General features: G+C 37.9%; 1 protein-coding gene across 1 annotated transcript; it reads right to left on the reverse strand.

The window, feature by feature from the left end:
* Positions 1 to 29742: 29742 nt before the first annotated feature.
* SNX13 (sorting nexin 13) lies at positions 29743 to 96728 on the reverse strand. Its single transcript, XM_032181055.1, is given in 32 exon segments — positions 29743 to 32785; positions 33305 to 33417; positions 34547 to 34615; positions 36353 to 36498; positions 38670 to 38741; positions 39902 to 40063; positions 40768 to 40878; positions 41780 to 41887; positions 43705 to 43770; positions 43772 to 43813; positions 43815 to 43879; positions 46391 to 46460; positions 50068 to 50105; positions 52585 to 52717; positions 54066 to 54170; positions 55741 to 55934; positions 56892 to 56928; positions 56931 to 56993; positions 58094 to 58182; positions 58899 to 59009; positions 59012 to 59036; positions 61712 to 61795; positions 62165 to 62200; positions 62202 to 62254; positions 62910 to 63011; positions 63161 to 63282; positions 65454 to 65541; positions 65544 to 65574; positions 65973 to 66062; positions 70666 to 70768; positions 75557 to 75669; positions 96620 to 96728. Coding segments are annotated over 32 exon segments (2901 nt in total). The 5' UTR covers positions 96632 to 96728; the 3' UTR covers positions 29743 to 32537.
* Positions 96729 to 144179: the final 47451 nt, after the last annotated feature.

A 144179-nucleotide genomic window follows, 5' to 3' on the forward strand; every position in this document is an offset into this window, starting at 1 on the left:
CTTGTGTTATAATTAAGGGCATTAACCACATCACATGTATATTCTGTAGTTATGGTACAAAGTGGGAATTCTGCCCCCAAACTCCATCTCTCTAGTTCATATTTCAATGACCACTTCCCCCCTACTGGTTCTGTGCTGTCACTTACCTACATCTTGAGTAATGTTTCTCCCATGCTGCAGTTGGCTTCCCCAAGCGTGACAGTGCTTTTCCACTTCCAGCCTATGCTCACCGCCTCTGAAGGTGAACAACCAGAGCTGGGTGCAGCCTTCCGGTGAGTGCTCAGACAGCCTCAGGTCAGAGGTGCTAAAGCTCTTCTGGCTTCACAAGAAACACCTCTCCTGTTTTATTCGAGGCCATACTTACATTTTACAATGACAGCATAGCTGCAGCTCATTAGTCTACTTTCATAACTTGAGCTTTCTTCCATTCACTTGTTGCCTACTAATGCACTTCTGGCTTATTGTTCCTATATCCAAGTATTAGCATTTCATTTTAGTATTCACATCCCTTTCAGAGAGCTGGAGGCCTCACACTCATCCACCTTTGTGGCACTGCTTTCCAATCTTTACCCATATAAGCAATATTTTCCAAATCTGACACCCATTCATGTCATAATAGCCTCTGATGTGTTGTGTTGAGACCCACAGCACAATGCAAGATGAAGTCTGAAAACAAATCAAATCTCACTGAATACCTGAAAAAATAAATGTTTTTGTTTGCAGCTTTTCTTTATGAAGTTGCATCCAGTGGTATGCACGTGCTTCTCAGATGTGTGCCTGCGTGACCAGAATATTAGCATTAAAAGTGTGGGCTTTAAAACTGCATGGTCATTTTGCTGATTTCACACTCACAACTATTAAGCTAGTGGTCTGAGAAGCTGAATTTTCTTTGGGATGAAATGTTCTCAGGCTGTAAATTCAAACTAAGGAGAAACTTTGATGCTCCCATTTCTTGTTCCCGTTCTAATGTTTTATGCTGTTGATATTGATTTATTACGAGTTAAATAATCACTGCAAGAAAAAAGAGACATTAAGTCCTTTTCACGTTTATTTTTAAATCTACAGGCTTTTTGACCACCATTGCCTTACAGTGACACCTTCTGGAAAAGAGGGGAGAGAAGAGCTGCTCAGTAGAGGAACAGAGTGGGGGAGACTAGGCATTGAGACAGTTTTGGAGTCCTAATTCCTGGCAGGCTTCTGATGTTAAAACACCTGTGCAGAGCAGTGTTAGAGCCACACAATTGTTTCAGCTCTTTTTGTGGCACATGGCTTCATTGCTTATGGCTTCAACACTCTTTAAGAAAAAGAATCTACCACAAAACAATTATCCTGTCTATATTCATGCTCTCTATAAAATAATACTCAAATATAGGGTGGCAGTAGTATCACATGTTGCTTAGAGTCTCATGGAAGTAAAAGTAAGCAAACAAATAGGAAAAAAATACATTTTTAATGGATAAAATATTCTTCCCTTTCAAATCCTTACTCAGAATATTGCTCTATTTTGAAAGGGGCATGTGTTAATACTAAAATTCTTTAACATAGAATAATAATTTAAGAATATGTACACTTCTAGCTAGGTTGGCAAGCAAAATAGGAAAAAAAAAAAAAATCAAAGTGCCTTAGAAGAGTATAGCAGAAGATATAAAAATACATTTTCCATTTCTGGACTGCACTTCAGCTGCTGACAATCCACTGCCATGGCACAGCTCCCAGTTTCATCTGATGCTCCCTCAGTATTAACTCAGAAAGAAGTTATGCCAGCAGCAACAGTAGTCTCTTAGGCCACTCGCAATACACTGTTGCAAGAGTGGCTCTGTTGTGTCTTGCTAGATTCACAAACAAGAAGGCTTTGAAGTTGGTTGCTATTGAAGAAAATAAAAGTTTTACAAGTAAGCTCTGGGATCCTGGGATAGTGGCATCCTTTTTGTTAGCAGTGATACTCTAAAGAATAGCTTCTGTCAAAATGGCATAGGGGCAAATACGGTGTACTATAAGAAGCTGAAATCTAACTGAAAGCAGAGTACTGGCCCAATAGTACAGCACTGTGATTTTCCACATTCTCAGATGTGAACATCACAAATGGTCACTCCAAAATGGCTCAGCATTCGTAACCATGCTGTCAGTGGTGACCCCCAGTGCCATGAGTCTACATGCATTTGTATAACAATACTGCCTGTAAATTTCCAGCTTATTAGTTAGTATACGTAAGCATGAAATCAGCACAGCCATACTGATTTAAACCAGATGAGGGACTGACCTTTAGTTTGGACACAGAATCATGTGAGAGAGGAAACTATTATATGGAAAAGAGCCATTACAACTATAAAAACAAAACCTTCATCAGGTGACCTCAGCTAAATGTGTAGCATCTGAACCCTATGCCCAAACCTACCAAGCTGACTGGTACTCACTCAGCCCAAAACACAACACATCGAGTGTTGTGCCCCTGAGAGATGAGGCAGGCTGGCAGTACAGTGTGACAAACCTTGACTTGCTCCATCTAGGTAAATAGCCTGTGCCCAGATGTACACCACGAAGACATCCCAGACTTCTGGTCTCCAGAGCCATTCAGGCTGCACAGTTGGCCCATCTGGTCTTACCCAATGTGGAGCCAGAACATGGTTAAAACCTTCATTCAGTCTCAAGAAACTGAAAGTCACCCCAGTGTTACCAGCAACAGGAGACTTCCATCCCCAAGAGTCTACTAATTTCACAATAGAGATCTTCCCAGTTGGGCTGCTTACCCCCAATTACTCTTTTCCAAAAGTTCCCATTATCTTCAGCGTTTTGGTACTTTGTGCTTCTGATTCCATCTGAGAGAGGACTTCAGGTCCCTAAAATAAATTCTACTTATTCTACTTACCTTACAAAAAGGAGTAGGGTAAACTGCTATGCAGACACATGTTCCAGAAGACAAGAAGGCAAAAATCTGTAAAGCAATAAAAAAGATCCCATATAACTAGGGTTGATCACAGAGTCTAAAAATCCTGAAATTTCCAGACTTCTTATTTCCAACCACCAGAACTCATTTAGCTAGGTCTTATAGCCTTGTCCAGAAGGTGAGGTGCTCAGGTGACAGACCAGAAACTGGAGAGTCCAAAATAACAGGTACTGTAGGATTTGCAATAAAACAAAGAGTTTGCAACCTTGGTTTTATATCTATACAAATGTAATCTGACAATTACTCACTGTAACTCACCGGAGCAAAAATGGGAAAGAGGGAAAAGTAGCAGGAATGATCTAAGACCGGGCAAGAGACTAGCACAATGATTTTAGTAAAAGGGGCTTAGGGCTGGAATGCAAACAGATGGCTATCTTAGAATTAGATTTTCTTAATACAATACAATACAATACAATACAATACAATACAATACAATATAATATAATACAATACAATCAGATTTGTCACAATAAGCTCAAACCATTTTTTGAGGACTTGCTATAGCTGCCCTCATTGAGATTCTAGAAACACCACCTCACTAGAAATGTTGGAGAAACTGTAATAAAAGGTTTTTTTAAAGATCAGCCTAAGACAGTGAATACGGGTGTTTCTTTTTTCCTTGAGATCCACTGAAAACAAAAACTATTCAAGATGCTATGGATGCATGCAGTTTTCACCAATAACTCTGAGAGTCACATGGCTATAACAAGAAATTATTTTGGCTGATATCTAATCTACTGGTCTTGAAACCACAAAATTAAAGAGAGAGGGAGGAAGAACAATGAAGAGAAATACAGAGCATGTGTATTTGCAAAAGGGCGCGATATGCCGGCTGGTATCGCTCGGGAAAGGACAGTAAGCTTTCTATACTGTATATATAGTTACTATATACTGCCCCTCGTAAAATATTTAGATGCAAGTTTCTTTCCCATTCAAGTAGTAATCTTAAGGAAGGACTCGTTTACTGTAATAGCAATCCATATTAATTTACCACAACAATAACAGAAGTCAGTTTGCCAGTCGGTGTTTTGTTTTTACTATAAAGCTTGAAATGGAAACTGTGGCCTTGATGAAAACTGTAAAATTCCAGTAAATGGGATTAGTCATCCTTTTGTGTACCCCAGTTCCATGTATCAAATAACAAGCAGTGACACCCTCAGCTACCAAGTGGAAGCAAACATACTTCAAAAAGGAATAAAAAGCCACAGAGGGGATGAGTAACATTTGACATTTTCATGACCGGAATTTCTGTAAATGTCTCTCTCCCAGAGGAGAAATATCTTCCAAAATATTTAGTCCATTGTAGTATTTCTCTTTGATAGAGCACTGTGAAATCCAAAGGGGGGAAATACTTAATGAGAATGTCCTAATATTTAACTCTTTGCAACCTGTAACAATATAAGGCATTTCAAACCAGTATTATTATAGCCAATGGCAAAGGTGAGTGGATTTTGATCTAACAGATTCCTGACAGCTGTGGAGCTGTCAGGAGCACTACATGCAGTACATGCTCTCTCCCCATTCAATAGTCTTGAGGCTTTTAATATAATCCTCAAGAGAAGAATTCCATCAAACAAGAAGCTGTTGATCGTACAAATATTGTATGCCTAATCCCTTTGCTTTCGACAGAATACGAATTACATCAGCCTTCAGAAAGGATTAGCGTTTCCTTGTTAGAGCTCAGTGTCCCCGGTGGAATCCTTAAATATTTGCATTCTGCACACCTTGGTCACACAGCATATTAAGCCAAATCTTGATGCATTCCATTGCTTGTGCAATCCAAAACAAGGCAACTGGTTTGAAAAGGTTGCATATATGTTTTTGAATTGTCAGTTGTTATTGAGGAAAGCACCTAACTTTCATAGGATTTCAGCATACTGAATGGAGCTTAGACAGATTACCAATGCAAACTTGCTGCCAAGCACGTTTGCCTAACAGGGTTTAATTACTATTATATTCTGTGAAATTGCATGACAATAAAATCACATTTTAAAAATATAATTGCAAATTTCATAGCTTGGCTAAAAATGAAATCAGCTGTAGCAAAACTAAATCTTTGCAAGTGCTTAGTACTTCTGTTATTCTGACTACATGCCATGCATCAGAAGAAAAAATACCAATATAATACTGGGACATTGGTTAAATACATAACATTGGTTAAATCCTCACGAAGAATACAGGTAACACTACAGTGTTGGAATCACCCAAAGTCATTTCTCTCCATCTTCTAAGAAGGCCATGCTCCACAGCAATCCCACACTTCAGCATGATGAACAGGGGTCTGCCTCCAGAAATTCAGCCTGTGTGCCTTCCCATATCTCTTCTGTGATGACAGGATATGGCAGCAGAGCATTAATGCTAAAACTGTACATCCACTCCTACTTCCAAATACCTGTGAATAGCCATGGTAAAAACACCCTCCCCAGGTGAGTCTTCACAGCTCCCATGGCAGCTGGACTCTGGGACCATACCAGGAATTTCACACTGCCACCTTCGCATGGCTAGTGCAGAGAGTACAAATCCAGTAGGACTTAGAGGACCCTGTTGTCACCATTTGGAAATCAGCATTGTCATCACCTTCCTAAAATCAGACCACTTGAGATTTGTTTCCATCCCACAAATTAGGCTGTGAAGAGCCAGTAGGTGTGGAAAACAAACCTGCCTGTTAAGGAAATCACATGTCTGAGTTTAAAAAATAATTAAAATAAAAATTTCCACTTTACCTGATGCTTCCTACTATGTCTTGAGGCAACAGTTACGTTTGCTATTTTAGGATGTCTGTTACAGACTGTTAGCATGCATTGGAAACAGGCAGACAGTGACCTTGCCTTTTTGTTACCTGCTGCAATAATGGGCTGCCACAGAGCTGAACCCTGCAGGGCTGTCTTTGACCTGGGACAAATGTGCTAAGTGTGCCTAGTGCTGCTACCTGGCAGCACCATGAAATAAAAGGAAGAAGTCACTATCCTTATTACTCATTTCATCCCCAATTTAGTACCATTGGCACCACTGCAACCACCTCTGTTATTGGGTTTTAGTACTGAATGTTTGGAGCTGGTCCCTGAAGCAGGCCACAGAGAGGAAGAACATAACTGTGGAGGGATGCTGTGTCACTGATCATTCATTCTCCCTGAGCTAAAACCACCTCTTCTCCTCTCAGAAAGGCATTGTGCTTTTGCTGCTGACATAGCCACAAACCATACCACATTCCTGTCAGGAAGTATGAAATTTTACCTTGCCTTTTAAGATGGAAAGGAGAATCCATACCACCTAACTGAGCATTTTGTAGACTTTGGGTTGAAACACAGAGTATTTTACTGTTTCATTTTTACAAATTTATGCTGTACACTTTCTGAATTAGTAGGAATTTGAACAAATAAAACTAAAGCACTCTTCACTGCATTCACTCACAGGCTGTGCCAGGTAATGACCATGCACAAAAAGACAGCTGACATGGGCTGGCCAAGGTAGCTGATAGCACAGAGGAGAGGGCTGAGATCTCCAGGCTCACAGCAGGGAGGGCAGAGGCAGCACATGCACACTGTACAAAGCCCAGCAAACCCAAGCAGGACTGCAGGAGAGCTGGCAGCGATGCCAGCAGAGCAGCCTTCACCCCTTCAAAGCCCTCCTTTTATGCTACAGCTGGCTGCCAACTGTTCAGCGGCTACGGGGAGGAGGAGGAGGAACAGAGAAACTTTACAATTGAACAGCGTATAGCTTTGTACAAATAAGTTCAGAAGGAAATGCAGAGAGGAAGAAAATACATTAACCACATTGCCCTCCTCCTTATTTTATAAGGAAATAAAAGACCTGCAGGAAAATGACACGGTCACTTACAAACATGAGGTTCCTACACCAGCTGAAAGACAACAGAACAGCACAGATCAAGCCATTTGCTAGCTGGGGCAGGGACTGCAGTTTAACTTCCTACAAATATCCAGAGGAGTCTCTTTGAAGTCTACAAAATACAAATAAACAAAGCCCAGAAACTCTGGTATTTAAAGAAAACAAAGACATACAAACAGATGATTCAGGACACCTGACTCAGGGCACAGTTATGAAGCTGAGCAAGACCCATCAGTAGTTCTCTATGCCCATAGCATCTGCTGAGGAGATGTATCACCCATTAAGCTAAATTAAGATGCACACAGGAGGAGTGGCTTCTAGGAAGGAATTTCCAGTAAAGCCACACTAGCATGAACAGCACAGATCATGTAGTCTGACACAAAGCAGACTTACGACAGAAAAAAAAAACAGTATCAGAGCTCCCATTCCCCAGGCTGCCTCCTAAAGGATCCCAATAGGTATGGTGCAGGAAAGAAAACCCCGAGCAGCATGGTGCTGCTTTTCTAAACATACTGATATGGGAGATTGAAAATCATACACTGATTTTCTCACTAGAATAGCACTATTGCACTATTTGCAGACTGAATTACTATTCAGCATGTGCATTATGTCCCTAATCTGGCCCTTAATAGGAACATATTGATACACACACCACCAGATGGAATGCATTAGACATTAAATACAAAAGTTGTTTTTGCTTTTAGAAGTCTATGTAACTTCACACACACACACACACCAAAAAAAAAAAAAAAAAAAAAAAATCCCACAGACTATATATTAATCATGTTTACTGATCTCTGGAGAGTATTAGCACACTTTGAAGTTAGCCTACTGTGCCAAGCCTCTGTCAGTTGAAGGCATAAATTTTCTTCTTTGCTCCTAGTGTAACATTTTCTTTCTTCCACACACACTCCCAAATGAAGTAAGGTTAGACTGGAACTAGATGCTCTAGATTAACCTGCAAGAGCTTACTAAGATGTGTGAATGGGTGGCTTCACTTTGAATGTACATGTTCTAGTACAAAAAACATATTTTCCAGCCAGAAAATATATCAGTAAGACATCTTTTTTGAACTGTTCTGCAATAGAATGAATTTTTTTCAAAAATACAGCTCCATCCATTACCATGTCATTAGATAGCCAAGTTTCAAACATAAGGCAGCAAGTTATCCTTGCAAAGCAGCAAAGCAGTGATTATAAATAAAACATCTGAGATATGACTTCCTCCACATTGTGAAGTATAGTAATAACACTGAATAGGAATTCTGTGTCAAATATATATATATAGGTTCCAAACAGGGAAAAAAAAAAAAAAAAAAAAAAAAAAAAAAAAAAGACAGCTGTAGAACATAATGAGAAGATGTGCTGTTAAAACTGAGCACAATCAGATAGCAATTTCCTTCCTTAAGACATAATGCCATCTAGCAGTGGAAAAGGAGTGATCACTGATTCATGATTCAGCCATCAGATGGTGAAGGCATGTGCAGCCATGGTATCAGGCAGCCAGTGTTCCTGGCTGCAGATCCTGGTAGGGTAGGAATAACTCTCGGGAGTTATAACACTCAAGAGTTGCTGAGAATTATTACAGATGTCATGCATGAAAGGACTTAATGGAGACCAAAGTATAAGCACAGATTGATAAGAGTTGCTTAGGAAAGTCAGTCTAATCTACAGGTGTTTCCACCATTAACATCTTCAACAAAGCAAACAAGTAAATGCAATACTACAAAAACATAGTCATGTTCGTTCACTCAGAAAAGAATCACAGACTGTATACAGACAAGAAAGACACAAAAAACTCAACTTTAGCTAGCAAAGAATTCAAAGTTAAGGAAACAAGATGGATTTTCCTTGCAATTGCATCAGCATAAGTGACTATTTGTGGCTATACATCGTCAATATCTATACCAATCTACATTGCATTTGAAAATTTAGGCTTCTGATTTTTGCCCCGTAAACTGTACTAAAGCAGGATGACTAGAGTAGCCTGGATGCACATACATGACCCTAAATATGTTTTTCATAGCAAAGAATGGATGCAGTCACAAGTAGCCCTGATTTCAGTCATTTAAGATCAAAGGAAGCTTTCTCAATTAGAAAGGACAAAATCAGACAGCCTGAAGAAAGTAAATTGGGAGTCTTTCTCCTTTGCCTTCCAAAAAGACAGCCTATCCATGGCCAATCAAACAGAAATTGAAAGCCAAAGCCTCTGAAGTTACTGGTAACACCAAAAATATCAAAGCTAGCAAAACACACTAGAGCATTATAACACGTTCATAGTTAGTTCTCACTTAACTTTACAGGGTTCCTTTTTGATGTTCTTTTTTGCATGAAGAGATTTTTTTCGCAGACCCAGCTTAAAAAGTCAATCTGTGAGAAGTCCCAGTGAACTTGCTCCTTCAGGATGGACTCTCCTGGAAGAAAGAAAGTCAATTCTCTTTGTCCTCTTGGAGCTGCCTGTTCTATACTGTGTCTGTAAGTGGTGGATGCCCAAATCTTATCCCAACCTGGGATCGTCACCATTTTCTAAATTGCTTATCTTCCAGCAGATTTCTGGGGACAAGAACCTGAGATTTTATAAAGGAGTTGTTAAAATGTTAAAGAAAAATGCTTTATTCATTTTGAAACTCTGAATAAATCTTAAATTTTCTAGCCCACTGTCTTCTCATATCACCCTAAGCACACTGGGAAAAGTTATATGAGGGGACAATCCATAATACATATTAGTGGGTCAGACTAGCAGGCATTACACTGTTGTGCCATGAAAGATCCTGCTGCTGAACCAAATGCAGAGTAAGGAAATATAATTAAGGTAACTACAAGGTACCTGAACTCTACATTCGCACTTTGGGACTTTGTATCTGAGGTTTAGCCTGGCAGTAGTATGATTTAGTGCATTAAACAGAACAAACTCTTGAAAGAGATATCCACCAGCACACTGCACCAATACGAGATCTCTCTCTCTAGTCCTACCATGTCCAGAGTGTACATGCTCTCTCATCCACAGCACAGTAAGAACAATGATAGAACATCAGAGACATCAGAGAACATTGGAGGGCTTTAGAATTTGTTTGTACTCTGAGTGGGTTAGTTATCAAGGGTACATTCAGAGGCAGTTTTCTGACAAAGCTGAAATGGCCACTCTCCTGGGCTGGGAAAGGATGTTACTTAAAGGGCTCCATTAGTCACCAAAGCTTTTTTCTCTTAAATTGTGCAAGTTTTTGACCTCAGAGGTCAGAAATAGACTGTGCATCTGTTGTTGGTTGGTCTTCCTGAGGTCTCATATCTAAACGCTCGGGCTGATGTTTCCCTAATTGCATTTCCTTTTCAGAACAAGCCGCCATGGCCCCATTCAAGAAGGGGCTCACCCAGGCTGGAAGTGCTTTCTGAGGCACTCAGGGACAGAGTCTGTTCCATTATTTCTGGCTGGCACAGACCTGCCAAGCAGAACAATCACAGATCTTCACATCCCAGCGAAATTAACCAAAGGGATCCATTCACAGTGGGGTGGGGGGAAGGAACAGTAGTAAAACACAACAGAATCAGAGCCATCTCAGGGTCTAGTCAGCATATGCTGGGCGACAAGCCCAGCGCTTTGCTCTTTGTTTGCTCTTGACTACAGGCAGCAAGCTCTTAATTTATGAACAAGAGTGTACAAAAGGAAAGATAAAAATTCCTACCTAAATCAACAAAAACTGCAAGAAAAAGAAATAAAATTATTTTCTAAATAATTTGGCAAACAGTAAAGTGACAAAGAAAAAAAAAATCTCTTCTCACTAGAGACAAATACATAAGAGCAGGAAGCAAGCAGTGTGACGCATCAGGGTTATTGATGGCAACTATTCTATTTTCCAGTAACTATTTTCATCTCAAATATGCTCTTCAGATGGCTTAAATAGCATATAAATAAATAAATAAATTTTAAAAGAAGCTAAAAATCTCCTGCCAAATACAGACATACAATCATTTTTCCCTGCTTTTTCTTTCATGTTACCTGAGTCATCCTTTGTGTGAGTGTGTATTTTAAAACAAACACCTTCAAAGATCATTTGCATTCATGCCAATTGTGATGTACAAGGCAAAACACTGAATATTCTGTATATACCTTCTGCCTGTGTGTAAGACCTAATGTTTTGTAGTGGACACAGTCCACATCTCTGTGCAAATATCAGGCTGTGACAGGAAAACTCAGTTTCTGTGTAACTTACCAGCTGAGCATGTAGTTAGTAGACAAGACAGTGCATGAAGTCATTAGGACTTGTTAAAAGTCACCAAGTTGAAAAGCAGTCCCTCTAGAAACAGAAAGCAGCCCCTCAGATCACCACGGAGATGACAGATAAAACATATAGGTTCATATTTCAAATCAAAATTTGAAAATTTAAAGTTCCTGTTCCTCAGTAAAAGTAAGCAAACAAATAAATAAAAATAAAAAAATAATAAAAAAAAAAAGTCCAGCTGTACTTGATTTCCTGTTGTCATAGCCTTAAATCCTGGCAGTGAAAATATCATTCAGGACCAGCATGAAATGCGTATGCTCTCCCTATACACAGAGAGCATTCAGCCTCATTCACTAGGTGGCACTATTAGCCCGTCCTTCATTTGCTAATGAAACTAAAGCCCATCGGCATTTACTCCTGTACGTGGTGCAGATGTCAGTCTGAAAAACAACGTTATGTTTTTAAGCCTTTTTTAAGAGTTATTCTGGGTTTTAATAGCGTGTTTTGTCATCTTCAGCATGAGAACAGTTTTTCAAAAGACTATGAGTTAAAACCTCAATACGCATCATATATTATATTTATGATGACTTGAATGGTGATGTAACCACATAAAAGATCTAGCATGGTGGAGGGGAGAAACAACTAATGTGTATCTGAAGTTTGACTTTAATGACTTATACTTAAATTTTCCATGGAGAAAATATTGGGGAGAAAAAAAAAATAAAAAAATAAAAAAATAAAAAAATAAAAAAATAAAAAAAATAAAAAAGAGGAGAGGGAGAAAAAAAATAAAGTGGGGGGGGGGGGGGGGTGGGGGGGGGGGGGGGGGGGGTGGGGGGTGGGGGGGGGGGGGGGGGGGGGGGGGGGGGGGGGGGTGGGGGGGGGGGGGGGGGGGGGAAGAAAACAGAAAATCTGAAATGCTGAGCCACCAGAAAGTTTTACCACTTCTAGATGTTCATTTATGGATCCTGAGCTATAATAATGATATATTGATGCAGAGTTTATTTCTAGCCATTTGGTTGTTGCTTACTTAAGCTTAATTCAATAGACCATATAACGAAGGTTTCCTGATCTTCACTGAAAAAAAACTATGTGAAAAGCAAGGGACCTGAAATTTAGAGTCTGCCTTTTCTTGATCTGCATCACTTAATAGTGCAGGACTGCAACTCGCTGCACTTGTCCACCAAACACAATAACTGAGCGCGTAGGGCAGCTGGTGTCAGCCAAAGCACTTCCCATCAAGGAGCGCAGCGAGACTGAACATTGCAGTAAAATGTTCTGAAACCCTGCTACGAACTCCGGCATTGGTTGGGTCAGTAAATCACTATTCACAATGCTGATTTGAAAAAAAAAAAAAAAAAAAAAAAGGCAGAAAGAAAAAGTTGGTTTTGCTTTGAAGGCTAAAAAAAAAAAAAAAAAAAAAAAAAAAAAAAAAAAAAAAAAAAGCTCATTTTTAAACTCTACTGTATGCGTGTGACTATTTCTTGAATTGTGCGTAGTGGATTACTTTTCCTGGAGACCCCCACAGCTTGTCTCTGGGCCAAAGGCATGGTGGAGCACAGTCAGGAGATGTCACGGTCTTTTCCCAGCACCAATCATGGTGTAGAAAAGCCAAATAAAGGCTAAAATAAGAAATAGCTGTGGTGCTGCTAACTCCAAACAAAGGCAGTGGTTTCCCCTGAAAGTCAGTACTCATTCCCTGTGGGAGTCTTCTCAATGCAAAGGTCACAGGCAGGTTCTGGTATTTTGTTTTTTCCGTTTCTAAATGGAGAAAGCAATGAGTTGCCAGAACAAAGGGGTCAGCATAGACCTCATAGCAGCCCAGATGCAAAATCTTGTGTAGACCCTACCTGGGCAGCTTTCCCCAGCCTTCCTTATCCAGCCAACACACACCCATCTCCAAGCACACAAACATCGCATCCAATGCCCAACATTATCATGCAGCTGAGTTTCAAGTCATATTTAGCCAGAGCCTTTAGCAAAGGTGGGAAAACTCTAAAGTACCCATCTAAGAGGATCATTAAATGGGGCAAGTGTGCTGGTGTCCTGTTGGATGCAGCTCCTCTGGCACCTGTCCTTCAGGGATGTGGCAGAAGAAAAGGGGCTTGAGGAGGGGTAGCTGGTGGCCAGATGTCAAAACTCTTGCTTACCAGGGGGCTATATGCACAAAGAACAGTTTTAAGAGTTGTTCGGTGGTCTTGGCACAAAGACAGCTCACAACCAGGGCTGCTGTATGTGAGACGTGATGAGGAGAGGCCAGGCCGGCAGGGCAGATCTGTCAAGTGTCCCAGCACCTAGGGAGGAGGGTGCACAAGCATTTGCAAGTGCTTGTGAAGGCCAGGATTCACATCTAATTGTGCTACAGAAAAGTCCATTCAGACATTGCTCCCAGAATCCCCAGAGGACAAACTCCACCCTTGCTCAGAGAGCAAATTGTGTACCAGGTTTCTGAATGGCCAAGGAGTCCTTTAGGATCATGTTTTTGAAGGCACTTACCAGTTACTTCTGAAAATCTGGACCACAAGTGATGAAACAGGAGATGTGATAAATCTGACTAGATGAAAGTGTCAGAGTAATAAATATTAAAGCAGAAAACCCCTGCTGAATCATCTCTTCAGTCTTTCCAGCAGTTTCATGTGGAGTCATTTTTATTGATTCAGATATTAACATTCAGAGGAACAGTGCTTTTAAGTAATTTCCGAGGGTCCTTTAAAAGTATTTATTTGAATGTTTTTCCTTCTTCCATTTTTGTCACTTGCTCACATATCTAAAGTTTAGAAAAGACACAGAGCACCACAGTGCTTGCAACCAACTCTCTGAATAGTCTCTCTGCAGCTGTAATTCAGCAGGAGAGCTGAGCTGCTCGGATGTGTTAATTAGTTGGCAGCTCTCCGCAAATTTTCAGCAGTAATGCTTGGTGTTATAGGTCTGTCTCCAGGCGAACACTTTCATTTTGCTGTTTCACCAAGCAAATCCTGTAAAAGGAGAGCAAACATTGGGTTTTAATAGGAAGTTAATGCATTACTTTACAAGTTCTTCATGGCTGAGAGTCTGAAGTCTTCCCTTCAGTGATGTAATTGAGACAGCTGCAAAAAAGCCACTAATGACCTCAGCTAAATGACCCTGTCGGTTGTGTCCAGCTCCTGGTAGATAAATAACCGCAGATATATCTACCCTTCAGCTATTTGGCCCAGAATTTGGGAAGAAAATGCTGTATATGAGCCTCATCCTTCTGTGGTTAGACAAAAGAAGCTGTGTGTAAGTGAGCAAGGTGAGATTAACCCTGTAACCATGACCCTGAGGCCGCTGAGCACCTGGGTGCCACCAGCAGACCAGCCACTGGAGAGCACCAACAGTCTGACATGGCACTCGGCTCATCAAACACAGAGCCTGGGCAACTCGCGCTGTGCTTCTTGCAGTGCTAGGGGCTCATTGCATCACCTCAGCCAAATGCATAATCACCCAAAACAGTTAGATGGAGACTTTTTCTTTAATATAAGTAGTATCTGCAATGAACAATTAGCTCAAATGGTTCTAACCACAGTGTCTTTCAAAGTAACATTTTAAAAACTGATTTACATAGTTAAACACATTTTAGAGTATCGTGCTTGATCTCTTCAACACCAATGACATCTTCAGTGAGCACATAGCCAGAACCTTCCAAGTTTGTGTACCACAGGAGGTTTTCTGTTTTCAAAAACAACACTAGACAAAAACAGAGTCACCTGTGAGCACAGGAAGGCATCCAGTTTCCAAAAGACTGAGAATTTCATTTTGTCTTTCACCAATAGGCAGTAAGTAATGGTCACTCTCAGTGTTATGTCTACCTTTACTTTCTGGGTTCCATTAGGAAAAAACACATTGAAAAGATTTCTGTCATGAACAGCTTCACTTCTGCAGCTTTCCTTATCGAAGGGTAGCATGAGAAGAGGACATCAGTCAGTTTTATGTAGAAAATTTGAATTCAGTTGGCTTGACCTGAAGTATTGTAACCTACAATCATATATAATTATTTGAACTGATGCCAAATAAATACATGAAAGAAAAATAAAATACAACATCATTAACATATTCAAAGATCAGCTAAGGTAAATGGAATTTGCATGTTTTGTTTGAATGATATCCTAGCATATGAGAAATGGCTGAATAGATAAGCTATCTCCTTAGTTTGTTTGGATGATTATGCAGCTTCCATACAGCCTGCCTGCTCTTCCCTTACACTGTGAAGAAAAGAGTGAAAATTATTTACTCTGAATAATTTTGCATTATGATGGTATAGCAAATTGCCATTTCAGGTGGCATTCAAGCTGTAAAGACAACAGGTAATAAGCTTTTATTTATTCTAGATGCCCCTGGTATTCAAGAGCTTTCAAGGGGACGCAGAGCTGACCACAGTGAACATCCATCCACACCACAGTCACAGTGGCTTCTCTCCTGGAAGTACCAGGGACTGGCAGTGCGGACACCCATCCCGGACCTGAATGTTGGAGCCGACTGCCCTTTGCTGGAAAAGCAGACATTAATACTGTCTGCCAAATACTTAAATCTGATTTAAAAAAATCTCACCTGTAATGCAAACTTGCTCATCTCGCTGCTTTTCCAAGGCCTACCCAGATGGTGGCAATCTTGTTTCATGTTTGTGCTGTTTCCCGCCCTGACTTGCAGCAGGCAAGAAAGAAAAACCAGCGGATGTAAAAATTGGCAGCTGACAGGCTTGTTGTAGGCACAAATCAAAGAAAAATGAAAAGAAAAATCCTCATCTCTAGTGACAAAAAATATTACACAGGTGAGCTTCCTCACTGAAAACTGCATCGTTTAAAATTTTTCTTGTTTGGTAGAATTATTTTACAACATTGCTTTTATTTATAGCTACTATTCAGAACTGAAAATCTGAACGTAGCCCTATTTTTATAGGGGAGAGCATTTTAAGCTTGTGTAATGAGAAGTTTTTATTTCTTTATCAAAGGTGTTTTTTATTTAAAAAAAAAAAAAAAAAAAGTAGTGCAAAGGAACTTTGTATGGGAATGACTCCATACATTTTGCTTCCTGAAAGAGCCTAGAGTAACACAAGAATAACAGGTGTCTGAGCACACAAAAAGTTGTTTGGATAGGTAATTTGAAAAATGAGCACACTGCCAAAGCAAAGTGGCCCTGGTTTCAGAGAAAAAAAATATAGACAGATAGATATTATTATATATAATTCCCATGACTGAGAGAAGGAGCCATTTCTTGTGGAAGGCCTAATCCAACCTGCAATACATTGCTCTGAGGAAAACTTCATGACGTAAATGGGAGATTTATCCATAGCAAAGTCTGTGATCCCTTTTGAACAGGAGGTAACACACGTCCATGATTATATTTCATGTATCAGGCCTTTCCTTTGTGTCTCATGATAATTTGGCCATTCTATCCTTCCACAGTCAGATACAGATACAGGCAGAGGCACACTGTGCACACAGAAGTGAGGCACAGAAAAGAGTTGAAAGGGGAACTCTTGCAGGAGCTACAGCCACATGCCTGGCTATGACTTTTACCAATCTGAATGCTCCTTGGAAGGACAATGCATTTAATATTTAATTTGGTATTTTGCACCACATAAATCTCTCCAAACAGAGGACCTCTTGGAAAAAAAAAAAAAAAAAAAAAAAAAAAAACTCCCTTCTGCAATTTGCATATAAAGCCAAGATCATTCTCTACAAATATCTAATCAGATGGTAATTAAATATTTAACATTTTAGAGACTTCAAACTTTTTACTTTAGACGAAGTGTTTATCCACAAACACCAGAAGTCACCTGCTTCTGGTCTGGTTCCTCAAGAGCATCCAACAATAACACCCCACTGCCAGACTTCCCATTGCTGCACTGCAACCCAGCTCGATCTTCAGTGTGCTGGTGCACTTCTGTCCATTCAGGAGTGAGGCAGGGCCTGTTATTCCCTTTCTTTCTCCCGTCCAAGACCCAGCCCTTGTGGTAGAAGCTTTTTCACTAACACATAATTTTTTCAGTGTCCCCCCCACTTCTTTCTGATAATTTAAGAATGGTATCTTAAAGGAATAAGAGCATACAAAAGTAAATTACAATATTTCTTGTCCTTTAAGGCATCGCCCTTCAAGCCATGCTCTTCAATCAGAGAGCCTTCATCCCCTGGCTCTGACAATACTAGATTAGTTGTTGACAATGTAGAGGACATGTTTACGCTGGCGTCTGTTAGAGTATCAAGCTCTCCATTGGCTGTGAGTGGTTGTTGGGGCATCAGTACAGCACGATAACTGTAAAGGATTGAAGCAAGTATAAGGCCAAAACTCCTGTGTGCCAAACACAACAATCATTATGTTACACACAGACATTCACAGTCAGCTTAATGAAGCGAGAGAGAAGGCCCAAGACCAAAGGGTGTGGAAACATTCAATCTCCTGCAGACATGTAACAGCAGCAACCACCCTCTCAACATAGGGCCAAAATAAATCACTAAGATAAGAGAAGACTTCTGCAGGAGACTGAAAAATATGGGAACATCTGGACAGGAAAAAAAAATAGTTGAATGTGTGTTTTGGATGCTTTGTAGGAAAAATATCTGCAAGAGACTGTCTTGTCTGTAAGCACTGAACACTGAGACCGAGGACATTTCCTGAGGATTAATAACTACCTAGGAGAGTTAATGACCCAGAGGAAAGCTGAGGGTCATTTAAACCAGTCAGTCGTCAGCTCGTTGGGAAATACCCTCCACTGAAGTTTGTTACCCTTGCTGCTTGAACTCCTCCCTTTCAGTAAATACCAAAAAAAAAAAAAAAAAAAAAAAAAAAAAAAAAAAAAAAAAAAGATCATACTGCTTTCTGCATAGCCAGAAAGCTCTACAGCTATGCCTCTGCACAGAGAATTGTGTAGGGACACCACCACCATGCCAGATTTTCCAAATAAGCAAACAAAAAGTCTTCCTTTGAATTCACATTACATCACTTAGAAAATTAAAACAAATAAAATAACATTTGTTATTTGACTAACAAGGTATCTGATGAGTCGTGGAGGGAGAACATCACTGAGGAGTGCAGCACGTCAGCATGGGGGCAGCAGCTGTGCTGCTGCTACAGGACAAGCACCGCATTATAGGCACCGGGGAGGGATGGAGAAAACTTTCTTCCAGCCTGACTGACATTATGGAGGAGTTTAAAGCAAACCACAGAGATGTTCTAAAGATGAGAACGACTTCTCCCTTCTGTATCTTTTGCTCACTGTGGGATTACAGCACACATCTGAAGTGAAGATCTGCTGCCGTGTGGACTAAGCACAGACCACTGCCAGCCACAGACCCAAGCCTAATCTGGCCCTTAGATAAAAGTAGGGAGAAGGAAGAGTAAAAGTGTGACCTAGAATATATGGTACCAGCATATGTTTCTTGCAAAGTTTCATGAAGATAACAGGTTTTTTGTGATACTCCCTTAACCCTGGGGCATAGAGATGCACCAGAGCAAAGGTGCAATTATGAGCACCAGAGCAACCAGAGCATTGCATTATGAAAGAGTGAATAGACCAAAGTAAGCAGCCACACAAATCCTTGGGGAAAAAAAAAAAAAAAAAGTATTTCATCTTTAAAATGAGATCTGCATGGTAGTCATATATCAAGGCATTTCACAACCTTATAGTTTGGGAACATAATGTGTGTGTGTTTCTAACATGAAAAAATAGTATTACTGCATCATATTCCAGTGGCTTAACATTAGGCAAAGTTGTGCCTGGAAAGCCTCAGCCCTCTTTTCACTAAATGCTAGATATCTGTTAGTTTAAGTATTACTTATTTAAAAAGTTCTTTACATAAAATATTAACTTATTAATAAGTGCACTTGTGGTTATTAATAGCACTTTTATCTGAACAAAGAGAGAACAGGTTTACTTCCTAAGGCACCCAAATGTTATCGGTTACTTGAGCTTCCTGATTTGGCAGTGAATACTGGGAGAAACGCACTTATCTGAACTTTACATTTGTCTGAAATGCTCACCAGTAACAAGGGCAGGTAGGTACAAGAGAGGCAACAAATACAGGCACCTATTTCCTGCCTCTTTATACTCCATGGTAGTGCTGCAGGAGCTGGTGGATAAAGTCAGGATCACTCTGGAAAAGCACTTCCAGGGAAACGTGTATGCCTTTAAGCTAAGGCACTTCAGACAACAAAGTTGCTTTTAACAAGTAGAAGATCTGGTAATGAAGCACATCTGATCTAAGCTGTTTAATTTTACCCTGAGTATAAGCAGTAACCAGGATCCAGTAATCCAGTAGGAGAAGAAATGGCACTGCTGGTGCTCCAGCCCCCTTTGTTAGGAGGGCCAGCCTGAAAGTTGAGCATCTTTAACTGTCTTTTGCAAGGCAGCTTTAGCAAAGACAGCTTGAACAAACAACAGTTGGCAGTTGCAGCCATTGGAAGGACCTTCAACACTGATTTTATTTCTCAGCCGTGCAGAAAGGTCCAAGTGGACATTGACAGACAGTCACGACAAGGGCAGCCCTGAGGAGCTCTCACCCTGCTCTCTGACCTGCTGGCAGAATAGAACCCCAGGCAAGTGGCGCCTGTGTTGTCTCCTTGTCTTGACTGTCGAACTGTTAACTGCTCAGCAGCAGAGACCTAAGATAATTTTGCAGCTCTGGAAAGCTCTACTGAGTGTTTCTCCCACCATGCTGGGGTGGGCAGTGGAGCTGTGTGAGCAATTTAGGAAACACAGGGAAAGAGTTGTTCATCTCAGGCAGACATATTATATATATATACACACACACACATTTATATATTGACATTGAAGTACCTATATAGTATGGATATTCTGTAACAGAGAGGCTGTTCTTTACAAGCCTCATTTATTGATTTATTTGCGTAAATTATTCCTAGTTGGTAGAACATCTATTTTTTTTTTTCTGTATGAAATCTCGATGCATTTTCAACTATGAAACTTTCTTGCTTCTCTTGACTGAAGCTGTTTGGCTCTGGTCAAGAGGAATGTTCCACCAAATTTCTCTTCCTCCCCCTCCCGCACAGGAAGAGGATGCCAGGAAGAGGATGCACTGCTTCTCATGACAAACTTTGTTTGGACGTTACCCCTCATGAATTTTCAAGATGTGCTGGGGATGAAATACTCAGGATAGCAACTTCTCTTTTACTGCAGGAAAGGGAGAAGACTTATTTTCAAGTGGTCTTACTTTTGAGCCAAATGTCTTAGTTTTTTTCTTTCCTTTTTTATTTGTGTTACAGAATTTCTCTGCACTTTGAAAACAAAAGTTCATCAGGAGACAGAATGATCTTTGGGACATTCAATCCATCCAGCTCTCACCAGTGCTGATTTTCCCAAGTGTTTATTTTCCTTCCAAGCTTCATTTTATTTCTTGTATCTCAGTGTGACAATCTTAGGCTGCGCCATCCTCTATGAGATCGAATGGAAGAGAAATTCAGCTGCCTGCACAGATGAATCCTCTCATATGGGAGTTCTACCAGACATTCCTGTCATCACTGTTAGGCTAACAAGTACAATAAGTATTTACTGTGTCAGCCCTGCGATACCTTTCTGAAGGGACAGGGTTCAACGTGAGGGTTGAAATAAACATGGAAAGGCGAGGCAAGGGAGAAGGAAGGCTGCCAGCAGTTCCCGTGCTTGCTCCAACTTTTTATGTAAACCTTCCACTTTCTGAGTTAACTGAAAATCTTTCAAGATAGAGCCCTATCACGAGCACATCTTTGACTCAGTATTGTGGCAATCAGCACAAAGTGTGTGGAAAATACAAGAAAATAAATAAGTCAACTAATAATTCTACAGTGGCATACCTGCAAGAGCAGGAGATAAGAAAAAGATTGAGATTCAAAATGCAGAAACTTCCTTTTTTAAAATATTTTTGTCAAATACCAGGGGCTACATGTAAAGCAGATGCCAGCAAAACAAACCTTTCTCACATGGCAGATGGACCTGTCACAGCACCCTGGGGAGCCCAGGAAGACAGCACCAGGTCCCTCACCAGCAGCAACAGATGGGCTTGCCAAGAGGAGAATTTCCTTATATAGATAGTAGATCTAAGAGAATTATAAAGAAGTACCGCTGGGAGAGACCCTTTCAAGAGACACCCGTAAAAAAGTCCTCCTGCAAATCAAAATGAGTAAGTGATTCTCCTAATATATGCCAAAAACTGGCAAAGATGACTTTTTGGACTTTGTTAAGAGATCTCTCTGTAGTTTAATTTCTCCTGTTAGGGTTACTGTTTCTACAAGTTCTGAGCATTTATTGTGAAAGCAGCCATGGCATGAAAGCAGAATGATAATAACTTAAGTCAAAAATATGTTCTTTGTGACAGCACTCTGAAGAGATAAGATTACACTTACCAAGACCTGGAGAAAAAGCAAGCTACAGTAACCTATACAGTGATAACCTTGCAATGAGGTAAGGTTCGAGCTTCGAGCAATAGCTGGCTGTGACAAGACTGACTTTTCTAAAGATTCCTCTTTCATCATCACGTGTAAGCCGAGACTACCTACAAACCAAGACCTAAAGATTACATGGCTGTTTCTTCTCAAACAACTGTCCCACAGCCAGAGAGTACATGCAGGGAGAGGGTAACATTCTAATACATCAGCTCTCTAGCACACCAGAAGCTTTTAAAGAAATGTGGAAACAAGAAACCTACAGAGAAGAGCAAGAAGGAACAATATACAGTTTTGGAGGGTAGAAAAAGTTTCCAAAACCTCTGTATACCCCTGAGACCCAGCAGAACTGACAGATCAGCCACAGCTTTGTCAGGACTTTGACCTCCCAGCTACAAGACCCTGTGCCTGATGCCTGCTCTGCCAACACCATCTGCAACCACAGAGCACATTGACCAGAACTGCTTCTGAACAAAATGTTTTTCAAACAAAATATTTTCCCACGAAGGCATACACACCAAAAAATAATAAATTAAAGAAGACAACAAAACAACTAAAAACACTCCTCAGTTTAGTAGGATTCATTTTCAGAAATATGTTTTCGATCTGATATAATCTGATTTATTATTCAAAGACAACAAGACAACTGCTAACATTCACTCCCTGGAACACTTTATGGAAAGTATGGACAGGAAAATAAACTATCATTTAATATAGGAAATACACTATGATACAGGGCTTTTCCCAAATTAAAACTGCAAAATTTGGTAACAGAAGTCATACCTTTGCAATAATAATAGCAAAGTAGTAATAGTGATGCTGAACAGTGAGTTTATCAGGATGGAAATATGTTGAGTTTGCAGGTCTCAGTGGTAGTCAGAGCTAGTAATTTAGATTAGCTTCTGTAGAATAAATTAACAGCCTATTTCATAACATGCACCACTACATATGAATTCTGTCATTTTTAGAAATTCATAGAGCTGACAGAAGAGATGAAACATTTGCTCAGGGAGAACAGGGTTGGGCAATTTTCTTTTTGACCTGGAACACCCAGATCCTCTCCAAGGAAGCTCTGGAGATAACACTTTGCTTCTGTATCTTCAAATTCATCATCCTCCAGTCTGTCTGTTAACTTTGCCAGACAGCCATGCATCTTCTTTTGAAGATAGCTGTTAAGGAGAGGAAGGATTAAGCTATCATAGCCTGAGGTTCAAGAAATTAAATTTGCTACTTCACTGAACGTCACTTGGGACTGCCTTAAACTTTTCTGGGGCACAGGGGTGGGGATGTTGGATTTCTCCAGACCCGCTGTTTTTGTGTGTCTGCACACTGGAGGGAAGGAGAACGCAACCCCGACACGTGACGCATCCACAGCATGATTGCCAGGCAGCCTGCCTTCTGCAAAATACCATTAGGAACTTCTTGCTCAAAAAACAAACTTAAATCAACATTAGCATTGTAATTATTGTAAACGCTGCTGATGGGCCACTCTGTTACCAAAAGTCTGTTCTAATCCCAAAACAACATAGTTAGGATGGGAGACTTTTATAAGTATTTGAAATATGCATACCCCATTTCAGGTCCCGAGAATCAATTACCAGCTTGTAAGTGAGATAAGGCCAGCAAGAGAGTGCTGAGACCCTGCACGTCCCCCGGACCCAGTGATTTGCTGGGCTCAGTCCTCAGACCGAGCTAAGCCCTGATAACACCAGCTGGAACGTGTGCTCTGCAGCCCTGGACAGCTGGGAGGAGAAAAGGGCAGCCACAAATTAAATTAGGAGGTGTAATATGCTGTGAGAAAGAAAAACAAATTGAGATTGTGAAAACAGGTGCCAACTGACATTTACTCAATACTCAGTCACACTTCCTTCTCTATATGTGATTAGCAGCTAAACCGAATTAGGATAGATTTCATGCTTCTGTGACCTTCCAGAACCCCCATACAGAAAAAGAAAAACACCTGTAGCTAAATTTTTTTTTTTTTTTTTTTTTTGCTAAGGGGTAAAAGTGCCCAACTACTGCAGAGCTGGGTTGGCAGGACTGACACGTTAAGGGCAAAATCTGCCAGTCATTTTTCTCTGAGTAGTCATTACTAAATCTCAGCATAATGTAAAAGGCAAATGTTCAAGATAAAAAGGACAAATAACAAATATTAAATATAGTGGTAGGTTGGTAAATATTTAGAAAATGCGTCTAATAGTCCAAATATGATGGAGGTACAAAGCTGTCAGCATAACCTTCCCATGGGACCTCTGACAATGCTGCTATGCTTTCCATAGCCCCAGGGTAATGCAGTTCAACCCAAAACATTTGGGGGACCATAATCAGAGTAAATTTGAATTATTATTTTTATATTTTAATATTTTATATTTAAATTAGTCCAAGCAATAAGCAGCAGTAAACACAGTGCTTAAAAGTGGCACCAGACTGGCATACTAATGGATTTAGTTATCATTCAAGCCCATCTTAGTAGCTCTCACTTGGAGAACAAGCTGAAACCTTTGGGTGCAGTCCTGATGTAGCCCTTGAGGACAGCAGTGACATTTGATGAGCCACTAATCCCCAAGGAGCCCCATGATGATCCTGTTCCTCTGCGAGCAGGATTGCTGTCTCCTGTCAGCTCCATGCGGGATTCTGTGAGTGAGAGGCCTGAGCTGGGCCTGAGGAGGTTGCTGTCAGCAAATAGATGTGCAAACAAAACGCCCTTCTCTAAACGACCTGGCATAGATGCCAAGGAAGTCCCTGGCTCAACAAGCCCTTCTAGGGGGATGATGTGATGTAAAAGATCACAGCCAGGCCTACCTATTGAAGCCAGGGTGATCTCCTTGCATATCCCCACCCCAGTAATTTCAGAGAAGTTCCATTGAAAGAAAGGGATCTACACATCTGTTAGGCTCGGTCTGTGGTCACAGAGCAACTTTCAAAGCAGGCATTTCCCTCTTCCCCAAAACCACCAGAATTATCAGAAGAAATTATTTTGATGTTGCTTTCCATCACCAACATAAGGATATACCATCCAAGAACTGGCTTGCAGCATAAATTCAGCCCCATCCTGCAGGGTTCAGTCCCACATTCACCCCTCAACCCAACTATAAAACATAAACCACCCCCACACAACCCCAAGTATACTATGATGCATAGATCCTAAATGCTTCAGTGGAAAATACTTCAAGCTACACCTTTCACTCATTTTAATTTTTTAAGGTAACTTTTACACAATAACATGAAGAAGTTTTGGGCTCTTAACTACAGAAGCATTTCATTAACATCTTTTCCTCAGCACTCCCCACAGCTGAACACATGATGGCAAGCACATACTGTAAGACCACTTGAAAAACGTCAGGGGCCTTAGAAATAGTTCACATTCTCTGGCCTTCAGTTTCATGATCATTCATATAATAAAATGTTTTTGCTTATTTCTTGCACACCTGCTGTGTGTCAGTTCCCCGTTATCACAGCTATGTCACCACAAGGCACTGCCGAGACCAACACACTCCATCACCTTCTTTGTACCAAACAGATCTCAGGCAGTGCTGGCCCATCACACTGATCACAAAGCATTTTATGTGCTGGTTTTTTTTTATGAGAGGAATGTAGTCCGTGGATGTGATTCAGGATTAGATTAAATGAGAACAGAGTTCTGGAACTCTGTCATCAAGTTTTGGATCAAAATTCATAAATATTTCTGAGGTATTTGTTTTTGTCTCATATGACCAACTCTTGCTGTGAAATGTCAGCAGCAAACCAAGCCAATAGGTGCACTCCTCGAGTTTTGAAGCCATAAACCATAAACCAAACCCTCTGTAGGGAGTAGCAAGGATGGATGGGAGGGTGCAGATCCAGGATCTCCTGCCTGGCTTCTTTCTTAACCCTGCTATTAGAACTGCAGGAGGGGGGAGGTACATTAGGAGATTCAGCTTCTCTTTGCTCTCAGTACCTACTTTACTTCCTCTTTGCTCTCAGTACCTTCACAGCCGGTCCCTGGGTACCTTATCCCACGTGTCATTCAACCCCCCAACACCCGCAATTTGCAATCTCCTTCAAAATGTATTTGCTTTTAGAAGCACGTTACCTATGTTGTGCTTGTAACAAAGCAACCCAAGAAATAAGAAATGGTTAAATATTGACTTTATAACTGAAAGAGAACATATTCTAAATAACATTTGGATCTGATTTAAATGAACTGTTAGAATTTGTAACTGTTTTTTATTGCAAGTTTAAAAAAAAAAAAAAAAACAACAGTCTCATGAATATTCCTACACTGACTAAAGAATAGCTGATGAAGAAAAACCTACTAAGCACGAACAAGACTATGACTGCTCTACTTCAAACACTACTTAAAAATAATTAAAAAAAAAAAAAAAAAAGAGAATCAATAGCATTTTTCCTTAAACATGATATACTAAGCAAATGTTGAAAATACCTCAGGTAATTATCTTTGTAAGATTTTCTTCTTAGGTCTTATGAATTAAAGACTCAAAAAATGCAGCAGACTACTAATGTTAAGAATGGAATTGATCTTGTATGGGGAACTGTTGGTAGCAAAGAGAAGTTTCTTTTAAATTATATTATTCCTGGCCCACAAAACACAGATCCAGAAATAAGAGTCCTAAATGTGATTTTTTCCTCAAATTATAGAGAAACTGCTACGATGCAGGAGGGAAAAGCACACATGGTCAAATCAGCTTCAAAGACAGCAAACTTACTAATTTAGCATTTGCATTGGCATTTTGTTCCAACTTCTGTTAACCAAGATTTCATTCCATGTCCTTACCTTAATTTATAAATAAAAAGCTTTTGTTACTGTTCTTTTTTTCTTAAAAATAAAAATAAAAAACCACACTTGGATGTTTCCATGCTCTAAACATCTGCAATTCCAACAGCACAGGATTCCTTGCTCACACCTTCTCCACAGACACAACCCCTCTGCCTTGAAGCCAGGCCAGTGCTGTTTGAGAAATGGATGAATCCACACCACCACTTAACCACAAAGGTGTTTACATTGTCCATACTTCAAGGGCAGTTGTAAAGAAAACTATTGAGAACAGTTTTACATAAAAATTCTAGAAATGGTAGTGAATTAGACTTCAAGTAGTCTTTTTCTGTTCACTCTTCCAATTAGCTAGTAAACACCAAATCATTTTAAGCATTGCTCAATCAATATTGGCAGCTACAGAACCAAGAAAAGTTTTTTGATATGAAGATTCAGATTTTTGACAGTGGCACCTCTTTATGTACCTCCCTTAATCAGTTTTGTTGTTGTTGGTAGTTTTTCTTTGTTTTGGTGAGTTGGATGAAGACACAGAAGATATGAAGTACTGTAACATCAAAAATTAAACTTGAGAAACCAAATGACTGCTCAAATCATTCTATTTAATATCTTAGTTTAATAAATTACTGGATTAGTTGGAAAGACAACTTAATATCCTACATGGTATCACCCATGAATTTTAGTTTTGTTCCCGATACCAGCAGCTGAAAGAGTCCAAACAGCTATCTACTGATTATTAGTGTTCTTCATGCGGTTCAAGATAACATCCTTTAGAGAATACATTCTTGGTAGTCTCAGTAGTCTCGAGGGGAAAAAAAACAGCATGGATTCTGTAGCAAGTGAAGAAGTTAGCACAAATGTTAATACATGGAATCATTTTTAATAGCTCAGGTACTTCAGCAAGATTTTTTTCTGGTACGAGAACAAGCATGCATCTTGGTCCTAAAGCATCCTTATCATTGAAATTCAGCTTTGCAAGCTGTATTTATATCCTGTCCTGATAAGTAAGGATGTATTTAAAAGACATTTAACACAGCTGTTAACTGGAAGCCTCAGCAGCACTTAGAACTTACACATAAAAATAACTTTTTTTTTTTTTTTTTTTTAAATATGTGATATACAGGAGAATCTGGATCCATGTTTCCTTTCCCAGCACTGCAGAATGTCAGCAAAATTAATGAACTCCAAGCTGAGTGATACTGAAGTTCCACATTGCATTGATGTGATTACCCAAGACTGCAGAACAGTTCTGCACTCCTATCCTTTTCTCCCCCAAATACCTCTTAATGTTCTTATGTTAGTTTGTTTGAAATGTTTTGTATGAAGTCCTTGAAAACCAAGAGGAAAATGTTTTCCTTCATAATCCACCTTAACTTCACTTTCAAACTGAAAAATAAGAAACCTATAGCTTGCTAACATGAGGTGGCTTGTGCAAAGGAAGCTTTGTACTTATCCTAGTACTGGTAAAAAGAACAAGTTTTTCAAGTCCTAGCTATTTTGTGCATGGAATAACTGGCTCACTCGCACAACAATCTTCCACATGTTCTGAATGAACAAATGTTCCCAATTCCCACAAGTTTCTCAGAAGCTCCTAAGATTCCAGTGCTAATTGAAATTCTGTGTCTACTAATTCAATGCAGAATTACCGCATTTCTCAACCTCAAGCTGAGAAAATCCAGGACACAGTGACTGAAAAGATTACTTGGAATTTGCCTTTTAAAAGTGCTACGCTAAGAAAGACCAAGGACATTTTTGAAAACTATATTCCTTCCTCCCAATAAATAGCTCTTGATTTCCAGTAAATTCAGAATAATCTAGTTCTGTAGTTAAACCCAACCTCAGAATTAACTTATGTACCAGCTCAGTTTTAAAATGTCAAACAAGAATTCCAGTTAGCTCTTTCTAAACTAAATGTCAAATGATTTAACATGCAGATTTCCCCCATCCCAACCCCAACATGCCAGAGTAATTTAAAGAGACACAGCATGGGAAACAGTTACGTGAGATACTTACACAGAAATACTTACATACAGAAATATTCCAGCATATTGCTGTGTCCATGGTGGGGGAATTGCAGTGGCATAAATGTTTCAAAGTGTTCATGAAAAGAAAGCTTAATTTCTTTTTAAATCCTTAACAGAAGTAAACTTGTTGTTTCCATTATATAATTTCCTTACTTCCAAGAGAAAAAAACATGAAAATTGTAGTTAAATAAATCAAATGTAGAGTGATGCTGATTATCAAACATTATAAAATCTTCAGCAATCCTCACACATACACTAAACACCACAAACAATATAAACCAGATAATGTGATAGATTGGAGAATTAAATAAGCCACAGAGCCACAGGCACATATGACCCACATTTAACAAATGGCAGATACTTCTAAGAATTCATAAAAAAAAAAAAACAATAATATAATGGAGTGAGTTTCCTGCCATGAGATTATCCTAGGATAACAGCCTCAATAAATATGAATTTGCAAGCAGTTAATGAAATTCTTGACATGTGTCTATATCCTGTAGCAACATTGTGCAAATTAGTGAAAACAGTAAACACTTTACCCTAGGGTCAAAGAACTAACATCTCTGTAGCTCAGGACATCTTTTTGATGAATGTGAAACAGCTGGAATAAATATATCAAGGGTAACAATTGTGCTCTCCCATGGTAGATCCAGCTGCTGCAAAAATAAACCCAGAAGGGAAAAAAAAGCCAAATAGTTAAAAAAAAAAAAAAAAAAAAAAAAAAGCATGCCCCATATAATTACACAGTTTCTGTATATATTCTTTTAGAATACAGGACACTGGAAATGCTGATTGAAAATTAGTGTAGTGATACATTTGTTAAAAGTAAAACCAGTTTATAAAGCATTTTAAAATCAAGAAATTACTTTTTTTTTTAAGCAGCACGTAACAGCAATATTTATCGTCAGTGATTTTTTCTTCTAGATCCGAGAAACATTCATACCTGCTAGTGAGAAAGTTATGTTTTTGTTGTGTATTTTTTTTTTTTTTCAAATAAACAGTGAGACTCAAAATAATCCTGTTAATACTTTATTAGTGTATTTTTTTTTATTTTTTTATTATTTTTTTTTAGCTTTGGACAGAACATAAATGCAAACTCCAAAAAAAAAAAAAAAAAAATCAGAGTCCTCAGCCTTCTAGTACAAGTGACCCTGGCAGTCTGTTTCACGTTCATTCTTTGTTACGGAAACGAGAGGATGGGGAAGGGAGGGAAAAAGCATCAATAGAACAATTAGGCACACAGCTGACGCTTACTGTACAATGATATGCACAAGTAATTTATAACAGCTATATTCATGAGATGTGCTCTTCAGATTTTTCCCTTGTAATGTATGAGCTATGCTCACATGAGCAATGATCATTAAGAACAAGGGAATTAACAGAGGAGTAACAAATAAGACTTTTAAAACAAGTCTTTAAATAAACTAACGCAACAACAGAATGCAAAATTGTTTAGCTGAGAAGACATTTTAACCTAGACTTCAAAACATTAAAAATTCATTTATTTTACAGTTATTCAAATACACATGCATTTAATGAAAATATTGCACAAAATTAAAATTTAGATTGTGGAATTCATATATTTTTATTTTGGTACACATTCTGGTAGCACTTAAAATTTACTGTTTAGTTCTAGCAAACACCAGCAGCACAAGCTTGAGGATGAACCAAATGAAAAATTGAATTGCTCATTTTCTCTTAAAAGTAATTAAGGCTAAAACAAGTGCATTTGTTGACAATGGCACAATTTTCAGCGGCCAGTCACAGCACCCAAAGGCCAGAAGTTACACCCATAAACTTAAGTGCTGTATATTAACATTCAGTTTTGGAGACTTTATAGGATAACAGGCTGCATGGGTTGACAGGGCAGGTATTTTAAATCCTCAACAGGAAAACCACTTAAATAAAGATGCATACTAACTTTTAAACAAAATGTATTCATTTCTGATCATTCTTGCCAGCTAACAGGCACCACTGAATTAGGAAGCCACATTCTGTAATTAAATACAGAAGACAAAACTTTAGTACATATATACATATGCACACACATGTATATAAATGTGTGTGTAAGTATATATATGTAATAAATTCATTAAGTAAAATGACTAACAAACACATTGTATTATGTTCAGTTCACATTCCTAGAGATATTATTTTATTTTTTTGTACAGAAATGTACCAGACAATTAAGAAAATCCCGAATTTGCACACGATCGCTATTCTCTTCATTTTTTTCATGGTACCTGCAGACAGAAAAGAGGCTCCACAGATTTGACAAAACAGTATTTAAACTTCCCATTTTCATACTGTATAACTAATTCAGTGATTTAAAAGATATAAATTAGGTTTGGTAGTATCAATGATATATTTACTATATCACCAAGAACAATTGCTGAATGATCTTTATCAGTCAGATATCAGGTATAACAGAGCATACCCTGACATCAGAGGAAGATACAGGCATGTAAACAATAGTAGCTGGCTATGTTGATTACTTCACACAAGAACTCAAGAATTTTGTTAAATTCAACAGCACTTAATCATCACACTTCTACAAAACCTGCAGAGAGGAAGGGGGAAGGATTCATACATATTTTCCAACTTGTCTTCCTAGAAATTATAAAAGAAAGGGATTTAATTTACAGTATTTAGTTCTGCAATAAAGAAAAAAACAAGTGCACTTGAGCCCATGCATACTGTATGAGAATGTTAACAGTACAATATGATCACCATTAAGTAGTATGATAAAAGGCTACATTGTGTGAATAGAGTCCATAAGAAAAAAATATCTATATAGAGGCTTCAGTCAATTTAACTAGGTCCTTTAAGAGCTTTCTATCTTCTCTTAGAACACTTCCATAAAAAGTCTGTGTTCCCTCCTTGCATAAAAGGATCATTTGTTCCCATTTCGACACAAATTGCTATAAAGATCCTTGATCGATAGCTATATCTTACCCTGTATTTAGTGTTCAGAAAAAAAATGGACTCTGCAGGATCTTTCTATTCACCTGAATAGTGGTGCTCATAAACAGCAGGGGACTATGAAAAAGAAAACACAAACTGAGAAATGCTGTGGCCAAACAGGATTACTCATGTTACTTTATTTTTAGTTGGACATAAATTATTTGATGAAACTAAACAGATGGATGTGGGGCCTTGATGTCAAATTTTTATTAAAATTTTACACTATGCAAAAAAATAAAAAAATATTTAAAAAAATATTGTAGTTTTATCTCCTTTTTATTTTCATATACACTGAGATGCATTCAGGAATTTCCAAATGTTTGCATATGACTAGTGAAATATTTTATCTGTAAGGAACCAACTAATTCTAACATTTTTCCATGAGGCTTGCACACCCAAAGGTAAGGAATCCTTCAAGTGGGTAGGACAGTCTTTTACACCCAAAGTGTTTCAGATTTTAAGAGGGGAGTTGTGTGAGAATTGCTTCTTCATGCCATTTCCTCATCTTTTAACATGAGATATCTATCCTCTTTGAAACATGTACCCCCTTCCTTCTACAACTATCATCTTGACATATGTTCAAATACACCAATTGAACACAAATATGATGCCCCTTCTCCACTGAAGTCACATGCAAAATGTATGCCAGGTGCTGTAAGAGCAGAGCATGGCCCTTAGAGCTACAGAATAATCAAAATAAAAGGTTTATTTCTACTGCACCTCTGCCTTTACTAAACCCCCGGATAGATGTTAGTTTATTTTTCAAAACATAAAAGGTAAACTTTATGTGGCATAAAAACCACATTACCTCAACTTTTCTTTAATAAATATACTTTTATGATGGGGGCGTAACTATATCTCCCCTCCCCTATGAACCTGCTGTTCCAGAGACTGCTTTTCATGTTAGCTCAGCCTTTACAGGAATGTTAAATAAGCCCTACGGAGTCTCAACAGCCATAAGGTAGAACAATTCCACCTGATTTTCACACATTGCACTATCTCCCAGTGCCAAAATATTATTTTCCTCCACTGTATCGCCATAGCTGTTGTGCTTCACTCAAACAGTCTGGCACTTTTCATTGCTGGCAAACATCAACTCAGGAACGGAAGGAATCAGCATTCTTATACAATGGGCCAGTATTCTTCTCAATGTTGCATGAAGACGCACCAAATCATTTAAGACACACGAACCCTTCTGGTAGTGGTTGAATTACAAGTGAAGATGAGAAGATCCACAGGTCTTACAGATGCATTAATAATCTAATATGTGACACTAAAAGACTGGTGCAGAAGTAACAGCATGTGAGTTTGAAGCCCCAGAGAATCTGCCCAAGTAATTAGTCCTGGACAAACATACACCAGCTTAATAGGTTTGAAGTGTCACCTTTTCTGCAAGGAAGGCGCTTGAGTAGTGTGTAGTCTCTGTTTGTACCTCTGCATCTGCTTTGACCGTGAATGCAGTTTGTTGAAGAGCTCATGGAACTTATTTTGTGGAAATAAGGTTTCTAAGAATCTCTCCAGAAAGACATACACCATTCTCTTATTCAGTTGAGTGTGCTGGAACATTTCAAAGACCCGAAGAATGCCTTTTCGAGTTGTCTCAGCGCCTATGATGTGCTTCAGCTCATCTACAAAAATGAAAATTACACATAAGTTCAAATCAAATTCTACCTGTTAACAACAAATTTAAACTGAATGTTAAGTCTTTTGAGTAATTTGTCTGGATTTTTCAAAAATTATGTCACTTGAATTTTGAAGTGACAGTACCTCTGTTATAAATAGCATGAAAATACTAAAAGTTCTCTTATAGCCGAAATGATCTCCAAAAATTACTTCTTTCACACTGTATATGTGGAAAATATGCAAAAAATATGTATGCTTTTTTATAGTGAAATAATGCTGCATTGGAATACATATTTTTAATGTACTAAGCTTAAATTCTCTAGTGAAACTAAGTACAGGGTTGGTTCTAAGAACTACAGTTGCAAAGGTACCACATGTGAAGATTTTCAGTGCATTAACAATTAAAACCACTTTCATTTGGTGGTTTTAAATCAACATTTCAGTAAATCAACAAGAACACTAACATTAACACCACTACCACTAGATGGTAAGGACTATTTAGCTTCAAACACAAACCCACTTACCTGGCATTACCTCCAGTAATTTGGTCTTCCCTGCTACTCTTGTTCTCATTCTAATAGCTTTGTCTCTCCGCGGAACAGTCTCTGCTAAAATGCCATTGGGCCAAAAAGCATCTCTGTAACAAAAGCAAATCTGTCAAAATACATTAACATTTTAATCAAGTGAAAGGTTCTTTTTAATCCCTTCCAAGCTATCTCATAAAATAAATACAAGAAAGTAATTTATACAGAACTTCATACACTTTAAATATCAGAGCAGGAAGAAGAAAAGTGAAAAAGGAATAATCCGAAGTAGGAAGTATGATACACTCAATCTAATTGTGGTTAACTTCATGCTACTTTCAGCACAGGAACATCCAAATACCATACTTGTTGCATAAATATATGTAAAATTTGCTTTTACCAATCAGTCTCCATTGCCACTGACAAACTGTAGCCTTAGGTCTATTAACTGTTTCAACAGATCTCTGACAGAAGTTAGCCTATGAACACGCTAACTCTGAGATGAGGTCATTTCATTATACTGTAATGCCCCATGCAAAACACATACCTCTGTCTGAAAAGCTATTTTTTCCCTCAGTGAATGACGCATTCTTTTTCTGAGTAAGACACACGTGTTTTTACTCAACTTTATTAAAGAATAACAGAGTATCTCTAAAGTATGACCCTTTGGCTAATAGGTTATCCTACTGTACATCTTTCACCCCACCCCACACCCCAAGAAAAAGGCAAGGGGAGGGGTGCTATTGCTCAACAGATTTTGCAGAAGCCATTAAAACTTCTAGAAAGAATATGATGTAACATACAGATTGTTCTATGAAGATCTCTGACAAATTCAAAGTCAGACTTTAGTTCAATTGTTCCATCTTGTATGGAACATGTATTAGCATAGATCTAGGGTTTTTAGTAGTAACAACTGCTTGCCTTTTAAGACTGGGCATGCACATGCCTTCATCAAGGTAAACAAGACACTTCATCCAGTCATATCCTGAATTCAGAGACATAACTATATCACAGCTGTTCAGGGCCAGTTAACAAAGAATTTTAAGGAAAAGGAGAAAACTGTAAAACATTTTTCTCCACATGACAAATACTTTCACTCACTTAAACATTAAGAAGCAGGACTTACTCAAACTGTATTTCTGTACAGTAATTTCCTCACACAAAACAAATGGAAGGGATACACAGATATTAGATATCAATTGACAAGCATTTTATATTTAATATATGTCATAAAAGACATACCTGAAGCGTTTTACAGCATCTGCTACTTGTTCAGGAGATGTCATCCAGTCAACATGATCAACTATTTTCCTAAAATCAAAGCAACAAAGTCTCATTTTGTTGTTACAACAGAGAAAAAAAAAAAAAAAAAAAAAGCATAGCATTTTGATAAGCATTCTGGTGCAAACCAAGCATAACTTCAGCTTTTCTCCAACTCCATACATAGGTTCTATAAAGCTGCACATCAGGAAGGCAAACATCAATTCTCAAGATAAAAATCTAGAGCTCACTGATCACTCTTTGAACACTGCTAAAATTAAAGCCTTTTTCCATTTGAGCAAATACGTGATGACTAAGGAGGTTGGAAAACTGACATTACATCTTCAGTGTTATATAAATGTTCTGCTTGCAGAGTTCTCTTCATGAAGTGTTCTTCAAATTCTGTTTCTGTATGCAAAGAACTTACTTAAAATTTCAAATTATCCTACTTATGTATGAAGTTACTTTATAATCTTGAATACAAATTTACTGATCACGAAGTTTGACCTTCCTTCACCAACATATACACACAGCTCAATATTCAGATTTTGCACGTTTACAGAAATGCTATAAACATCTGTGCATCCCAGGACTGATTTCCTAAACAAAATTTGTTTTTTAAACAAAAGTAAAAGCAGAACTTTGTTGCAGAATGCCATTACACTTTAAGGATCTGCAAACACAAGGTCTGACTGCTGAACCAGAAGAAGCTGTAAGCATCTGGAACAGTCCCAAATGCACACATCTCTGCACTAAGAAAGCTGCCGTCTGTGTACAAACTCAGCTAGTTTGTTGTATCACAATCTGAAAGCAGCAAAATTGTTCACAGAGCTGTTCAATAGGGTAGAATGATTTTGGAAGCACAGGTCTCAAGATAATTATCATCTTCCTACTAGGAAGTATTTGAAAGCAATCCAGTGCTATATTATTACAATGCATCACCACTACTGGTACCATGAAAACTATATGAAATAGTGATAATGAAAAATATACTCATGAATGGTACAAAGTACTCTTTCAGTAATTTCCTCATCGTAATAGAAAGCTACTTTTCACTGACAGAAATCAAAGTCTTAATTTATGGCCCCACACCAAATCAACAATTTAATGTCAATTAAATTGTTTCTAGAAGACTTTGTTCTTTATTTTTACTTACTTTTCAGAAACAAATGATTAGAATGGGAAACGTGGAAGCAGTAGAATTCTATGTTTGTATATTAACAATAAACATTAATTATTTAGCACTACTAATAGCATGTGAATGAAAGGGGTATGTCTGAATTACAGAGACACAATCATGGGATCCCACAGCATTGTTTTACTTTTCTCTCCTCCATCTTTTAAAGTGAGAGGAAAATATCACATACCAACTAAGTACAAGTTCACCCAACTTGATAATGCTAGTGTATCATTTGTAGCACCGAACAGATGAAACCAGAAACGGGGCAGAAAGTAATGAAGAGTATTAACAGCAAAAAGTATAAGGTTAAAACACGGGTGAAAAAAAATGTATACCATCAGTATTAAGTTGCATTCACAAAAGCCATGAACTCCATGTGAAAACTTTTGTGTAAGTACTCTGGCATGTAAGAGTGACCAGAACCGGTCTTTCAGCAACATTGTGTGTATCACCTTTTTACAGCACATTTGCACTTCCTTTACCAATCCTCTTTAAAGGGGAAGGCAAGAAGATATAAAACACAGTAGTTGAGCAATACCAAAAAGGATTTCTAGACACATTCTACATAGCTTTACTTACACAATAGCTCTCTAAAAGAAAAACAGTACCTGTTAATTGTGTCACCGTATGTTGCTCTAATAAGCTGTTGAAGCAGATTTTTTATATTTCTTCTTAACCACTGATTCCTTTCCTTTAAATCAAAGACTTCATCCATCAGGAGGAGCATTACTCTAAGTGGGATATTGTCATCCACCTGACCGAGTAAAAACAGGATCAATCAGTAAACTCATTTCAGCTCAAGAAAGGTACTTTTTTTTTTCATGGGACAAAAAAAATACTGAGTCCCCTATATTAGGATTTCAATAACTATGTGAAATAGTTTTTAAAGATGGATAGTGTACATTTGCAGGAACAGTCAACATCTACATTATTTTTAAAATATTAAAGTTTGAAGAAGTTTACTCAATTTTAGTAAGAGTATTAATTTTTCCTCCGTTATTATGTTTTATCCTACAGTAGCTGCTAATATTAGCTGCTAGCAACAAAGCCTGCTTATATGCCAAACTACAGCAATCTAAACTTTATGTTAATAGAATATCTTAAACCATTAGATAAAAATATAGCATTTGGAGTTAATGTATTGCACAGTACTGCACAAAAGACCACAGTTGTTTATCTCAAATACAATGAACGTGATTTTTTGGCTCAGTCATTACCTAAACTTTATATTCATTATTAAAACTTTATAGAATAGCAAATTAAAAATTAAAATTATTTTACATCCTCAGAAAAACAAAGACTCAATACCTTTTCTGTGGTTTTGGATTAGGATTTTTACATTCCACATATAACCTTCATGGTTTTGTGTACTGTTTTAAATCTGAAATGCTCTAACTGGAAGACTGGTTTCAGCAAGCAGTGCAACTTCACCTGTATTTTACTTGTGTTTGCACTACATTCTTAATGCTACCATTGAAGAATTAGCAAGACCTCACTACTACCAGAGAATTTTATTTTACTTGGTGGGCTACACAGGTACATCTCACTTCAGAGTGAGTTTCTAAGGCTGGAACTGTGGTTTAAGAGTACCAAGAACATTTTTATATACAAATGGAACACAGTGGAACATCATTCACTCAGCTAGAGGTGCCACGGATCCACACCTCACTTTTACAGTATTGTTTCCCCTAGCTTAAAAAAATAAGAAATGTAAAATCCTATTCAAATTGACATATTTTTGTCTGATTTAGTGACTGTAGTTTGTGTAGAATTCATAGCAGTTCAGAACTGAAGGGTTTTAAAAACATTTGAAATCTGCCTTTCAGAAACACATGATATGTTAACTTAGAAGCTATTAAGAATCGAAGCTCCTATTCACTTTACAGAAGATCAATGAAATATTTGCGGAAATGCTGCTCATATATTTGAGCTATATTATTTTTTCCCATGCAAAAATAGCAGCTTCAGGAGCATTAGAAAGATACACATTTGTAATTACAGATTTACAGATAAATACTCTGATACAATGAAAAACAGTAAAGTAGAAAGAAAGCCTAGAAGAACAAATCTACGTTATTTGAGGTAAAAATACATCTACCAAGCCATCATAGCAGTTATGGCACAGGAAGACAAACTGGAATGCTTTGATGTGACTAAAAAACATGAAACATGAAAGGCAAGAACAGGTGCAGACATATGACCATAGCGAATTGCATATAATCACTGGTAATCTTATGGCCTTTCTGTCCTACTTAAAGATGAAGGTTTCTTTTTTTTTTTTTCTCTCCAATTGTTTTCACATATATGATCAATGTTTCAATCAAAACAATAGCAAAATACCATAGTTATGATAACATCAAGAGCTTAGACTTCACCATCAAGTTTCCTAATATTATTACCTCATACATTCAAAGTATCACATACTGAAAGTTTATTATTCAGGAATATATTAAGTCTTTTTTTTTTTTTTCTCCCCGCTCTTCAAAACATACCAAACACTACTTCTGATCCATTAAATGAATGCTCCCTAAAAGGTCACCTCAGAAATCAGACCCTATAAAAAGACAACCGAAATAATGTAACATAACATAACAGTTTGGTATCATACTACCATTGAACTGAAAGAAACTTGAAGAATAACAAAAAAAGCATATATATATATATATATATATATATATGTAAAAATAAAAATACAAAGCACCAAAGGCAGTGTCATGTGAATTTTAAGTTACTGCACTGTCATGAAAGCTATTTAGTACTAAAAAAATTATAATTTTAAAAGGAGCATATCAGTTTCTTTTTTAAAAAATAAGTAGTTTTTAAGCGTTTATTTATCTGAAGATAAATACATTGCTTAACAAAGTAACTAAATCTTTAATTTGGTTTTAGAAGACTTATCATTGAAGGGACAAGTGTCAGACTCACATTGTCATCAATTGGTGCTGCAACACGGCAGTGGTCAGGATCTGAATAGGTTTTCTGGATCAAAGGAGGCACCTGCAATGAAATCAAAAATGTAATGTTTATGAAGGAAAATACTGTATGAAAATAAATTTGATTTATTGCTATTCTAACCAAAACGATTATGATAATGAAAACCAAACTGGCCAAAAGTCAGTTATATACTCAAATGGATAAACATAAAGCAGACCTTTTGTCTTCCAACAAATCAAGTCTTGCATGTATTCCCCAGTAGCTGCTGAAGTTATCAATACCATTCAGACAGTCCACATATTTTCCCAAGTGCCTAGCGCTTCAACTGAAAAACATCTATAAATCCATATGAGACTGATGCTTCTTTAGATAATTCCTCTTTATCACAAGAATTCCCATTGAGTATATCTGCAGATGTGCATACCAGGGAAGCTACCAGCAATGAGAAAGTCCAGAGGCGGTCATTCTCTCACATGTAACATTTAAAAAAAAAACAACAAACAAAAAAACAAAAACAACAAAAACCATACAACACAGGTTTGTTTCTTCCCTTTGATGGTGTAAGGGTTAACTCATCTTGGTTACAGTTCTATATCTAACCATAAATAACTGTTTTATTAATATAAAATGTCCTGACCACAGGACCTTAGAGCAAGACAAGTAAAAGGGTAAGGGAAAAGAGGGCAAGATTACTACTTTACAGGACTTCTGGATAGCATGCCTTGCTACTACTCCACACCATTAAGGTGTTGTATTTAAGGAATACACAGGTAAGAAAAGATAACAGCTGTAGATGACAGGACAGGCAGAAAGAAAAATTTGATTAAAAACAGAGTTCAGCAAGGAATAAGCAGAAAAGAAGCTCTCTCCTTATTCTAAGTTTCAATACATATGTTCTTTTGCTATTGAAAGAGGCAAATGCCGCAACCTAGTCTTATGAGAATGGAGGAGTATTCAGTTTTTACCAACATTATTCTTGTCCTGAATTAAAGGTCCCTGCATAAATTTCATCTTCAAAATATGTTACATAATACCAAAGAGAACTCTACATTTGTGTTATAATGACTGCTGAACCTTATTAGAAGTGCATAGGTATAAAACAGATTACTTTCCTGTCTATTGATGTAACTTTTCATTATAGCACACAACGTGAGTTCAAATGACTTGATAGCTAGTCTCCTATTAATTCACTAGTACGCATTAACTACCAAATATTTTCTTACCTTGAAAAATGATTGCTTTATGTCTTGTCCCAATCTCTCTGACATTTTACCCATGTTGTCTGACATTTTAGTCATTCCCTCTGCCAGGCTGTCAGGGAGAGACTTGACTGCATTTGATACATTTCTCATAGAGTTACGCAGTGGGTTTACAAATGTGTCCATCTGAAGGGGAAGATGTTTAACCAGAATAGTATAATGTGTGAGGACACTAGTAAATTAATACACTATGAGAAGTATCACATTGTTCTAGAGAACAATAAAATAAGGAACAACTCCAGTTGCTTAAGTTCATTACAAAATGCAGCAAAATGCAGAGACTAGCCAACAGTTCTCTGAACATTTCTGGTAGCTTAACAAAAAGGATGGACAGCTCAGAGCTCTGAATATGATCAATGGCTCTGAATGTTTACAATTAAACACACAGCAGCTGCTTCTGAAGGGAAATGCATTTCATCTTTTGGCTGAAGAGTGGACAGCATGGTAACAACAGTAAATACAGAGCAAAGATTTGAAAAAGAATATTAGAAGGAATGAGACTAACAAAAAAAAAATCACAGATGTCACTGACAAAGGAATTTGCAACAAAAACATGTTTTATAAACTCTTAGTGCAATACATGGTCCCCAATTCAAAATTTTGATTTTGTTGTCATACAAATAAATGTACCTGCTATAGAAATGGTACATTTTTGGTTCTGTGTATCCTGAAATACTACATTAATCACAAATACTGAAACAGCTCACTTGAAATCTTTTTTGAAAGTTCTATAAAGCTGCTTAACATTGGTTAAATATCTCCATTTAATACAGTCATCACACTAATAAATGCTCTACTAAAGTTTCCCTAATAGTGCAAAACATTCTTACCTTCCGTGCAAAATCTCCCTTCCCTTTGCTGTAGGCTTTATTCTCCAGGAAGTCATACACATAATGGGCTAGAGCTGGAGAAGCTTTCATCATTTCAGGATTTAACAGGAGCTGAGTAAAATATTGTTGAAGGGCACTTTTTAGTTAATTATGAAAAAGGTCATGCCGTTTAGTAAAAGTTTACCATGCCTAAAAACACCATATCTTGCAATGTATTTTTTCATTTATTCTCTGAATTTCATTCCAACACTACTCTAAAGATTAAAACAATCTGCTGCCTGGTAATTTCTATAATTTTTAACTTATATGTTAATTATTACATCTCACAGAAAAATACGTTTTCATTATTTATTAACATGTCCATCAAGTCAGTCAACGGAAAGTCCCTGTGAAGTCATAGCTAGGCCTTATCTGAATGGAGAAGTTGTGTGTTTCTGCTACTGCGCAGAGTGGGTGCTGTGCCTATCCTACGCAATGGCACAGGAGAAAGTAACCACAGAAATGAGTGCAATGAAAGAAAGTTAAGTGGTGTAGTGCTCAAAAAAAAAAAAAAAAAACACACACCACACAACACAGCTCAAGGGGAATGAGGGCAGAAACAGCTGAGAATAAACCAAAAGAGCACAGAGATGGCCAACTGACTAGATAATAATAAGTTTAAACTTCTCATGGTATACTGTTGAGTATTTATCTCCATGATTTATTTGGATTAATTCTGTTAGAAAACTATCTGAATTTTTAGATAGCATTAGCTCAAAACTGAACTCCTGAACCTTCCTGTACTAATATTAGGAAGTACTTATGACGTTTCTATGAAATTTCTGTTTATTCAAAATTAAATTTGGCATTTAGTTTCAGCTGGAACACTTACAACAGCATTTTGTTTCGTGCTTTAAAAAAAAAAAAAAACAAAAAAAAAACACACACCACCAACAAAAAATGCTAGCAAGTTATCTACCTTAGGGAAAAAAAAAAAAAAAAAGAATGTCAACCAAAAGACGTAACAGCTTACCTGCAAATATGCATTTAAATCTTTTTTCCTCTTTTCCAAGAATTCTCTGTCCATATTGTTAAATGTCTTTTTGCCAGGAAGTTTCAGTATATTTGCCAGATTTTCAAACTAGAAAAAAAAAAAAAAAAAAAAGATAAAGATTTTCATTCTGTGTTCAAAGGAGGTTCTAATCACCATGTAACCTCAGAAATTATAGGGGTCATTATTTCACATCACCTGTTCTCATCCACCATATAATACCTGGCAAATAATTTCTGCATCAAGACCAGAACTCAGGCACCCTGGAGATGCCAAAATGAAGGTAGGCTGTCAAGAACAAGTACTTGCAAACTCTTGGGACAGTCAAGTGCAAAATTTAATTTCCAAACATACCAAGTGATATTGAGCTTCGAAATACAGACATATGCTAGATTAGTCTACAAGTTATTCATATGTCATCACACCTGCTCAAAACACCGGATTCAAGATTATCATTATTATTTGGGCAGAAGTTGGTAAGGTTATGACTATACATCAAGATAACTTGTACATCTTCCTAAAAGATCTCCAGTGAGTCTTCATTGGAGCTTTTCAATACTAAAAGGTGGCTTATAAAAAAGATGATGAGCAACTTTTTGCTCAGGCAGATAGTGACTGGACAAGGGGGAATGGTTTTAAACTAAAAGAGGGGAGATTTAGATTAGGTGTTTGGAGGAAATTCTTCACTGAGAGGGTGGTGAGGCACTGGAACAGGCTGCCCAAAGAAACTGCAGATACCCCATCCCTGGAGGTGTTCAAGGCCACGTTGGACAAGGACCTGGGCAATCTGATCAAGTGTAGAGACACCACCCATGGCAGGGGGGTTGGAACTAGGTGATCTTTAAGGTCCTTTCTAATTCAAGTCGTTCTACGATTCTGGGAATTCAGTACTTTAAAAAAAAATGACAACTTCACTTAATTTTGGATTGGGTTGCCTATTTCTCACCCCACAAAAAAAAAAATAATAATTCCTGCCCTTTCTATTAATTTTATATAAAAAAATTCTAACATTTATCCATAAGATGTCCAATAAAAGTATCTCAGACATGCACACAAGAAAGTTCAACATACTGGTGACATTGTTGTGTCTGCAAACTCAATAAGAAATTCGATTTTACTTTCAAAATAAAGTAATACTGTTGGGGAGTTTCGGAGATGCTACAAATGAAGCACAAAAATAAGATCAGTAACCCATACCTGTTTCACCAGGTCAGGGATTACTATTAATTTTAATTCAATTTTGAAAAAAAAAAACAAAAAAAAAAATCAGAGAAATACAAAATCTTAGGTTTTACTTTGTACTTCGAGTGAATTACAAGCATCTTGCACATTTTTTTCTTTATTTAAGGATAAGTTGAAGAACATGAGCATACACGTATATCAAATAAAAGAATGTCTAGCAGTACACTGAAATGCCAACATCTGTCCCTTCTGAAACCCACCAACCCTTAACATTTTGCTTAAAACCTAAAATATGTATTTTCCAAGCTGAGTTTTTATTTCTTAATCTCTGTGACAATATAACAGATGAACTGTGCCACTGTTCCAGACCATATAGCACAAAACATTTCACAGTAAAACTTAGGAAAGGGAAGAAAAAAAACAAGTTATTTAGTACCATATCCTTTTATTAAAGCAATCTAATGCCTCAGCATCAGGAACTAAACAGGTGCACCTGTAAAACTGCTTTGTACAAATAACTATTATATTAATGACTTAAAAGTATACCTTAATGCAAAAATAATGTAGAGCTTGAACTCTTGATCTTAACTCACTTTGAGAAAGCCAATACTTATGCCATACCATCACACAGGAAAAAAAAAAAAAAACAAACAAACAACAACAACAACAAAAAACCAGAAACGACCTTCAAAGAAACCTTCAAGGATTTCTGTGAGACAGATTACCTGCTCAGTGATCCTCATATGAAAGTCGTGAAAGTCACTGTAACGCCGATATGTCTTCCATGTCTCTTTCACTGTTTTGATTTCGCCGATGGACTGTGATAGCATACAGTGGCGTATGTCTTGCCATGGTCATTACACACGCCTGCCACAGCATATGGGTCATAGTCAGCATAGACTAGTAGTTTGAAAACAAAAACAAAAAAAAAGGAACAAACAGAAAGAAGGAAGACGAGAGGACACAAACGTGAAGTAAAGAATGTCTGAAATGACAGACTTGAGAGACTAAAATGGACGTGCAAGCAGAAGAGTAAGGCCATCCCTTATTCAAAACACCGCATAAGTGGTACCCCTCCAGAAACTTAAGTTTAATTTATAGACATTAAGTAGCCTTAACGATTGGAGCTTGTCTATCACATGCAAAACATGAAAAAAGAAAAAGAAAAAAAGAAAATAAAAGAACAGGAAAGGTTTCAACACTAAGAATCGAGAACAAATCTTTTAAAAATATTTTAACCTAAAGAATTCAAGATACAGGTGAAAGACAACTATGAAACCAAATGAAATTCCATTCTGCAAAGTACTCTCTAATTATATTTTTTAAAGTCTGCAAATACAGAAGGAATGTGCTAACACTGTAAGCATTCAGTTCTGTTATTAACATCAGCAGTTATTAGCTACAGATAGAAAGTAACCTCCCTACGCTATTTCTCAGTCAAAAGGAACTATATACACACAAATATACACAAATGCTGCCGTCTGCATGTATGCGTACATATGTCTCTGTATATGTGTACACATGCGCACTCAATTTGATTCTCCATAAAATAAATTGAAAGAGACCCTTATCTGAAATAGAAAGAAACATCTTTTTTTCCTCATTGAGTATTTAAATTTCTCTCCCACATTCCTCCCATCCCCATACAGAATTTTTCAAAACTTCAATTTAAACTACAGACTAACTTAAAACCATACTGCATACACCGCACCAATTTAAATTAATGTGCTGTAACTCTAATTATTGAGCCAACAGCTCGTTGAAAATACTTCTTGATTAAGTTCGTGAGTTTGTTAATGCATTTGTGCTCCTACACTTTTCTGCCAAATCATCACTCTAACCTCGTGACATCTTTGAAAAGCAAGGCTGATGCTAAGCAGCCAGTGAGTATCCCTAGAGTAGGGGCAGCTGCTGACAATGCAAGAGTTACATGTTAACAAAATGGAAAACCAGTAATGTAGCATCATCAGCCTTTTTCTTTGGTATCTACCCTCTAGAAGAAGATGAGTACTGAAACCCAAGAGAAAAGAGATAAGCCACGGCCCCATAGCACTGAGCAACCTTATCTGCTGAGCTTACCACTGACCACTCTGCCATGCAGCCACCACACCACAGCTCAGGGTACACTGCAAAGCCAGGAGTGTAGAAAAGAAAGAAGCAGCTCTGAGAAGCCCTACATTGTTTCTTCTAAACCAGTACTTATTTTACAGCACAAAGCAAACTGAATGCTCAAAAATTAAGGAGAAGATCTCACGTACTACCAACAAGCACAGTGAAAGGTAGTGAACAGCATATGAGTGCTGCCTGTAACATCCAGCAAGGCAAGGACTTCTTTCTTGCTCAAATATAAGGTGAAGAGAAAGGAGACATCCACTTTAATCCTATCTTACAGTATGAACATGTACAAAACCCACAGTTCAACTGGAGTATTATGGCCTGACAGTAAGGCTGATAGTTATCAGTATGTGCTGCTAGCAGATATAATAAATTTTAAATAATTTGTGGGTTAGGTTATCTTTTTTTTTTTTTTTTTTTTTTTAAGATCAAAACAATGAAACTTATAAGTTTAATTCAGAAAATAAGTAATGTTTGCAATTGCAAAAAAAATAAAAATTTGTGATTCTTAACTTTTAAAATATTTTGTCCCCTTTTCTGAGGGCTGACTACCTGCATGGATTGTACCATGTTCTTGCACTGGGTTTGAATAATAGAGTTTAATTAAAATGTCAATGAGTTGAATTCACAGCTTATGTCCACTATATAAATGCAAAGTTTTAAAAGTCTATTGCACAAAAAAACTCCACAAAACAAATATCTGAACTGACAAATTAATTTCCTAGTGGAATCTTGTTGAAGTAGAATATTTGTAAATAATACCTGATGTTTATTATTTGCTCTCATGTAATACATTTTTAACTTAATTCTAAGCAAAAGTTTGCTAAAACCAACCAAAAGTGCCACCACTGTAAAAACTGAAGTCACTACTAACAATTAAGCTAAGTCACTCACAAATCAGAGAGAATTATGGGGTGACATAGCAAGAGAAGTAAAAACAGTCAACAATTCAGATGATGTGACTAGAAAAGGGAGTTCACTTTTAGAATTTGTTTCTTTAAATAACTGTAAAAATAAATACTACTCAATATTAAATTTAACAATTATTCACAAACAGGAAAAATAATAATGCTACAAACAGTAAGAATTAAATCACATTTTAGGGTATGGATATACCATCTACGAGCTAAACATACTAATTCTGTATGGAGTTCCATTACATGGACCTAAAGGGAAATATGAATTCAAATGTTTTATGATGTTAAGAAAAAAAGTTTCAGATTTCAAGGGCCTGTAATATTAAAAAAACTCAAAATAAATGTTGGAAAAAAGCAGACATTGTAATGGATTACTTACCAGTATCTGAGATGTATGCATGGAGTTGAACTGTCTCATCAGAAGGGACATTTGAAAGGTCATCTAAGGACTGCATGGTGGGGGAGAGAGGGGAGAAGGAAGAAATGGTCAAGAGAATAAGATCATGAACACATCTCATTTGAGAGATGTTTTTTGATCATTTTAATCAATTTTCAAACTTTCAGTTCAGCATACACTAATAACTTAATGCCCTGTAATAATGAAGCTAAGTTTTTATTACCTGGCTACCAAACCCTTTTTTTTTTTTTTTCCCCACAGCCAATAGGGCCCTTCATTTCCCTCACTCCTCAGTTTCATGTAGTTTGCGGACCACTCTAATATATTTACTACTTTCACTTGATATCTCAGTTTTAACAGAAGTACAGACACAAACAGTCTTTCATTGAACAGTTTCATAAAAAAAAAATGCAAAAAAGAACAGCTAGAGGGATACAAATGTGTTTATAACAGATCTTTTGGTTTTATCTTTATACTGTTCTGTTTCTTTCAAATTAGCACAAAAGCTACAGTGCAGTAGAAGTTTAAAAATTTCTCTACTCTATGTAAAAAAACAACGGTTTCCTCAGGAATATTTTCCCATGTGACAAATAAACAGGCACACCCTTAGGTTAACATCTGTCTCCCTGTTCAGCAATTATTTGTGTGGCCCACGAGGCCAAGAAGGCTAGTGTCATCCTGGTCTGCATCAGAAATAGTATGGCCAGAAGGACTAGGGAAATGTTGTCCCTCAGGACTCAGCACTGGTGAGATCACACATTGAATATTGCGTTCAGTTTTAGGCCTCTCACTACAAGAAGGATATTGAGTTGCTCAAGCGAGTGCAGAAGAGAGCAACAAACCTTGTGAAGGGACTAGAAAACAACACTTACAAGGAGCCAAGGAGCAGCTGAAGGCACTGGAGTTTAGTCTTAAAAAAAAAAAAAAAAAAAAAAAAAAAAGGAGCCTGAGGCCTCATCACTCTCTACAGCTGCTTGAAAGGAGATTGCAATGAGGACAGTGTCTGTCTTTTCTCAGAAGAAAAATGAAAGGACACAAGGAAACTGTCTCAACTTGCAACAACGGAGGTTTCAATTGGATATTACAAAGAATTTCTTCACAGAGAGTGGGCAGCCCAGGGAAGTGGTGGAGCACCCATCCGTGGAGGTTTTTAAGAGACATGTGGATATTGCGCTAAGGGACATGGTTTAGTGGTGGGACTTGGTAGGTCAGGTTGACAGTTGGATGCGACGATCTCACATGTTTTTCCAACCTAGATAATTCTATGATTCTATGAGATGGAGGAGTTATTACAGAAGGTAAATAATAGTCAACTGCTCTAATACTTTGCTTGCTATGAAATATTAACGTTAAACTACTTTTATATGGTTTTGTTTTGTTTTTAAAGCATCACTGATTATTGTTTTCCTGCCTCCCTACATTACCAACCCGACTTTTTTTCCTTAAAACTGCATAGGGTTCAAGCTAATTAATGATCTCCAGAAGCTCAACCCAGACATTTCTGCTGCCATTCAGGGTCTTGAGTGTAATACCTGTGTAACTGCTTCTATTTGTTCAATGCACAAAGAATATATAAAGTTCACATTATGGATGCATTTAGATGAAATCTGCAAGAGCAAATATTCTACAATTGTTTTATACCACAGTGTGCCCTACTAGTCTAGTTTAGTAGATGAATGTGTCAAATTAAAGGCAAAAATTAAGGTGATACTTTTAAACTTTTTCCTCAAAACAGCCTCTTTCAAATGCATTCCTAAATGAAGGTACAGGAGATAAATTTTAAAATGGAAACTTTAGCAAACACTTAACTTCTGTAGCAAAGTATTATACAGAAGAAATTTCTGCAAATAATTGAAATGGTTGAGACTTTTTTTTTGAGATAAAGCAACAGACAGATTGCATTAGTGTGCCCCAATATCTTTGGCATGAGGTACGTTTGCAGGAACAATTAAAAATGCACATATATTAAACGCACACAAATTAAATTAAAATGCAAAAATATCACACCACAACCTAATCTTTTTTAATGCATTGTCATTAGGTGAAAGTACAGACATTCCCTGACCTTTAAAGTAACCTTTCCAAGGTCTATTTTTCTTCATGTAACTAACTAACACAAGGGAGCTATACTATTTATACAGAAGTTTACTTTTGATGTGGAATTGAGCCAGGAAAAACTAATCTACCAGTATTCAAACACCTGTAAAAGCACTGAAAACCCCAAACAGCCCTAAATAATAAGGATTACAGAAAGCAAAAGTTCTGCATAAACAGGGCTTCGTTAGGCACTTCTGCTAGAATGTTTTTCACTCTTTATAAAAATAATAAATGTTGTATTAGGCAACTATACTTTTCAGAACAATAGCAACAAAAATCAAGACTTGGACAAGCATCTTATGCAAATAACCTACTTATATTGCAACAGTACTTGATAAAGGCTTTAAGACTTTCTAGTTTAGTTTGGAAAAGCCAAAAAATTAAGCAGGACATAAGCGCTTGCTAGATGTGCTATAACAAAGAAATCCCTACCCCATAATATAGCATTCTGATATGTCAGGCTAGTTCTAGAAAAAATACTTGAGACGTTTTAAAGATCTTTTTAAGAGAACAGTCCATTGAAAGAATCTCTTCTGAAATGTTATCAGCATTGTATGCAAATTTATAAAAATTTAAAAAAAACATAAGTTTTAATTTCTGCATCAAGAGGATTTTGTGTAAGTTCCATCTGCTGAATCTTATCTTGTTTGTGTTTTTGAAATAAAAAGAGAAAAACAATAGAAAATATCCCAGCTTAAAAAAAAAAAAAAAAAAACCTACATGGAAACATGTTTAGATTGAGAGTAAATGTATTCAAACTGTATTACAAAATTAATTATATTCCTCTGCATGCTAAGCATGATCTGGCTAATACACAGGAACTCTTAAGGAGCTACATAATCCTCCAAGAACGAATTAGAAGAACCTACGAATTACATGAGCCAGGAAATTGCATGCAGATTGCAAGCCTTTCTAAAACTATAAGACTTTCAAAAATACTCTCACATGCACCATCGAGCCTTGCTTATCTTGTGTCTCAGTTAAGAAGAAACAAATAAGAGGGAGGGAAGGAAACGCTTAAAAAAATGTTTAAAAAATTAATACCAAAATGCGAACTTGAAAATGGTCAGAATAGGAAACAAAGATTCATATTTTGGATAGGTAAAATCCAGATACTTGGATGTTTCCAAATCAAGTCCTAATTCAAAAAATTATTAAAAATGCAATTAAATGTCTTGTTTTAGGGTCTATTGGAATTTAATCCTTTGAGATTTCAATATTAAAGGATTTGTTTTCACCTATTATTACCCAACTCTAAAATTCATGTCTATTTATAAAAAGAATAAGGAAGTACGTTTTGCTTAAGTTTACTGTAGTCTACTGATACATTCATTCTGTGAGAAACTATGTAAGAAAATTCATTAAATTCAGGGAAAAGTACAAAGTGGACAGTTTTATCTTACGGATTAAGTGATCCCTTATGTGTCTTTCAATTTGATTCAAGAGCAAGGCAAATTTTTTCAGAAACAAACTGCAACAAAGTAACCCCCCTAATAGTAACATAATTTAAACTATTTTATAACACTTTCTCTACTATTGGGAGGAGGAAAAAAAGTACGTACCAGATTTATGCTGCCAGTAGGAGACCCATTAAAGGATTCTAGGAACAGTGAGGAAGGGGAGAAAAAAAAAGTAAAAACAGGTTAGAAAATTTTCTCCAATACAGGGCCCATATAGAAGAAATAAAAATGTGAAGCCAAAACCTTACGGAAAATTAAACAAGTGTACAACAGTTGTACCTGACATATAAATACCTTCAGTTTCCCAAAATGACATCTAAATGGAGATGTATGGAAGTTTATACAACTATAGATATGAAATAAACACTCCAGAGAACATTTCTTTTTCACTTTAAGCTTGTATCACCACATGAAATTGCTTCACTAAGGAGTCAGTGTAATAGCTGAACGTTTTCCATCAGATTGATGTTTCAGTTAATGAAAAAACTATTTTAGTTGCTGACTTCTTTGGGACCACACTACACTCAAATACTCCCTACCGCCACTAAAAAGAAGTCTGGAGTGACAAAATGGTTCCTAGCTTTGTTAGAAATCAGATTTAAAAAACAGTAATAATTCATGCTGGATATTAAAATGTTCTTCAATAGAAAAAAAAAAAAAACGTACTTCAATTCAATACGCACTGTAACCTGGTAGCAATTTGACCCAAAAGTGTTCATAAGAAAAAGCACTAAGACTTGAGAGTGCTTAAGGAAATAGAACAAAAAAAGGTCAAGAGTTAAGCTAACTGTAGTAACAAGATATACAAAAACAATTTAATTAACATAAGACTGCTAAATAATTTGCTCAGAAAGGATGCATTCTATGTTTTGTCCACTATGTCTAATAAAAACAGACAGCATACTAAAAGACACAGAAACTTTTGAGAAAATGAGGGTACCTGACCTTAACAACAACAAACTTAAAGAAAACTCTTCTCCCCTTCCAGGATAATATGGATAGAAAGGACAAGCCATGTTAACATTCTCAAAGTGAAATAGAGCTAGTATTTCTATCACTCTTACCCTAACAGGACAAAAAATAGCTAAAGATAGTGGTTTGTGTTGTCAGCAGTGCTCTTAAGATTACTAGCAAGCAACCAAATGCTGGTAAATGATGCTAGCAGCAAATTCCAAAATACCACCAGGCAGCATGTATGTTTTCTTTAATTCATCATGCAGTTTGCCTAATCTCAAAAAAAAAAAAAAAAAAAAAAAGCCCATGCTCTCTGATGGACAGATGCAGGGAAAATCTGCTTTCATCCTTTCATCCCTACTCACTCTTAGAGTGAATTAGTTTTTTATTCCGTTATACAATTTATACAGCTTCTTGTTTCTAGTAGCAGGACTGCATCCGATATATTAGCTACTTCATTAAATTACACATTCAAAGGTATTAATTTGTGAATAACCTGACCTGTATCTGATCCAAGACAGATTTTGTCAGAGTTCTCTGGGATTTGTTAAAGAACTTAGAAGACCAAAAAAATCCCAACATTACAGGAAGAAATTAAACGTGATGGAACAAAACTAACACATGAAAATTAATAGTTATATTCACAGAAGTTGCTTAAAATAACTACAGAGAATAAAAACCACTAAACAAAAAGAAGGCAAAAGAACAAGTAGATAAGAATAACTTGGGAACAAATAAAGCAGGTTGTAGAAGTGTTATTAGATATTTTGTATATTATTGTAGGTTTTGCAGAGGCAGTTCCATTAACAGGACTGTTTCAAAACTTAAAGAATATGGTGTAGTAAATACACATTATATTGAAAGTAACTTAAGTGAGAAGAACAAAGCTGATCTTCACAGTTCTAATTCTTCAGGTGTTAACAAAACGTATCACTAGAGCGTAGTAAAGAACACAATCCTCCTTCCATCTTCTAAATTGTTATTAAGAATAATTAAGTTCATATATAACTGTGCTTTAAAGAGGAAATAAATATTTATAAAGGGTTCTGTGTTAAAATTACTCTTGATGCACAATGTTACTTTAAGCGAGTAAAAAAGAAGGAAAGTTCTTAAAATAAGAAATTTCAGAGGAGCTGATAAAAAATCATGGAGAAAAATGTATAAAATGAAACTTCCAAAAGTGAAGGCTCCTTAGTTCCAAGGGGGCGGGGAGATGATAGAGAACGACATCACAACCACACATCTTGAAGTTTCAAGCTTGATTCTTAACCAACAAAAGACTTCACTGACTTTCAGTTTTCCAGAAACCTTTAAAAATCCACATCTCCTATGTACTTATTTCTATTTCCCGGTGAAGAATATAAACATTTTTTTTGAGAAAATTGCAAGTGAAAGAGTTGCAACACTTATTTTAGTGACACACTCATGACTAAGACTTGGAAAAAAAAATTACACAAAGTTAATAAAGTTAAGAAAAACTTGTTTAAACTCCCAGAACAATTTACATAAAAACACAAACCAAAAAAAAAAAAAAACAACACTAATTTAAAATCCTGTACAAACCTTTTGATTTTATCAAAAACAGTGTGGACAATGTTCTTCATTTCATTTTAAAGGAGAAAAAGAATACACCCAGAAAATCTCCCATACAGGTAGACAGCTCACCTCCTTCCCCGTCATCTGATCCTCTGAAACTAGGATCCTTTAGCATATCCAGCTCAGCTAACATGCGCACATACAATACATTCTGTTTGAACGAAGGGTAGAATCTTTCATCTCGCAGCATCAATTCATACACCTTATTGAAATAAAAATACATTGGAAATATATATATGTATTTTATATATATATTTTTAATTAGACAAGCTTTCATCAATAATACAGGAAAGGCATAACACATTACTTTCCTGAAGATTTCCAGTTCAGCCAACACTGTGTAATCACAAAGATTTAATCTACATCACAAATATTTAATCACATCATCTCAAAAATTTGTCTGTGTAGCCTGAACAGTAACATACTGCTTTCCTGCTATATTGACATGTTCTTTTTTTTCAGTGTCATCATATCCAATCCCCCAACTACCTACCCAACCAGTTACAAAAACAACCTTATCATGAAGATAACTAGCAATTTAAGTACATATGAATTTCAAAAGGAGAAATACATAGAACATGATATCTTAATCCCCTACAAAATTGTCTTCAGTGACTATGATCTTCACTCGCTATTTTTTAAGCAGTACTTTGCAGCAGTCAATGTATATATATATATATACACACATATACAGAAATATTTGTGCATGGTAGGAACAAATTTGTACAAGTCCAATCACCTGGTAAGAATGCCAAAAAAAAATCATGCGGGTTTGAGGATGTCAATTTTGTAATACATGAAAATTTTACATTCTCTTCAGCAGATATCACATGCAAGGCCCTTATAATAATCTACTTTGAGCAATGTAGTTTTAACAATGTTTTCATTATTATTAAATGAGTACAAAGTGATTCTAAGTTCTACAGCTCATATCGTTAATTTTTAATAGAAATGAGTATATGAAGTTAATGACCTAAAAATCGTTAAAAACCTCTCAGACTGGATATGTAATTTACTGAAAGAACATCAATTATTTACTTGTTAATATCTATATATATTAGACTTGAGTGATAAAGTCAGTGCATGAAGGCATGAAGGTATTGATAAGATTTTATCTTCAATACTTGCTGCTGCTTCTGAGTGTTAAACTGTGCAGCCTGGCAGAAACAGAGCAGTCAAATTTCTTAAAAGAAATAAAACTAAATATAGTAATACACTTATACCCCCTTTGAAAAAGAAAGCTTTTTCAAAGCAGACCAAAATTGTACCACTTAGCCATTATTCTGCATAGGCACATTTTCTTAGATTGGTGCATAAACACAAATCAACCCATAATTTTAACCCGCCCATTACTTTGAAAATCACAGGCTACATAAGGCCAAGCAAAAGATGACAATTTAGAATATTATTTTATAGAATATGAAAGTAGTTAAACAGGTTTTAGGTTTCTGATAACGTTGAGTTTCTTGATCCTCTTGAATGGCTGTAGTGAAGTTTAATGCATTATAGCCTTAACAACTCCTATGAAATACAGGATAAATAGAGTATACCTTTCTTTGAATGTCATCAAAGATTTCAGGTGTTGGATCCTCATGGTTCAGTGTTTCTGCCAGTTTTGCTACTAAGTTGTCATCAATATTAACTCTTGGAGATGCCTGTCAAGAGATCTAAATCAACTTTCACAGAATAAAAATAAGCATTTTTCCCCCCCCAAACAAAATCCAATGCAATTCTGCAATTCTCTAGGCAAAATGCATTTCTGCTTGATGAGTATATCCAGGTCATGAAACTGTCTAGAACACAAAACAGGAGTCAGAATTAAAAAAAAGATGAAATTCGGACTGTGTGTTTGAAACTCAGAACTTTAAAGAGTACTAACAAACATTTCAAAAAACAATTTATGCACATCCCAGCTGTGCATCCCAATTGTTCAAAGCAATATCCCAACTAGATTTACTCAGACTTAAACACAAGTTCTATTTATTCATGATCAGAAGATCCAGATTCAGAAATGAAGAACAACCCAGAGAAAAAAAAAAAAAATGTAAATGGATGAAGTCCTAAAGAGTCTAAGGAAAAACTAACAGCTTGCCAGTTCTACTAATTCCTGCAGACTACTAGGAACAGCAAGCACAGTAGCTTCTTATACAGACTGTATTACAGCTACCAGAAGAGACAACATATAGCATCCATCAGATTCACAGTCGTCCTTTGATATGACACATTTCATGCTAGTGCTTACTGAGCATTCATTTAGGTAGGCCCAAGCTCACATACTTTCTCATTTTCTGCAACAGACACAGAAGCCAACACTGAACCAGACCCAACATAGCTAGCTGCTCACTTGATCTATTTAGCACACCTGAGAGGCCAAGTTTGTTGGCTTTAGAATAAACTCTGGGATTAGGAACTTCTGACTTTGAACTGGTATGTGTTCAGTCAGCTCACAAAAACAGTAGAGCAAGCTCTGGATAGTCCATAGAAGACCCTGCTGATATTCTATTGAGGTGAAAAAACAAAGTGAAAGAAAAGATGCAGAAAGGGAAACATTACAACAGATTTGAGGGATAATTTGCTGAGGGAAGCTTTCTAAAGTGAGCTGAATAGTGATTTTTATGCATACACAAATTCAGAAAAAAGATGCTTTGTTCATAGAAGTTGACAAGTGTTTTATTCCACTGAACACTTCATTGGGAACATTAAAGCTTTGCCTATCAAAAGGTATTTAACAGGGTGATATTTGTGCAACATATACAGGCATTTGCAGAGGCACGGGAATTTATTTTGTTTCAAAGCCCAACCTGAATCTGTGCTTGTACACATATGAAATGGCTTTTGTTTTATTTCTTTTATTTATTATTTTTTTCTTAATCTAGGGAAAATGGGGGTAGCAGGGTGAGAGAGAAGGCAGTGTAAAAGGAAGGGAAGGGAAAAAGGGAAACATACACTATGGGAATTTATCTTCTTTTTTGTCTTCACACTTTCTTTAGTTTTTCCTCTATATTGTCCCTCAAAAGCATACTTTCTAGAATACAATGCATTTATAAGATAGCCAAAAAAAGGAGAACTTTGACCGCTTGACATAACAAAAGAGAAGATATGCAGGTAACACCTTAAGTGTTAGTTTGTAAAGAAACTACTACATCAAATCCATTTCACATTAATGTAGCCAGACAACTATTTGTACAAAAAGTTTCAAACAATTTAGAAATACATTATTCCTACCTTTTCTGATAAATATTGCTCATAAACTCCAACCGCAGCTGCTCTTAATAGACCCTTGGTTTGATTAGTTTGATGCTTTCCATCTTTTTGCCGGCTTTGAAGTACCTCCAGCTGTTGCTGTGCTGTAACCCTGTATCCTTCCACTGTCATCCAGAAAAACAGATGTGCTTGGCCACCAGTCTGCTGCATGTAATCTACACGAACACAGAAAACAGGCAACATACAAGCATAGTTATAATTTCACACCTTAAAGGAAAAATTCTCTAAGATGTGAACTAAGTTCTCCAGGATCTGGTTATACATCTAGAATAGTTGTCATCTGGAGTGAAAAAACCAGAAACTACTATATAGATGATATTGGTGATAATAATTAAAAAAAAAAAAATGGGAACAGAGTCTAGAACTAAGCAGCTAATCTTAAAATGCACAAGTAAAAACTGATCAATCACTACCATGTGGATAACAGGCTTGTACAGCATGACAGGAGTTGAGAGGAAATCCAAACTGGAATTCTAATCAATCACATACATCTACTACATTAAAAGAACTATCAGCAACAAAAAAAAGACAATTGACACTCTCAGCAATGACAATTAGCATTATTCATTTAGAGAAAAGCATCAAGCACTACAAAATAATAAATATGAATTACACAACCTTTAAGCCATCTATCAAATTTCTTTTTTATATGGTTAAAAAGTACATTGATTACAAGGCTACTGAGTTCTCTGAGAACTTAAAATACAGCAGTAATTTACCTTCAGTCTTGTCATTAGTTCCATTAGTTTCGCTGAGAGCCAGTGAAAGGCAAAAAATAGCAATTAAGATTCAGAGTCATTCCAAATATGAAACTGAGCAATTCTGCAATGATTCTTCTCTAAACAGAACAAACTTCTTCACTAACAGACCAAGAACGATTGCAGATCAGTCTTAAGGAGAGATTAGTATTGAAATGAGCTTCGTGGAAGTATTCAGAAGCACTAAGTATGGTGCTCTGAACAGATAATTATAGAACCATTTGCAAAAAAGGTTTTGTGTTTCCTCTGTCTTACATATAGCTTTCAGTAGATACTTAGGTACAAGTAAACAAACCTGTGAGCTAGGATAGTCTTTCTAAATAGAAAAAATCAGAAAAAAAAATTAATACTTACCCATAAAAAATTGTAGTGCAACATTGGTCTACCAGAATATGGGTCCAGAGGGACTGTGCAAAGTTTTCCAAAGTTTGCTGCCAGTTTCACAGTATCTATTTCCTGTAAGACACAGTTCAGCATGTTCATTGTTTTTAAATTAGGTTACCATAAATCAGACATAATAAAAAACTTATTTATGTTGTAGACAATAAGCAGCCTCTCAAAGCTTAATTATTTTTACAGTCACTAATAAGAAGGTCATCTTCTCATAACTATTTTACTTCTCATAATTCAAACATGGAAGATTGCTGCTGTATGAGGGGCTGGCTTTTACACATTCATGTAACATTCATGTAATGATATACAAGTCAAATTAAACCCCAATATCTCCCTACTGGTTACGGTAGAATGAAAATGAACTGAGATTAATTAATATCAGAATTTGATGGGGTGCAGGTCACCACAACTTAAACTCATCTCTGTCCACTTTCTTCTGCTAATTAGACATTTCTTGGTATTGCAGTAGCACTTCAGGGTCCAACCATAAAATATTTTAAACATTTTAACAGTCAATATGCACAAGATTACATTATCACAGAGCCACACTGAGGTCCAATTAAGAGAGTCAATAAACTAGGCAAAGTCAAACATACCGACTCTGTAATAAATACAAAACAAAACAAACAATTAAGCAGAACAAGATCAGGTTCTGAAATTTGACATCCAATTCTCATAAATATTCCAAGTATTGACAAAATACAATACGTAATAAGGCACCACAAAATAATCACCAAGTGGTACCTTTATCAACAAGTTAAGAGAACTTTGCCAGAGATTAAACTTGAGACACAATAGGTATGCACTGAAGCAACAAAAAGAACTAAATATAGGTGTAGAAATACAAAGATTTACCATCTATACACCATTTCAGTTCATCTCTTATACTGAATATATGGGAATAATATAATTTGTAATGGCATATCTAAACTACTAAATCCAGAATCTAAAACTCACTAAACATGTGAACCTTTAGAAAATGTCTCCATGTTAAAATTGCAAATCAAAAAAAAAAGAAGTGAGTTTTACAATGTATGCCTGTAATTGCATGCTCCAAGCCATGTCTCAAAAAGCAGGAATCCAAAAGCAAAAAGCCAGACTGAACTGGTAAGTCATCTGCAACATCACTCTTTCAGAATCAAAAATCATTCTAAAATACTTACTTTTCCTGACTGCAACCTCTGAATTCTTGAATCACATACTTTAATAACATATAATAAACTGTTTATTTGATTTTTTATAGTGTTGATATCTGAAAAAAAAAAAAAGTAATGCAGATGAGTATGCAAACTCTTGTCCTGAAATACTTAAAATACTTTCATAAAATACTTAAAATTCAGGCTGGGGCTTCAAGAAACCTGGCCTAGTGGAAGGTGTCCCTGACCATGGTAGGAGGGCTGGAACTAGATGATACATAAGGGTCTCTTCCAACCCAAACCATTCTGTGATTCTATGATCCTACTTTAAAAAAAATCAGAGCAATGACACCACATACGAAACACGTCAGCTTTGCAGAGAAAGTTTTTTCAGTTTAACTATTCTACCCAATAGAAATGAACAAGAATTCTTCTCTTCCCATTTCAGATTAACTGTTAAGTGACTACCCATTAATAACCAAAGTATTACTGAAATTTAGAACTAACTGTAAGTTTTAATTCAGCAGAAGTATACATATAACTAATTTAACTAATTTGTAACTACATTAAAAAAAGAAAAAAGAAAAAAAAAAATAGGTACTAGCTAATTCCTTCCTACAAAAATAAAATCCAGATGGTAAGAGACCTATTTTTAAACACATACCATCCAAGGTTTACCACTTTTATATATATACATATATATAAAACAATTTAACAACAAACTATTTATACTATATTTTATCAGTTTGCATTTTCTGAAATTTTGGAATATTCTTCAGGGTTCACACTGGTAAACACACTCAATATTTTGTTAAATAATACAGTACTAAACCATCTCCCGCTGTATCTAGAGATCGAAGATATTGCAGTTCTTCACTTGCTTTATCTTTCACTGCTTCCAACTCTCCTATATTATCACTTAATTTAATAATATTCATAAAGCCTCATAGTTACAGTTGGAATCACGAATCTGGAAAAAAAAAAAATCAGTGTGAATAATGTAAAGCCGGTGAAAGCACATTAACATTATAAATTATTTCAGTGTCAACACTGCAAAATGGAATTTTGAAGACATTTTGATGCTTCTAAATCTTCCTTGGTGCTAAAATTTTATATATTTCAAAATTAGATAAACTCTGAGAGAAGCACAATTTTTTCATAAGTTCAAATGATAAATGAGACTGGACATCTGTAAGCTATCTACATATTTTTACTCTCTACATTTGTGGGTCCATGGTTATCATTCTGTCTCACAGAGCAGCCCTGCCTTGCAAACACAACCAAACTGCCTCTAAGTGAGAGTCAGCACCACTAGATGACTCCCTCCTGCACTACATAATACGATCCCAAACCTCACATGCCCTTCATTCCGCTGTTCTGTAACCAGTTTTAGGATACAATCACCTAGGCACCTGACTGCTTTTTCCCAATACACAGAAAAAAGTTATCAGAATATTAAAAAAAATCAGCTTGAATTTATCTCTGGCAGACATCTAAGTCCTGCTCAAAGCAGGATTCAATTCAGAGCCTTCATATTAAACTGTGTAAAAGCTTGAATGTAACCTGCTTCACTTTTTTCCATGACTCAAAGGAAAGCTGCTTTTTAAAATTGATGGACGAGTAAAGAATGTAAAAAGGAATTGGAAAAAAAAGAATGAAATAAAGGTCGTCAAGGACACGATAAAAATGTTGCAAGGTAGGGGATAAATTAGAAGGAACAGGGCAAAAGAATCATGCTTGGTAGAATAAATGGACCAAGAAAGAAGAAACATGCATACAGTCCAAATCTGTTTCACTCCTCTCATTTTCAAGAGGTACAGCAAAGCCACCTGGAAAGCGTCATTGTACTTAAAGATCTGCCCCAAACCCATTAACCTTCTTCTGCTATTTCCCATCTCCCATAAATAAAAAAAAAAAAAAAAAGTAGGCAGAAATTGACCAGAACACTGAAAAGGTTTCAACTTTGCCAAGGGCCCCTGCAACTGTATGTGTTCCCCATGTAAGGGTTTTTTAAGATACAGAATTACAAAAGCAATTAAAACATTCTACTATGTAACCACAACCTAGTGGAATAAAAATTGGGAAATGTCTGAACTAACATCCCCTCAGAAACCCTAATTCTGATACCCTTATAAATACTATTAAGCTATTTTAATGCATACTATCATATCCAGGATTGCAGTCCTAGAATTGGCATAAGATGAACCTAGCCTGCTCTAGGGACTCTCAGGAATTTGTGGAAGTGCAGGAAGCCTGCTTGCGCTGCTCACATCATTGGAAACTGCCTTATGAATGCAGCATGGGGAATCTCAGGATGGCTGGCAGCTTTACAGCATGCATACACAGGTGGAGAGGGCTGAAGTCTAATGCTGCCTTTAGTATCTAAAGAGGAGTGGCTGAAATCACATTACCCATCTTTCATAAATGCTCATTTTGGTATGGAAACATTGCACCTGGTCTGCACTACCAAAGTGCATTGACATGAGCTGCACAGAGAAAAGAGAATGTAGTGCAGATATCTTTGGTTTAAGTTAATGGAAAAAACTTCTAAGAAATATTTTTTTTCTAAAGTAACAGGTACAAATAGTAGAACTTTAAACATTATTTTTTTAATGAATATAATGACAAAGAGAACTTGTATTTAACTTCTAATATTATAGTTTTATGTTTGTTTGTTTTTAAGAGAAATAGTATCAGACTATGTATGGTACGCATAGAAATGTAGTATTAAACATCTCATTCTCAATAATATTTTTTTTTATTTGAGTCTGATTTTATGTCAAAAGTTCCCATATGAATTAGAATTTCAGTCATATCAACTCCTGACCTTAATTTTCTGCAATCATCTTCATTCTGTAAGGCTTGTACTAAATTTTTGGAAGTGTTTATTCTTCCTTTTATTCCCTGAGTATTTACTTCCCCATCTCAAAGAAATTATGAAAAGTAATATTTGGGCCATCATCATAACAGAAAAACTTTATAAAAGCTTCAGAATTCTATCTTTGGATACAGTCGGGGGGCAGTGCTCAGTAAATAAAGAAAGAGGACAAGTTACAAAAAAAGAATATGTGTAGGAGGATAGGGGAAACAAAAATTGAAATGCTTGGTGCACATGAGCAGCGGTAATTTTTCCATTTCACGTTCCTGCAGAAGCAACGTGAAAACTTTTACATAAAACAGAGGTGGCCAGACTGAAGGAACATTGTACATGTACACCTGAAGCAATTTCACGTTAAGAATTTTTAGTCTGAAATCCAGAGGTGTTTTCAGCATAGTTACTGAATGCACACATTAAGAGTAAGATACACAAATAAAAGTACAGAGGTCTTGCAGAAAGTTTAAAAAAAAAAAACTTGACTAGTGACATAACAAGGGACAATGAATTTTAAGTGCAAGTTTTAACTTGCATTATCAGACAATAACATTAATTAAAATGTAAATGCTCTATTTACATTATTTTAGTATATACTTTTTTTCTGCAGGTCTATTTAGAGAGATGTCAAAGTAAAGATTTTGTTTCTTCCCATTCAGTTAAATTATTAATAATTAAGGATAATAATAATACCTGCCATGATCACAGGGAACAACGTAAGTAAAGGCTTATATAAAAATATTCTGGAAATATGAAGTCATGATAAATCTTACCATCCATATGACATACTGATTAATATAATCAGGATCACTGAGCTGGTTTATTAATGGAAGAAGAATCCCTCGGGAGAGGATTTCCTGAAAAAAAAAAAAAATAATTAATCACTTTAATGTATTTACTCATAAAAATACTAAGTGCGACAATCTAAAAATCACTGTTACCAATGCTAAAGAAAAAGCATGTAATAGCAATTATCATTTAATGGGAAGATATTAATACCTCAAGAAAACAACATACATTTTTACATGCTTTTCTAGTGTTGCTAGAGCTGAAAAAAAACTTGGGAAACATATCAGGCAAACTGTTCCCTGCTATTAAATACTTTTCAAAGTGTTCACTTAAAATAATCTAATGTTAACTTAAAACAATTAAAAAATAAAGTAAAAAAATGAGCAGCTTTAAAAATTTTTATGACATTAAAGCAAAGAATTAGGATGACTATTTACCCTGACAAAGTATCGCATGATCTTGTTCTGGAAGTCCTCCAGGAGGTAGCAATATATACAGTAAAACCTCACACAGATCCCTTAGGAATCCTAGTGAGGGAGAACAAAACAAAAAACAAACACAAAATTCTCAGCATAATTGTGCATTATATTGTTTTTCATCCTACCTGATAACATAAATACCAACTGATAAATCCTTAAAATAAAATTCAAACATACAGCTATATAGTCCAAGCATTATAGTTACACCTTTCAGACTGAATATAAGCAGCACTGACATAAAATCAAACTGAGGCAGTTCTACAGAGTCCATAAAGCCAAGAAAAAAGAGCCATATTACAAGGAATTCCAATATACTTTCTTTCATTAACATATATAGATTGTTTTTCCATCCTGCATACTTTGCCAATAAACTGATTTCCCATGAAATTAAGATTATGGAGTGGTAAAATGGATGAGATATCTAATAAAAAAAAAAAAAAAAAGCAAAACAAATATCTTCAAAGCCACCCTTCCCTGTCAGAAAAACAGTTTGAAAGTATTTTTTTCTAATGAAAAGATGGATAGCTCCATATATACACACTTAAAATACTAATATGCACAAATCAGAGGAAATAAGACATTGTAAATAATCATGCTTTGAAAGTCACATGCTAAGGCTTCAGTATTTATTCATATTTGTAACTTCATAGTATTTTAATTCAGTCTGCTATACTAAAATAGCTTCAGAAGAATATTGAAAGACCTTCTTCATCTTTGGGAGAAGTGCAGACTAGGTCACGACAGACTTCTTTTTCCATTTCAACTTCAACCTCAAAGAATGTATCTACAAGTTCCTCAGCTTGGTCTACACAAAAGAAAATAAAAGAAAAATTTTTATGTAAAGATCAGAAATTTGAGAGTAAACGATTAATAAAAAAGCCAAATATTTCACACAAGTAAGATGCTTGCCAACTTAATACTCAAAGTAAAAATATATTTCCATCATTATGTTACCTTTCATCTGATCACCTTTCTCTGCTATTCTTTGCTGAGCTTTTCTGAAAACTCGAAGATGAGTGCCAAAGTCATCAACAAGTCGTGTAGTGAAATAAGGCTGCCAGTCTGTTTCCTTTGACCTATCAGAAAAGGGGTGACATGCAAATTAATTAGTTTATCCTGAATACCAAAAAGCAATTATAAATTTCTACTTACTTCTCCCTGCCAAGAGCCAGAGTGATAGTAAACATGGAGAAACAAAGAGAAAAAAGCCTCCTGATCTATTCACTGAAAACAAATCAAACGTTGTGAAATACCATTTTAAAACTCACATTTACACATTATTTATGTTTGAATTACTTTAAAAAGTTAACACTGATATCCAGTATTGTATTCTGATTCTCATCATTAGTTTAAAATATCCGTGAAAATAATAATAATAAAATAAAAAAACTCACACAAACTGTCTACAAGCATCTACAACCTAAATGCTCCCCAGGTCTTTTTCTCCCATAGTTTCTGTCATTTTGGAAGGCACATAAAATCATTTTATTCCAAATTTGCAGGATATGCACAAGTAAGAAAACACACATTTCATTTGAAACTACCAACAACCTAATATTATCAGTAATTGATTCCATAGCTTACGTGAGAAGTAGTTGGTATGAATCTCTAAATCAACAGTGCACAGTATTGGAAAATAGTCACCGTTAGATTTGCATAAAACCATTTAATTATTGGTCTAAGACAGATGCGGATATACTGATGTGTTGTCCATGCTTTCCTAAGCAAAGCTGTCTCAAAAGGCCTGTCTCAAAACCCGTTAATCATCGACAATCCAGATCCACAACCCGCACAACAAACAAATCACACAAAAACACTAGGTGGCAGCCTTGCAGCATTCTTCCGTAAGAGGAACTCCAAAAGAAAAAAGAAAAACCTGCAGTACTCGTTCTCTATAGAAATTCACATGCTAAATGAAATTAGAGATTATGGAACTAATCTAAGACTATTACAGCTATAACCAATTGCAGTCATTTTAAATGCACTATATCATTTTCCCTCAATAATAAGTTACTGCAGGTCAATGGAAATGATATGATTTGTACAGGAAGAAAAAACAATTGCACGGGAATAGTGGCTATTTTGAAGAGCTGTAATACCGGAGGAAAAAAAAAAAATAAATTAGTTATAACTTGTCCTGCTTTGACACAAAACCAGTGTTTGAAAACGTTCAACAAAAATTAACTTCATGAAACAGACAAAAACATTGCAACTGAACAGCCAAATCAATTTCAGGTAAGCACAGTATTGCTTCCCATATGGTATTATTCAGCCTATCTTTTCTGATTTCCAAGTTTATGACATAATGGAAAACCTAGGAAACAGTCAGTAAGATTTTGTTATCACATACTTCTCCTAGCATTAAACCTAGCTCTATATCTTTGATCTTTCTTGCCAGAAAAGCACACTAATCTACATTTTCAAGGTCAGAAGAAGGGGATGACAACACTTGAAAACTTGCTAAGAAGTTTATTATTATTATTTAGGTTACCCACAACCACTTCTCAAGAGAAAACAGATGATCACTACAGTGGGATGAATGCTTGAAATCATTGCTTATACCCATATACTTCTTTACTAAGTACACATGGTTTCCTAGGCTGAGAAATCAGGCATGCTGAAGATAAACAATTTCCTAAATTTCCTGCTACTTGATTAAGCAAACAACTGAAATATATTGGACAATTAACAAACTATCCATTTGTTCTGAACCATGTAAGCTCATTCTTTAAAGAAAAATTACATGAAATCAATATTTTAATTCCCCAGATTGCTACCCCTCTGGAAATACTCATTGCTCTTACATATTGAGGAGCAACACCATTTTTAAAAGTTACCTGAGTTGATACAGATATTTGAATTAAGGTTTTCAAACTGATTTGTCTTGGGAATTGCTCTGCTGTTATATGAAACAGACCTGCACAGAAAAAGGTGATGACTCATGCAGCTCAGTGCCTAAACTGCAGAAAAATACTATTTGCTAATCTTAGGCATTGATCGAATCTTGAAAAGACTATTTTGAAAAGACCATGACTATAAACTTCACCTCCTTTTATTCCTTAAGGGATCAACAAGACTGCAGCTCCTCTTGGATTATAACCTTAAAGTACATTAATGTTCTTTCTGTAAAATACAGTGAACTGTACCAACAGATAAATTAAAAATTGTTTAGCTATTACCATACAACCAACAGAGATAACTGTCCACTTGTTAGTCAGTGTATTGATAAAAATACAAATAAACTTACCTGGCAGAAAACTGAACAAGTGCATACTGAAGAGCCTGCCTGATTTCCAGAAGAAACGATTCATCATCACTTAGTGTGTAATACCATACTGCACATAGTCTCTCAGGGAAAACTGGATTACCTGAAATTGAACAGGGAAAATAAAGACAAACTAATAAACAAAACAGAACAAAATACAAAACAGCTTCTTGTGCCTAGTAATGCAACAGTAGTCTTCTTAAAAGGTTCACATAGTGAACTCTACCATTACAAAATTGGGAGTGAAACAATAAAAACTCCCATGCTAAAACCTCTCTCATATTGATTCCTGTGAATTCACTACTGCTATGCTGAGTAACTGCAAGATACAGAAAACGGACAAGTATTGCCCAATATCCTAGTCCATCCTGGACGTTTTTCACTTACCACTCTCAACTGTAATTTCTCAACTTCTTTTTGTCTCACAACTACTTAGCTATTACACATTCAATACTTGGAAAAATAAAAATAATAAATTAAATAGTCCTAGTTATAACTTACCTGTTGCAAAGGCTCATCAATTATATTTGCACCTGTCAGTCTTCTGTCAATCTTAATAGGTCTGGCTTCACGTTTCATTTCTTCTATGCACTTGAAAGAGATTAGGAAATTTTAACTTTGCAGATTTAAGTAGAGCTGGATTCTAAGTATAGCTTCTCATGATACTTGTATACTTCCAATAGTAAATCTGTAAAACTTTTTGATTCTAATCTATGTAGTGCACAAGATCTAATATCCACATTTCTTTATATGGTAAATAACGACAAAAAAAAAATGACCTGCATTACTTCCTGCTTACTGTTTAGAAGCAGGTTTGCTAAAATAACAGATCAGAAGGAAATAAAACTCAAATGGCAGTAAAAGGGCAACGAAGAACAGCAGCACAAGATAATTTATGGGTAAGACTCCATCTTGATACTTGATGATGAGCTTCCTGTGCAGCCTCTGGCAAGTAATTGTACAGGATGTCCCCCCTATCCCTTTTGTTTCTTTATACATCTCAGGTTATTATATATGCCTGTAGAGAAACTACTCTTTGGTACCATCACGACTGGACAGGCAAGTCTTAGAAAAGTAATTGATGAGGATGTAAAAAAATTGCTTTATAGAAGGACTTGCAACTTAGAGCAGTTAACTCCAGGTATTACTTCATCAGAGCCAACTTGCAGCAAGCAACATACTGAAAGAAATACTTGTTGACAGTATTTCATTGAGTGGACTAATACGGTGTCCTTCTATAAACTTCTGGTGAAACCTGCAATTAGCCCCTTTATTTTCTGGAAAATAACAACACAACAACCTACATTACTGTTCAAAGAAAAAAAAAGTTTTCTTTTTTTTTTTCCCCATTTTCTCTAGAGAACGGAGTGAGTTATGGCTGTATTGGGACATAGAATTAAAAAACATAAACGTAAAAATGATAACAATACACCCAGTGTTTTCTATTCTACTTGATTTCTCCTAAGTATCTCTCATTCAAACAAGTTCACATTCAGTGAATGGTGGTGAAATACAAGGCCAGAAAACGTTTCTGTTTTCAACTAACAAGGAAGTATTTGCTGTTGCAAAGTTCTACGTACTTTTAAGGGCAAGGGAACAGTTTGACACTACTTCAATATGTAAAAAGTTGACTCATATTCAAACAATATTCCAGCTATATATTTATGAATTTGCAAAACATTTTTGTCTTGACAGTATCAAAAATGCCAAAACAGTGCAGAATGGAATGATTATATATTGCTAAATGGTTAAAATTGCCAAAATAGTTTAAAAAGTGAAGTCTGAAATTTGAGGATTGCATGCACAAAACCACATTTGGAAAACAGAGGGGAAAAAAAAAAAAAAAAAAAAAAAAAAAAAAAAAAAAAACAGCCACAAAGAAGAGAAAAAAAAGAGAGAAATAGAATATGCAAGGTTAGTTGGTAAAATCTGAATGCTTATAGGCGCTTAAGATTCATGTTTGGGTCTTGTCCTCCAAAATTCATCTTGTCCAACCTTCTGCTCAAACCAGAGCCAACAACAAGGTTTACACCATTCTTACACATTCCTTTTTTCTCCAGTGAAAGTTTTATGTATTTGCAATACTAAGTAAATAATCTTCCATCAAACTTACATAATTTCCCCTTAATGCACAGCATTCATTATATATATAACAAGCAACATCCATGCAAACATATCTGTACTAAATCCTGTGTTGTAAGTTTCTCTAGAGCTTGCTGCACTCTACACATTACTTTATTCACATTTTGGTGCTCTGAATTGTAACCCTTTTCTTTAAAATAAAGCATTTGAAACATTTATTTTCAATTAAAGAAAAACAAAACAGACAAAAGAAAAACAGCACCAAAAATCATAGAATCACAGAATGGTTGAGGTTGGAAAGGACTTCTGAAGGTCATCTAGTCCAACCCACCTGCCAAGCTCGGTCACCTAGCACATGTTGCACAGGATGGCATCCAGGTGGGTTTTGAATATCTCCAGAGAAGGAGACTCCACAGCCTCTGTGGGCAACCTGTGCCAGTGCTCTGTCACCCTCACAGTAGAGAAGTGCCCCCTCAAATTCATCCAGAACTTCCTGTGCTTCGGTTTGTGCCCGTTGCCTCCCGTCCTGTCACTGGGAAAAACTGAAAAGAGACCGGTTTCCATCCTCTTGACACCCTCCCCTCAGATATTTATACACATTGATGAGGTCTCCCCTCAGTCTTCTCTTTTCCAGGATAAACGGGCCCAGTTCTTTCAGTCTGTCCTCATATGACAGGTGCTCCTGCCCCCTGATCACCTTCATAGCCCTCCTCTGGACTTGCTCCAGTAGCTTCATGTCCCTCTTGTACTGGGGATCCCAGAACTGGGCACAATACTTCAGGTGTGGCTTCACCAGGGCTGAGTAGAGGGGCAGATTCATCTCCCTTGACCGGCTAGCAACTCTCTTCCGAATGCACCCCAGGATACCGTTGGCCTTCTTGGCCACAAGGGTACATTGCTGGCTCATGGTCAGCCTTCTGTCCACCAGGACTCACAGGTCCCTCTCCACAGAGCTGCTCTCCAGCAGGTCAGCCCCCAACCTGTACTGGTGCTTGGGGTTATTCCTCACTAGGTGCAGGACCCTGCACTTGCCCTTGTTGAACTTCATGAGGTTCTTCGCGGCCCAATCCTCCAGCCTGTTGAGGTCCCTCTGAATGGCAGCACAGCCCTCGGGGTATCAGCCATTCCTCCCAGTTTTGTGTCATCAGCAAACTTGATGAGGGTGCACTGAATTCCATCCTCCAGGTCAGTGATGAATAAATTGAACAGGACTGGACCTAGTACTGACCCTTGGGGGACACAACTAGCTTCAGGCCTCCAACTAGACTCTGTGCTGCTGAGGCACAACCCTCTGAGCTCTGCCATCCAGCCAATTCTCAATCCTCCTCACTGTCCACTCATCCGTCCCACACTTCCTGAGCTTGTCTATGAGGATGTTATGGGAGACAGTGCTGAAAGCCTTCCTGACTGCCTTTGAGAAAAAGAGCTTCCTATAAAGAATCCACATCTTCAGATTACTCTTCCAACTGAAAAGCTCAACTAAAATAGCTAATGCTGTATTAACAGTGACAAAAAAAGAGATGCAGAACGCTACTGTAGAAGATAAGTAAATATTAACTGGAGGACAATTTCAAATAGCATTTAGTATGAAGGTTTGTTTTTTTTCTGTTTCTGTTTTTTTCTGACTTACTACAAAAAATTCCATAGATCGGTCAGTATTGGTAGCATAATAAAAGTGACATACGTGCACCAATAATCCACACTCAAAACCAGAAGTACTAAATTTGCAACCATTGTACAAAAAAAAAAAAAAAAAAAAAAAAAAGACATTTTATTCTTTCATAAAGCAACTAGAGCATACATACATATAGGGATCAAAAATCATTAAAAAAGATTCAGACACAAAGTCTAAAAGACAGAAAAAAACTGTTCGTAAATCTACTCTCAAAAAACGTTAGACATAAGCAACACTTCACAGTCACTATAAGCATTGTAAGCCATATAGCACCAAGAACTTTAGTCTCCTAAAATCAGGTTTCATTAATGGAACCAAATCATTAGTTTGCTGACTCCTTTCTCAATAGTGGCAATAAAGTCTTAAATTTTTCATTTAGACCAATAAATTTACTCTCAGCTTTCAATATACTTCAGTCCCAGACATCTCAGTTACATGCACACACAAATTGTGATTAGAAAACATACTGCTGAATCACAAAGCACATTTCTTTACACGTGCTGCTGATAAGAAAGTTGAAACCTCATCACAGACAACATGAAGTGTAGTGACCAACTGTCTGACAGCTGAAAGATGTTTCAACAAAATATTTGTGAGATTAAACATCTTAGTGTAACTAGCAATTTTTAGGTTTGTTTTCTCTATACTAATGAGTTCAAACCAATTAGGCCAAGATCCACCTGCCAAGACATATAGATTCATAAACCAGGAATTGCTACGAATTCCACATCTTGGCTATTAGGAGCTCATTCTATACTACAGAGATGCAGATTAAGCCAATTAGGATGCCTGGAATTTAGGTCTATCTACCTGGTAACATTTCAGAAAAGAAGATGACAAAGTTGGAAAGTGGATCACGCTGCTCCTCCATTTGTGTATGCATTTCCATGATTTTTGCTTGGCCTTACATAAAACGTTGGTCAAAGATAAGAGCTTCTCCCTCCCTTAAGTACTCTAAATCTGGACTTTATCAAGGAACTCACTGACCACAAAGAATCAAAATTGTCAAAACTACAGACCCAAGGATGGAAGAATCATAAGTAGTCACAACAATCTTGCAAGAAAAATCTGGAAGGAGACACCACCTCCCCCCCCCCCCCCCCCAAAAAAAAAAAAAAAAAAAAGTCTAGAAAATAATAGTAATTTCTAACATATAGCATTAGACAGTTGCACCTTACTCTTTTTGCGTAATGAGTAACAATAATTGAAACAAACTTTCTATAAATGCTTTAAAAGCCTATATTTCGAAAAGGAAAAATCATGCATTGCAATTTCATACACAGTTTAATAGCTGAATCAAAACATAAAAGCAGGATCATTTATTTTGGGAAATGGGTACATTTTTAATTTTTAGAATAACACTGCTAATCAGTTTGAATCTAAGTTTCAAAGCTATGAAGACTGATTTACAAGTTAAGGTCAGTAAAGTCTCCTTACCTTAGGGATCCCAACTGATGTACAGGGAAGAAATGAATGTTCACACTGCTCAAGGTATCTTTCTGAGTTGCTTTTTCCAAATAAAAGAGTAACCACAAAACCCCTAAAATTGAAAAAGAAAGACAAGCTAGAACGATCTTTCCAATCCCCACCCTTTAGAAAACATTGCACAGTGAGGTACAAAATTCCAATACTTGACTCTCACCATTGACTACCATAGGACAGGGCTCTTTGAGTGTAGTATGCTACTCAAATTAACTGACACAATACAGTATGAAGTTTTCCAGTCTTCTGTTCGCATTCTTAACATCATGTTATCACTTAGCAAATGTTTATAGTCTATACTACAGAGCCTGCTACCTAAGAAGAACCTTTTAGCGCATGCTGCCTATGCTCCCAAATATTAGAAGAGTGAAAAAGGGGTACATGTACAGGCTACTCTGGTTGCATTTGTACAAAGATGCTTTTACTTCAACACTGTGCAGAAATAATGTCTTTACAGAGATATTTAGACCATGACATTTTGGTAATAGTCACAAAAGCACCAGAAAGAAACTGATGTAGTAAGTGTAGAAAGTAACTACTGATTACATATATTATTACATATATTTAAATGAGAGGTATAAAGTTTTCGATCTGGAATTCATATTAAGCTGAAAAATAAAGTAAAAATCAATAGTCCTATCAAGCTACCTAAGAACAGAGAGGCAAAGTTCTCCTAGAAGAAAAAGTAAGTTAAACACAAGGTATTGAGGTTTTGTTATTTAATTCAGCATATAAATTCTAAAAACAAGCATACTCCTGGGCCATTTATTTAAAAAAAAAAAAAATGTTATATTAGAAATTCATTACCTTTTCCCCCCTCACAATTCCTCAATACTATTTAAGTTATGACTTGTAACAGGACAGCAGCTACTTTTATTATTGTTTTCTTTGTAATATAATGAAAGCACAATGGAAAACAACCACTCTAAGAAGCTCAATTTTTCTGCAACAGGAATAATTTATGGCTTATGACACAGGGAACAAAAACAAAAAGAAAGCTAGTTTTAGGAAGAAATGGATGAAAACCTAAAGGCTGTGCCAATTATAGCATAACTGAAGGAGGAAGCCTTTGAAAAGCTGAGCATGAAAAACAATGAGAAGCCACTGTTGCTCAAGACTAGTCTTGGGATGGCTAAACATGCACAGCAAGCAAATATCAAAAGTATTCCATTTAAAGGACAACTGACCAATGCTCGTGGCCACAGGATCTCACAAGGCTGTTCCAGGCTAGAACATGCTGAAATCACACTTTTTAATATAGGTTGCTCTTGATAAATTATATTCTTACTCTTATGATAAGAATCTAGTTCCTAACCAACGCATCTGAATTCACCAGATGTATTCCATTTGAAAGTTTTAATTCCCAAGCTGGGGACCACTCTTTTCAAGTACTCTAGTGCTCAATAATTCAGAAGTAGGGAAGTGGTCATTTATATTGTAACAACTCCAGGACGGGGGGAAAAAAATAAATAAATAAATTATTATGGGTAATTTGATAATGTAGAAGAAAATTTCACTTGATATTCTGACTCCCTTACAGCCTACAGCACCATCTTTATATACCAATCCCAAATACTTTCTACATCTACATGTGAATGAAGGACAACAAATTAAAAAGAAATAATAATTAAAAGCTGTAATTGCTTTTCTGCTCCAGATGCTTCCAGATTGCTTTAAAATCGTAACACCAACATTGCTTTTAGCATCATAATCCAGTTCAAGGACAAAAGCTTGTTTTAAAACTTAACAACTTAGCATAGTGAAACTAATATTGTGTTTTGTTTTGTTTTTTATTTAAATGTTTGGGTTTATTTTATTTATAACCTATCATTTTTCCATTAGAAACCTCAGTCTGCTTTTAAAGAAGACAGTACTCCCAAAATGCTTTTTTTTTCCCCCCCCCCCAAAAAAATGGTTTTAACTTCAACCATATAGTAGTAACTTGTAGGAGAAAGGAGGGGAGAAGTACTTCCTTTAATTCAAAAGGATCAAAACCTGGCAAGTAACTAGCTGTAGACTATGACCATTCAGTATAGCTGTTAGTTAATCAGAAGCTTCCAGTGCAAATGCTTATCCAATTCATCAAGAGGATATTCAATCCAGCAAATGAAAAATCAGCATAGTCTTTTCTAAAATTGAATAGAACAGAAAAAGAACAAGACTAATTTATTTAAAGTTATTTTTTTCCGGATTATTGGAAGACCAGCTTTTCACAGGGATGGATTAACAACAGAACAATGGTGAAAGGCAGAAAAGTGAGGACTACAGATTTATCTTTTTCCTATCAAGTCTGAAAAGTGACAATGTCAGCTGAATGGCTTTGTGGAAGTCAATAAGCAGCTAGCTTCAGAACCAGTCTGGTAGGAATTAGAATAATCAATGTAGGCGGCCAGACACATATACATGGATATTATTAAAAAAAAAAAAAAAAAAAGTGTAATTATCAATACTTAACACAATGGAGCAAATTCCTTAAATGTCATAGTGATTGCTGGTCCAATAAATGTTAGTTATGACAGTATCAGAAGCTTAAAGCTGCTGGCAGAGCCACAGATCACATAATTTCTATTTTACTTCTTTAGGATGCAAAGAGGGAAGTAGAGAGAGTAAGGTAAGAAACACACATGAAACATACATGGTACAAAGAAAAGATGGGTAAAAGACAGGCCCAGCATCAGGTTAACAGATTTGCATCTATACTTGAAGTAGAGGCAACAAATATTTTATGAAGCTTAACACCTTGTAATAGTCTTGGCTATACAGGTTAAAGAAACGGTATCTATCTCTTGCCTCCTGTTTGGGGTGGAAAGATCCCAATTGCCTTAGTGATGAGTTATCAAACCCCAAAATTTAGCTTTTTTGTTATCTTTTGTAAATCAATCCTAAAGCAAAACAAAATTAAACAAAGAAGACTTTTGATTTAAAGCTTTTGTATAGACACACAAGTATCCTTCTATGCATACAAACACAGTTGCATGCTTACTACAGGCTAACTGTGCAGCAGAAAATACACATATTAAAAAAAAAAAAAACAAACTAGATAGCACACAAAAGAAGTGAAACAGTAGAAACAGATAACATTGATACAGCTGTGGCATCATCGTTTTCCTTCACAACTCACTGGCACACAGTATAAACATTAAGGTCATTATTAAGGATGCAACCAACTATAGTTCAATGTCTCCTGTTTGAACTGCAAAATGGGACAAAAGTAGGCTCCCAGCTAGCGTAAGTCTGAAACCATTGGTATAAGCCACCATTTGTGAACAAGTGTAACCAGCTAGAAAACCGTGTGCCAAACAGGATAACAATTCAAAGTATTAAGATAAAGTTACAGTATGAAAAGCCACATCCAAAATTGTTACTTTGCTCCACATAAGGGTATAGTAGTTTCCTTAATGCTCGTGCTAAACATGAACCAAAATTAGATTTTTATTTTCTTAATTTACATAACTGACGTTATATCATTGCTAATCATAGGTGAAAAAGCTATAAACAAATATTAATGTTATAAGGTAAGAGGAATAGGACCAAGTGTTTTGCATAACTTTGCATGGGAATTAACTCACAAAGAAAAGCAGGCAAGAATACCTTTAAAATAAATCTATTTGACCTAGTTGGTACTCCTGATTCTGTATGTTGACTGTTACAGGATGCGTCACACATCTGACAAGATTAACAGTGTAAAAAAAGGACCAGACTACAGCCTTAGCCGAGAAGACATGCATTTTAAGCTAAAGCTCTACTAGAAGGGCTAAGACTTCACATCTGTCTACGTACATAAACATGTAATAGGAAAATGGATACAAATTTTGCTTTAACAAAATTTAACAGTACCACAAGATGATTTTAGTTTTAAAATCAATGTTCAGTAACTAGCTACAAAAATGAACCAAGTTGCATTGATGGACAAACAGCCAGCAAAATATGCCAGTCATACATGTATCAAGATTCGAGAAGACAAAAGCATTTACTTAAAAACTAATTTAACTCACCAATCTTGTAAACTGACTACTCTGCATTCTCAGACAGGGAATTCCAAGTTTAACCCAAGTTCAAAACCCAAGCATAGCATCTCCAATTCTAGACACTAAACTGTATTGCACTTTTTGGAATGACAGAGAAGTGTACTAATATTATTTACCGTATCAAATAAGAAAGCTAAAAGGGTGTTTCAAAGAGGAGAAAAAAAAAAAAAAAAAGATAGCCCAAACACTCTCATTAGAAGTCAAGCAGGTTGTGGAAAACCAAGAAATATTGCTGTCCTGCAGAAGAGACGGATGAATGAGAGGACGGAGGAATATCTCACCTCTCATTTAGACCTGGTATTAAAAATAAAGTTTATAAGACAGACATAAACAATGTAAAAATAGTGCTAAGGACAATAAAAATACATTGTTTGCTCCCTTCCTGTCCATAGGATAAAGTATCTACAGTTACTAATCTGATTTACTTGATGAAAGTGTTGCAAGATATGTCAATAAACCCAGAAAAACACCCGCTCACTGTCCTCATGAATGAAATAACAGTGGTGTTAAGTGAATATTTGTCCTCTTAACATCTCTTATATATAGCTCTTTTGCTTTTTTTATTTTATTTTATTTTTATTATTATTATTTTAAATTAGTCACCTTTTCTGCCTTGGCAAATGTATCATAAGCAATATTCTACAGGAAAAAAAATCAAGAGTAAAATTTAAGATCAAGAAAAACAACTTGGGTCACAAAGAGATGCTTAAATGTGGATGTGATTACATAGAAGTCACTACAGATTTTCAGAGCAAACTGCTAATACACGCATTAAAATTTAATCTCACTTATAAAAAAGCAGTAAGTAGTCTACTTACCCACCCACGAAGCAGAGGATATAAAATGCAAAGTAAAATATAGCAAAGGGTCCAAAAGTTATTAGAAAAAGCACAACACCAAGACTTCCCCATCCCCATATGGAAAGACTGGTCTGTAAACAAGAACACATAGAAAAAGTATTATTAATATTTTTTACAACTTTAAAGTCTCCAGAGCAATATTTGTAGTTTATTAAAAACTTGATACATTTTAATTGTGTAGGAAATGACACTTTGCTTGATAAAATGAAAACACTAAGTAAGAAGTGCATATTGCTACCAACTTACATCGCGAGCCAGCAGTCTGCTTTAGCCTTTAGAGCCTTTTTCCGTTATCTACTGTTGGGCATCTCTCACTTCACATGCAACTATTACCCATAAAGTGTCAACTTTCTTCTCTACATTTATTTTTTACACACTTGTTTCTTGAAATACTTTCTTCATGTGAAATTCTCCACTACTTCCAAGAAAAATACAGACTTCACAAGAGAAGAGGAAAATATCAATACAATCACATTAACATGACTAAACGTGTAATTTTCACAGCCAAGCAATGCTGTATCTTCATTAGATGATGCACTGGTCAGCCAGTGCATCAAATACTGGGTATAAACTTACTTTTTTCTTGAAAAGAGAGAAGGAAACTTAAACTGATTATTATACTGACAATTCTTGTTAGCAGAGAAATCAAGAGCATTCAAACAATTCTCTAGTATCTAAAAAGGATTTTGCTTTAAAATAGTGAAATTTAATACAAAAAAGAAGAGAGACCCCATGGCAGGACAGATTCTTTGGCACTGGGGGGTAGACAAAAGCTGTTTTGAAAGCACCCAGTGCAGCTGAAGTCAACCACAAGAGCAGCTGTGGATTTGGTGGTTTCTTAGGGCTGATGCCTGCCATAACTCCGCAGACAAAACTCACCCTGCAGTGAGATGTGGGACATTGTGCAAGCACATGCACATACATATGTATATGCACACACTTAATCTCTCTCTCTCTATACATATAGATGTATACCTGTAAAAACATGTATGCACGTGCGTGTATACTTCCAAAACTCAAGGTAGCGAAAACCAACTGTGTGGAGCTACAACGGCTTTGGACCCTCACGGTGCTGCAATGTAGCCGGAGAGTGTATAAACTTAATTCAGCCTAGTCTACAGTTCAGTATGGAAAGCATGTTTCAGCCAAGGCTCAGAAGTGTGAAACTGATGATGACAAGTATTTATAGGCCACCAAAACTGTTCCAGCTCTATGGTTCTCAACTTTTCTTTTTTTGCTGGTGTCTAATTTACGCCTTTCCTACCCGTGATCAAATGACACCCTGATGGAAACTCAGACAACTGCTATGTCAACAAGTAACACTAAGAAAGCACTTAAATAAACTCGTCTTGCAGTTTGACATTTAGAAAACAAGCAGAAATTGAACACCAGATTTGCAGAGAGCCCTTTTTTAAAGCTTTTAAGAGGAGGGATGAGGGGTGCTTGCCTACATTTCTTATTTCTCCTAAGACTATTTAGATTTCACCTTTCCTTCTTAGGCACAGAATTCAGAAAAAAAACAACTTCCTGACACACACACACACACAGAGAAGTTTTTGGAATCCTATAAACAATGAACAGTAATAAAAAAAAATAAGGTTCCTACATAAAGCAGTCTCAGTTCTTTTCTGAAAGGAAGACGTCGGGCTGCCCAAAAGCAAAATCATAGCTCTACAGACAGATTGTTTCACGGATATACACAGTAATCACCAGAATTATCTAATTCTTCCTGTTTTATTACGAGTTTAATAGAAAGTTGAGATTGGATTCTGTTTTCTTCCTAGTTAAAGCTTTTTAGCAAGAGATGGAGAAGTTATATTGGCTTTTTGTTTGGAATTTGGGGCTGGAAAAATACTACACTCACCTGCTTACTTATTTGTTTAAATTAAAGTGTCGCAGCTCAAAAACTGAATTGAAATTCAATTCTCTTTCGGCTGAAAAAGTGCAATGCCTTTTTTAAGTGATACTAACCATCCAATTCAAACAGCTAAAACGCTGAAGAACAGCGTTACAATAAAATAAAAAAAAAAATCTTGGCCACAGCTGAGTAGAAGATTCTTTCAACTTCTAAGAAGTAAATACAGCAGTATTTTGAGAAGATAAAGAAAACAAAAGAGACACCAATACAAAAAAAATGGCAAATACAATAGAAGTGCCATGAGCTCTCATCATACATTCTCATTATGCATCTACATTCTAATACACAAAGACGATTCCTCCAATTGATGCCCTCAGAAATACGTACATCCTAAAACTTCCACAGAGCACTACCCACCACAGGAAGATATGCATGGAGAAGATAACATTTAATCACGATTTTTTTTATATCATAATATCAGTATGCTTAATGGCATTATTCAAAAAAGTTGAAGTACCAAATATGGGATAAGCACTCTAAATGACTTAACAAAACTTAATTAAACTAGATAGCAGGGTGCATATTCAGGGCTGGATGAATGCATAATTAACAAAGAAAGTTCTCTAACTCTAATAGATAGAACAGTGACCTTTTGTCCTACACCCTAGCTTTGCAATTTAGCATATGGCTACAGAGATTCAAATCTCATTTGGTATTTTAATAGGATTTCTTAAAACTTGTACAACTCAGTACACTGCAGTAAGTACAACAGATACTGGCCCAATTCTTATATACTTTAGACACGTGGTGTATAGTCTTGAATGTCTCTCTCAGAAATCCACAAAAGGATGCAGCGATGAGAAAGGTTCCATTCAGGCTGACTGCAAACAAAGGTTCCTGTAACCTCACACTTCTTAAAGGGCCATTAGCAGCATGACTCCCAAAGAAAATTGAAATCTAAATTTCCTTTACCACATCAGAAGCAACTATGAAAAGCAAAGAAAGTCCTAATATTACTCAAATATGACTATGCAGCTGGTACTACCTTAGTAGAAAGTAAGGTGAAACTAGCTGGGGTATTAAAAAAATAAAAAGTCATACCCCCATACGTAGAACTTCTTTCCAAATAAGCTGTATTTATAAAAAAAAAATATATATATATATATATATAAAAAAATAACAAATTGAATGAAGCTTTGTCTAGTCCTACTGAAGCTAGCTGTAAGGTATTTGTCACTCTCAACAGAAAGAGTACACCAATCTCATGAAGATGCCATAACACTGGCATTTAAGTAGCAGCTCCCCAAAACCCCTTAAAAGAAGCAGAAGTGTCCCCTGCTGGGAGCACACCCTTCCAAACCAAACTGTCAAAGTTTCAGCTACTGCATTTCAAGCAACTCTGGTCAACTGCCTAGGGCTGAAGAGATAGTATTGGCCTTAATCCTGTGGGATGCACGTACGTGTGCACACTGTGTGAGCGCACAGGCACACGTAGACAAAGACTCTTTGTTCCAGATGAACAATGCTTCCACCTCATCAGCTGGACATGCACTGGTTTACCATCCCTACAAGATGCCATATGTTCACCCCACCATCGCAGCTCCCTCTCTTGCGTGTCTTAACTCTTACAAAGAAAGAGTTCTGCAGCGTATTTGTAAGGTCATACCCATGAGGAGCTAATGCAGCACCACAGAAGATACAGTCGTCTTCTTCCATGGACTGGAATTGCTTCAGCAAAATAAACATCAAATGCAGTAAAGGGCTGTCTGCAAGTCAAAAACTGTGCACCAGAAAGCCTCGTTAGTTACAAGTCAGGTGAATATTCACAACCTTGATTCAGGCAATGCAGATGACAACACTATCAATGACACATGGCTTTTTTTGGACTAAGCTTTGTTCATTTTTCCCCACTCAATGTACCCCCCCCCCCAAAAAAAAAAAAAAAAATACAGATACCTACTAAAACAAGTACTTAAACTTGCTTTCTTATATACCTCTGCTTTTCCTGTTTGGCTTCTGCTTTCAAATTAACGCAGCATTTTGTTATTTTGTATTGTTGTAACAGGCTCCTGTTGCACACCTACAGCTGATACAACTGAGCCCAGACTGACTATGTCACCATCCATGCAGGACTTTGTCTATATCCATAAGATTCACGGCCTAGAAATTATGTACAGTTTATAGACTAGACAGACAGTCTTAAAAAAAGTTTAAGAGAAGAAATATCCCACTGTAATTTAGTATGCAAGTAGTTATGCACGTGATAGTCCACTACTTACGAATTAGCTAGATTATTTTGCAAGTGAGTCAAGCAGGAGCATGGCAAGGTTTGAATGTACCAGCCACAACAGCAATGAGTTACTACAACAGCATACGTAACTACTATGCTTTTTTTTTTTTTTTTTTTAAAAACTATACTTTAAAGTAGCTTCAGTGGGTTTCTTGTTCATTTAGTCCAGTAGACAAGCTTTCAGAGCTTTGCTTCTAACCCACCTTTAAGCAAAACCCTCAGCCCTGATACAGCTTTCACTGAATATTTGCTGAGGAAAGTACAGCTGTGCTCATTTTGCATTTAAACTGGTGCCGTCAATTTTTGTCTGCAACTGCAACTGACAGATACCTAAGTGCTTCTTCTTTCATGCAAAAACAGCTCCAGATGTCCAGTGGACAGATGCTCCTTTCTTCTCGCCTTCCCCTTTGCCACCAAGCAGCAGACACTTTTGTGTCTTTCAGAACAGACAGACAAAATGGCTGGAAAGGCTGGGCTTGGGAAACACCTACTTGTCCATCTACAGCTTTGGCAGAAGACTACTCATACGGCACAGCTGTAGCATCCAAAAGGCCTGTACCACTGCTGATTGCCCCTGTGAGTGCTTTCAAATTGAAGGCTTGCAACAGAATAGTCTGACCTTTGAAAGAACATGGTCATTTAAAAACAAAAACACTTCCTTGCAATTCTTTTACTGTGTATATCTGATTATATCTGTGTATATCCGATTAGTGTTTTTTAAATGGCAGTAGGTGACAAGTACCTAGCTAGATAAGCAAACTAGTCTTTGCTATTTTAGTACTTTTCCAATATGATGATTTGCCAAATGTATTCAACGCCACCTGTGGGCTCACATTAAAAAAATGTCAAAGACTGCATATACAGTAGATGTCAAGTTTAATTTTCTGTTAATTCTCCACATCTGCGTTTTCACTCAACTTCCATTTTAAGTGTAAATGGAATGTGTTCATGTATAAACCTTTCTATAATTAAGGCAAGTGTCATTTTTGTCAAGTGATTAAAAACATTATTTTAGGATTCAAATTACTGTGTCTTCACAAGCATGACAAGTAGAATTGGAAAGCAGTACCAACTGGAGTACCAATTTCATCTGCAGTGAAATTGTTATGTTATACTACCAGGAGAAACATTTAACAAGTGCAAAATAAACCATTAATAACTTTGTAGTTACATTCCTAATACATGCCAAATCTACAGCAATCAAAGTGAAAGACACGTCAAGTGGGGTTTTGAAAAGAGGTCTGCATATCCCTATTTCCTAACATCACTAAAGGTCTCTTCTTTTAACCTCTTCTGTGTCATCCCTTTGCCCTTTCCTGCCTTAAGCCAAAAGGCTTTCTCAGACTACATAAAAATTACAGTGAAATCTATACAACACTTTACTGCTGCAGTACTCAGAAGAAAACTCTTGGGAAAATTTTAAAGGGAAGGATTTTCATATACTCTGTTCTCCTTTTGTTGATTCAGGTTTATTTTTTTCCTCTCCCTCCCCCAAGTAAGCCTAAAATATTAGAGGATGTAAATATAAACAAATCATCTTTTAAATAAAGAACATCACACAATGTTAAGTTTTGGAAAATTAGGCCCATAAAAATATCTTCTGGGGAAGTGCAGTACTCTTGCTGATCCCTCCTGGTTACGCAGGCTGGAAACTCCCTTCTTCTGTACTAAGCAGGAGTCCATCTGTCCCTGCTCCACCTCAGCTCATCCTGTTCTGCTTACGGCATGCTTTTTATGTCAAATGGTTTAATTGGTTAACAGTTGGATTAATCCAAGAGCAGCCACGCCTAGCTCTGTTTAGCTCAAATTTTCCTGCTGCTTCTCACACTGCCTCAGCCAGGAAAGCTTTGGGGATCGTGTTCCCCTACCTGTCCCCCCAGCTACACCAGTTGGTCTAGCAAAGCACTCCAGGACAGGTAATAACTTCTGCTGCATCCTAAAACCACAATCACTGCGCTCATTCCGTGATTTGTGACATTCATTTTCAAAAGTGCAAACCTTTAAATGAAAATATATGTTAACATCACCTTGAAGTACACAACTATACAACAGAAACACAGTGTGTAATAAAAAGTTTAAAAGCTATCATGTATGTTATTGCGATTCATTTTTATCAGAAAAAAATAATAAAATAAAATAAAAACTGGCTTCTTGTTGAATATTACTGGTTAAAATAGCAAAATAATGTTGTATGTTTTGATTAAATTTGCGCGTGTAAGACGATGAAGAAAAAGAACAGTCTTCTGATTAACACTGCTTCTACCAGAAGGAATAAATATTTATCCCAAAACTTCATTTTAAAGTGAAAAATCAAAGTGAAACAGCCTGGATTAATGAGTCAAGGGGCTTTATTGTTTTTTTGTTTGTTTGTTTTCCAACACCTGCTCTACCAGCATTTCTGATGACAACATGAAATTAGGAAGTGGATTTTTTTAATTATTTTAATTGAACCAACCTTCATTTCTCTAACATTTATTCTCTGGGCTAACAGCTACTTTATCTAAGCAGAAATAACTACAAAGGACAGAAAGCCTTGTTTCACACAATCCAATTTTGAAAGTAGAATATTTATCATGTAACTAGGAAAACCAAGAGGCCACCTTCACACACACAGACACACACTTTCTGATCACAGGCTTGCAGTAAAAACCTAATTCTAAACCACATTCTAATCCAAAAGGACACGGAATAACAGGTTTAGAAGACGCAATTCAGCATCTTGGATAATGATGAGAAATAGGAGATGCAAGCCCACTTTCAGACAGTTTCTTAAATCTAAGAAGAAACGACATACACGAAGTCATTTTTAGTTTGATTTCCAAAAAGTGATCCTTACTGACTTATATCTAGCTTAGTTTGGCCAGAAGGAAAACAGACAGGAAGGATCCAACAGGACCAGACAAACAGGACCAGGCTTATTGCTTGACACGATCACCTTAGGTGATCCAACATGAGAACAAAGTAATCCCTCTAACGCAAGCTTGAATTCAAACCAGTGAGATAATCTACACTGTTTTACGTTCAGCCTCTGGATAAACAGATTACATCTATTTCAGGTCTTGCTAGTGCAAAACTCTGGAGAAGAAAAAGAGGGAGAACTGGAATCTCTTATCAAGTAACATTTAATAATTTTTTAAATACAAAAATGACACAGGATGTGGCTTTATGTTCAAAGGCCATTCTTGTCTGAGATCTTTAGAAATGGAGAAGAAAGTGGAAAGAAACTGATTATAAGAGATCTAATGAACACTAATTATTTTTCTTAAAATAAATCCAGTATTTCTTCCCTAGAATTATCACGGTTTCACAACAGTGCTTACATGAAAATATTTTGCATAATCTTAGACAAAATTGGCTTCAAAAAGTTTATATGCAATTGATACTTCAGGAAACCTCAAAAACTTTATAAACAATAGCCCATAAAAACAGGAAGCGAAACAAAGTGAAAGTGTTTTTTTTCACCACAAATGCAGAATTTGTCAACAACACAGAAGGATAAAATAAGCTCAATTCCATAAAATGATGAACTTTTTAGAACTATACACCACAGCACCAACTGTGCTTTTTCTGTTTTGCTCATTCCTAAATAACTCCTGAAAAATGTCCTAAAAACATCAAGTGTGAAACACAGCATGGACAATACCTTCAATTTTGCAGAAGCATCTTTAAGCAATATAATTATTCTCAAGCAAACCCCATACAACAAGTAGATCACTAATAAACCATGTTTTAATGACCTATCTGTAGATATGTATGATTTTAACCAATAAATTGTATATATAACATATATATACACATATATTTGTATACACACACACACAATCCAGAATGGTTTAGTTATTAGGACTCTGACTATAAAATTAGTCACCCAAGTTTTTTGTTTGTTTCTTTAACCTGCTGGTAATATATTAAATGTTATTTGATACTTGCAGCACAATTGTCAAGAGTCCCCTGAACTAAACTCATTTACAACTCTTACTGTAAGATGAAGCTGCTCTGGATGCACTGTAGTATTTCACCGTCCAGTTGTGTTTTTTCTTAACTTTAAAGTTACATAACACAATCTAATGGTTCCCAAATAATCAACACTCCTTCTCTAGATAAAAAGTTACTTTAAAATATTAAATTAGCAGTGTAACTTCACAGTGTTTTACCTGAGACTGGGCTAAATATAATAAGATACTCTAATTGCCTTAGTGGGTCAGGCTATAGATGTGAAGGAATATAAGCAAAAAAAAAGCTAATTCACATTAGCTACCATAATTGCCAGAAGGGTTCCTCTTGAAATAGACACCTCAATGAGACCAAATATTAATTTCCACATTGTCCCTAGTGGTCAAGTCTGTCATCTCTAACTATTGCCATTCACGTCACATCTTTGTGGACTTATTTTGTGGTTAAAAGACACTCCACCACCATTACAAAAAAAGTCATTTTTCCTTTATTAAAAAGGAAGAAAACTATAAACAATAATGTAGGGCTCAGAAAAGAAACCTTTGAGTTTCTGAGCTGTGATGTCAAACTGCACCTTAACTACAGGCAGTACTGGATCAGGAAAGTCAGAGCTCAGCTGAAGGCCAACACAGACACTCTCTCAAATTATATTGGCAGCAAAAGGGCATCTTCAGGAAGGTCCGTCCAGGCCAAGAGAGAAGATATAGGTCCATCATCCTCATCACGGTCCCCGGGAAGGCTGCAAGCAACCAACATGGATTTAGCAAGGGCAGATCATGCCTGACAACTCCATTCCTTTTTATGACGCAGGGAACAAGGAAAGGGCCTCAAATGTTGTGCATCTTCCCTTTAGCAAGGCATAATACCTCAGTCTCCTTATCACCTAACTGGTGAGCTATGGGTTGATAAGTGGATGATAAGCAAAGGAAAAAAAAAAAAAAAAGACTGGATGATGGGATGCAAAAACTTCATCAGTGGTGCCAAGTTCAGTGGGCAGCCAGTAACTATGCAGGGACCTTCAGGGACCAATACAGGAACCACCACTGTTTGATATCCTCATTAACTACCTGGATGATGGGACAGGGTACTCTCTCGGTAAGTCTGCATACAACACCAGACGAGAGCACAGCTGCCATTCAGAGAGATGTTGACAGGCTAGAGAAATGGGTTGACAAAGCCTGATAACATTCAACAAAAACAACTGTAGGCTTGCTGGGATGAAATAACCCCATGCCATAATACAGGCCTCGGGCCAGCACTCTGGGAAGCAGCTCTGCAGAATGGGATCCAGGGGTCCTTGCGGACAATAACGCAAGTTGGCAGACAGCCCTTATGGAAAAAAAAAAACAGCCAACAGAATCCTGCCCTTTATCAGCAGAAGTGCTGCCAGCAGGTCCAGGGAAAAGATCCTCTATCTGGACATGAGATCACATCTGGAGTACTCTGTACTATTTTGGCCTCTCCATTACAATACAAATTAACCTGGAAACCAACACACAATATTTAATTCAACCATAAGGGATTTTCTGCCAAAATAAAGTACATCCATGTACTGAAGCCATATACTCGCTCTACCATCATGGGATTGGTAGATTTAAAAGTTTATTGGTGATCCTAATTAATATTCTGACCCCTATTTGTATGACTGGGAAGTAATACAACCTTTGAAAGTACCGAATCTAGTTTCAGTTTGGACTTCTGCTTGCGATGATCTCCCCTTCACTATGTCTAATTGCTGTTCCCCAAAAATTACTAACAGTCCCCCAATATTTGAGTGCCATCACATGGCACCTACAGGGCAACCAGGTGATCAGGCCCAGTCAGCAAGGGTTTATCAAAGGCAGGTCCTGCTTGATGAACCTGATCTCCTTCTACGACAAGGTGACGCACTCAGTGGACAAGGGAAGGGCTGTGGATGTGGTCTCCCTAGATTTCAATAGGGCTTTTGACCTAGTAAGGCTTCCCACAGCATTCTCCTGAAGAAGCTGGCTGCTCAAGGCGTGTACAGGGGTACGTTTCGCTGGTAAAAATCTGTCTGCGTGGTCTGGGCCAAAGAGTTGTGGTGACTGGAGTTAAACCCAGACGGAGGCCGGCCAGTAGTGGTATCCCCCAGGGCTCAGTATTGGGGCCAGTTCTCTTCAAACAGTGATCTAGACAAAGGGATCAAGTGCACCCTCAGTAAGTTTGCAGACAACACAAAGTTGAGCACAAGTATTGACCTGGTCAAGTGTAGAAGGGCTTTGCAGAGGGATCTGGATAGGCTGGACCGATGGGCTGAGGCCAACTGTATGACGCTCAACAAGGCTGAGTGTCGGGTCCTGCACCTGGGGCACAACAACACAATGCAATGCTACAGGCTGGGGGAAGAGTGGCTGGAAAGCTGTCTGGCACAAAGGAACCTGGGCGTATTGGTCCATAGCTGGCTGAATATGAGCCAGCAGTGTGCTCAGGTGGCCAAGAAGGCCAACAGTGTCCTGACTTGTATCAGAAATAGTGTAGCCAGCAGGACCAGGGACGCAATTGTCCTTCTGTAGTCGGCTTCAGTGAGGCCAAACCTCAAATATTGTGTTCAGCTTTGGACCCCACACTACAAGAAGGACATTGAGGTGCTGGGATGTGCCCAAGGAAAGGCAATGAAGTTTGTGAAGGATCTAGAAAACAACTCTTATGAGAAGCAGCTGAGGGAACTGGAGTTGTTTAGCCTAGAGAAAAGGCGGCTCAGGGGAGACCTTATTGCTCTCTACAACTATCCCAAAGGAGGTTTATAGTGGGGATGGGGGTCACTCTCTTTTCCCAAGCAAGAAGTAATAGGACAAGAAGTTCTCAAGTGATAGGACAAGAGGCCTCAAGTTGCGCCAGGGGAGGTTTAGGTTGGATATTAGGAAAATTTTCTTCACTGAAAGGGTTGTGAGCCATGGGAAAAGGCTGCCCAGGGAAGTAGTTGAGTCACCATCCCTGGAGGTATTCAAAAGACATGTACATGTGGTGCTTAGGGACATGGTTTGGTGGTAGACTTGGCATTGCTAGGTTAACGGTTGGACTTGATGATCTTAGAGGTCTTTTCCAAGCTAAACAATTTTTTCTTTTTTAATATGTAGTACTTTTTAAACACGATGATAATTAGCTTCAACTACAAAACTAAATGGATGTGAAAAGACGAACCTCAAAGAAGCAGTTTCCGGTAGCCAATTAACAGATCCAGGCTGCAAATGCAGTGCATCGTAAGCAGCAGCTCAAATCCACTAAAGGAATACTAGAACCTTTCTCTGACTATTATGCTGCTACTCCACTATTCCCTTCTTATGTTTAAACTTACTTTAGTTCTTTAAATGCACTGTTTTCTTGCCAAGATACCAAAAATAAACTGATACAAACACTTTCACTACAAGTTCTCACTAGCCATTACATCTGAGCTCTCATAAAGCCAAATTTTATACAAAGGATGCTTCTAGATGAAGACAAACATGAAAAATGATGTTATACAAAATGACAAAAACCTTTACAAAGCTACAGCAATCCTCTAAACTTCCAGTTCATTGCAACTATTTTTCTGGACAGAATACCATCCAGCTGCATTAAAAAAAGTAAAATAAAAAATGAGATCAGCATGTCCAAATTATCCAGTAGTCCAACATCAAAAGATTCCAATTTCTTTAAGCAGCAGCTGATGTCTAATTCTTTGCAGAATGGACAGTGCCTGACCAAAAAAAAAAAAAAAAAAAGTCCCTATTTAACAGTGGGAAAAGAATTGTTGAATCCTATGGCCTTTATCAGTGGGATAAATGTAAGGGGAATATCGATTACAAATATTCCTAATCTTTCCTCCTCCTGTGTTTAAAATCCCCTTTCCCAATCCCTCCTTCAATCCTTATGGCTTGCCTGCTTTACCCACTGACTTCTAAGTCCCACTCGATTCACCATTCCTTTTGGTAAATGTGGTTACTTTCAGCATTTCTTCCCTGGTCTTCTGTGCACTTTTCACTTTTTCCTGCGTGCTAACTGTTATCAACAGACCCATTTTGCCCACCGCATCTGAAGTGCTTAAACTTCGCAGGGTTCAGCTTACTGATTTGCTACTTAACACTGCTGGTGGGCTGCGGTGCGTAGCTCAGAAACCAAGGTACGTGTAAGCAGACAGAAACCTCCTATAATTTCTTCTGAGTCTCTGCCTCTGTCCACTTGGCCTCTATGTACGCTCAGAGTCTGAGTATCCTGATAAATATTTCAGCCTCAGCAGCCTCCTCTCCTTTCTCAGGCACAATCTGGGCCCAGAGTTACTGTGCCAGCTACATCCTGGACAGCTCCATGGTGCACACACTGCCCACTGTGGCACTGAAGGGGACAGCAAGCACGAATATCTGTAAATAAAATTTACAGATGGATAGTTTTATGAACTCCCTGGAACACTTCATTCTCAAACAAGCATTTCCAGTACCTGAGCATGGAATATTTCCAACAGATGAAATCGAGTAATTTGAGTATCCAGCTCTTGGTGCAAGCTTACAGAAGAGATCTAAAAACCTCAGCCATTATCAACATCAAGAACACTAAAAAAAAATAATAATAAAAATTCTTGCTAAAGTGGATGTAGCTCACCTCACTCATAATTATGTTAGAGGCACAGATGTTTTCAGCAGTCACAGTAGGAACAAGGATGATCCCCATTTTCAAAAAGACGGGAATTATTTTGGGTATTAGTTGTATTTTAGATCTAAATAGAAGTAAATGCAGGAAGGCACTGTGTGCACACAATGCACTTCACTTGCACTGGATCACACAGTTGTTGACTGGGGAGTCAATTTCTGTGTTCCCATTGACTCCTCATTTGGCTGATGAAAAATTCCTCATGTGGTTCCTGCACAGCTGCTAGACCTGACACGAGAAGCAGCATCACACCAGCTGGACCAGGTGGGACTGGGAAAACCCCCTTTAGCAGCAGCCCAGACTAGATCCACTCAACTCTAACATGAAACGGCACTCAGTACCTTAAATTCCTTTATGCATGCAATACATTTAGAGAAAAATGTATGCCCTGTCCCATGACATCAGCAGGAAAACAGATAAACATTTAAGGAAGAAAAATAAAGAGGAAGGAAACACATGAGAGTGATAAGTAATAAATAAATGAAGAGCCACACAGATAGCAAAGTGGCAGCACTAAGAGACCAGCTCATACTACTCCACACAACAGCAGCATGGTTACTTTGATCCTTGGAAATCAGAAAAATACCTTGCATAATGCATCAAAAAATGGAGAACAAGAAAAAACACAGTTACGGCTGAATCTCTAGAAATCAAGAGAGAAATTAAGAAGAGCACAAGCAAAATATCAACATATTGAGATTATTACAGGAAAACAATTTCAAATAGAAAACAAGAGAAAAGAAGGTATCAGTAAACTAAAGCAAAAATAAAAGAAAGTGATAGGCAAGAGAAGACCATCAATAATTGCGTATTTTTTTTCCTTTACTATATTCTCAAATAAAGTAGGGAAGAGCTTTGGAGCATTTATATAAACAAAGTTTGCCTTTGGTCTCTATTTCTAACTCATCATCTTCTCAAGAACTCTTTAAAAAGATGTAGTAAGGCAATTGCCAACTGAAAGACAAGACCAATACTATCCAAAGTCCAGATAGTGTAAATACATAAAACTTATTTCATCATTAACACAAGAAAGTCAAATTAACACAAGCATGAGGTAAAAAGAGATAACGTCATGCCATAAACAAGGCACTAGTTATACAAGCACTCAGTGCTAGTACACAAAGAATGCAAGTAAATTATGTCTAGCACAACTACTGAGTACTCAATTTAGAAAAAAAAGAATGAAAATTTAAAATAAAGACTTACTCTCCCCGCAGCCTACCATTATAAAGACACATCTTTGTATCAAAACGACAGTTACATTCACACAAAACAATCTCTCCCCAATAATCTTAAAATTATATATAAGCAACAGATGAACCATAATAGGTAAGTAAGCCCCCTTTTAGTTGTTCTGCAATGTACCCTAAGATGTAATCTGTAAATGAGATGTTAAATCCCAAGCTTTAAGATCACCATATTAAAAGATTTTTCTTTACATAAGTGAATAAAATTCCAATTTGTTAGCACTGTGATCAGAAATGCTTGTTTGAATACACTAAATACTATAAAGAGCATATTTCTTCAAATTACATTAAAAGAAGTTAGCTACCTCAAACAGGTAGGGATATTAAAAAATAAAGTACAAATTTTTAACAAATATGCCAACATATGCTAGAAAAAATGCTCAGCATAGCATTTGAGGAAAAAAATGCACACAAAAATACATGTGCAATTTCAAGCACATCCACTTTCCTCATCTACCAAACGAACTAGCAGTATTACCAATCATATTATTTTCAAGACATCACAAAAATCATTAGATATGCTTCAGAAAAGATGCTATATGATGCCATAATACAACACTCAGGAAAACTCTGAAAATAAACAAAGTCTGGACTTGTTATAATGAAATACAGAGGTGTAAGTGAAGAGGTGTCAGCCTCACAAAGAAGAAAGGACCCAAGGCGACTCAGATATCTCTGGTCAGCCTGAAGCAGCTGTTCCTTGAACAGCAATGAGCAAGGTTTCACTGTGCCCTTAAGTCAAACAGTCCCAAGATCATTTTTATGATCAGCAATACTTTAAAACAAACATTCTTTCTACAGTTACACAGGCTGGATACTTCTTTCCTCAAGCACCAGATTTTCAGCTCATCCCTGTGGTCTGGGGTGTCAGATTCTGACCATAGGATGACCAGGAACATCAGGCATGTTCCTCCCATGCCTTCAGTGCTGATTAAGAGCTATGACAGAAGCTATGCCAAGTCTGAGGCACTGTTTCATAACCAGTTGGTTAGCTGTAACAAGAATTTCACGATGAACTTCAAGAGTATTTTCGGCTTGGCCCTTGCCTGACAGCATCAGCAGGAAGAGTGGAAGCGCGGAGCATCCCACAGGATGTGTAGCAATGCAAACTTCCTGCTCGAGCCTAACCTAGAGTGCCTTATATGGCACCAGCAGAAGTGCAGAGCAAAGCTAGCTCTCAGGGTTGCAAACATATATGGATGGACAGAAATACATGATCCTAAAATAGCAATATTAATGAAATAATAACTTTTTGACACCAACAGATTTGGATAAAATGGAACTCAGACCATACCATTCCTCTCAGAAACACAGAACTGAGGCAAGAAAGGCTGAGGAAGAGCTGCGATAAATACGAATCACATGGTAATAAAAGCAGCTAATTCTGTACAAATCCAGACCCCAAATTCATGAATATTCTTGGAAAGAAAACATTTGTAGCTCATCTTCTGACCCAAAACTTAGATTGAAATACTTAACTGAATGCTCTAGACACCAGTGTTATCAACAGGTACCGGTGAACCTTTAGCTAGGCCATATCACCCTTCTCTTGAAAAAAAAAAAAAAAAAATCATAGCACTACTCCCACCCATGAAACAAAGATCAGTTCTTGATAGATAATAGTTCGAAATACCAAGAGTTCTTCTAGCCAAGCCAAGCTGCAGTATGTGCATCACTTTTGCCATCTGATGCAAGAAGGGCCTTCAGTGGAAAGTGAGCAAGCAGAACCGACTTGAGCAAGGCAGACTGACTCCTACTGAGGTTCAAACGGGTCTTAAATCTCATGCTCACTGTCTGAGAAACTATGCAAACCTGCAAGAGTCTAGAAGTTTCAGGGCCACTGATGAAATGACCTCAGACTAAAATACTACTGAAGTAACCACTGCAGTCAAACTCGTATTCTGTTTTATGAAGCACTTTTAGAAAATCCTCCTTGAACAAACCCCGTTGAAAATTTGTGGAGCTTTTAAAATGCCAATTGATTCAATTCACAAGTAAAGTTGTCTTATAGAGCTTTCACTGAGATCACATTCCCTGCAATATCTAAAACACCAAGCAACACTAAGTCCTTCAGAAATCTACTTCTCTTCTCTAAAGATTTCAGAGCTATTTCTGCTTCTGAGCAAGAGTAAAATGCTTGACAGATACTACTGAACTCTAGCAGGATAGAAATTGCTTTATTTCCAAAATAAATAACAGTTATAAAAGAAGTCACCTAGCTGAACATACCCACCAACCATGCTTACTCACGTTATAAGCCAATGTCTACTTCATCTCATACCCATAATCAAAATTACACAGTTAAAGTATAATACAATAGAAATCATGTAAACAAGGTTAGTGATCTTGCCAAAATATTCCAATATGGTTACATCATGAAATAGCGCCCCATTTTTTCAGTTCAGAAATGAAAGATTACTGATTACTTATGGAATAATAATTAAAAAAAGAGAACAAGCAATTAATCCCAAGATCATGATGTCCTGCACTTCTTGAAGTTTCTCCCTCATGTAACTGAAAGTGCCAATTACAATTGATTTTTCTATTATTCCAGCCTTAGTGCTTTCAGCCAAGTGACAGTGAAAGGTGTTAATGGGACTTGAAAATATTAGTTCTTAAAAGTGGTGCCAATAGCCTGCACACAACTCCAATGGTTTCTCATTTCTAATAATAGCAATGCTCCTCATGTTAGTTCAGATGAAAACCTGCTTTGTCATCTCCGTAAGGGTGGGGATAAAGGGACAAACATATTTAAACCAGAGATAATTCCCTAGAGCACTACCAAACAGAGGAAATCAACTTTTAAGCTCCTTAAGCTATCTAACCAGGCAAACCATTACAATTTTTACTGAATTAAGGAGCTTCACACTTTTCCTCTTCCACACTGTTTTGGGGAATTGCACAGAATGACATTTTAGAACTGATGCAAAACTCCATTAAACCTAATCACTTTATGACCACCTATGTAAGAATAACCATAGAATCACAGAATGGTTTGGGTTGGAAGGGGCCTTAAAGACCACCTAATTCCAACCCCCTACCATGGGCAGGGACACCTCGCAGACCCGGTTGCCCAAGGCCCCATCCAGCCTGGCCTTGAACACCTCCAGGGATGGGGCATCCACAGCTTCTCTGGGCAGCCTGTTCCAGTGCCTCACCACTCATTGAAGAATTTCCTCCTTATATACGATCTACATCTACCCTCTTTCAGTTTAAAGCCATTAGCCTTGTCCTATTCTTACACTCCCTGACAAAGAGTCCCTCCCCAGCTTTCCTGTAGGCCCCCTTTAGGTACCAGAAGGCCGCTATGAAGTCCAAAGGGTTTAGATGTTAACAGCCTTTAGCTGTTTAGCAGTTAACTGTGTCCTGCATCTTTCAGGGCTGGAGGAACATATACATTACAATGTGCTACTGTTTCAGTAAGGCTAATTCATTATTATTCTAAAGCAAGTTAAAACAAGCTGCTAAGTCAATCTTTATTCTTAAAGTCAGGCTAATTTCCTTGGTTTTCCCCAAAAACAGCTCTCAGTGGTTAGTACCCATCAAAATCCAACAACAATAAAAGTTTGTTATACATACTTTTTATTTATAAAGTAGTTTAACTATCGTTATCGTTTACCTGTAGTTAATGAATTATCTTGTCTGGTTGCAATAAATACTAACAAATCAGAGCTCATTTTACATTGGTTATTTTCAGTTGCAGACAAGAAAAAGTAACTTTTCCTACTTTGTCAAATTTCAGAAAGCTTCTCAACTGTCACTAGCTAGTGACTGCAAAGTCTCTCTGCTAAAATGAGAACTAAACTGTTGAAAATTTAGCTGCTGATAAATTCAGAAGGATGCCATCACTAAGAATCTCAAACCAGTTTAATAAGAAAAACATTGGAGAAGAAGCTGTAGAAAAACTGAGGAGCATGCTTATGCTTCCAGGGAGGCAATACTGACTGCAAACTCAGTTGCAGGTTGTCAGTTTTAAATAAGCTCTGAAACTGCTCATAAATGAAGTCTCACTGAAATCCTATTTTGCCCCCATTTGAATTTAAGATAAAATTAAGCAGCATAAGCCACAGTTGTTAAACACCTGCTGCCTTGCTGTGCCAAGGGCTGTACAGTTGCCACTGCACAGAAGTCAAGAACGGTGAAGGCAGCCACCTGAAAACACAGGGATGGACAAGGGCAACTCATGTCCATCACGGCTTCATCAGAGGAGAAAACCAGTGCTGAGTGCTGAAGCAGTAAGTCGCGTGGGAACAGGCCACACTGAGTCTTGAATGGCAAAGGAGACATCTGATGAGCAAGAAAAAGGGAACAAGTGAAAAGACGCAGAAAGGTCAACCAGAGAAACAGCTGTTGCAGCAGCACTCTGAACACCTACAGACAGAACGCATTGACACGACCGCAGAAGTGAGTTCCAATGCCCAAAAAGACGACAAAAAGTTGGGGAACAGCCTTTGCTAGGTAGGTAAATAAGCATGTGTCTGGCACCCAACAATATGATCTGTGATGCAACTAAAATAAGACCTGCAGTAAGGGAAAAAAAATCCAACCAACTACCCAGCATTTTTTTCCTGACAGGAAGCACAATCTTCCCCTGAAATTACTGATTACAAGGCCCTAATTCTAACCGCATCAGAACTGGCCTGAATCTGCTGCAGTCTGCATATACAGTCAAAGGATGCAGGAAGCTGATTCTGAGAAACTAAGTTACATTTTAACCGTACGATAACAGCACATGCAGAACCAGATCTTGCCTCTTCTTCACACTTAAAAATGCAAACTTAAATATTTTGCTTAATTATATTGAATTCATAAAAGTAGCAGCTCTAGCAGGATTTTTTTCCAAGTTTTTAATGACCCAAAAATCGACGGTGATCTTGGCCATTTTAGGCAGTAGCAAACTACCCACGTCCACAAAAATCCACCAAATTAGCTTTTTTTTTTTTTTTAAATCTTTTTCTCATCTCGCTTCACTGTATGCTTTTAAATAAACAGTTACTCTGTGACAGAAAAAAAGACCTACTGGCTGTCTGGCATTCACCCTCCCTAAAGTTAGTTAGTACAGCCTTCGTATTTTAGGAAATATTGCACCCAGATATTAAGATAAATTTAGGCAGCCTAAAGATGCATGCAGTTGTCCCTACTGTCCTACTCTAATGCCAGTCCACCATATATTCCAATTAACTTTTCACTAATAAAGTGTTTTTGTTTTTTTTTTTTTTAAAAAAGGATACTTAAGTGTTTATAGAAAACTGTATATGCATCAGTAGGCTTGAGGCAATCTGCATCTTCCTGCCAAGTGTGAAACAGCTCGCAGGCGTGCACACAGTTTTCACAAGGTGATTTAGTTACCAAGTCACTCAAGTCACCATCAGAGCAGCCAAAAAAAGCACACTGAGAAGGACTCCTTCCAGTTTGTATGTCAGAAGAGTTTTCTTGTTTGCTTCTAAATTGCAAACACTGCTGTTGCCATTCCAGAGCTGTCTGGTTGTTTAAAGAACTCCTCCCCATGACTGCTGTTCAGGCAAGCAATCAAAGCCTGCCTACAACTTTGCTAGACGCCCCCAAAATTTTAAAAATTTGTTTTCTTGGAAGACACCAAGCCTGCAATGCTTCAAAACATCTTGTCTACAAAGATTTTGTAATGAGAACAAGAAGTAGAACACAACAGAACCCAGTCCTCCAGATACCAAGGCTAAGTATCCTAATCTGTCATAACACACACAAGCTTCACGTTTTACCTCCAAAAGCCAATGGAATAAGTGGCACTGGTATAGCAGCATGGGTGATATTAAACAAGATTTTTCAAACCCAAGACAATAAAGTGTCCTGAAATAGGCCATCATCAAACAGAACAAAAAGTCAGGTGTGAGGCACCAACCCAGAACATTCTATGACACCCTTAAAATAATCTAAATTACAAGTATTAATGCTTGTACACATCATCCCTACCAGCGCTATTTCATGCAGACCATTAACCCTGACTACCCACCACATACCCCGCATGCAAAAATAGGTCATGTATTTTTACATGTTTAAGTCACTTGGCAGATGTTACCCTCCTGGGGAGATTTGAGAGCTCATCACTCCACAGAGCCACATTTCTAATGCCCTGAAACTCTGATGCACATTCAAAGCTTCAGTGTACTTCCTTAGCTATCGCTGAGGAAAGCAAAGCTAAATTTTCCAGGTGTCAGAAGGCAAGTCTTCATCCTGTAAGATGCTTAAGTTTTAAGACAGTTTATTTTTGGACAAATAACCTTCACCGCAGGATCAAGCGATCAATTACAAAACACATAACACACGTAACGTAGTCATCACGTTTGGGAGGCGTCTGTGTGCCAGACACCTTGCTGACTGATTAAAAATAGAAAATCAATCCGTCTTTGGAGAGAAAACCAAGTACAGTGGTGAGTCTCACATAATGAGACTGACATGAAACGCGAGCCTCCCTTTTGGCACGGGAGCCCCTCCCGACCCACGCAGACCCTCAGATACAGACTTGTCTCATATCTGTCTGTCTGATCTGAGGCTGAGACCCCCGAGCAGGGAGAGGCGGCTCACTTCTACCCACTGCCTACAGCCAGGAACTCCAGCCAGGGCAGCACTGCTCGGCTTCAGCCTTTGGAAGGGGAAAGAAAACGCGGAGCCTTGACTAAGCAAAGCCACCGCAGCGGGGCGGGTCGCAGGGGCTTCGGCGGGGGCCGGGCGGCGCATCCCCCGGCGCGGCCTAGGCAGGCCTCCCGGCCAGGTGCGGCTCTCCCTGCCCGAGCCGCCGCCCCGCGGCCTCTCGCCGGGCAGGGTGAAGGGGCCCGGGAGGGCCCCGCCGGCTCCAGGCGGAGGAGAGGGGCGGAGGCAGGGTGTTAAGAGGGGCCCGGCGCTGCCCGGTTCGAGCAGCAGAGGCCCCGGCCGACAGCAGCCCCTCGTCCCCCGGGGGCCGCGGCGCGGTGCTGCCCGCCCGGCCGCGCGGAGAGCCGCTCCCTGCCCTCCCGTCCCCCCCGCGCCCCGGCGGGCCGGGGCAGGGCTCTTACCTCTGCTAACATTATTACCCCGCTGCGGCGTCCCCGCGGCTCTAGCCCCGCAGCATGGTGAAGGCCGGCGGCCGCGCGGAAAGCTCCCCCCACCCTGCGGCCAGGCGAGCCCCCGGCCGCCTCCCTCAGCGGCCGCCCGCCGCCCCCAGCCCCGCAGCCGCCCCGGTAGCTCGGCCCCGAGCGGCCGCCATCTTGAGAGGGCTCCGTGCGCCGCCGCCGCCCGCCCATGGGGGCCGCCCACGGCCGGTCCCGGTCCCTCCTCCCTTCCCTCCTCTCCTCCGTCCCCGGCCCGCTGCTGTCCCTACCTGGGCCGGGGGGGCCATGGGCAGCCCGGCTCCGCCGCCAGGGACGGGGGCAAGCCGGTGAATGCGGGGCCGGGGAGGGCGCGGGGCGGGCAGCGCCTCCGCGGCGGTGGGAGCCCGGCCTCGGCTGCTCCGGCCTCAAGTAGTCGGCAGCCCAAGGGAGAAGTTGAGGGCAGCAGAACTTGAGGCGTTGTTTCCAAAAGCGCTTTGCAGTTTTTGTGCCCCGTCCCCGACGAGAAGCGGTTCTACTTTTCCTCTGAGCTCTTCGGTGCCAAGCATCAGTCACCAATTAAAACGCTTTTTCACATTTCTGACCAAACAGCACTCCATTAGGGCATGCGGCATTGCATGTCCTTTCCCTGCACTAGATGTTACAAAATAAACCTCTATATGTTTGCTACCGATGTTATCGTTAAGTAGCGACAAAAATTGTGGAACTGAAACACAGCAGAACCTGCGCCTCACGTACTGCCAGCATAGTTCCTTCTGCTCCTGTGAGAGCACACTCTCGCAGCTCGGTATTCAAATACATGTGAAGGAAGGTTACTGCGTGAAATCTGTAGCTTTTCCATTAAACACTGTTCTGATGGTCTTTCTGGTTTTGTTTAACTAGGTTTCAGAGTTGCTAAGCTAATCTCAGGTGCGCTAGCTTGATAGGAATACAAATGAGATACGTGTTTGATTTCTTCTGCATTGCCAGTAAGAGAAAATGCATACAAAACAAATAGTAATGATTACCAGAAAGGATGAAAGAAAAGCAACAACACTACTCTAATGTGGGAAAGAAGAAGGAAAAACAAAAACAAACAAACAAAAAAATCAATTACAGTTGCTTTTCTCACCAAGTAAAAGCAAAAAAGCAAAGGTCCTGTGTTGTTTATTGCAGAGGTGGAAAGGGGGACAGTGTGCTCTTATGGCTGCTGGGCTTTGTAAAAGTTTTCACAGGGGTTTTTAAATACTTAGCAGCTCAAGGTTGCCCACTTCTTGCTTTTATTCATGAGTATTACCAAGTTTCAGTTTTACTCATACAAGTGTTTTTCCCCTGCAGAGACCCAGCTGTTAGTCATGTGAATTGAACTTTCAAAAAAAAAAAAAAAAAAAAAAAAAAAGTCTCCTGATATTCATTGTGGTTTATTTGCCTTTTCTAAATAATCCAAAATATTAACCTTTTAAAGTATTTTTTAAGCTATGTACTTCTGAAATTCTTCTGCATGTTTGAATGTTTGTTGTTAGCATTACTCTTCTTCAAGTGTATTCCTTAGAGAAAATCCAAATCTCACAGCACACAGAAATCTCTTTTCAAGAATATGTTTAACAATAACAGAACCATGCAGTGGCCTTGCATATGGTATTTCACCATCTTGATAAATTAAAAATTGTTCAAAACCATTGAGCAACGAGAGTTATGAAATATCTACTTTATTGCTTTAGACCCCTAGCACTTATTTACATGCAGAAATAAAGCATGCTGTAGATGTTTATTTGGAAGACACGTATATAACTATGGTTCTCTAATCACAGCTTTCATCACACTCCAGTTCAGCCAAATAATGCCCTGTGTTCTGGTCTGTGGTAGAGGAAACCCCAAAGGGACTCGTAATATAGCAGAGTGCTCAGTAAATCATCAGTTGTGTAATTATGCAAAACCACGTTTAGGTACAAATAGAATTAAAATACTTAAAACACTGTTTGCTATGTCACTTAGTCATAACTGCATTCTCTGGGCAAGGAACAGTGATAAGATAAATTACCTAGCTTATAAAATGTAAGGGGTAAACAGGATGTGAAAGTCTCATGACTTAACATGAATATAAATAAAAGACAGCTTTTCTGGAGTTCAACCAGGATGATGGTCTAGCAAAACAAAGTGTCTCTTACCTTGTATGTTTAAGCACATAAGGTGAGTTATTCAGAAGGAACTTAATCCCCTTTTACAACCTACTGCAAAACTGTATATATCCTAAGTGTGGTAGATGCTGGAAGAAGACAGTCTTATGCAAACCTTACAAAAATGTTACTGTTTGTTCTTCTAAAGGTTACAAGCTAAGAACAAATAATAGGAATTATATTGTTGCATGTAGCATGTACTTTGTTAATCTGTAAATTCTGATGCTGTTACTTCAAACAGTTTTGGGGGAAGGGACTAAGAAAATCCTTATATCTCAAAGGTCTTTCTACTCCCTTACAAACATACTTTTAAAAAGGCCTATCAGTTTATAGGAAGAGACCTATTTCAGCCTAACCGTGCTGTTAAGTTCTGGTATAACATCATTCACAATTTCTGTGAGGTCCTTCAAGACATTTCCTTTCCTCATAGAGGCATCAGCATCCCTTCAACATCAGTTTCAAGCCTGGGTCACATCCCATCCCTTCCGTTTAGCAGCACCCTTTACCCCTACACCCCCCAAAAATAGAATTCCAGATCACAGTTTTACATCCACCACTATCTTTTTAAAAAAAATAATAAAATAAAATCTTTATATTTTTTTTCTGACGAAGATGTAGTCATAATTAATACTTTGTACTTGAATTTGAATTCACAGCTACTTCTGCTTGCTATTTAGCAGCCCAAAAGCATACTAGTCAGGGAAGCACCTTCCATTCATGTGTTACTGGAAAAAAACTACCTATAGTGGTACTGAAAACTATTTCCTGTTTTTACACGTGTTGGCATAGCCTTAATATTGTTGCAAAATAGTTCTTAGTGGTATAGTCCATTGTTTTCAATTTAGGTTAACACCAACTCAATTTCAAAAGGGAAAGGTAGCGTAATTGCAACAGCAGGAATGAGGCTGTGAAGAAGGACAGAACCACACAAAGGTAGACTTGAGGCAGAAGAGGAGAGCTGACAGCAGCAGCTTCGAAAGAGGATACGAAGCATTTCTTGAGAGAGTAGTCTGCTGGGAGTAGAAAAAAGGAGCAAGAGAAAAGGAAGCTGCCCAACACTGAGGCATTAAAGAGTTACATTGTCTACTTCCATTCTTGGAATAAACTGAAATAACATAGTTATGAATTATTTTCTTCTGGGGAGGAGAGTGTTTCTAAATTAGTATGAGAAGGTCTGAAAACAAGGCTTCAGTGATGATTTAAAGGATTATCAGTCATACTTAGTGGGCCAGGAACACTTGACCACTTACTTGTTTTCCTGAGACTATCTTCAAGTGACAATACTGCTATTAAACTTGATGAGTCATCCTTAAGAGCCGTATTCCTTATGTTTTATCCTTGTGCATTCTTTACAGGTATACCATGGGATCAGCATTGCAATGACCTTGCATACTTACCGGAAGGTTTGTAGCCACACGAGTACTGTGCTCATCCAGGCAGAGCGGTGCACTCATTATTTTTATTGTCACTTCCACAAACCTGCAAGCACTCTGCAAAGAAGTGTGTTATGGCAAGTATATTTCTGATCAAATACAAACTTGGCAGAAAGACTGTGCTCCCAGTCACTCCTTAAAGTATTCAGAGAATTTTCTTTCTCATAGGACTATAAATGCTTAATTCGAGGAAGGAGTCAGATACAGTTGTACCTTAAGGCTAATGACTATAAAGGGTTTCATATTTATAAAACAGCTCCTACCTGTTGCCAAACTTCTTGGTGTTCTTTACATGATTACAGTTTTCACTGACTATAAGCCCAGCTAGTTGTTGTGATGTTCTGGATCCACATTTTGAAATCCCACTGCAGACACTGGAAACTGCACGTTTATCTACCAAAACTATGTGTGAATGCAGAATTAAAATCAGAAATACAATGGAAGGAGATAGGGATACCACTGACAGGCTCTCCAGCTAGAAGTTTATGAAGATTTTTGTAAAGTGTAACATAGCGAGTTCACTAAGTTGAAAGGCAAGCTTGGAGACAAAAATATAATTGTGAGGGGGCGGATTTAACATACACAGAAGGGGCACAGGCAAGATTTAGAAATAAAAGAGCAACTCTGCTGACTTGCAGAGAAGCACAAAAGAACACAAATTATTTTGCACTACTAAAAGGAGGGCAGTCCCACAACCTAAATAACTGTTAGCTCGCCAGCTAATGAAAAATGAAATCAATGACCTAATTGCCATTAAGATACCCTCTGAAACAGCAGTAACCTGCATTTGGAGGGCAAAAGGATACGTCCTCTTGTTTTATACTAGAAGACAAATGAAGACCAAGGAAAGGGGAAACAATAGCCAGCACTGGGGGAGGGACAGACTGCATGAACAGACCAATTTTGCTTTACTAAGCAGCTTCATTAAAGTGGTTACAAGACTATTCTAGGTTCATTAGTAATCCTAAAGTTTCACATCTTTTGCTAAAGTCCACAATAGATTTTTCACAGCATCATTTCCATATACTATAAATTAGCTTTCATTATGCACAATCAACTAATGTAAACCAAATTTTGGCCTCACATAGTTTAGCCTGGCAGAATGGTTGGCATTTGCTTTGGTTTTTTTGGTTTGTGATTGTTTTTTGAGGGGAGAGAAGGTAGGACACAGGAGGTCTGAAGAGTAGTTTATTGTCATCAAACATTTCAGGTGTTCAGTCCCATTGTTTAAAAGCAGTGCTGTTTTTAAATGCTTTACAGTTCTGCTTTATGGTTGAGTTCTGTAAGAGCAAATGACTACACAGAAACATGATTGAAAGGGGAATTCAGAGTGTCTTTGATGCGTGAAATTTGAATATTCTGTTATTGCAGGATGTTGCCTGTTCTAAGCTTTTTGGTGTGAGCTGCCAGAAGTTCATATAAGGTTCTGATCAGGCTCAGAGCTCTACAACCTCCAGTCAAAGATTTTGTACACTTTCTGGTTTATCAGCATTTGCCTAGGTGCAGCACAGACAGAAAATGCACAGGCATGTGCAAAAGGGCCAATCTAAACAATAGTATGTGAATATTGGGCAGTAAATAAATAATTACTGAAGAAGCATCACATGTAGTTCCTGCTTCTTCTTTTGCAATATCTACCCATTGTTCAGGTTCTTAGAGTTGTTTATTGGGGTCTGAAATTTATTTTAAAGCCTTTGCTAGCCTACATCCCTTCACTGTAGTGAACTTTCTGCTATTCCAGCAGTTGTCTCTAACTAAATCAGACACTGTTTTCCTTAACAGTTTAATCCTAATTGTCTAAGCAATTGTTAGAATAAAGATAAACAATATTTCTTAATATAAAGGAAACAGTCTCAAAATTATACTGGTGTCTCTTTCAGAAGTCTGTAATGACAGGCCTAGAATCATCTCAGAATTTAATATAGAACTTAGTCATCAGCTGCTTAGCTTCTGGCCATTGATGTTCTGTGACAACAGTGCACACAAACAGAAGGCTTCCGAAATAAGGGGTTTAGAACTGTCTATACTTTAAACTTTATACTTTTTTACTTTAAGAGGTGTTTTCTGAGCATTGCCTCACAACCCTAGGTGTTCAGAGCCAGGCTTGAAGAATCATGACAATGGAAATTAAAGTTGTTTATATTTTCCCTGTTTCCTGAACATTTAAGAAGCAGTCAAGTCATATTTTCAGAGTTTGCTTTGCAATCATAAAGGCTACAAACTCTTTTAAAGGTTATTTCTGCTTGCATTTAATAACATGGCTCCACAAACTCAAAGACAGAAGCTAAATATTGTAAGTTTTGATAAATTTGTAGGACTTGGCAAATACCATGAGGATACTCGAGGGCTTATCAGACTTTCTTTCCATCGTGCATCACTGCTATTTGTGTCTTCTCTCCGGGTGAAGGAGTTTATTAGTATTGTGAATGCTCTCACAGCTGACGCTCTCGCTGCTCGGACCCTTGAGGTCACTTTGCAGATTGGCTTCATTCTTCTAGTTTTTTGTTTTGCTGCACACTTATGGCAGTTTCTTCATAACAAAGACTGATGCAAAAAATACCACAAAATGCAGAGATTTAATTTAATCATCAAAAAGAGCCTCAGGAAGTCCAGATTCCTGAAATTGAAATGCTGCTGGTAATACATTAGCAAAAGGACAATACCAAGGAGTACCGTCATTACTTATTTGAATGACAGCATTTCCCTCAGTTTAGTTAAAGTTAGACCCAGAATATTTTCTCCTATGTAATTCACACCACAAGTTGGTTGCTGTTCCCCTGAAGGAGAGTTGAAAACTGGTCCTACGTCAACTCCAAATGGTTTTTCATGTGGTACCAGGACTACTAGGTCCCTCCTTCACCAGAAAAACCTGTTCCTTGGGCACTCCTCTCCCTCATAGTTACACGCATAGTCAGAGAGGCCACTCTGAAGGATCTTCCACTGGCTGTATTTTATATACAAAATGTGCCCTTGACTAAAGATCTTACACCTCTCAGTAGTACTACGGTTTGTTTGGTTTATAACTGAGATCATGTTTTTCTCCTTGAGATTTTCACAAGATGTTTATTTATTTTATTTATTTTACCATTACTTTTGATTGTATCAATCCCTCTACAAGTTAGTAGACATTCTGCAAGGCCACTGCAAGCTACTAAGGATTAAATAAAAACCAAAGAGTTGTTATCTTCAACTCTTACTCAAATGTTGCCATTATTTCCTTTCCATTTAAAGTTCTATATAAACTCTAATAAATAGATACTCTATTCAACTCTAATAAATCAAGTGTCTCATCTATCAACCTGAGCCACCTTAGGGAGGTGTGATGTGAAGCCTTCTTTTCTGTGTGGGTTTCTCCTTCACTTTACTATGAAGGCTAATTGCCACTTGTCCATTCTCATAATTTACATCCAGTTCCCAGAAAGAGAGACAGGTTTACCCACTGTCTATTGTGAAAGAATTGGAACAAACAATTCCACTGCTGCTGCCATGACTTCAGCAATACACCTAAGGTCATGAAGTTAAGAACATAATCTGAGCTTTTACAGTGGTTCAAATATTAATCCTTGCAGCAAAGGCATATCCTGAAGTAGAACAGTAAAATTCTCCATATTAAATCCCAAAATTTCTTGATAATTTCCAGTCTCTCTTGAAATAGATCCTCTTGAAATGCCAACTTGAAAAAGGATTTGTAAGCCTAAAATATGTTTCCTCTTTCCTTTCCTCCATGACGTCAGTTAGTTTAACAAAGGCTATCTCATTTTTTTCAGGCTAAGGACACAGTTCTGCCTTATGTTACAAACAGTACAGATGCTGCAGTCAGAGTATAGTGTTGTGTTAAACTTACCATATGATCACATAGATTTTATTTGGAAACACTGAATATAAACATAACTTGACCCAGACTACTCTGGAGTCAAAGTTGAGATTGCAATGTTACAGACTAAGCTAAATTCATTTAAGCAGCTGTGCACAGGAGTCTGCAATGCAGTGTTGCGTTGAAATTCAGATCTGCTTAGTCATCATACTGATAAGAGATGTTGGAATGATACAGATTGATTAACAGCTTTCTACAAATCTGTTTTTGCTAGATTCCTACAAGGATCACAATTTCACTTTTGAGAGATGAAATAGTTGTTGCCAGAAAAAAAAAAAAAAAAAAAAAAAAAAAAAAAAAAGCCCATTTTACTCCAAACTCAGAAGAATAAGGAAAGAAAGAGAGAAAAACGCAGAAGACAAATTAAAAAATAAAAATAAAAAATGTGTTCTGTCCTACTCTGTGACTGTTGTCTTAACACTGTTAGTTTGAATTTTTTCATCTGTTCAACTAAAAATTTGCCAGTTCAGAAAAACATTAGTTACATGAAGTTTTTCCTCAATACAAGAGGCAGTTAAGAACTTACTTAATATATGTAAGTGTTTCCAGATTTAAAACCCAAACAGCAGCTAGTTCTCTAATTAAAGCTCCAAAGTATCTGACAACAATGACAAAGAGCAAGGTTGGAACAGAGAATTTCCAGTTACAAAACATAAATCAGCTGCACTACATTTTTTTTTTCACTTTTCAGGAGCAGCCCTATAAACACATTTAGGGAAAAAAAAATCTCAGGAGAAAGAAACAAAACCAAGTTAGAATAATATAACACAATTTTAAGATTTTTTATTTTAAACACAGTCCCTCTATGTCCAGCTGTGGAAAATAAACAGCTGGACTACAAAGTCTCCTGGTATTCACCTTCATCCATCCATACGCTCTCTGCTCACCCACTGTCATTTTTTTGTTCTTCACCCTGTGATTTCTTCACCATTACTTAAGCTCTCTTTACTTCTATTCCTCCCTTTTCATACTGGTAATATGCTTCCTTCCTATGTCTCCTCCCGTGCAGCAATGTCTCCATATTCCTTCCAGAAATACCTCCCATTCCCCCCATTGAGTATGAATCCAGGCTCATGACTCTTGCTTGGCTCCTGGGGAGGGAACCATCCCAGGGGAGCGAGCAAACTGCCAGGCCTCGTCCATCTTCTGCCTCTCCTTCAAGCCAAAGAGCTTCTATCTTTGAGGAGAGGCACTCTGGGATAAGGCTTATGCTAGCTACCCAAAGCACTGCTGGATCTAATATGTCAGTCGTTCTTGCTAATGGAGTCAGTAAATGCCATCTCTGTATCTTTAACCTGTATAGCTTTTTCATAATATGAAGTAGCTTTAATTAGAAATGCCAAATATATGACACACTTCATCACTACAGCAGGTCCTGTGGTTGGTTTTCTTTTTGTACCTAAAGCCACCGTCTGTGGAGTCATGTGTCTAAGCTGTGCACTGACAAAAGATTCTGCTTTAGGCAAGCAAGTTTTCTTCCTTCCTCTTGACACAGAATTGCTTACTCATGTGAATCCTAAAGCTGTAGGAAACCAGGGAAGGTCAGAAGATACATCTCTGTTTCATGATACAGAAACTCCCTGGTTCAAAGCCTTTGAAAAAAAAATCTCTTTTCTACTCCTAAAGCTTTTAGTTTTCAAAACCTTTGTTATCTGTTAAACTTACCACTGGAATAAATGCTGCAATTGTTTTCCATGCAGAACTAAAGGAGATGTGCTTAAGCATCTGTAGGATTGTGACAAAAACATATTTATACATCATCTTCCTATTGATCGGGATTGGATAGCTCTATTCCCAACAGTGCTCCACAAGCACATTGGTATTTGAAAGGACAAGCCATCAGTATTCTTCTGAGAAATCTGGAGATTTCCAGAAGTCTTCCAGAAGTCTTCTTTATTACTTCAGCATTCTGTACCCAAAACCAACAATACATACACAGAGCTGTGCTCCCACAAGAAATTTATTTCTGAGATAATAAAGATACCTGTCTTGTCTTACCTCAGGTAAGAATTGTGAATAGAGTTGCATTAATTCATAGGGATGCACATAGCTGATATTGCGATAGTTATACAGAAGCTGTTGTATTTTTGTAACCCCCTTTTGAAATCTTTGCATTAGGTAGAGTTCAATTGTGGAATGAATTACAATGAATTGGAATGAGTCTGGAATGAATTGGATTGCTGCACACTAGCTAGAGAGAGCAGAATTGTATCTGCTCCCGCAGAACTTTTTTTTTTCTTTTCTCTTTCTACTTATTATTCTCATCATGTATGTAAAGTACACAGGTGCTGATTAAAAGATTGCAAAAGGGACGTGGAAAAAATCTTTTTAAACATACAGAATGAAATAGTTTGAGTGGCACTTTGTGATTTGTTTTCCAATTAGGAATGACATTTAATTTTCAGAGTTGAACTGTTTTTAAGATAACATTTTGTTGGCTCAGCTGCATATGCCTACTCCTGTGATTGCCAACTATAATTTTCAGGAGTTTGGGCACAGAGCAGGCTAACTGCTCCCAGTTTTAATGTGTAAGACAATGCTTACTGCTGTGAGTGACACAACCCCCAAATTATTCAGGTACAGTTTTTATATATGTATAGATTATTGAAGAGGCTGTAGGTTTTAGCTCTTCACTGACTTCATAGATATTTGGGATAGGTCTTTCCCTTGAAGAAGAAGAAGGGAAAACACAACTTTTTATGCAGATCATAAATTGTCTTGAGGTCAGTGTCAAGGTTTGTAGGCATCAGCACTGATTTGACAGTTTTCTCATTAAAATCCACTGGTCAGAATAATACAATGTACTTTCCTCATGATAAATATTTTTAAGTTGTTTAGTTAGTAAAAAGAAATCTGTTACAAGGAAAATACAACTTTTAAAAGTACCCCAACTGTATGAAATATTTCACAGAAACAAGTGAAACTATATCTCTATCGCTAACACCCCGCAAATAAGAGGCCTGCAGTGATGGCTACACACTCACATTAAACTGACACTGTCTTCCTGTGCACCCAAGTGCTCACTTTCATCGTCTTCCTTGTGCTGCTATAACCACTGAGGCTTTTAACAGGGTGCAGTCAGGCAAGTTTGGGAGTGCAGGCCACCTTTTTGACAGCAGCTGGCATTTCATCATGTTAAACTGATGGCATAACCATGACCTCATTCTGCAAAACTGTCAGTTCAACTCTGGCATTTTAAAAGACTGCACATTTTAAACATGTTGTAACTATAATCATGTACAAGATACTAAGGGCAAAACAGGATGCTGATGAAAAATAAGTGTATTTCCACTAAAATACGATACAGCTGATAGTAGTACTGAAGGTAAACTGTGATGAGGGGATTGGTATGTTGTATACGTGCTTCTTATCCAATATAAAAAATAGGTGTGCCACAAAGTAAAGGACGAAGGACAAGGAACCAGATGACTTCCTGTGTTGCTTTCAGAAAATATTTACTTTGAAATGCTTGAATGTCTTTAAAAATGCTTTAGATTAACTTCTTGGATTGAATCAAAGCAGTAATTATGATTCCATGAGTTATTCCATGAGGCTTTGATCCCTGACATGCTGTATCATGTTAGTGTTTATTACAGACCACCATGATGTTACCTGGCAAACAAGGAATCTTTTATTGTGCTAGGACTTGCACATAATCAAACCATCTTACTAGGACTGTAAAATAATTTTTTTTCCTACATAAGCTTAATGCTATATTTCAACTTTGTTTCTCATAAGCTGCAGGGAATTTTTCCAGACCAAATAGTAAGCTGTTCTTTATGTTCCTGCTGATGTATAGCATGCAGATTACTTATGAAGGGTTTGTTTTAAATTGTATTTTTAGATTGATTTTTATATGATACCAAAGGTGTGTGTACGGATGTACACACAAATGGGATGTACACATACCCATATACACACTTCTGTATGAGTATGCACGCATGCACACATGCATGTTTATCCCTCTGTTTTTCATTAATACCTTTGAGCCCTTTGGCTAATTCCAACCAAATTAATTTAGGACTAGAGTTCTAAAAATAAATATGTTTCTACAAGGCTTGGAAAATGGCCACGTAAAGAAGAAAATCTCACCAGTGTCCTGATGAAAAGAAAGGTTGTAGTGCATACATTATTCAAAGGTAGAGAATCTTCCTGGAGGACAACCCGTATAAATGTCTCAGATGTTGGAAAAAGGGCAGTTTCTTGGTCTATGTCTAAACAGTATGGTGCACATTGTGATACAGTCAATGGTCACAGCTGCCTGGTTTTCTGTCTTCTTTCTTTAGCAACTCTAGAAGTATTTTGGAGTACTTCTGAGTCCTCCATTCAGATGCAGCTTTTTATGTTAGAGACCTAGGTCCTTAGAGTACTCAGCTTCACAAAACTACTTGTTGAAGAGTTTTAAAGGATACCTGGTGCTTGCATCCAGCCTGTGTAGCTCTTTGTCACCAGAAAGATTTGCTTCTCACCCCATTTTCAACTGTGAAGTCACAGGCCAATCTACATGGACTAGCAGAGACCTAGTGCTGCCTTCAAAAGTCCCAAATGCACCAGAGTGCAAAGTTTACAGGAACTGAAAGTGCATCAAACTCTACAGGACGTGCTCCACCTGATATTTTACATCTTTTTTTTTTTTTTAATTTGTCTGACACTTCAAACCAAAATATTATATAGCACTATAAAAGTATGTTCTGTCTCATGAATCTCACAAGTCTCAGGAACTTTTGTCAAAGATCTTAAATTTACTTATGTGAAGAATACAGAAGACTTATACTTAAAAAAAAAAAAAAAAAAAAAAAAAAAAACCGAAAAAAAATATATAAGCTTCTTAATTTTGTGACTGAAGATAAAACCTTGAAAATGTGATACAATGACCAGGAAGCAAATCAAAGGAAAACACAAAAAATCTCAGATTGTAGACCAGTCTTATGATTTTGACTCATGAATTTGAATGTCCTTGTATTGTCCTTGCATATTAATATTGTCCAGTATCTTATCTGGAAAAAGAAGTCAAAAGGTGCATGCAGAACACCCACAGGAATGGCAGTAATACCGTTACATGCTACTTCTACATATTTTTGTTTCCTGTAGCCTATGAAAGGTATATATTAGGATATTCTTGTAATAACTCTACAGTAAAAATATGTTTTAAGTTGTAATGTGGCCTTTTCTAGTTATTCTGTATACAAATATATTCAGGATGTGTGATGAAGAAATAAAATTTTCTTCACTGTGAAACTATTTAGTGTAAGAACTAGGAAAAGAGTTTGGTTTATTGTTGTTCTAATTTTAATTGATAAGCATTTGATTTAGCAATAGATTTTCCAGGTTCTAAAGGACTAAGAAAAGATAGGACTAACTATATGCCTCTTCTACATTTATTATGGAGGACATTTTAGGAAATAATCATCATCCCTGTACCAAAATGTCACTTTAAAGGTAAACTGCAGTCAAAAATAAGTAGATAGGCACTTTTGTGCCTATAGTCATGTACCTATAAAAGAATTTTAAAACTTCTATGGAGTTATGGGGAGTCTTAAAAACTTTGAATCACAAAACTTAATATTCTTGATGTTCTTATGATAAAGAACACCTTTCAAACCATAGTTATAAGAAGCAAAATAAGCTGCCTTAAAAGCAGTGGAAATGAAAATGTTTGGTTTCTTCTGGATTTATGATCTAGTCCTGCATATTATATTCTCTCAGTAAGCTCATGTTGCCCTAGTATCCTATAGGGCACCCACTGCATAGCTCTGGTCTTCTCCAAGACCTTTGCTAACCTCTTCTGTAGCAATATCACACAAAATCCACCATCATTTGCAAATGTAAACCAAACACCCAGCATAACCTTAATCTCTCTTATTTTACCTGCTGGCTATGCAGACTAGCATTTAGGTACTGTACCAGATGAAGCGCATGGTATGACAAGCACAGTTACACGTGTTCTGACTGATCCTGACAGATCAGCCAAGCAGCTTCTGTTACATAGGAAAAATGTCTGCATTCTTCACATCTTCTTATTTTCTCTTTAAAGAATCATTACTAGCATTTGTCTTCTCTCTCTAGGTGTCTTCTCTCTCTAGGTGTCTTTTTTTTTTTTTTTTTTTTTTTTTTTTTTTTTTTTTTTCCCACTAAACTTGAGTACATACACCAACTGTGAAACCTCAGTGCTTTTGCTGTAGTTGCTGCTGCTAGATGCAAATTACCAGAAGGGGAGCTTACAGAAGCAGGACAATTTCATAACCCTCCTTTTCTGAGGAAAGCATAAAAGAAAGAGGCAAAGTTAAGTTTAAAAAAGTCAAGTTACCTTTTGACTCTCTTCAGCATTTTCTCATGCTGTTTTATATAGAAAACACAAACAATTATATCCAAGTAATTCTGAGCATATTTTATTTAAAGCCCATTCATTTTAGCTTAATGTGCTGGTTCCCAAAGTGATACCAGGTTACTTTCATGATTCTGAATTAGTACAAAATTGGAAGACCAACAAATGCTGAAGAAGAATAAGCCTCTGAATCAATATTTCTAATGTGAAGTCAGATCATATTCCCTGGATATGTATTCTGGGATGACCCATTAATGTATGGCTCCAAGGATGTAATACAATAGGCTTGCTTTTTCCACAGTAATGCAGGGCCTGGATTTAGAGTACAGGGTGTCAGTGAGGAGCATTTCACTTGCGAGGCTCATTCTACATTGTCTCTGTCATCCAATTATAATTATGTTTATTCATGAAAATCTGTAGTGTTTTCTGCAGCTCTCCCTAACATTAGTGCAGAAATACCTTAAGATTCTTTACTTTGCCAACTTTGTAACAATCCATCTGAATGTTCTTTCTTAATCACATTATCTTCTTTCTCTTTCCCATACAACCCCCAGGAGACCTAATTTAATACATTATATCTTCCACAGTGACGGCTCTACCTTTATGCTTAGCTTAGGAACTGACTAAAAATTAAAAATAAAAACCTGTGCAATCAACTGTGGAAGCTTCTAATAGGTGTATAAATTCACAAAATTATTTAAAAGTCAGAAAGTATACCTAGTAGAGTTGCAGTTAAACAGATAACAATGGCCAAATAACACAGTTATTATAAATTTTGTGACAAAGTGTTTTCAAGACTGATATCTTTTATTAGTTACTAGAATTGCTTGGTAAGAACTCTCTTAAAGCCTGAAAATTGCATTCTCTGCTTCAAGGCAGATAATAACTAACAGGAAAGATGTGATATTTTCTCTACAGTCTTTGTCCCAGCTGGTCTTGCTAATGTTTACAAATATACCTATGTTCAATTATCTTTTTAGGATAGTTCTCTTCCTGAAAGGATGTCACAGGCTCTCTGGTTCTTTAATCATATCAGTTAAGCATTTCAAGGGAATAGTTTTAGTTACACTTTTTTTCAGCAAGATAACTGTAATTCAGCAACCAGAGCAGTTCTCCTGGAGAATGTAGACAGAAGCTCCATGCCTGGGCCCTGGGAGCCCTAAGAGGTGCAATTGCCACATGAGACCTCGCCTGGGACCTTCATACACATGGCCACTGCTCCTGGCCTAGACCACCATTTCAGCTCTGGCCTACGGTATTGATTTCTCTGCCTGAGCTATACTGCAAGTATACTTGTTTTCAGCCCTGTTTGTTGAGGTAGTGTTTGTTTGTTTTTACTGCTCTGCTTGCCTTGCTGTGGTGTGGTGGGAACGAGCCCTGTGGTTGAAGCCCTGCCTGTGCTGTACTCTTCCCCAGCTCCCCTTGCTCCTGATGCAGCCCTGCTATTGTTGCTCTTTGACAGCTTACAGCTCAGTCTGCTGACTACCATAACTTCCTGGCTTGGATTTTATTCTTTATTAGAATAAAAATTCCACCTATAAAAGGAGAAGGTACTAAGTCTTTTTAGGTTTCATCATACCACTTAAAAATAGGAAGAGGGGCATGCTTCTAATTCTGGAAGAGTATTGGGAGTTTTCTGCTTATCTGAGAAGTTTCTGATATATAATGAAGTCTTAGTAGACTTAGCCAATTACTTCTCTTTCCTGACTTAGTAACAATTAGTCATCTTTTTATTTAAGAATCGGCTTAATATTAAATCTGAGCGTTGCTTTTTTTTCAAGCCTATTATATTGAACAAACTGGAAAGTATTTGGCAGTGGAGGTATTACATAATGTACAACTTCTATATGCCAGAAACAACAAATGTTCATTTTGGCCTGCTGATTTTATTAAGTGTATAACACTGAAGGAAAAACTTGGCATAACTTTGTCTTGTCTCTTATTTGAAAATTAAGTCCTGTGCCACTGACTGTAATGGATGCAGAGTTATGCCAAAAACATCAGTTCTCCCCGCATGCTACCAAACCATTTCTCCTGAAGCCTTCTTGCTTGACACCTCAGAGCAGAGCTAATAAAACAAATTCCCTACCTAGAAGTCTGCGACTAATTTATTGCCTGATCTAAATTTCCACAGTAGCATGCAAGAAAGCTGGGGGGGAGGGAGCAGTGTGAGTAAAATAAGCAAGAGCTTGCCTTGCTAGAAGAATCGAAGTTACTAGATATACTTCTTTGTGTTTTAAAAGGTCTTGGGTGTTTTGTCACTCATAGACAAATGATGTTGGCTTTATACTGTGGCTGTGAATCGTACTGATGATTTGTTTACAATGTGGAATTCAGCATGAAGTGCTGGAAAACACAGGGCACTGTTTTGTTGTGGAATATGCTAGAACACACAATGAATTTTCCGTTTCAGTAAAGCAACTGAAATGGCTGAACCTAATTGTCTGAGTGGAACGCTGCTTCCTGTGCAAGGGCCTCATGGGTGCCAAGGATATTTTGGGTTAGCAAAACTAATTCCTATCAAAGAAGGGTCACTCCAGTGTGAAACTTAAAGGTTAAAAGACCTGGGAAATGTGGAAGGAATTACTTCATGGGGAGCAGCCGAGAAATGCAGCTGCATGTCCAAGAAGTATAGCTACAAGGTGCTTTATGCATCTGATCTCCACTGAAGCGTGAAAGTCCGGATCACAGTGTTTTATTTGTGGAACGATTCTGAACACATGAAATGCCAGGCGAGGGCCGGGAGACACGATTGCTCCGTTCCTAACTATCTTAATTACTGCTAAACACCCTCCTTAAGGGCCGCGCTCCCGGCTGCCAGCCGAGGCAGGCCTGCGGCCTCCGCTAGCACCACCTAGCGCCGAGGCGCAGAGAGACCGCGGGGGCCCGGCCTCAGGCCTGTGCCTCGCAGCCGGGCTCCGAGGCTTAGGTACTGCGGCCCTCTGCTCCCCCAGCACGGGGTCAGCTTTGTCTGGTGATAACGCTGAAGTCGAGTACACCTTGTTGACTGGTGCCTGGAGAAGCAGAGCTGGGCTTGTGAAGCCAGACAGATGAACCTCTGCCCTTAAGCAAGGACTTTACTGGAGCTAATCCTGCGTCTCTATTTACTAAATAAATAAATAAATAGTAGTGATAATGAAACCCAGCAAACACTTCCAAATGTGTGAAAACGACTACCTGCTAGCATGTGTCTAAGTCTATTCAATGTTACCAGATTAACACAAAATTAAGAGGACTGAAAGGAAAGGAATGTGTATGAGCAGAAAATGCTTAAAAGCAGAGTGGGCCTAAAGTAGAGAAGCCATCCGTTATTACTGTGTAACTACAGCTTGATAAACAATAATTACGTGACATAGGTTGAACAAGTTTCCCTATGCTGTTTCCCTTCAACTGTGAAAGCAGATGCAACTTTTTGGACATCTAAGGGCTTGTAGTGAACTTGGTACATTCTTTTTACTGCTTTAATATTGATTACATGACAAGTCTTCACAAACAATGATCACTGATACAGCAGCAGTGACAGCATGTCTTATGCAAGTGCTTCTGACATGCTGGTGACAGACATAATGCTGCACAACTGCTTTCTAACAGGAACTAACACAGTTACAACAAGTCATCTACTGTGTGAAATAGTTTACAAGTGGCTTTGAGGTTCTCTGTAAGCCATTACAGAGGAAAGATGTGCTTCCAGCATACAGTGACCATACAGTGGATATGCACAAATTAACTTACTTTGAAGTAGTTAATAGCTATTGCTATCCAACCATAGAAACAAACTTCCTGTGGTTTAACTCCCATTGTTGAAGGGGGAACGTATAATGCTGGTCAGGTTTATAGGTGCTAAGGAGTGGTACAGACAGTCAGACAGAACTTAGCAGACTTCAGAAGAGGCTGGAGGGAAAAAAATAAATATATTTGAGAAAGGGATCATATTGTTTTGTCTGTGTAGCTTATACCTAGTGGCAATTTAGAGGAAGGCTGTTAGATGCTTCTGCAATATGAACATGAAAGCTTCTAAATGAATGTTTTTTATTTTTCCTTTAAAAAAAATAAAAAATCAATGTCTCCTATAGCAATACATTAGACTGGCAGACTTTTATATGAGGAAAAAGTGTTTTCAATGACATAACTGCTGCTTGTATTTCAATTTGGATGGTGGACTAAAGGCCAAATTCACTAAGTTTGAATATAAAATTCATTCCAAATAGATCAGTTCTGAAAAATCTTAGGTGTTCTTACTGAAACTAATAAAACCTTGAAAACTTCTGTTCCAGTCAGATATGGTAAAATCACATGCCTGCAGACTTGCACAAGAGTACTCACTCAAACTTGATTTTTTTTTGAGACCCAAAGACATGGAGAAGATTCAAAAAGTAATCTTCTTCATGGAGAAGATTCAAAAAAGTAAAACTTGCTAATTAGAAGAAGTGACATAATTATTTTGGACCCTCTGCCTGATTATGGTAAGTGTAATAGGCTTATTAATGGGATAGTTAACAATAATGTAGTAGGCTGTCTTTACCAGTAAGATAGAACAGGCCAACAAAGTTAAGGCTTCTTTACTACACTTCCTACAGCCCTGCCTCTGTACATTGCTGCTTATTTAAATGCACGTTAAGACCTTAAACTACCACCTTTATAAAGAAACAAATGAGTTTAACTCCCATTAGTCCTTTAAGCAAGAGTACGTGCCAATGAGATTCTTCGCATGACCTTTCTCTTCTCCAAGCTGAACTGTCCCAGTTGTCTCAGCCTCTCACATGAAATGTACTGGGAGATTTATCCTTGGGACTAGAGGCAGACATGTCTCACCAGTGCAAAGCAGAGGGGACGGATCACCCCCCTCAGCACTGTCCAGCTGCCTCAGCCCTCCTGAGTTAATCTCTTCAGGTTCTGTGGACTTGTGAATGTCCAATTTGCAGAAATGTTCCCTAAACCGATCCTCCTCTACTCCTCCTGTACAGATGGCCAACCATCATTTCTCCAGACTTTCCCACTGGTCTCAGGGACCTGGGATTCCTGTGGATAAATCTTAGCAGCAAAGACAATGTTGTGAGAAAGGCTTTGAGTACCTGGGCCTTTTCCATGTCCTTTGTCATCAGGTCCCTGCTCCTTTCAGCAGGAGGCCCACATTTCTCCAAATCTTTCTTTTGTGGCTCATACCTCTGTAGAAGACCTTGTTGCCCTCTATATGCCGCATGTGCTTGGCAAGATTCAACTCCAGATAGGCTTTGTCTTTCCTCCTCTTCCTCTTCCTCTTCCTCTTCCTCTTCTTCTTTTTTTTTTAATGTCATGGTCACTTCAGCCAATGCGCTTATCATAAATGCAGAATCCCTGTCATGAGCATTAGCTGCACAACCAGTTGTTGACCCATGCATCAATAACTGCAGCTCAGCTGTCAAGCCTAGGTGCATACCAACCTGTCTTTGCTAGGAATGAGCTCTCAGAGGCTATCTCTACAATGTCAAAACAATCTTGGCTGTTTTTTCAGCCTTTGATTACATGCTTGTTGCAAAAAGCACTTCAGATCTTTAGTTGAAACATTAATTTTTGGTGCAATATTTCTGGATTTTTTTTTCTGTTGAAGTGAACTATTTATAGATAACTATTGGATTTTTATTCATTTAGAAAAATATTGTGCACACAATTTTTCAAGGTATTTTCTATAATTTACAACTATTTTATTGATTGGATTTCATTTTAATAGGCCATTTGAGTCGTGACAATCTCTTAACTAAAAAGAAGGTAAGGATTAGGAAATAACTAGCAAAAAAAATCCTGTTGAGGGCAGAAAGAAAGCTCTCTAGTTTTTTATGGGTTTGTGTTTTATTCCTAATGCCTCCCTCTGCTGCAATAGCCCCAGTACTCTTGCATTCTTTTGAAACTCACTGTCCATACAGCAAATCAGATTAGAGTTAAGCATCTCATACTAGCTCTTATTTGGAGTTATGCAAAAGCTGATCATTTGGGTGTGAAAGAGGAGGAAAAAACAAACAAACTAACTAACTAATTTTTGTTAGTTTTTCCTAAAGAAGTGGCTATTAACTTAGGTTTCTCCCCTCAACTCAATCTTAAATTTCTACAAAGCTTGCAGGCATTGAACTATCTTCTTTCCAGTTTAGTTTGTAGAGGCCAGTGGGTTCTGGTCTTCCTGAGAGACAGGCTTCCAGACTTGTGGGCATGCAGCATGACTTGGTCAACCTTACTGCATCAGAAAACTAGTCTAGAAAGGGTAGTATGTAATAAGCCTGTCTTACAAGGGGACAAGAGTTAGTGTGAGGGAAGGTATCAAAGTGATCCAAGTTCCATTTTGATTTCTGCCACAGGCTTGTATGCCTCTAATGTACTTACTGCACCTCCAACCACGAGAAAACTTGTTCACTTAGGACTCTGCATTGTTTGGACAACATTCACTAGCAAGATTACCTGCTGTCCTTGGCTGTCACAACTGCTCTAATGTAGAGATTACTTTTCTACAGGTTAATGCAATTTTTCAGCATGTAAGATACTTATGTAATAGTTTAGTTTATAAATGTCAAAATGCAACTCAGAATATAAAGGGCAGTAGATATTTCTTGGGTTTAAAATGTCTTGATGGTCAAACAAACCAGCTGATGAAATTATAGAAACTTAATGATATGTGATAATGATATGTCCCAACAGACTGAAAGTGTGTCAAAAAATAAAGAATAGCACCGTATTTTCAATAACACTTTTTCATTCTATTGATCTCCATTATTATTTAGAATATTCCTGTCAAATAGCGTGAGAATAACATGCTAATAATGATCTGTAGTTCCTTAGTGATTTTTAAATAGATTGTTTTCTGTCAAGAAATCATGCACATCATCCCATTCAGCTTGTAATCTGTGACAAATCTGTACCCATTTTGGAAGTGTTCAAAGACGATGTTGATTAGAGGTACATAGGTCCTGAATATTGAAATACTAAAGCTTCTATCTTGAATATAAATATAACCAGCATTAATATCAAGGCTTTAACTCTAGGTGGCAGTTTATTCCATCATTTTTTTTTAAATGTTAGGTTTAGCGGCAGCATATTGATTAGCAAGCTTTCATAAATGCAACACTATAAACACGGAAAGAAAAAGCAAGTCAAAGAGTCAAAACAGCTCTCCTGATTTTTATATATTCTTTCCCAGAATCAGGTCACTGAGTAATGGGTTTTAGAGGGTATGACTTGCAAATGTTTTCTGAAGATTTTCCTATAAATCTGAGATGACTGGGAATGGCCTGATCATGATTCTAAAGACTCTCTGCCACTTTTTTTTTTGTTTTGTTTTTTTTTTTTTTTTGTTTTGTTTGTTTTTTGTTTTTTGTTTAACCAAATATAGGCTCAAACCAGTTGGTAGTTACTGAAAACCTCTAATATTCTTGCTGCTGCTGCTTCAAGTACTTGATGTTGGTTGCTGCTCCTGAGCAACCTGCACATGTTTTTGCAGCCCCTTGCTAGGATATTTGCTGTTCTAGTGCAACCTTTTCTTCTGGTTTTCTGCAAGCCAATTGCACCAACAAGAATGTGTACACAGCAAACTGACTTATCTGTTTGCACTTGCTGAACTCTTTGTAAAACTGCTTCCTTTTTAAGGATATGACATCCCCATAGACTTGAAAAATAAATCAGACACAATACAGAGGATTTATAAACAATTAGTAAGGGGTGAGTGATGTAGTAACACTGCATTGGTCCCAGATATGGATAAGCCAATGCAGTTCTCCAGCAACTCTGATCAAATCTGTTTTATGGAAGTTTGATGCTCATATTATGTGAAAAAGTAGATAAGCTTTTGGAGCAGCTAAGACCGATCCTTAGAAAAGTTATTATCTATCACTAGAATTGCAAAAGATAATGGGGTTTTAAGCACAATTTTGGATCTTTCAGTTTTGCTCTTTGCCTTTTGATTGTGCAGGGCAATGATGACCAGCTGTCATTTAACAAAGTCCTTGCAGCCTATATACAACCAGGTAGAGGATGCTAGGATGCTATCATTAGATGACCACTACTAGTACTCTAACATGTTAGTTGAAAGCTATACTCCAATTTATTCTGGAGCTCTGGAGTTTATTCTGGAGACCCCAGCTGGAGCACTGTGTTCAGGTTTGGGGCCCCCTGCACAAGAAGGATGTGGGCCTATTAGAACAAGTACACAGGAGGGCTGCAAAGATGATCAAAGGGCTGCAGCACCCATCCTGTAAGGACAAGCTGAGGGAGTTGGGGTTGTTTAGCTTGGAGAAGGGAAGGCTCAAGGGAGACCTCCCAGTGGCCTTCCAGTACCTAAAGGGGGCCTACAGGAAAGCTGGTGAGGGGCTCATGGTCAGGGGGTGTGGGGATAGGACAAGGAGTAATGGCTTTAAACTAAAAGAGGGTAGATGTAGATCAGATATAAGGAAGAAATTCTTCACTGTGGTGAGGCACTGGAACAGGCTGCCCAGAGAAGCTGTGGGTGCCCCATCCCTGGAGGTGTTCAAGGCCAGACTGGATGGGGCTTTGGGCAACCTGGTCTGGTGGAGGTGTTCTGCCCATGGCAGGGGGGTGGAACTGGATAATCTTTAAGTTCCCTTCCAACCCAAACCATTCTGTTACTCTGTGACTCTATGAAATAATCTAAGTAGATGATATCTGAGGGAAAATAAGAAATGCAAAGCATGTGGCAGAGAAATACAAGTGAATAGAAAGGCAAGAAGCAGAACTAAAAGAAAATGTTCAAAGTTAGGTTGAAGAGTATTAACTTACTATACTTTGAAAGCAGACACTAGAGAAGGAATTAAAAAGAAGGAAACTGTAAACTTTTAATGTTGCTTTTAATTGATTCAATAGCAAACAATCCCATCCTGCTGTACTCAATGGCTGTGAAAACACATTCAGTGACTTCAGCTGTGGCCAGATCAGGCTCACTAACTCCAGCACCTGTAAGTGAGGTGGGAACAGATGTCTGTATGCTCTGTCTAATCCATATGCAGGGTATACCATATGCTAGCTGTTTGGTTTAGAGTTGATTGGAAAAAGTCCCCAGCTTAGTCTTAAATGTCATTTTCATGCTTACCATTCTCCTTGTGCAGTGTTTTCCACCTGCTGGTGTGTTTTTACTGTTGATGCTAACGATCTCAATTGAGAGTTCCTCTGTGAGCCCAGATGACAGTATGGATAACTTTTGATATTGAATTACTGTCACTTTACTTTTGGTTACATCAAAGTACTCAGCATATTCTACTGAAGCTAAGGCAGAGCTCTGGTTAGTAACTAATAAAACATGAGCATTGTTTTACTTGGAGGCAGCCTAATGAAAGTGTGGTGTTTTTTTTTTCTTTGTTTGTTTGAACGTGACCATATCTAATAAAAGTATTTGCAGAAAAAGAGTAATGTCAACATTTTTATGCAAACATAAAAGCTGAGCATCAGTATACATGACAGTCACAAAGTTTGAAAGAACTCCTGTATGCTGTGTTTATAGAGATGAAGATTAATTTGATGATAAAGTACCACCAAAAGCTTGAGGGATACTTGCCTGATACTTGCCACAACTCGTAGACTCCTTTTGGGACAGTAATTCAGACTTAATATACTTTGAATGATGTTCAGTATTGCTAAAAACAGCTATATATTTGAAAGCTTAATATTGCTTTCAGAAGGAACTAAGTGTTTAGGGGATTAGCTGAGAGTCTAAGAAACTGTGTCACCATCTCCATTGCAATTGCGTCCAATCCTTTTACATGACGTTTGTTTTTTTTTGCCGATAATACTGACAATCTTGGATTTTCTTTTATTTTTTTCACTTAAGTAATCTTCATAAGACTACTTTTGAGAAAGCTGTATCTGTCATTTCAAAATGCAGTGTTGTGTATCCAACTCAAAACCTTTGTCTAACTGAGATTCATGATGACTCTAAGGAATATTACAGATTGATGCAAGGACCAAGAGAATACAAGTAGCCCAAGCCATTTACATGTACATGATTTTTTTTCCATTTTGAGTTAGAAATTCTCTGTGCATGACCACTGAAATCCTCAAATCTCAGGCGCAGAATCTAAATGCTTTAAATAAAGTAAGGACATTCTCTATTTAATAAGGTAATACAGTAATATGTGCTTTAACTTAAATTATTACTCTTTTTGAAAAAGGCCTAGTGGACTGTACACAATCTACATGGACTACTGGAACATGAGCACCAAGCTAACACATTAGGTACCTAAAATCTTAAGTAGTTTTTGATGTTTCTGTAAATCTTAGCTAGATGTATTCCATTACCAAAGTCTGGTCATGGGGGGATTGATGCCTAAATTCAGACAGGTCTGTAAAATATGCTCTATTCTCCTTATTCTTAAGCTGTGAATGCTTAAAAATGGTCTTTCTTTACTCATTATAAGCACATAACAGTTCTTAAGAATGCATGTAAATGTACCGTGTCTCAAACAAGATTGTTAAGGGAAAAGACATCTTCTCCAAGAGGTGAGTCTTCCACCAAGTTGGCCTAAGGCAAGCTTGGCTTTCCTATCTTTTTCCTCACTTAAGACAATTGAAGTCAAGTCAGGCTATACAATCTACTTTTATCCTTAACTCCTTATATGCAATCATGAAACATCTTTCTCTTCAAGATTCTGTTTTTTCATTACAACCAACTAAACTATTAGACTTTGAGGACAACAAGAGTAATCACAGAGGCAGTTCTCTATCATACTACATACTCAGTGCTGCGGGCTTTTGCAGTGGTGTTGTAAAACATGAGGAATCTGAAGGTTGGCAAGTTTGGTTCCAGTACATTTTAAAGACTTTCCATATAGAATAGCACACCCCTGAGTCCACTTGCTGTTCTCGTTTCTTTGTTTGTTTGGTTTTGCCTCAAAAATTTCAAAATCCTGAACTCACAGGTTTCTGGCTCAAAAGGGCCTCATTACCAGCATTTCTAACATCTCTTTTCCTGATTCAGAAAGTTAGTTATTCCCTTACACGAATGCCCTCTCATAGAACCATTAAGGTTCAAAAGACCTCCAAGATCACCTGGTCCAACCATCCCCCTACCACCAACTAAACAATGTCCCTAAGCACCACATCCAACCTCTCCTTGAACACCCCCAGGAACGGTGACTCCGTAGTTTAAGGCACTCTCATTATAAAGCACTCCAGTTACTGGTTGTAACTATTTTAAGCATTAATATTAATAACAACTCTTTTTGTTCTGTCACTACAATTACTCCTCAAAACAACATGACACTCTACTGGTTCCACAGATGAAGTTGCAGTATATTCTCTACTACATGAAGAACAGCGTGATATTTTTTTAAAACTAAGTTAGCTAGAGAAGGCTCAAACATCCACAGAACAAGCTAATTGATTAAAAATAACTACCAAGTTACTTTAAATACTACTGTGTTTTTTCCTCTGTCTTGCTTTTCCCCCTAAATGTCATTCTGTTAACATGTAAACTCCCTGACTTCACACTAGAATGATTCTAGGAAGTGTTAGGAACTTGTCATCAATACTCAGAAATCATCAAAAAGGTAAATAAGCTCAGATCAACAAAATGGGTTTCCCCTTTTCTCCCTGTGTACTTACCTTTTCCCGTACTGCAGATTTCCTCAAGAGGCACACATCTTCAAATAGATTTACAGATGTGCTAATAAAAAGCTTCATTGTTTGAGCAGACTCATTTTCCATGGCTCTGATTGAAATTTAGGAAAAAATTAAGAAAAAATAAAATTACTCTGTGTTCTAGAAGAACAGCTTTCTCTTCTCATGCTGAAACTTCAGTATGGAAAAACTTCTCTGAAACCATTATCTTCTGCCCAGATCACTACTTAGGCTATTCCGTGTAACCCTCTGTTCTCTATTATGGAAGTAAGGAACTGTAAGAGACCTAATTTGCCTATTAAATGGAAATATTTAATGTCAAAATAAAGCCTGTCATAGTTTTGTGGGTGAATTTTGCATTTTTTTAGCTACCATTTCTAAAGTGAATTAATTAGTTGTATTCAATAATTGCTACGCAATGTAACTTTTCTTTACCAGTTTAGGCTATTACTGGTCTCAGGACTGTTTTGAAGATATGAAAGTTTCTAATACATAAAAATTCAAAGAACATGTGAAAAATAAGTTTAATTCCAATATATTTTTTTGAAAAATAACACACAGAAAATGAGAGACAATGGCTCTTCTAATAATGATGGACTTGGCCATTTCTAAACTCTTGTTACAAATACAGAAGATAAAGGTAAGGAAATGTCTCATTGAAGCAGTGCCATGTATCAGAGAAACACGGGCTTTAATGAAACAAAAATGAGACCAAAATGTAGTAATTGTTACACAAAAGGAGATTCCCAAATGAAAAAAAGTCTGAACTGTGAATTGGGCTATAGGAATATACCACAAACAGAAGTAATTAAGCAAAATAATAATAAAAAAAACCTTGCTAATGCAAGTATTAATTACTAAAATATTTTGATACTTTCAAAAGTGACTTTGTTGTTGTTGTTGAGTTGTGGTTCCACTGGGTTCTTGATATACAAAGCAGCAGCATTCCAGGAACTTCTCTGAAACCATCAGCACACAAACCTGTTTGAATTCAGCAGTAGTTGGATAATTTAGGCCTTTCTCAGAATTTTGGCCTTAAATCAACACCACAAGGATTCACAAGGATAGTTGTTCTGATGAAGCAAAGAAAATATTATAACAGAGTACTTGGTAGTACTTGGTAGTACTGATATAAATAGGAGTAGATGCAACCTTGGGAGGTAGGTTAATCGATCTATCAGAGCAGAGTAGGAATGTTATGCCAGGTCTGCAGTCTGTTGCTGTTAATTGATTTCAATGTGATGTGTGGCCTTTTCATAGCAGCAGTGATATTGCTAACTCATGCTCACCTTTTAATAGCATATATCTCTAAGCTCCTACTTCAAAGTAACATTATCTAAACATCGCATATTTTTGCACCCTTTTTGCCCAAGTGTGATGTTTTCACTTTCACTACTGTATTTCACATTTTTTTCAGGTTTTCCTGGTAATTTGTCAACACCTTCTGAGTTCTGATCTTGTTCTTCAGGCAGTTCCTTCTAGGACTGTCTTTTCCTCAGGTACAGTAGTTTGCTGTATAACTCTCTATTCAGGCTGCACAAAGCATTGATGAGAATGTGAGATAGGCCACCGTTACATTTGTTATGTCCCTTCATTTTGCCAGTGAAAAATATGTCTTTTTAAGATATATTACACAAACAGTTTGCACCCGTTTATGGCAGTTTCACCTGGACCACATTTGCCCTGCTTCCATGTAAAATAGTGCTGGTCAGTGGGATTTCTTCATTACACCAAGTTTTAGGAAATCTATATATTTTCCTAAGAGCAAGGCCTTTTATAAAGGAAAATAAGTGAGTTTGACATAAGTCTTTGTAAAAATGTCAAGTTGTCTGCAGTTTGTGTTTGTTTCTTAAAATTCAGTTCTGTATCCTAAAGATTGATCTTTTGCTTTATATCATAATTATTCTGAACAGTAAAGTTAATAACAGTTCTAGACTTTATCAGCCCGTTTCATTATTGTATTTTGAACATAGGCATTATGTATACTTTTTGTTTTCCAGTCACTTAGAAATGTCTCTTTGTCATTCATGAATTTCTAAATATACTTGATAAGTTTTGCAGTTGTGTTGATCAGGTTTTTACGTATTTGATGGTGAAGTTCATCTAAAATTGAAAACTTACTCCTCTGTTCCTGATATTAATTTTCTAGGCCTTTGCTATCAGTTGGTTTCTTAGTAAAGACATTTAATTAAAGAAGACTTAAAACATGTTGACCTTCTTTGTTCAATAGCAGACCAGTATTTTGCTTGCTCATCACCTTATTATTGCTTATTAAATTATTTCTTGTTACCTTTGGTTTCTCTTTTATTTTTATTTATTTTTTTGCCCTGCCCGTCTGTGTTCTTTTATTCTGATAATTACAAGTTAACCCAGTTTCTAATTTCTCCCTTTCTTTCATCATATGTTCCCTTCAAATTTTTGATTTTTTTGAGGAATTTGTTATTTAGGCTGGTATGTTTCTTTCTACCCTTACTATATTTCCTCTACTTTGGGATAATGTATATGTGTGCTATTTTTGTTTAATGTCATTTATCTGAGTAAGTACCTCTTCTGCTTACATTTTTTTTTTCCTTTCCCCCCGCCCCCCAGGGTCTTTTTATATTATTTATTTATTTACTTATTCCTTAGGTTGATCTTTTTTTTTTTTTAGATTTCCTTATGTCACTATGATTGTATCAACCAAATCTCTGCGTCTGCTGAAGTGTACCTGTTGTTAATTTCCATCTTCACTTTCTAAGGATTGTGAACTCTTCAGTTTCACCTTTTTCATCCAACTTGATAAGGACAGAAACCTTGCTATTCTTACCAGTTACCCTTTACTGCTCCTAATTACATTTGGGAGAATCTCCCTTTACCTGTCTTCTCCATTTTCTGTATTAAAAACAAACAAACAAACAAAAACTTGACACACATTCCAATAGGTTGCTAGGAAATCTGTGTTTTGCTGTATGTCTCCCCCAATGCCATTTATAAATATGGCACTACCCTAAACTAACATCTAAAATGCATAGTTCTTTTCATAGTTCTTGTAAATATAAATAACAGCTTACCTGTATTAAAGCTGTGGTTATAATTCTGAGAAGCTAGTTGCATATTGGATTCCTCCATAAATGTTGTTTTTGCAAAAATGTTTGCAAACTTTTCTGTCCATTGATTTGAGTTTGCTTCACTCCAACATGCAATTTGACTTACTCCTCTGCAAAAGACTTGCAATAATATTTTTGTAAAAGATAGTATTGTTACATTCGTGTGGAAAAAGCATCTCCCAGCAAACTCCTTTTACTTCTTAGTTAAAAAGCTTTAGCCACGAGAACTGAAATGCTAGCTTATTTCTCACTGCATCATTTATTCATGTGTGTGAAACACAATCTGTAGACAGATCTAATGGCTTGTGGAAAATTAGCATTGAATTACTGGGCAGTGGTGCTACATTAGTGTAGTGTTCCTTTCAGAACATGTTTTACTTTAGGTAAACTTGCATATTCTGAGCTATTTTGTTCATGGAGCTGAACGTTACAGAACAAGCCTTATGAGAAAACAACAAAGAGAAAGTACCATTTAGGCAAATGGTTAATTTTATCTTTGTTTTGCCAAGTCACAATTCATTGTTTTTCTTGATGGTGCAAAACTAATTGGCTCTTATCAGAGTTACATTACCTCCAAAGGCAGATAAAATTAATGCAAAGTAAACATCACCATGATCAGAGAGTGTCTGATGAAAGGGGAAACAGACTTGCGTGAAGTTGATGCAGAAACCCACAACAACTTCTCTCAGAATTGTAAATCAGGAAGTTCTCCAGGTTATCAGCTACTGCTCTACTTCATTATTTTGTATTCTCTGTTTTAACCTCAGGTCACCTTTAATACATCTGCTCTGTAGTGATTAATATTACTGTTGAAAATAAACTACGGAAGAGCAGTGCTGTACTGCATGACTAATTAGTCTATCATGCTACTTGTTTACAGCTTTTAAAAATGTTTCTCTTCACAGAAATAAATCAAAGCATGGTAAGCCCCATGTTGTATGTGAACCACCATTGTGTCTGACTGTGGAACTTTCAAGACTGGTGCCCTTGTCTTTCAAGAAATTATAATTTGAACTGCAAAATCTTCAGCCCTTTATTTTCTTCCATTCAATCTCTTTAACACTTGCCATGTTTGCAGAAAGCTTCTGTTTGGGTCTGGGAATTATATGACTTTTTTCCTGGAAAGGTTCACACTTGAACAAAGCTATGTACCAAATTTCTTCTAAGAAATCTAAAATAACTTTGACAACAGGCAACCAATATTGAGTCTGAAGGGATCAAGGAGTACAGGTTATGTCCACTGAGAGGTCAGGACTGTCATTTGCCTTTATAATTTTAAAAATGAAAATGCCAGTAACTTTAATCCCAAACTTCAAAAGAGTACAGAAACACTCTTGGAAAAACAGAAATTTCAAACTTAAGGAAACTTGTATTTTTTAATCAAAATTTGCAGTTTTCTGTGAAGCAGGTAAAATTCTATAAAATATGAAGGAGGGTTTATGTCTACATGGGATTTGTATTTAGAGACTCAACAGCTGCTCTGTTCAAGACACTTGATTTTAGGGAATGTGATCTCTAACAGGTTCAGGGTCTCTTATGGGGAAAAATGTCTAAGAATTATTAAAACTTGCAAAGAAATAGGAAGAGTTCAGATATCATTGTGCTCCACAAGCTTATACACTGACACTTAACTGCAAAGATGTAGAAGACTCACGGAGAGGAAATAATGCATTATTAATGCACTGGTGACTGGACAAGAAGTTTGGGGCTTAAAATGTAGGAGAGGAACCTCTCATGAACATGTATGTACCTGAAAGACAGGGGAAAGAGGAGCATCTCTTCACAATTATGTCTGGACAAAGCCTCTTTTTCTGATACCCTTCGTCACAGAGGATCCAAACAAGACCTGTTTGTTCTCTAGCAAAGAATACACCGGAGATGACAGACTTAATTAGATGTATCTGTAATTAATATTTCCTATAGTATTTAATATGTGGAATATTAAGTACATCAAAGAACATTAAGATTTGTTCTGAGAACTTGACTGAATCCAAAACATTATGAAAAGTGGGAATTGGGAGTCTCCATTCTGTATGTCTGCATGTAGAGCAGAGAGAAAGAATCTAGAGAATAAAGAAGTTACTTGAGGAAAGCGATGAAATACATACATCCAGCTTTCCAAAAGAATATTCTTTTAGGATTGTACGTGATGCAGAGAAATATGCAGAAATCAAAAAGACAAATATAGGAGAGTATTTCATCTCAAGTTTATGGTCAGTTCTATTTTTTTATTTATTTTACATGCAATTTTTTTTTCATTTTTTTCTCACAGTCTGAGTCTCAATTTCCTTAAAAATGGTACATGATTATTTAAATGGTTTTACCATCAGCTTTGTCTCTTTTTGTGTAACATGGTGGGTGGCTTGCGTTGCAAGCAGTACACTGTTTGTGTTATGTCTTTGCAAAGATAGAACATTAGTATATAAATGGGGTGCTGGCATTCTGGACGGATTAAGCTGTAGAAGTTTTGCTTTGTAAGATGAGGATCTGCCCAGCATTCACTGATAATTCCCAGAAGCTCATGGAGGCTAGATTATCAGATAGGGGCTTTGAGATATTTCTGCTTGGTGTAGGGCAGTGGCCGTCTTGTAGGCTGCGGCACGTCTCCTAACTGCATAGGCCTTTCTGCAAGGCATCAGAGGAAAGCTTCAATTAGGCCAGTCCACTCTAGGTGTACGGATCAAACAGACGTCATCAAGTAATCAAACAGATGTCATAAGAGGTTGTGTAACCATCGTGATTAGATGTTTCTGAGAGCAAAGCAAGGCAAAACCTCTCTCAACAATGCTAAGGCACAGTGGATCTAAAATAGGAGCATGGGCTAGATAACATCTTGAGGTTCTTGAAGCCCTGTTTTTGAGATCGTATCTTTTACTTCCTAAAATCCAGCACCCACAGCATTTTACTGAAAAGAAATTGCATTCCACTTAATATTGTTGTCATGCGTATGAAAATATTCACTTCCAAGTTTATCAAGTTTCACATAAAAAAAGAACATGATAAAGACAAACTGTACTCCTGTATCCATGACACTATTTTTCAATGAAATGCAATTTCACCTTACAGAGATCATTTGCAGAGCAGGATTCAAAACAAATCTGTTGCCAGTGTTCTTGTGTAGTCATCTTTCTAGTCACAAAGTGCAATCCCCACTGTATTTAAGAGCAATAAACAACTACAGCTGCATTCCCTGCAACAGAACAGGCAAACAGAAAGTGAAACTTTTTTCAAATAGCAGCTAAGTCATCCTGTAATAAGGGGATGAAAGGGGGGCAAATGTACTCGAGAAACAGATGGATTTCAGATAACCTTTTTTTCTAGTTTAAATGCAATTTCTTCTTTGTTAAGCCATTATTGGCCCATTCTAGTGTGTATATGTCTGAATCTGACAATCTTACTGATTGTATGTTATGTATTTCCCAATTCTTTTCCCTTTCTGCAGCACCTTTGTGAGCAAGCCTCTGTCTTTCCATTTCCATCAAGACCAGCTTTTATCTCACATGCAGAAGCCTTGGTTGCAGGGACACTTAGCTGATGCCTCTGGCAAAGACCCAAAACTCCTTCCCATCGCTTCCTAGCAGATAGCGAATGTCAGGCCCTCTGCTGCTCGGATGGTCAGTAGCCTGCTGGCACCATTTTGCCTCAAGTTAGCATCTATGTATCATAGCAACATACAAGAATGCTAAGCACGTATACTAATACAGTGGTGGTTTGTTACAAAGAACAATCAGAGAATTCCTCAATCGACTCTTGCACTAGAATGATTTTTATGTGCAAATGCTGATTCACAAAGCAGGTTTTCCATATCAGGTACAGAAATGTGTGCTAGTATTAATCCCATTTCTAGATGAGCAAAATGACCTCTTTCTGCCTTAAAATTATGACTATATCACCTGCTCTTCAGTCATGCAAGGAGAAACAAGTTCTGCAAGGTGATTGTGATGAGGGCAGGTCAGCTGGTTATTTTTAGCTCAAGCTAGCACATTTAGCAAACTCTCACAAGAGGAAACATTTTTACCTGCAGCTGATTAGCATTCAGAGCTGCACAACTTCATCCATTTAAGCGTCAAAACAGCTATTTTAGTCTTATTCTTACAACCAAATGCTTGCTGTTCAGTATTAGGAAAAAGGTGCACTCAGATGAAATGGCATAATATGCTTCCGATCCAGAAAGCTAAATGCAAATAGTGATTACCAGTCTCTCACAGTGGAATAATAAGCACACAAACATTAGCATTGGAACAGAGTTTACCCTCTGTCACTGTGAAGGCTTCAGCCATTAAAACTCTACCAGAGTACAGAATGGAATTTTCCATGTATTTTTTTTTTTAGGTTTTCTTTTAATGGAAGCTCCCATTACAAGTTCAAAAGCCTTTATTTAGCTGTCATTAGGATATTGTTTTAGGACAAGCAGGATTTCTTTTAACTGTGTTCCTTGACCTGGCTGCACAGGTTTGCACATCAAAGACTTTCTCTTCCTCCCTACTCAGCTAACCAGACACACGTACCCCAGGGAGAATGCCAGATTATCTAGAAAGGCTAGAAATATGACCTATGTTTTTATATTAATTGCATACCTTGACAGAGTCATGTGGGAAATGCTCTCAGAAGGGACTTCACAAAAATTGCTTCTGCTAGCTGTTGTCTCCTGGATTTGTTCCCATTACAGAGTGAGATTCTACCTGAAAAAATAGATAATGCAAGGAATCATAAAAAACAAAAAGACGGGGAAAGAAACGACGTTTTGTTTAATAACTGCACAGCTGTTACACTTGTTTAAAAATGTAAACTCAAATAATATTTTTAAATTGCTTGTTGTTTACCAGTAAAGGGCAGAAATATTCTTTCACCTCCAGAGAAAGGCAACCTGTTTAGAATAGAAAAAATATCTTTCAATTTTTTAACCAATTCTCCTTATAGGTACTTGTTGGCAATAAGTATGATGATCAAATCTGAGTGGTTGAATTCTAAGATCAAAAGGGTACTGTCATTCACTTTCCAGTTGCAGTAGGTGCTGAGCATTTATTTATCAGAGACTCCTCGTATCCTTGCATGACATTTTTTGTTCCCATCCATTTTAAAGGTCTCCTGAAATCTGCTTCCTTCTGTCCACTGCCCTGTCAAGAACTCCCCACCCTTTTTCCCAGAATCCCAGCCTGATATCCCTTTTGTTTCCCTGCCAAGGTTCTTCCATGTGTTCTGGGTTTTTCTTCCTTATTCTCACTGCCCCAGAAAGTCCTTTCAGTCCCTCTTCTTGTGCTACTCTCTATTTTCCAGATTTCCTCTACCAATAATGTGGTTCTAGGTCATTCAGGATGCTAATGCTTAAAAACTGCATAGTGCAAATCAATAGCCAGATGAGGAAACCCTTGTTTCTCAGAAGGTGTTACTAATTGGCAAATAATTGAGGCATTTGTCTATCTTCAATTATAGACACCTGAAGCTGCTGGATATCTGACCACAGTGTCAGCACTTGCTTCTGTCCTATATTGCTAATGTTTTCTCTTCCACTTTCCACTGAGCCCAGTAGTTACCTAAGGATAGAAGTCAAAAGTTCCACTGTGTAATCTGCAATAGCACATAGGTAGGAGATGGGCTGTGCTAAGCACACAACACCACTGAAACAAGAACACTGGAAAGTTCTTCATAAATGCAGAATATATAATCTGAGACAGATGCAAAGCCAACAGCAAAACAGCATGTCTTTTTCTTTTGACTTCCCAGTACGCTTCTAAGTCAAGCTCCGGTCAGGAGGAAAGATTTAGTACATTTGTTGACCCCTGCAGCCAGCAGAAGAAGAGCTTGCCCCGTATGTCCTTAAAACCCCATCGCAGTACGGTACGATCAGGCCACATAGCACGCATTTCTTAGTGCCAGCACACTTGGTAAGGGCAGGCCAGGCAAGCAAGGCTAGATGTAGGGTTTGGGGACACCTCTTTGCATGTAGTCCTGCTTCTGTGTCACCACGACATAAATCGCATGTGAAAAACTACCAGCTCTGGTACCAGTGCTCACAAAAGCACAGCTCACTGTTTATTTTTTGTGAGCGTTCCTGTGAATCAAATTGGACTGCTGGATTGTTTTAGGAAAACAAACACAAGAGAACCGTGAGTGCTGCCAAAGTGAGTGAAAACAATGCTGCTGGGGAGTGTTTGCTGTGGTAGTGGTGACTTTGAGTGCTCAGTACTTCAGGAAAGCAATTAAGACACAAACTCTGGCCTGGTAAGAGTTTAGGCTGTGTTTTAGTTGCAGCCCCTCCTGTACAGGCTGTTAATGCCCCCAAAACATCACATTTCCTTCATCCAAAGCTTGCTTTCTGCTCTTAGACCAACAGCTCCTGTCTCCATCCTGCAGTTATGTTTGTGTGTGCCTCAGAAAGACTATATGCAGTGGACAAAAATTACACAGCATTTCTTCAGGGTAACAAAACAGAAAATACTAGGATCCTTTTGGATCCTCTTTCCTCTTTTTCACCTTGGTTCAGCTGAGTGCCCGTCAACATCAGCTTAACATTCTGAAATTTTCAGTAGTGTCAGTATCTTTATAGATGTGCTTACAATATTTCTGTTCAATTGCTGTTGGTTTGCTCAAGCTAATCATCATTCTCTTAGTCTGAAAAGTTCCAACTTCTGTCACTGGAAAAATACTGAAAAGAAAAAAGGAATAACAACAACAAAAATCCTTAAATCTGACTTGCAACCCCTAATGAGAAAAGAGAAAAAAAAATCTGTCATCTCATTCAGAAAGAAAAAATGCTTTTTTTTTTTTTTTTTAAGTGAAATAAATGCTTTCCCTAAACATGATCGCAGTTGACAAAATGCTGGATGTTTAGGTGGCAATTATAGCTCTTTCAGAGACTGTCAAATCTTGTCACAACACATGTTATAAATGAGGACAGATTTAGACATCCTTTATGACAGTTATGTGTAGGATGTGGATGGTTGGCAGTTAAATTTCAAATGCAAGGAAATTTTCCTTCCAATAGATCTTTGCTTGTTTATTAAGAGGGAGTTACCGTGCACTGAATCTTGTATCTACCATGTGCAGCTTTTCATCCTTACAGCTTTTGACATTTCACTTTAACTTTCCTTTTTGACAGCCATCTGAACATTGTTTTAGGTAAAATGTAACCTTCAGTGCTCTGGAGATGTATGAAATTTTTAAAGCTCTCGGTGTTTTCATACTGAGATTACTGTTGGAAAAGTGTCATATTATACATGGATGGATAGATAGTAAGAAAGCAAATAACATAGATGGTAACAATAATGATTGAAGGGAGCCACTTCATGATGCATGCAGAAAATGGGATAATGCAGAAGTCCACATTTATCATGAGATGTATAAAATGTTGATGATGTATTTGTAATAATAATGTGCATCACAAAGCACAATTCATATGATGATAGACTACACGGGTGTCATTAAAGCCAAGCCTGACATGGATTTTGAAGTGTTTCTGATGTTAACAGCTCCAATGGCATGGGGAGAAGAAAGAGAGGAGAAATCCCAGAGCCATGGAAGAGTCCTGGCAGGGTCAGACAGAACTTTTTTAGAAGCTCCTATGGAGAGCGTGCTGGAGCAGCCTAAATGTCACATTTTCTAAGTGCAGCATAAGCCTTTTTGACGGCACCAGCCTCACTCTGCTAACCGGCATTGACATTGACAAGCATTGCATGCACCCTTTCTGCAAAGCCCAATAAAGAGATAGGAAAGGGCTAGGCAGCATTTCCCAGCTAGGTGACATACGGCGTATGCTACGCTATGTGCAGCTAGTAGAGAGGGGAACTATACCTCCTTTAGCCCCCGCTCCAAATTCTAATAATCCTTTGAAGCTTCTGGCAGCATCTCCTCCTCCTGCAAGAAACTGGTAAGAGGAAAAAATCTGTTTGCCCATTTTGTAGTCCTCCCACACTTGAATATGGTAGGCTGTAGACTAATTTTTATGAATGATGGCGTATAAAATACCAGTGAATTCGTTAAGTGTGATTCTAACGTTTCTGAGAGATAGTAAAGAAGAAATGTCATCTACGGTATCAGGACCTTGTGACTCTTCCATTTAGCTATAGCAGTGTAGAATGGCAGAATTATTCACGTGCATACGGCAAGGCAGCTACTTGAGATTGCTGGACTGGGACCAAAGTGCTCGTTGCGTTGGAGGACTGAGCCCATAAACTGGAACACTGTGGGCAGCTATACCTTTTGCAGAGCTGAAGTTTTTCTACTTTCTATTTTCATAAGAGTGGCAGTATTATGTAACCAAGAGATAGATGAACTTGTGCTCATTCCAAAAGATCATAAAATACTCAGAAATATTTGTGGAAGTCTGCCTCGAGTAACACAGCTTAAGCCCTTGAATCCTGAATGGGTAGCTCTCCTGTTTCTTTCCAGTTACAGACCATTCACTTAGGCCTAATGACATGCATCCAAATAAAAGCTTGCGATAGCACAAATGTGAAAATAAATGTACTGTTTCTATGCTTCAAGACACCAGCATTTATTGCCTTATTCGGGAAAACAACAGACTTATTTGGCTCATTTATACTCTACACGAATACTGTTTTGAGACAGGGACCTGTGTCTTGCATCTCAGAGATCTTCATGAACAGGGCCATATGCTTCCAGGCATCCTCCCTTCTACTCACTTGACTAAAAAATACAAAGGGTCAAAAGATTACAGGATGCCTCAGGTATACATAATTAATTTACTCATAAGCTGCTAAAAAGTAAGATAGCCACAGCTTTTTTTTTTGATTTGTTCAATTCCTAACTGAGATGACTTCTTAGGTCTCCCCTTGATTTCAGAGGTTAACTTACTGTGTGTGAATAAATTCTACCTGACAGTCTCTCTCCTCACTCACTTGACCAGTGAAACCTTTTTGATAATATTACAAAAAGTTTGCCTATTTGAGAAGTATTTTGGAGTATTTTTACCTTCAAGGAAATGTCATATTTGCATGTATGCATTCAGAATAAAAAAGAGTTTGTTACTTCAAAAGGTAATCTTTAAGTAATTGATTTCACACCATCTAATTTTACAGTTTTATGCAATAATCCTGATTGTGATAGTGACTCTCAGAAAATTAGAAATACCAGCAATTTCAGCCCCTTTTAGGGTTCAGGAAACTAATTTTTAGAATTATAATTATTTGAGGCTTTGTCAGACTTGTTCTGTTATTTGTATTCATGCATTTCTAATTACAGAAAAAAAATAATAAAGAAGAAAGATATCCTCCATAAAGATAAGCAACACATTCTTGGATAATATTTGTAATGGATCCATTAATTGAACTTGACAAAAACTAAACTGCAATAGCAAAATATTCATCTTTAGATGGATGCACTTTAAGCCTTCTTTCAATAAATGTCTGTCCTTCGGGGCAGATAGATCTTTTAAGGCCCAGGGATATCAGTATTTCTATGCCCAACCTGTTCAAAATCTTGACTGCCAAATTGTCATATTAAAAAGACTTACAAGTCCTAGCTGATGGCACTGCCTTTGATGCTGGGGAAAGGAAAGGCTACAATGCCATTCTGTCACTATTTCTGCTCCTAGTGCCAGGGTGGTGGCAGAGGCCACCTGGGTCAAAAAGGCATTCAATGAGAAGGGGAAGTTTAACCCCTCTAGTTCATTCCTTGATGTCAGTGCTAAAGCAGGTGAAGGCGCAGATGTCTGGAAGCCCTTTTGCATTGTCAGGACCCTGAGTTATACTGCCCCTGCCTCCCTCCCCCAGTTCCCTCACCCTGCCCAGGACCCCATGCCAGCCCTCTGGGTTGGGTTTTGCCATCCATTAGGTGAAGGAATCTGAATGGAATTGGCAGCATGAGGGATCACATCTCCAGCATTCATATCTGCTCCTCAGCAAGTCCTACATGGTTTGCATTGTGAAACCAAGAGCAAAAAAGGTCTTATCGAAACTTGATGTATTTCATTGAGATCAGGAGGAAAAACACGTTACTATACTGTAGATTTGGATAATTAATTCTGTGAACCTATATTTGAAAGGATTTGGTGTAAACCACAAGAGAAGCACTCAATAGTGAAGAAATTACTATAAAACTCTTTACAGTCCAGCTGCCCACAGCTGGATTAGGAGGATGCTTTGTATTTCAGCTTCTCAGCCTACCATTAAAAACTACCTGCAATTGCTGGTAAATACAATCTTCTTCTGCACTGCTACCCACAGTATGGGCCCAAAAATGCGCAGCATGGCTGGAGGATATTCATGCCCAGTATGCAATCAGATCTTGAAGAGTTGCGTGTTAGTCTACAGGCTCTGGATGAAAACATAATAGCCATTGCTTATCTTTGCAGTTTGCTGTGACAGGATGACATCTTAAATTTATCAAGATGCTTGGTGATCTCAGTGCAATAAAGAGCAATAGAGAAAACACAGGAAAAATGTATTTGTGGAGTTTCGTTTTAGACAGAACAGCAGGGAAAAAAAAAATCTCACAAACTAATCAGACCTCATGGTTGTCAAAGTGAACCCTGTTCTTTTCAGTCAGTGTCTGAGGAGTCACAAGCAGACCAGGCATATTCTGCATATTTTTACAGGGACTATTATTGATCACTTTCTCTTTTTCACATAGACAAATATTTTTATATTTATTTATTTACAAATAACAGTAAACGAATAGAAACTTTCCAATCAAGAAATCTTTGGTTAATATAAAACTTTACAGGTGAGCTTAAGATTTTCTGGAGTTTTAGTTGGAGTGACTACTTAAATTGCACAGTTGTATTCCTCATGAACAAAACATAACATTTCTTACATTCAAACAAGGTTATGAAAATAGATGTATATGCAAAATGAGTTCTGTAACAAATAATGCTATTGCTATTTCATTGGCCTTATTTCCAAACAGACCTGAATATTCTCCAGTAGCTACACTGCATGCAGAAAAGGCTTAGTGCAGAAATCATAGCTCCTTTGCCTTACATACAAAAGACAAATACAGAAAGAACAGGCTTTCTCTATTTTCTTCTGCTTCTGTAATTCTAGTACTGTACCTCAGTGGAATAGGAGGAGTTACAGAGGTTATGTACAGGTGAGTTTTATTATACTCCTAAATTCCTTTTTCCAGGAAAAAGGCCACAGTAGGTTGAGATAAAAATTCTCATTTCGTACAGAGACATGCACGCTTTCCAACTCTCAGCTGTAACCTGGAATATGTATGTGCATGTTATTTATACTCATGTATAAATATGATACATACATACATATACGAAATATACCTCTATGATGCAGATCATATGGATATGATATAAATTTATATATATATATGTGACACAAATCTTGTAAGATGCTACGCAGCACAATTTATAAATATTCTCTTTAATAATCATTAGCACAAAAGAATAACTAAACCTCCAACCCCCTGAATGTTTTACCTCTACAGAATAGGTGGTATTCAGGGAGCAAGTACGTTTTTCTCTTCAGGGTAAAATACATTGTGTGAAATCTTTCAGAAACTGGGCATTCATGCAGTACAGCAAGTACGTGTGACCTCTACAAAGTTATTCGACTATGTGTGAAAGAAATGGTAGGCTGATAAAAGATAAATGTGGGTCTCTCATCAGCACTACTTCTCGGATTTCTTTAGCTGAGAAACAGTAATTGTGGCAAACAACCAAAAATAAAAGAACGATACACAATAGTAAACACACACACGCACAAAAAAAAAATAGACTGGGATATTTAAAATAGGCTAATCACTAATGGGAGTTGTTTTGCATGTAAAAGACACCCCTTGTCTTTTCACTGAAATAACTTAGGCCATTTAGATTCATCAGGAGACTGTCAATGTTGTAAAATCAAATGCATTAGTATTGTCAGCGTCCATACTGTAGTGTTAAAATTGCAAAATGCTGCAATTATAGAAAGAGTATCCATTTGATAGTCTTGAACACAATGCATTGCCTTGATGGCATATGCATTTTTAATTGGATATTAACTTTAGAAATCCAGAATCATAGTAGAGATGTCTCTCCTTGACAACCTATGAATGAGAAGGGCTATCTCCTGTCAACCTGGCTGATAAAAATTCTCCTGTAAGCCTTCATGTAATAAAACCAAACCTTGTAAGGAATGAATAAAAGCAGTAGACACCTCAGGTGGGATCCACCTCACCTCATTTTGGGCACCTATAATTGAATGAAGCGTTGCTCTGCTGAGGTATCTCTCTCTGCTGCCTGAACAGGGAGCCTTGGGTAATGCAGTCATCTAAGTGAGGGCAAATGAGTTCCAGCTCTTGTGTGAAAGCAAGATGCTGATCCAGATTGCTGTTTGTAGGATGTGTCTGTTGGAGGATGCTGAGACAGTGTGACAAAGAAACATTTCTTGACGTCCGTTGGAGAAGGAAAGACTCAGTGCTGCAGGCAGCGAGGCTCTGTGACTAGTTGGTTTTGACAAGAACTGATGGTGCTCCGTACCTCATGTGATTGTAAGTGTAGCATGTTGCCTTCCTCACGCGTGCCGAGTGCCTGCCGTGCGGCGCTGAGCAACCTCACATCTCATTAAAGTCATTGGATAGAGCCTTCAGCTATCTCATCAGATGAAGCTGCACTATTTATACGCTGAGAGCATATGCATACTGTACTATTAGTGCTAATATTTTTGTCAGAACACTTTTTTGAAGTAAAATGTGAGAACATTTGTGGGCAGTAATCACAAAACAGGGTTGACAGCTCCTTCCTTCTCTTACTCAGTCACAAACGTTTTTCCCTTCAACACATCATGTAATGTAAGTGGAACTGGTCATTTTCAGAAACCAGTGTTATTTGGTTGATAATATGTGAATACCAAAAGGGAGCTGACAAGGTTATCACCAGGTAGAAACTGATAACAGCAGGCTGCCTGCATCCCTATCTTAAATTGAAAGGGGAGCTGCACAGCCTGACAGCAATACCTGGGAGGGGAGCATATACTGCATTTGTAAAAGTTCGTAACAGATAACTAAGCCCCTCTCTTTCATCACCACCTGCCTAGGAGTTACGGGGCAATTTTTATTCCATTAACAGTCTTCCATAGCCATGGAAGTCAACCAGTAATATGAAATACATACTTTAATGTTTATGAAATATGAAATACATAATTTAATGCCACAACAATGTTTAAGTCAACCAAGACAACAGAAACATTTACAGCACTGTTCACCTACCCCAGCTGGAAAAGCCAAAACCATGTCAACGATAATCCTTCTTCATAGCTGAGAACTGTGCAGTAAAAGTTCTCTTTCCATGGACATCCTGGTTCATATTGCCCTCATGGCTGAGCTATGGGATCTTGGGAAAGAAAAACTACTAGGTATTGGCATTTCAGAACAAGAGGTAAGAAACCACAGCAAGAAGTAATAATGTCACTGAATTGTTTTGTTCCCCTCACTCAGAATGGTGGAAGACTCACTCAGATATTCACATGCAGCTGTTTGATGTGCTTGAAGATCAGTGAGTCACCATCATGCACAAAGCTTATTGACACAGACTCCCAGTAGTAACTTCTACCTGTTCTCCATCACCGCTCTGTCATCACTATAGAGCGTGGGATAATAAAAAAATAATGATACAGCAGAAAGCTGAAACAAATCCCACCTGATGAATCACTACAGTAAGAAAGGTCTGTGTAATCTCAGGCTCATTCATTCCTTCAACCTATTATATCTGCTAACGCTGTTAACTGTAATAAGCGCATGACAAAAACAGACGTAATTGTCCACCCCAAACAGCATGATCAGGTCAGTTTTAATGTGTTCCTCAGAGTTCCTCTTCTCAAATTAAATACAGCTTGTTTTTTAAAAAAGTAGTTCAGCTAGGAACTAAAGCTAGGAACTTACAACATGCGTTGTCTTCTAACAATGATTATGAAGCAACAAATAAGACATACCAAGTACAAAGGCCAAGCATTTTTATTTTTTTACTTATTTAGCATTTTCACAAAGACTGATGAATACTGGAATTTTTTAAGCTAGATATATTTATGAGCTGTGGGCAGTTCTTGATATAGTTACAGTCTATCCCTGTTCGGATAAAATCCATTTTCTATTCAGGGTAAATGAAGGACTATTTTAATGCCTGCTAGCTTCGTAATGGCAGAAGGAATAGAAACTGCCTTCCAAATTGTGGATAGTCATGGCAAGGCTGAAGTGGGTGCTCAGATCTATAAACTAAGATTTGTACAATTAGGTGTGAATACAGACACACTCCTTTGTTGGAACTGTACTTGCCGAGGCGATCAGCTCTGGGGCAGATGCGTTTTGCAGCGGAGTGGTGGATCGGACAGGCGGAGCTCATTTTTCCAGCACCGAGCCCACTCGAGGGAGCTACCAGGACCTGGCAGCCCTCATGAGGGAGATGAACGAGGTGAGAACGAGGCGTAGGCGGAGCCAGCAGCGCCCCCTCCCCGGCCATTCAAAAGCTGCCCCTAGGGAGCGCGGTGACCAGGATGGGCAAACAGGCCGTGGTGCGTTAGAAGGCAGTTGGCATGGCAGTTGGCGTGGCAGTTGGTGTAGGCAGTGCTAGCAGGCAGGGCAGAGCACTACCCCCCACCCATACAAATGCCTTCTCTAACGGCGGTCTACCACTAGCTCAGCTGCATTGGTGTACACCAGGCACAGTGCTCTCTCTAGGAAGTGTGTACACACCCAGACCGACTGCCCGCTCAAAACTGCGGCAGTTCAGGTCTCTGAGTGCAGGGAGTCGGGGTGCAGGGTGCCTGAGCCTGTTGCTACCACCTGCGGGGGGCAAAGAGGCTGTATGCATGAGGTGCAAGCAGGTGGACGACCTGATCCGCCTCGTGGCAGAACTCAAGGAGGCCGAGAGGTTGAGGGATATCAGGGAGTGTGATCAGGAGATAAGACTTGTGGAGCACAGCTTGAAGGACAGGTACCGGAGGGAGACACCCCAAACGGGGGTGAACCCCCTGCCCTGTTGCTGTCGGGCAGAGGGAGGGCACCTAGGAGTCAAGGAGGAATGGAAACAGGTCCCTGCTCGACATCCCAGGCGATGCCCTCCCCCTACCGGCCCCACCTTCCCAGGTGCCCCTATGCAACAGGTTTGAGGCCCTGGAGCTTGAGAGACCAGTAGCTGAGGAAGAGGTAGAAAGTCTACCCAGGAGGATGCCTAGGGCGAGGAAGTCGACTCCAGGCCTCAGGACAGCCTCTACCAGGACAAAAAGGAGGGTGATTGTTGTGGGCGACCCCCTTCTCAGGGGAACAGAGGGACCTATTTGTCGGCCTGACCCTACCTGTAGGGAAGTCTGCTGCCTCCCTGGGGCCAGGGTCAGGGACATTGCCAGAAAGCTTCCCAACCTGGTTCGCCCCTCTGACTTTATCCTCTTTTAATAGTCCAGGCTGGCAGTGATGACATTGAAGACAGAAGCCTGAAGACCATCAAATGGGACTTTAGGGGACTGAGACGGTTAGTGGATGGAGCAGGAGTACAGGTGGTGTTTTCGTCCATCCCTGCGGTGGCAGGGAGGTGTACAGAGAGGACACGGAAAGCCCACCTGATAAACACGTGGCTCAGAGGCTGGTGCCAACACAGAATTTTTTTTTTTTTTGACCATGGGGCGCTTTGCTCGGCACCCGGCCTGATGGCTGCAGACGGGTCCCTATCTCTAAAGGGAAAATGGATTCTAGGCCAGGAGCTGGCGGGGCTCATTGAGAGGGCTTTAAACTAGGTGAGAAGGGGGATGGGGCTGAAACAAGGCTTGTTAAAGCTGTGCCAGGGGTAACAATGGCAAGGCTGGGAGAGAAGGCAATGCCCCAGCTGAAGTGCATCTACACTAATGCACGCAGCATGGGTAACAATCATGAGGAGCTGGAAGCCATTGTGTGGCAGGCAGGCTACGACTTGGTTTCCATCACGGAAACATGGTGGGACCATTCTCATGAATGGAGTGCTGCAATGTCTGGCTATAGGCTCTTCAGAAGGGACAGGCAGCATGGAAGGGGTGGTGATGTGGCTCTCTATATCAGAGAGAGTTTGGATGTCATGGAACTTGAGGCTGGGAATGATAAGGCAGGGAAGAAGATTGGCCTGGCTGAACAGAGAATTGTGGCTTGAGCTTAGCAGGAAAAAGAGGGTTTACGATCTTTGGAAAAGAGGGCGGGACACTTGGGAAGACTATAAAGATGTTGCAAGGCAGTGCAGGGACAAAATTAGAAAGGCCTAAGCTCATCTGGAGCTCAATCTGGCTACTGCCATTAAAGACAACAAAAAATGTTTTTACAAATACATCAATGCAAAACGGAGGACTAAGGAGAATCTCCAGCCTTTACTGGATGTGGGGGGGAACTTAGTTACAAAAGATGAGGAAAAGGCAGAGGTGCTTAATGCCTTCTTTGCCTCAGTCTTTAGCGGCAAAACTAGCTGCTCTCTGGATACCTGGTACCCTGAACTGGTAGAAGGGGATGGGGAGCAGAATGTGGCCCTCACTATCCATGAAGAAATGGTTGGCGACCTGCTGCAGCACTTGGATATATGCAAGTCGATGGTGCCAGATGGGATCCACCCAAGGATACTGAGAACTGGCAGAGGAACTGGCCAAGCCGCTTACCATCATTTATCAACAGTCCTGGCTATCGGGGGAGGTCCCAGTTGACTGATGGCTAGCAAACTTGATGCCCATCTACAAGAAGGGCCGGAGGGTAGACCCGGGAAACTACAGGCCTGTCAGTTTGACCTCAGTGCCAGGGAAACTCATGGAGCAGGTTATCTTGAGTGTCATCACATGGCACTTGTAGGACAAGCAGGTGATCAGGCCCAGTCAGCATGGGTTTATGAAAGACAGGTCCTGCTTGGCCAACCTGATCTCCTTCTATGACAAAGTGATGCGCTTGGTGGATGAGGGAAAGGCTATGGATGTGGTCTACCTTGACTTCAGCAAGGCTTTTGACACAGTTTCCCACAGCATTCTCCTCAAGTAACTGCTCGTGGCTTGGACTGGCGTACGCTTCATTGGGTTAGAAACTAGCTGGATAGCTGGGCCAAAGAGTCGTGTTGAATGGAGTCAAATCCAGTTGGAGGCCAGTCACTAGTGGCATTCCCCAGGGCTTGGTACTGGGGCCAGTCCTCTTTAATATCTTTATCGATGATCTGGATGAGGGGATTGAGTGCACCCTCAGTAAATTCGCAGATGACACCAAGTTAGGTGCGTGTGTCGATCTGCTCGAGGGTAGGAAGGCTCTGCAAGAGGATCTGGATAGGCTGGACCGATGGGCTGAGGTCAACTGTATGAAGTTCAACAAGGCCAAGTGCCAGGTCCTGCACCTGGGGCGCAATAACCCCAAGCAGAGCTACAGGCTGGGAGATGAGTGGTTGGAAAGCTGCCAGGTGGAGAAGGACCTGGGAATATTTGTTGATAGTTGGCTGAATATGAGCCAGCAGTGTGCTCAGGTGGCCAAGAAGGCCAACAGCATCCTGGCTTGTATCAGAAGCAGTGTGGCCAGCAGGTCTAGGGAAGTGATTGTCCCCCTGTACTCAGCTCTGGTGAGGCTGCACCTCGAGTACTGTGTTCAGTTTTGGGCCCCTCACTACAAGGACATCAAGGTGCTCAAGCAAGTCTGGAGAAGGGCAATGAAGCTGGTGAGGGGCCTGGAGAACACGTCCTATGAGGAGCAGTTGAGGGAGCTGGGTTTGTTCAGCCTGGAGAAGAGGAGGCTCAGGGGTGACCATATCGCTCTTTGTAAGTACCTTAAAGGAGGCTGTAGCGAGGTGGGGGTTGGTCTATTCTCCCACGTGCCTGGGGACAGGACAAGGAGGAACGGGCTAAAGTTGTGCCAGGGGTGTTTTAGGTTGGATATTAGGAAGAACTTCTTTACTGAGCAGGTTGTGAGGCATTGGAATGGGCTTCCCAGGGAAGTGGTGGAGTCACCATCCCTGGAGGTCTTTAAAAGATGTTTAGATGTTGAACTTAGCAATATGGTTTAGCGGAGGACTTGTTAGTGTTAGGTCAGAGGTTGGACTCGATGATCTTGAGGTCTCTTCCAACCTAGACGATTCTGTGATTCTGTACATTCTTTGCTAGCAGGAAGCACGGACATCAGAAAATTAAGTAGACAATTAGAACAATAATTAGAACAACAAGAAAATACCGGCTTATGCAGGTAGGACACAGAGGATTCGGGATCAAGAATGAAGGACAGCCTAGAAAAGCAAGGAAAAGTCTCAGCTCTGGTTAGTCTAAAGCTACCAGGAAATCTTTTAACAGACATCCAAGCCTTTAACTTGGATCCTCTTTTTATGCAGTTCCCCACAGCATTAGGGGGGACTTAAAAACCTTTACTTAATGGGAGTGAAAGAAACAGTTTTGGGGCACAGTGCTGCTCTGCAAAGGCAGTGTAAGGGCTTGGCATTCTGAGCAAGTAGCTGGGTCTTGTCATTCATTTCATACTTAATACATCCAAGGAGACAAGATTTGTTTATATTCTCTGCATACAAATAGGTCTGGATCAAAAAATACATGACTCTATCGTGTTTCTAAGAAACAACCCACAAATTTCCAAATACTGGCTAACCACTGGCACTAAAAAAAGGGTAATAACATGTTTAATTTTAACCACCTGAATAGTCCTATCGAATGTAGGTATGTGTATACATTCCTGAAAGCCCAGGCACTGAAAGAGCTAATCGCACATTAAATCATCTCCAGTGCGCAATAAATGTATTTTTAAAGATATCTAAGTATACATAAAACTATTATTTTTAATAATAGTACAAAAATCTCTATTATATTTAGAATGTTGGTGTCTGCATTGATTTCTTTACATTGCCTACTTCTGTAGCAGATGAGTGGTTATTTACAAACTACGTAAAAGTGCCTGATCAGCCAAACCACTGTTCTTTTTTTCAGGAAAAGAGCAAACACTTTCTGTAAACGAAATCGACAAGTATACCCAATCTGAAACACCTAAGATTTTCATCTTTATGAGCCACTGAGCAAGATACTTACTAAAAGGAAAGCAGTCTTACCCAAAAGAAGACATTTAATTCTCAGACACACTAACAGATCTAACAAATAAGTTAAACCCCAGCAAAATTCCAATATTTTTATTAGAGAAGAAAGGAA

The sequence above is a fragment of the Aythya fuligula genome, chromosome 2 (assembly GCF_009819795.1).
Source record: "Aythya fuligula isolate bAytFul2 chromosome 2, bAytFul2.pri, whole genome shotgun sequence".
Classification (NCBI taxonomy): domain Eukaryota; kingdom Metazoa; phylum Chordata; class Aves; order Anseriformes; family Anatidae; genus Aythya; species Aythya fuligula.